The sequence below is a fragment of the Balaenoptera ricei genome, chromosome X, assembly GCF_028023285.1.
Source record: "Balaenoptera ricei isolate mBalRic1 chromosome X, mBalRic1.hap2, whole genome shotgun sequence".
Taxonomy (NCBI): Eukaryota; Metazoa; Chordata; class Mammalia; order Artiodactyla; family Balaenopteridae; genus Balaenoptera; species Balaenoptera ricei.
Genome location: NC_082660.1, coordinates 58056838 through 58201016, shown reverse-complemented (window position 1 = coordinate 58201016; position 144179 = coordinate 58056838). Strand labels below are relative to the sequence as shown.

At 38.3% G+C, this 144179-nt stretch overlaps 1 protein-coding gene across 8 annotated transcripts; it reads right to left on the bottom strand.

Moving 5' to 3' along the window:
- Positions 1–29027: 29027 nt before the first annotated feature.
- HEPH (hephaestin) lies at positions 29028–107870 on the bottom strand. 8 transcript variants are annotated; one of them, XM_059911215.1, is made up of 21 exons: positions 107646–107870; positions 100977–101179; positions 99119–99363; positions 97926–98138; positions 97018–97200; positions 95702–95956; positions 93333–93501; positions 92055–92191; positions 79688–79819; positions 76895–77106; positions 75756–75906; positions 73179–73391; positions 64918–65131; positions 63231–63370; positions 62316–62447; positions 39918–40024; positions 38578–38803; positions 35991–36130; positions 34975–35137; positions 32070–32114; positions 29028–29718 (listed from the first exon to the last, which is right to left on the bottom strand). In XM_059911215.1, the coding sequence occupies exons 1-21, from the start codon at positions 107673–107675 to the stop codon at positions 29486–29488; spliced, it is 3543 nt and encodes a 1180-aa protein (XP_059767198.1). In that variant the 5' UTR covers positions 107676–107870; the 3' UTR covers positions 29028–29485. The 8 variants fall into 8 exon arrangements, with proteins under 8 accessions (XP_059767198.1, XP_059767196.1, XP_059767197.1 ...); XM_059911213.1 differs by having other exon boundaries at positions 100977–101222; positions 107646–107669; XM_059911214.1 differs by having other exon boundaries at positions 29028–29715; positions 100977–101222; positions 107646–107669.
- Positions 107871–144179: the final 36309 nt, after the last annotated feature.

Here is a 144179-nt window from a genome sequence, read left to right as displayed (position 1 = left end):
TGTAAGTTGCCCATGGTCACATAGCTGGTAAGTGGCTAAACAAAAATTCTATTTCAGGCCTGTGTCACTCTGAATTTCATGCTTTTTTGTTCCACAAAGACAGACTATACATTATACCCATGACTGTCAATTATAGAAAGCATATAAGTGTCCAAAACAATCTTAATTCCAGATGTAAAAGCAATTTGTAACTTTTAAAACAATTATAATAAATGGCATATGGGAGAAGGGTGGGAGGACTGACATTTATTAATCATATACTGTGTCTATCCCTATGCTAGGGACTTTGCATAAGTCTCATTTAATCTTTACAGCAAATATATAAGATAAGATTATTATATTAATTTAATAGATGAGCTAACTGAGGCTCAGAATGATTAAGTACCTTCCTGAGGATTAAGCAGAATTTTTGCCTTACTCCTAATACCATGTGCTTTGCACTGTACCATATGTGTGCATTCGTTTTTCTATGTTCATATTAAACTATTAAATTATATAGCTTGATAATTTAAATCACTTTTAAATTTACATATAGTAAAAAAAAATACACTTTTGGTGTTCAGTAACATGAATTTGGACAAATACATAATTATAAATCACAACCAGGATCAAAATAGGGACTATTTCCATCACCCAAAAGAATGCAATCTTCTGTAATAAAACCCCCACCTGACCACTAACCCCAGGAAACAACTGACCTACCTGTTTTCTGTTCCTATAATTTTTCATGTTCCAGAACGGAACTGTATCACTTTTTTGTCTGTCTCCTTTCATTTAACATAATTCACTTGAACTTCATCCATGTTGTTACATGTATCAGTAGTTTTCTCCTTTTTTTTTTGCTGAGTAGCATTCCACTGTATAGGTATACTACAATTTGTGTAACCATTCATCTATTTATGGACATTGAAGTTGTTTCCAATTTCTTTAATATTACAAATGAAACTGTGTTCATTCATTTACCAGTCTTTGTATGGACATATAGTTTCTTTTCTCTTTAGTATTTCCCTAGAAGTGGAATGACTGGATGACATGGTAAGTGTATATTTAACTTTATAAAGAACTGCCAAACCGAATTCAAAGTGGCTACACCATCTTACATTCCCATCAGCAATGTACAATACAATTTCAGTTGCTTCACATAGTCTTTAGCACTAGGTATTGTCAGCTTTCTTTTGCTTTTTAATTTTAGTAATTCTAAAAGGTGTTTATTGGCAATTCATTGTACTTTTAATTTGAATTTACCTAATCAATAATGATATTGAGCATTTTTCTATGGTGCTGCTTTGCCATATATATATCTGCTTTAGTGAAGTCTCTATCCATACCTTTTGTCCACTTTTGATGAGATATTTTTTACTGTTGAGTTTTTTAAATTTAAATTTTTATTGAAGTATAGTTGATTTACAATGTTATGTTAATTTCTGCTGTACAGCAAAGTGACTCAATTATACACATATATACATTCTTTTTTATATTCTTTTCCTTTATGATTTATCCCAGGATATTGAATATAGCTCCCTGTGCTATACATTAGGACCTTGTTGTTTACCAATTGTATATGTAATAGTTTTCATCTACTAACCCCAAACTCCCAGTCCATCCCTCCCCACTTCCCCTTCCCCTTGGCAACCACAAGTCTGTTCTCTATGTCTGTGAATCTGTTTCTGTTTCATAGATAGGCTCCTTTGCACCATATTTTAGATTCCACATGTAAGTAATATCATATGGTATTTGTCTTTCTCTTTCTGAGTTACTTCACATAGTATGATAATCTCTAATTTTATCCATGTGGCTGCAAATGGCATTATTTTGTTCTTTTTTATGGCTGAGAAGTATTCCATTGTATATATGTACCATATCTTCTTTATCCATTCATCTGTCAATGGACATTTAAGCTGTTTCCATGTCATGGCTATTGTGAAGAGTGCTGCTGTGAACATAGGCATGCATGTATCTTTTTGAATTATAGTTTTGTCTGGATATATGCCCAGGAGTGGGATTGCTGGATCATATGCTAATTCTATTTTTAGTTTTCTGAGGAACCTCCATACTGTTTTCCATAGTGGCTGCACCAACTTACATTCCCACCAACGTGTAGGAGGGTTCCCTTTTCTCCACACCCCCTCCATCATTTGTTATTTGTAGACTTTTTAATGATGGCCATTCTGACCAGTGTGAGGTGGTACCTCATTGCAGTTTTGATTTGCATTTCTCTAATAATTAGCGATGTTAAGCATCTTTTCATGTGCCTCTTTGCCATCTGTGGGTCTTCTCTGGAAAAATGTCTATTTAGGTCTTCTACCCATTTTTCCATTGTGTAGTTTGTTTTTTTGTTGTTGAGTTGTATGAGGTCTTTATATATTTTGGAAATTAATCCTTGTCAGTTGCATCATTTGCAAGTATTTTCTCCCATTCTGTAGGTTATTTTTCATTTTGTTTATGGTTTCCTTTGCTGTGCAAAAGCTTGTAACTTTGATTAGATCCCATTTGTTTATTTTTGTTTTTATTTCTATTGCCTTGGGAGACTGACATAAGACAACATTGGTATGATTTATGTCAGAGAATGTTTTGATTATGATCTCTTCTAGGAGTTTTATGGTGTCTTGTCTTAAATTTAAATCTTTAAGCCATTTTGAGTTTATTTTTGTTCATGATGTGAGGGTGTGTTCTAACTTTATTGATTTACATGTGGCTGTCCAACTTTCCCAGAACCACTTGCTAAAGAGACTGTTTTTTTTCCATTTTGTATTCTTGCCTCCTTTATCAAAGATTAATTGGCTGTAAGTGTGTAGGTTTATTTCTGGGTTCTCTATTCTGTTCCATTGATCCATATGTCTGTTTTTGTGCCAGTACCACACTGTTTTGATTACTGTAGCGTTGTAGTATTGTCTGAAGTCTGGGAGAGTTATGCCTCCAGCTTTGTTCTTTTTCCTCAGGATTGCTTTGACAATTCTGGGTCTTTTATGGTTCCGTATAAATTTTAAGATTACTTGTTCTAGTTCTGTGAAAAATATTACGGGTGATTTGATAGGGATCACATTAAATCTGTAGATTGCTTTGGGTAGTATTGCCATTTTAACAATATTAATTTTTCCATTCAAAGTGCATGGGATATCTTTCTATTTCTTTGAATAATCTTTAATTTCCTTTATTAATGTTTTATAGTTCTCAGTACATAAGTCTTTCAACTTTGGTTAGGTTGAATTTTGAGAGCTTAAAAAATAATAATATTCTGCATACAGGTTCTTTGTCATTTAATTTGTAAGTATTTTCTCACAGTCTGTGGCTTGTCTTTTTATTGTCCTAATAGTTCCCCTGGCCACTGAACAAAAGCTTTTCATTTTAATGAAGTACAGTTTATCAGAGTTTTCTTTAATGGATCTCACTTGTGTTTATTTTAATGAATCTTTGTCTAAATTAAGGTCACAACTATTTTTCTATATTTTCCTAGACATTTTACAGTTTGCTTTTTACAAATAACTTTATGACTGTCTTACCTTTCAATTATTTTTAGATGCAAAATTTGGGTCAATATTTTTTGTTTTGTTTTGTTTTTCCTTACATGTGTACATCTAATTGTTCCAACACCATTTGTTGAAAAGGCTATTTTTTCTCCATAGAATTGTCTTTGAACCTTTATCAAAATCAATTTACATATATGCACAAGTTTATTTCTATGACCTTCAATCTGTTCTATTGATTTATGTATTTATCCTTTCACTAATACCATACAGTCTTGATTGCTGTAAGTGTCTTTCATATTTCTTTGTATTTTTCAAAATCATTTGGGTGATTCTAGTTCCTTTGCCTCTCCACTTGAAATTTAGAAAGTCTGTATTAGGTATAAAATTTCTGCTGGACTTTTGAATAGAGTAACAGTGATTCTATAGAATAGTTTGAGAAGAATTTGCATCTTAACAATTTTGATCTCTTGATTGATTTAGGTCTTTGATTTTTTATCACTGTTTTGTAGTTTTCAGCATATGGGCATCATGTATTCTGTTAGATATATATATATATATATATTTTTTTTTTTTCATTATTTTGCTGTGTGCATTTTCACCTTCTTTTTTAAAACATCTTTATTGGAGTATAATTGCTCTACAATGGTGTGTTAGTTTCTGCTTTATAACAAAGTGAATCAGTTACACATATACATATATCCCCATATCTCTTCTCTCTTGTGTCTCCCTCCCTCCCACCCTCCCTATCCCACCCCTCTAGGTGGTCACAAAGCACTGAGCTGACCTCCCTGTGCTATGCAGCTGCTTCCCACTAGCTATCTATTTTATATTTCGTAGTGTATATATGTCCATGCCACTCTCTCACTTTGTCCCAGCTTACCCTTCCCCCTCCCCATATCCTCAAGTCCAGACCTATTAGAGAATGGACTTAGATATATATTTAAATATTTTATGTTTTAAATGTTATTAAAAATGATATTGTTTTAAATTTATTTTTCCAACTTTTCATTGTTAGTATATCAAAATGAAATTGATTTTTGCATATTGACCTTGTATTCTGTGAACTTGCTAAACTAACTTTTTAATTTTAGAAACTTTTTGTAAATTCCTTGGGGGGTTATAAGTAGACAATCATGATGTCTACAAATACAGAAAATATATTTCTTTATTTCCTAGTTTTTGCTTTTTAATTTTTTTCTTGTCTTATGGCACTGGGTAGGACCTACAGTGTGATGTTGAAAAGGATTGGTGAGATCAGACATCCTCACCTTTCCTACCCTAAGGAAAAAATGCATTCAAATTTTACCATTAAGTTTAATATTAGTTATAGCAGTTTTTTGTGATGTCTTTGGCTGGTTTTGGTATCACGGTAATGCTGGCCACATTAAATGAGTTATGAAGTGTTCTTCAAGCTTCTGGATGAGATTGTGTAAGCCAGTATTATTTTTTCCTTAATTTTTGGTGTAATTTACTATATAAGACAACTGGACCTGGGTTTAAGGTTTTAATCACAAATTCATCTTCTTTAATATATTTAGGACTATTTCAGGTTAACTAAGTATTGTTGAGTGAGTTTTGGTAACATGTGTGTTACAATGAATTCGTCCATTTTGTCTAAGTTGTAACTTAATGTTCCTTTTTCCCTGACTCCTTGTCAACGCTTGTCACTTGTCTTTTGGATAGTAGTCCTTCTAACAAGTGTGAGGTAATACGTCATTGTGGTTTTGATTTACAGTTCCCTGACAATTAGTGATGTTGAGTATGTTTTCATGTACCTATTGGCCTTTTTTATGTGTTCTTTGGGGAAAAAAATCTATTCATGTCTTTTGCCCATTTTAAATTGGATTCTTATTTTTTTTTTAACTTTTTATTTAGTTAGTTTTCTCTATTTCTTTTCTAATTTCCATTTCATTGATTTCTGCTATCTTTACTGTTTGCTTCTTTCTGCTTACTTTGGGTTTAATTTGCTCTCCTTTTCTTAGTTTCTAAAGATGGAAACTTTGAATCATTGATTTGTGACTTTCTTTACTAATATAACCAATCAGTGCTATAAATTTTCTTCTAAGCAATGTTTTAGATGCATCTCACCTAGGGATGATTTTGAGGACCTAGACAAGGCTGTGTTGAGTATTTGGAACCAACATAGATTCACTATTATAAACACAGCAGACTAACCACATTACATACAAACACTATTTTCAGCCACAAGGTCCTGGGTTTAGGATAGCATGTCAAGAGAGGCTACAGAAGTTTATAATAAGTTGAAGTATAATCAATTCCTAACTTTGGTTTGACCAGTTAGTGATTTCTACATTCTCTCTCACCTCTTCTTCTACAGTGATTCTATTGGTTCCCAGCCTTCACCACTCACTGGCTAATAGTTTGAGCAACCTTTCCAAGAATGAAAACATATGGTATAATACACATATTAACTGATGTCAATTAATATGGAGCATGTCCACTATAGCCTATCTCTCCCACTGACTACAACTTATAACTCTGGATGAAATACAAAAACTACTACTACCTGGAGTGCAATACTTTGGAGAAGGTACTAATACAGGTATAAGTTTCCCATATTTTACCTTTTTGCTCAGGTGGCTTTTACTGGAGCATGGACTCCAATCATGGAATTTTGCATTAGCGGCAGAGACACAGCTAAAATTCTGATATAAATTACATCTTTTTGGCCAGAGAAAAGGGGGCTGGTAAAGAGAGTTCCTATTCCTAAGAATTCAGGGAAATCAGGTATGGAAAGTACCAAGCACAGCGTCCATAACATAGTAAGTATTCACAACATGTGTATTCTTTCCCACAATTTCCTTCAGTACCCTATAGCCTGCCTCAGACAGCCCATATTTTGAGTGTTTACATATTGTATTATCTAACACAGGCTTTCATCTGGCCTAAGTAGGAGGTCTACATCCTTCTTGTCAGTCTTACTTGGAACCACCCTAGAGAGTACTTAGCATTTTTGTCAGCCTCAGCTCAATGCAGGCGCCAGTTTCTGGAGGCTGTTCCAACATCTCTGTACTCCCTCTTACATTCATCCCTGCTTACACACTCCTCTCTTTACAACTCTTGTTCACATCCTTTGAAAACGTAGGCTTAGTAAAGAGCTTGCAGGGAAGCCTCCTTAATCCCTGGTTCTTTTATGTACCCCCTTTCTTTTCTTTTTGCTCAGAGCCATTTGCAATTATATGGACAGAATTGTTATTTCTGGCAGCATCCCAATCCCTTGAAGTCATCTTACTAACTATTCTCTAACTTTGTTTTTCTCTTTTAACTTTTCTATTACTTAAAATACATAACATTGTTTCCTGAATTTATTTTAAAAGAAGGATATCATTAATAATATCATTAATCCCACTAGTCTAAGACAATTCTTTTAACAGGAACTATTTCTGATTGTTCCCTATAGCCATAGTCCCTGGTACACTATGTGGCACAAAGAAAGCAGAAAACAAAATGTTTGTGAAAATAAGGAATGAGATATTTACTGAGAATCTACCAGGGACAACTAAGGTCATCCCTAAACTTTACCTTTTATTCTTTGCCTTAGATAACTCTTCCTACAGAGCAGTAATAACACTCTACAGACAATTTTGTTTTCTGCTTTTTCACTTAATTTAACACAAGCTTTTTCTACATTTCTACAAATTTCATAGTCATATTTACTGGCTGCCTAGTATTTCATTGAGTGAATGTAGCATAATTTATTTAACTATTCTCCAATTGTTGATCATTTAGACTATACCCACATTTTCAGTTATTCACAATGGTACAGTGTACATTTTATACCTTTGCTGAACATTGCTCATACCTTTTCATTTTCATTTGATGAATTCATCATGATGAATTCATAAGAGTAGGATTTCTGAATCAAAGGGTTTCAACATTTTTATGAGTTTTCATATCTATAGTTTTCATATCTATATTTCTTTGTCCATGTTGATATTTTATCTGAATTAAAGAAAAAATTCTTATCCAAAGACTCTAGCAGATGTTTGACTACCTAGCCATCATCATTCAGGCTATAAGCAGTGGTGTGATGGTAAATGTTTAACAACCAATTCTCTGGAAAATTTGTAGTATATATCATTTTTCACGGTGAAAGTACTCCCACTGAAATTGAAATGGCCAATTTCAAGCTATCAATGTAAAATCATTGAACACAGTGTTAGAAAGAGATGTATACAATTAACAGCTCTCATGAGTCAGCACAAGTAGCTTCAGCATGCCAGTGTTATAAGGCACTCTTAACAGAATATGGTTCTGGGGGTCTGGGCAAGATGGCGGAAGAGTAAGACAAGGAGATCACCTTCCTCCCCACAGATACATCACAAATACATCTACAAGTGGAACTGCTCCTATAGAACACCACTGAATGCTGGCAGAAGACGTCAGAGCTCCCAAAAGGCAAGAAGCTCCTCAGATACCTGGGTAGGGAAAAAGAAAAAAGAAAAAACAGAGACAAAAGAATAATGATGGGACCTACAACAGTGGGAGGGAGCTGTGAAGGAGGAAAAGTTTCCACACACTAGAAGCCCCTTCACGGGTGGAGACTACAGGAGGCAGAGGGGGGATGCTTCAGAGCCATGGAGGAGAGTGCAGCCACAAGGGTGCAGAGGGCAAAATGGAGAGATTCCGGCACAGAGGATTGGTGCCGATCAGCGCTCACCAGCCTGAGACACTTGTCTGCTCACCCGCTGGGGTGGGAGGGGGCTGGGAGCTGAGTCTCGGGCTTAGGTTGGATCGCAGGGAGAGGACTGGGGTTGGCGGCGTGAACACAGCCTGAAGGGGTTAGCACACCACAGCTAGCCGGGAGGGAGTCTGGGAAAAGGTCTGGAGCTGCCGAAAAGGCAAGAGACTTTTTCTTGCCTCTTTGTTTCCTGGTGCACGAGGAGAGGGGATTCAGAGCACCGCATAAACGAGTTCCAGAGACAGGCGCGAGCCGCGGCTATCAGTGCAGACCACAAAGACGGGCATGAGATGATAAGGCTGCTGCTGCCACCACTAAGAACCCTGTGTGCAAACACAGGTCACTATCCACACCACCCCTCCAGGGAGCCTGTGCAGTCTGCCACTGCCAGTGTCCCATGATCCAGGGACAAATTCCCCGGGAGAATGCACGGCGTGCCTCAGGCTGCTGCAACGTCATGCTGGCCTCTGCCACTGCAGGCTCGCCCGGCATCCGTACCTCTCCCTCCCCCCGGCCTGAGTGAGCCAGAGCCCCCGAATAAGCTGCTCCTTTAACCCTGTCCTGTCTGAGTGAAGAACAGACGCCCTCAGGCGACCTACATGCAGAGGCAGGGCCAAATCAAAAGCTGAACCCTGGGAGCTGTGTGAACAAAGAAGAGAAAGGGAAATTTCTCCCAGCAGCCTCAGAAGCAGTGGATTAAAACTCCACAAACAACTTGATGTGCCTGCATCTGTTGAATACCTGAACAGACAACGAATCATCCCAAATTGAGGAGGTGGACTTTGGGAGCAGGATATATTATTTTTCCCCTTTTCCTCTTTTTGTGAGAGTATATGTGTATGCTTCTGTGTGCGATTTGGTCTGTATAGCTTTCCTTTCACCATTTGTCCTAGGGTTCGGGCCGTCCTTTTTTTTTTTTTTTTAACTTAAAAAAATTTTTTTCCTTAATAAATTTTTTCTTAACAATTTAATTCTTATTTTTTATTTAAAAAAATTAAAATATTTATTTTCTTAATAAATTATTTATTTTTTATTTTACAAAATTAAACTTTTTTCTTAATAAATTTTTTCTTAATAATTTTTTTCTTATTTTTTATTATAATAGCTTTATTTGATCTTATCTTACTTTATTTTATATTCTCCTCTTTCTTTCATTCTTTCTTTCTATGTTTTCTCCCTTTTTTTCTGAGCCGTGTGGATGAAAAGTTCTTAGGGCTCCAGCCAGGCATCTGGGCTGTGCCTCTGACGTGGGAGAGCAAACTTCAGGACACTGGTCCACAAGAGACCTCACAGCTCCATGAAATACCAAATGGCAAAAATGTCGCAGACATCTCCATCTCAACACCAAGACCCAGATTCACTCAACAACCAGCAAGCTACAGTGCTGGACACCCTATGCCAAACAACCAGCAAGAAATGAACACAGCCCCATCCATTAGCAGAGAGGCTGCCTGAAATCATAATAAGGCCACAGACACCCCAAAACACACCAAGAGATGTGGACGTGCCCACCAGAAAGACAAGATCCAGGCTCATCCACCACAACACAGGCACTAGTCCCCTCCACCAGGAAGCCTACACAACCCACTGAACCAACCTTAGCCACTGGGGACAGATACCAAAAACAACAGGAACTACGAACCTGCAGCCTGTGAAAAGGAGACCCCAAACACAGTAAGATAAGCAAAATGAGAAGACAGAAAAACACAGCAGATGAAGGAGCAAGGTAAAAACACAACAGACCTAACAAATGAAGAGGAAACAGGCTGTCTACCTGAAAAAGAATTCAGAATAATGATAGTAAAGATGATCCAAAATCTTGGAAATAGAATAGAGGAAGTACAAGAAACATTTAACAAGGACCTAGAAGAACTAAAGAGGAACCAAGCAACGATGAAAAACACAATAAATGAAATTAAAAATACTCTAGAAGTGATCAATAGCAGAATAACGGAGGCAGAAGAACGGAGAAGTGACCTGGAAGATAAAATAGTGGAAATAACTACTGCAGAACAGAATAAAGAAAAAAGAATGAAAAGAACTGAGGACAGTCTCAGAGACCTCTGGGACAACATTAAATGCACCAACATTTGAATTATAGGGGTCCCAGAAGAAGAAGAGAAAAAGAAAGGGACTGAGAAAATGTTTGAAGAGATTATAGTTGAAAACTTCCCTAATATGGGAAAAGAAATAGTTAATCAAGTCCTGGAAGCACAGAGAGTCCCATACAGGATAAATCCAAGGAGAAACACGCCAAGAAACATATTAATCAAACTGTCAGAAATTAAATATAAAGAAAACATATTAAAAGCAGGAAGGGAAAAACAACAAATAACACACAGGGAATCCCCATAAGGTTAACAGCTGATATTTCAGCAGAAACACTTAAAGCCAGAAGGGAGTGGCACGATACACTTAAAGTGATGGAGAAAAACCTACAACCAAGATTACTCTACCCAGCAAGGATCTCATTCAGATTTAATGGAGAAATTAAAACCTTTACAGACAAGCAAAAGCTGAGAGAGTTCAGCACCACCAAACGAGCTTTACAACAAATGCTAAAGGAAATTCTCCAGGCAAGAAACACAAGAGAAGGAAAACACCTACAGTAACACACCCAAAACATTTAAGAAAATGGGAATAGGAACATACATATCGATAATTACCTTAAATGTAAATGGATTAAATGCTCCCACCAAAAGACACAGACTGGCTGTATGGATACAAAAACGAGACCCATATATATGCTGTCTACAAGAGACCCACTTCAGACCTAGGGACACATACCGATTGAAAGTGAGGGGATGGAAAAAGACATTCCATGCAAATGGAAATCAAAAGAAAGCTGGAGTAGCTATACTCATATCAGATAAAATAGACTTTAAAATAAAGACTATTACAAGAGACAAGGAAGGACACTACATAATGATCAAGGGATCAATCCAAGAGGAAGATATAACAATTATAAATATATATGCACCCAACATAGGAGCACCTCAATACATAAGGCAACTGCTAACAGCTATAAAAGAGGAAATTGAGAGTAACACAATCATAGTGGGGGACTTTAACACCTCACTTACACCAATGGACAGATCATCCAAAATGAAAATAAATAAGGAAACAGAAGCTTTAAATGACACAATAGACCAGATAGATTTAATTGATATTTATAGGACATTCCATCCAAAAACTGCAGATTACACGTTCTTCTCCAGTGCGCATGGAACATTCTCCAGGATAGATCACATCTTGGGTCACAAATCAAGCTTCAGTAAATTTAAGAAAATTGAAATCATATCAAGCATCTTTTCTGACCACAACGCTATGAGATTAGAAATGAATTACAGGGAAACAAACGTAAAAAAGACAAACACATGGAGGCTAAACAATACGTTACTAAATAACCAAGAGATCACTGAAGAAATCAAAGAGGAAATCAAAAAATACCTAGAGACAAATGACAACGAAAACACGACGACCCAAAACCTATGGGATACAGCAAAAGCAGTTCTAAGAGGGAAGTTTATAGCTATACAAGCCTACCTAAAGAAACAAGAAAAATCTCAAGTAAACAATCTAACCTTACACCTAAAGAAACTAGAGAAAGAAGAACAAACAAAACCCAAAGTTAGCAGAAGGAAAGAAATCATAAAGATCAGAGCAGAAATAAATGAAATAGAAACAAAGAAAACAATAGCAAAGATCAATAAAACTAAAAGCTGGTTCTTTGAGAAGATAAACAAAATTGATAAGCCATTAGCCAGACTCATCAAGAAAAAGAGGGACAGGACTCAAATCAATAAAATCAGAAATGAAAAAGGAGAAGTTACAACAGACACTGCAGAAATACAAAGCATCCTAAGAGACTACTACAAGTAACTTTATGCCAATAAAATGGACAACCTGGAAGAAATGGACAAATTCTTGGAAATGTACAACCTACCAAGGCTGAACCAGGAAGAAACAGAAAATATGAACAGACCAATCACAAGCACTGAAATTGAAACTGTGATTAAAAATTTTCCAACAAACAAAAGCCCAGGACCAGATGGCTTCACAGGCGAATTCAATCAAACATTTAGAGAAGAGCTAACACCTATCCTTCTCAAACTCTTCCAAAATATTGCAGAGGGAGGAACACTCCCAAACTCATTCTACGAGGCCACCATCACCCTGATACCAAAACCAGACAAAGATATCACAAAGAAAGAAAACTACAAGCCAATATCACTCATGAACATACATGCAAAAATCCTCAACAAAATACCAGCAAACGGAATCCAACAGGAGATTAAAAGGATCATACACCATGATCAAGTGGGGTTTATTCCAGGAATGCAAGGATTCTTCAATATATGCAAATCAATCAACGTGATACACAATATTAACAAATTGAAGGAGAAAAACCATATGATCATCTCAATAGATGCAGAGAAAGCTTTCGACAAAATTCAACACCCATTTATGATAAAAACCCTGCAGAAAGTAGGCATAGAGGGAACTTTCCTCAACATAATAAAGGTCATATATGACAAACCCACAGCCAACATCGTCCTTAATGGTGAAAAATTGAAACCATTTCCACTAAGATCAGTAACAAGACAAGGTTGCCCACTCTCACCACTATTATTCAACATAGTTTTGGAAGTTTTAGCCACAGCAATCGGAGAAGAGAAAGAAATAAAAGGAATCCAAATCAGAAAAGAAGTAAAGCTGTCACTGTTTGCAGATGACATGATACTCTACATAGAGAATCCTAAAGAGGCTACCAGAAAACTACTAGAGCTAATCAATGAATTTGGTAAAGTAGCAGGATACAAAATAAATGCACAGAAATCTCTTGCATTCCTATACCCTAATGATGAAAAATCTGAAAGTGCAACTAAGAAAACACTCCCATTTACCATTGCAACCAAAAGAATAAAATATCTAGGAATAAACCTACCTAGGGAGTCAAAAGACCTGTATGCAGAAAATTATAAGACACTGATGAAAGAAATTAAAGATGATACAAATAGATGGAGAGATATACCGTGTTCTTGGGTTGGAAGGATCAGCATTGTAAAAATGATTATACTACCCAAAGCAATCTACAGATTCAATGCAATCCCTATCAAACTACCACTGGCATTTTTCACAGAACTAGAACAAAAAATTTCACAATTTTTATGGAAACACAAAAGACCCTGAATAGCCAAAGCAATCTTGAGAACGAAAAATGGAGCTGGAGGAATCAGGCTCCATGACTTCAGACTATATTACAAAGCTACAGTAATTAAGACAGTATGGTACTGGCACAAAAACAGAAATATAGATCAATGGAACAGGATAGAAAGCCCAGAGAGAAACCCACGCATACATGGTCACCTTATCTTTGATAAAGAAGGCAAGAATATACAGTGGAGGAAAGACAGCCTTTTCAATAAGTGGTGCTGGGAAAACTGGACATGTACCTGTAAAAGTATGAAATCCCTAACACCATACACAAAAATAAACAAAGAATGGATTAAAGACCTTAATGTAAGGCCAGACACTATCAAACTCTTAGAGGAAAACATAGGCAGAACACTCTATGACATAAATCACAGCAAGACCCTTTTTGACCCACCTCCTAGGGAAATGGAAATAAAAACAAAAATAAACAAATGGGACCTAATTAAACTTAAAAGCTTTTGCACAGCAAAGGAAACCATAAACAAGACCAAAAGACAACCCTCAGAATGGGAGAAAATATTTGCAAATGAAGCAACTGACAAAGGATTAATCTCCAAGATTTACAAGCAGCTCATGTAGCTCAATAACAAAAAAGCAAACAACCCAATCCATAAATGGGCAGAAGACCTAAATAGACATTTCTCCAAAGAAGATATACAGATTGCCAACAAACACATGAAAGAATGCTCAACATCATTAATCATTAGAGAAATGCAAATGAAAAGTACAATGAGATATCATCTCACACTGGTCAGAATGGCCATCATCAAAAAATCTAGAAACAATAAATGCTGGAGGGTGTGGAGAAAAGGGAACCCTCTTGCACTGTTGGTGGGAATGTAAATGGATACAGCCACTATGGAGAACAGTATGGAGGTTCCTTAAAAAACTAAAAATAGAACTACCATACGACCCAGCAATCCCACTACTGGGCATATATCCTGAGAAAACCATAGTTTAAAAAGTGTCATGTACCAAAATGTTCATTGCAGCTCTATTTACAATAGCCAGGACATGGAAGCAACCTAAATGTCCATCATCGGATGAATGGATAAAGAAGATGTGGCACATACATACAATGGAATATTACTCAGCCATAAAAAGAAACGAAATGGAGTTATTTGTAGTGAGGTGGATGGAGTTAGAGTCTGTCATACAGAGTGAAGTAAGTCAGAAAGAGAAAAACAAATACAGTATGCTAGCACATATATATGGAATCTAAGGGGGAAAAAAAAGTCATGAAGAACCTACTGGCAAGACGGGAATAAAGACACAGACCTAGTAGAGAATGGACTTGAGGATATGGGGAGGGGTAAGGGTAAGCTGTGACAAAGTGAGAGAGTGGCATGGACATATATACACTACCAAACGTAAAATAGATAGCTAGTGGGAAGCAGCCGCATAGCACAGGGAGATCAGCTCACTGGTTTGTGACCACCTAGAGGGGTGGGTTAGGGAGGGTGAGAGGGAGGGAGACGCAAGAGGGAAGAGATATGGGAACATATGTATATGTATAACTGATTCACTTTGTTATAAAGCAGAAACTAACACACCATTGTAAAGCAATTATACTCCAATAAAGATGTTAAAAAAATGAAAATCATAAAAAAAAAAGTCATGTACCACAATGTTCACTGCAGCACCATTTTTCATAGCCAAGACATGGAAGCAACCAAAATGTCCATCAACAGATGAATGGAGAATGATGTGGTATATATACACAATGGAATACTTCTCAGCCATAAAAAAGAATTAAATAATGCCATTTTACAGCAGCATGGATGGACCCAGAGATTATCATACTAACTGAAGTAAATCAGAAAGAGAAAGACAAATATCATATGTTATCAGTTACATGTGATATCTATAATATGATATAAATGAACTTATTTACAAACAGAAATAGACTCACAGACTTAGAAAAGAAATTTATAGTTTCCAAAGGGGGAAGGGGTGGTGGAAGGATAAATTAGGAGTTTGGGATTAGCAAATGCAAACTACCCTATATAAAATAGATAAACAACAAAAATCAATTGCCTGCTCCATCCCCAAAACCACCCAATGAGGGACTCAGTGTACTACTGACTTCTGCAGGTGAGGGGTTTAGAAGATCAATTTCTCGCCTGTCTCTACTGAAACCGTGGAGGTGGAAGGCATGTAATTTTCCATAGGTGTTTGGCTGGAGTAGGATGAGTATTGCCCAAAACACTTTCTGTTGTTAGGCCATTATCTAACAGTTTGCGTGGTAGATAGTAAATAATAAATGTTTTTGAATTAGTAAATGAATACATGAAATAAAAATAACTGCAGAGATTTCCAATTCTGCCAAGATGCAAGAGCCTCATTCCCATCAGGTTTACCCCTTACAACTAAAATACAAGACAATAAATACATAAACAAATACATAAAAAATAGTATTTCAGATAGTTTTATGTGCTATGAATGAATTAAGAGAAGGTTTAGGGATAGTAATTTCAGTGGGGATGGGTGAATACATAGGTGGGCTTGCTAGACAAGACTTCTCTGAGAATATAATATTTTACATTGGGTTTGAGTAATAGGAAGCTATGCCAGCTATGCCAATATCTGGGAAAAGGGTGTTTCAGGCAGAGCAAACATCACCTACAAAGACCTTGAGAAGAAAATAAGCTTACCAAGTGTGAAGAATGGAAAGAAGGTCAGTGGGGTTGTAGGAGTGTTGGGAAATAAGTCAATGAGATAGGCAGGAGCCAGGTGATATAGAGTCTTAGAGGGCAATGTAAGAAGTTTCAATTTTATTATAATTATGAGGAAGAGTTTTAAGAATGGGAGTGATATTACCCAAAGCATATATATATATATATATATATATATATATATATATATATATATATATATATATATATATATATATATATCTTTATTGGAGTATAATTGCTTTAAAATGGTGTGTTAATTTCCGCTTTATAACAAAGTGAATCAGTTATACATATACATATGTCCCCATATCTCTTCCCTCTTGCATCTCCCTCCCTCCCACCCTCCCTTTCCCACCCCTCTAGGTGGTCACAAAGCACAGAGCTGATCACCCTGTGCTATGCGGCTGCTTCCCACTAGCTATCTATTTTATGTTTGGTAGTGTATACATGTCCATGCCACTCTCTCACTTTGTCCCAGCTTACCCTTAACCTTCCACGTATCCTCAAGTCCATTCTCTAGTAGGCCTGAGTCTATTCCCGTCATGCCCCTAGGCTCTTCATGACCATTTTTTTTTAGATTCCATGAATATGTGTTAGCATACAGTATTTGTTTTTCTCTTTCTGACTTACTTCACTCTGTATGACAGATTCTAGGTTCATCCACCTCACTACAAATAACTCAATTTAGTTCCTTTTTACGGCTGAGTAATATTCCACTGTACATATGTGCCACATCTTCTTTATCCATTCATCTGTTGATGGACATTTAGGTTGCTTCCATATCCTGGCTATTGTAAATAGAGCTGCAATGAACATTGTGATACATGACTCTTTTTGAATTATGGTTTTCTCAGGGTATATGCCCAGTAGTGGGATTGCTCGGTGGTATGGTAGTTCTATTTTTAATTTTGAAAGGAACCTCCATGCTGTTCTCCATAGTGGCTGTATCAAATTACATTCCCACCAATAGTGCAAGAGGGTTCCCTTTTCTCCACACCCTCTCCAGCATTTATTTTTTGTAGATTTTTTGATGATGGCCATACTGACCAGTGTGAGATGATATTTCATTGTAGTTTTGATTTGCATTTCTCTAATGATTAATAATGTTAAGGATTCTTTTATGTGTTTGTTGGCAATCTGTATATCTTCTTTGGAGAAATGTCTATTTAGGTCTTCTGCCCATTTATGGATTGGGTTTTTTGTTTTTTGATATTGAGATGAATGAGCTGCTTCTAAATTTAAGAGATTAATCCTTTGTTGTTTGTTTCATTTGCAAATAATTTCTCCCATTCTGAGTGTTGTCTTTTCGTCTTGTTCATGATTTCCTTTGCTGTGCAAAAGCTTTTAAGTTTCATTAGGTCCCATATTTTTACTTTTGTCTTTATTTCCATTTCTCTAGGATGTGGGTCAAAAAGGATCGTGCTGAGATTTATGTCATAGATTGTTCTGTCTATGTTTTCCTCTAAGAGATTGATAGTGTCTGGCCTTACATTTAGGTTTTTAATCCATTTTGAGTTTATTTTCGTGTATGGTGTTAGGGAGTGTTCTAATTGCATTCTTTTACATGTGGCTATCCAGTTTTCCCAGCACCACTTATTGAAGAGGCTGTCTTTTCTCTACTGTATATTCGTGCCTCCTTTATCCAAGATAAGGTGACCATATGTGCGTGGGTTTATCTCTGGGCTTTCTATCCTGTTCCATGGATCTATATTTCTGTTTTTGTGCCAGTACCAAACTGTCTTGATTACTGTAGCTTTTTAATATAGTCTGAAGTCAGGGAGCCTGATTCCTTCAGCTCCATTTTTCATTCTCCAGATTGCTTTGGCTATTCGGGGTCTTTTGTGTTTCCATACAAATTGTGAAATTTTTTGTTCTAGTTCTGTGAAAAATGCCAGTGGTAGTTTGATAGGGATTGCATTGAATCTTTTGATTGCTTTGGGTAGTATAATCATTTTCACAATATTGATTCTTCCAATCCAACAACACGGTATATCTCTCCATCTATTTGTGTCACCTTTAATTTCTTTCATCAGTGTCTTATAATTTTCTGCATACAGGTCTTTTGTCTCCCTAGGTAGGTTAATTCCTAGATATTTTATCCTTTTTGTTGCAATGGTATATGGGAGTGTTTTCTTAATTTCACTTTCAAATTTTCATCATTAGTGTATAAGAATGCAAGAGATTTCTGTGCATTAATTTTGTATCCTGCTACTTTACCAAATTCATTGATTAGCTCTAGTAGTTTTCTGGTAGCATCTTTAGGACTCTCTATGTATAATATCATGTCATCTGCAAACAGTGACAGCTTTACTTCTTCTTTTCCGATTTGGATTCCTTTATTTCTTTTTCTTCTCTGATTGCTGTGGCTAACACTTCTAAAACTATGTTGAATAATAGTGGTGAGAGTGGGCAACCTTGTCTTGTTCCTGATCTTAGTGGAAATGGTTTCAGTTTTTCACCAATGAGGACGATGTTGGCTGTGGGTTTGTCATATATGGCCTTTATTATGTTGAGGAAAGTTCCCTCTATGCCTACTTTCTGCAGGGCTTTTATCATAAATGGGTGTTGAATTTTGTCGAAAGCTTTCTCTGCATCTATTGAGATGATCATATGGTTTTTCTCCTTCAATTTGTTAATATGGTGTATCACATTGTTTGATTTGGTGTATTGAAGAATCCTTGCATTCCTGGGATAAACCCCACTTGATAATGGTGTATGATCCTTTTAATGTGCTGTTGGATTCTGTTTGCTAGAATTTTGTTGAGGATTTTTGCATCTATGTTCATCAGTGATATTGGCCTGTAGTTTTCTTTCTTTGTGATATCCTTGTCTGGTTTTGGTATCAGTGTGTTGGCGGCCTCGTAGAACGAGTTTGGGAGTGTTCCTCCCTCTGCAGTATTTTGAAAGACTTTGAGAAGTATAGGTGTTAGGTCTTCTCTAAATGTTTGATAGAATTCGCCTGTGAAGCCATCTGTTCCTGAGCTTTTGTTTGTTGGAAGATTTTTAATCACAGTTTCAATTTCAGTGCTTGTGATTGGTCTGTTCATATTTTCTATTTCTTCCTGGTTCAGTCTCGGCAGTTTGTGCATTTCTAAGAATTTGTCCATTTCTTCCAGGTTGTCCATTTTATTGGCATAGACTTGCTTTTAGTAATCTCTCATGATCGTTTGTATTTCTGCAGTGTCAATTGTTACTTCTCCTTTTTCATTTCTAATTCTACTGATTTGAGTCTTCTCCCTTTTTTTCTTGATGAGTCTGGCTAATCATTTATCAATTTCCTTTATCTTTGCAAAGAACCAGCATTTAGCTTTATTGATCTATGCTATCATTTCCTTCATTTCTTTTTCATTTATTTCTGATCTGATCTTTATGATTTCTTTCCTTCTGCTAGCTTTGGGGTTTTTTTGTTCTTCTTACTCTAATTGCTTTAGGTGCAATGTTAGGTTGTTTATTTGAGATGTTTCCTGTTTCTTAAAGTAGGATTTTATTGCTTAATCTTCCCTCTTAGAACTTATTTTGCTGCATCCCATAGGTTTTCGGTCATCGTGTCTCCATTGTCATTTGTTTCTAGGTATTTTTTGATTTCCCCTTTGATTTTTTCAGTGATCACTTCGTTATTAATTAGTGTACTGTTTAGCCTCCATGTGTTTATAATTTTTACAGATCTTTTCCTGTAATTGATATCTAGTCTCATAGTGTTGTGGTCAGAAAAGATATTTGATACGATTTCAATTTTCTTAAATTTACCAAGGCTTGATTTGTGACCCAAGATATGATCTATCCTGCAGAATGTTACATGTGCACTTGAGAAAAATGTGTATTCTGTCGTTTTTGGGTTGAATGTCCTATAAATATCAATTAAGTCCATCTTGTTTAATGTATCATTTAAAGCTTGTGTTTCCTTATTTATTTTCATTTTGGATGTTCTGTCTATTGGTGAAAGTGGGGTGTTAAAGTCCCCTACTATGATTGTGTTAGTGTCGATTTCCCCTTTTATGGCTGTTAGTATTTGCCTTATGTATTGAGGTGCTCCTATGTTGGGTGCATAAATATTTACAATTGTTATGTCTTCTTCTTGGATTGATCCCTTGATCATTATATAGTGTCCTTCTTTGTCTCTTGTAATAGTCTTTATTTTAAAGTCTATTTTTTCTGATATGAGAATTGGTACTCCAGCTTTCTTTTGATTTCCATTTGCATGGAATATCTTTTTCCATCCCCTCACTTTCAGTCTGTATGTGTCCCTAGGTCTGAAGTGTGTCTCTTGTAGACAGCATATATACGGGTCTCATTTTTTTTTTTTTTTTTTAGAAATTCACGTTCTTTTATTTATTTATTTATTTTTATTTATGACTGTGTTGAGTCTTCGTTTCTGTGCGAGGGCTTTCTCTAGTCGCGGCAAGTGGGGACCACTTTTCATCGCGGTGCGCGGGTCTCTCACCATCGCGGCCTCTCTTGTTGCGGAGCACAGTCTCCACATGCGCAGGCTCAGTAATTGTGGCTCACGGGCCCAGTTGCTCCGTGGCATGTGGGATCTTCCCAGACCAGGGCTCGAACCTGTGTCCCCTGCACTGGCAGGCAGATTCTCAACCACTGCGCCACCAGGGAAGCCCACGGGTCTCATTTTTGTATCCATTCACCCAGTCTATGTCTTTTGGTTGGAGCATTTAATCCATTTTCATTTAAGGCAATTATCGATATGTATGTTCCTATTACCATTTTCTTAATTGTTTTGGGTTTGTTATTGTAGGTCTTTTCCTTCTCTTGTGTTTCCTGCCCAGAGAAGTTCCTTTAGCATGTGTTGTAAAGCTGGTTTTGTGGTGCTGAATTTTTTTAGCTTTTGCTTGTCTGTAAAGGTTTTAATTTATCCATCGAATCTGAATGAGATCCTTGCTGGGTAGAGTAATGTTGGTTGTAGGTTTTTCCTTTTCATCACTTTAAATATGTCCTGCCACTCCTTTCTGCCTTGCAGAGTTTCTGCTGAAAGATCAGCTGTTAACCTTTTGGGGATTCCCTTGTATCTTATTTGTTGTTTTTCCCTTTCTGATTTTAATATTTTTTCTTTGTATTTAATTTTTGATAGTTTGAGTAAAATGTGTCTTGGCATGTTTCTCCTTGTATTTATCCTCTATGGGACTCTCTGTACTTCCTGGACTTTATTACCTATTTCCTTTCCCATAATAGGGAAGTTTTCAACTATAATCTCTTCAAATATTTCTCAGTCCCTTTCTTTTTCTCTTCTTCTTCTGGGACCACTATAGTTGAAATGTTGGTGCATTTAATGTTGTCCCAGAGGTCTCCGAGACTGTCCTGAATTCTTTTCATTCCTTTTTCTTTATTCTGCTCTGCAGTAAGTATTTCCACTATTTTATCTTCCAGGTCACTTACCCGTTCTTCTGCCTTAATTATTCTGCTATTTACCATTTCTAGAGAATTTTTTATTTCATTTATTGTGTTGTTCATCACTGTTTGTTTGCTCTTTAGTTCTTCTAGGTCCTTGTTAAACGTTTCTTGTATTTTCTCCATTCTATTTCCATGATTTTGGATCATCTTTACCATCATTATTCTGAATTCCTTTTCAGGTAGACTGCCTATTTCCTCTTCATTTGTTAGATCTGGTGGGTTTTTGCCTTGCTCCTTCATCTGCTGTGTGTTTCTCTGTCTTCTCATTTTGCTTAACTTACTGCATTTGGGGTCTCCTTTTCGCAGGCTGCAGGTTCATAGTTCCCGTTATTTTTGGTGTCTGTCCCCAGTGGCTAAGGTTGGTTCAGTGGGGTCTGTAGGTTTCCTTTTGGAGGGGACTAGTGCCTGTGTTCTTGTGGATGAGGCTGGATCTTCTCTTTCTGGTGGACAGATCCACGTCTGGTGGTGTGTTTTGGGGTGTCTGTTGCCTTATTATGATTTTAGGCAGCCTCTCTTCTAATGGATGGCGTTGTGTTCCTGTCTAGGCCAGTTGTTTGGCCTAGGGTGTCCAGCACTGTAGCTTGCTGGTCGTTGAGTGGAACTGGGTCTTGGTGTTGAGATGGAGTTCTCTGGGAGATTTTTGCCATTTGATAATCCATGCAGCTGGGAGGTCTCTTGTGGACCAGTGTCCTGAAGTTGGCTCTCCCACCTCAGAGACACAGCCCTGACGCCTGTCTGGAGCACCAAGAGCCTGTCATTCACACAGCTCAGAATAAAAGGGACAAAAAGAAAAAAGAAAGGAAGAAGATGATAAAGTAAAATAAAATAAAATAAAATAATGTTATTAAAATAAAAATTAAAAAAAAATTTTAAGTAATAAAGAAAAAATAAAGAGGAGAGCAACCAAACCAAAAAAGAAATTCACCGATGATAACAAGTGCAAAAAACTATACTAAACAAAAAATCGGAGAGACAGAATCCTTGAACAAATAAATGGTAAAAACAAAGCTATACAGACAAAATCACACATAGAAGCATACACATACACACTCACAAAAAGAGAAAAAGGGAAAAATATATATATATCGTTGCTCCCAAAGTCCACCACCTCAATTTTGGATGATTCGTTGTCTATTCAGGTATTCCACAGATTCAGGGTACATCAAGTTGACTGTGGAGATTTAATCCGCTGCTCCTGAGGTTGCTGGGAGAAATTTCCCTTTTTCTTCTTTGTTTGCACAGCTCCTGGGGCTCAGCATTGGATTTGGCCCCTCCTCTGCGTGTAGGTCGCCTGAGGGCGTCTTTTCTTCATTCAGACAGGTCTGGGTTAAAGAATCAGCTGATTTGGGGGCTCTGGCTCAATCAGGCTGGGGGTGAGGGAGTTGCACAGAAAGCGGGGCAAGCCTGATGCGGCAGAGGCCAGCGTGACATTGCAGCAGCCTGAGGCATGCCATGTGTTCTCCCTGGGAAGTTGTCCCTGGATGACGGAACCCTGGCTGTGGAGGGCTGCACAGGCTCTTGGGAGCGGAGGTGTGGATAGTGACCTGTGCTTGCACACAGGCTTCTTTGTGACTGCAGCAGCAGCCTTAGCATCTCATTCCCGTCTCTGGGGTCTGCGCTGATAGCCGCAGCTGGCGCCCATCTCTGGACCTCCTTTAAACAGTGCTCTTAATCCCTTCCCCTCGTGCACCAGGAAACAAAGAGGCAAGAAAAAGTCTCTTGCCTCTTCGGCAGCTCCAGACTTTTTCCCGGACTCCGTCCCAGCTAGCCGTGGCGCACTAGCCCCCTTCAGGCTGTGTTCAGGCAGCCAACCCCAATCCTCTCCCTGGGATCCGACCTCCGTAGCCCAAGCCTCAGCTCCCAGCCCCCACCCACCCCGACGGGTGAGCACAAAAGCCTCTCGGGCTGGTGAGTGCTGGCCGGCACTGATCCTCCTTGCAGAAATCTCTCTGCTTTGCCCTCTGCACCCCTGTTGCTGCACTATCCTCCGTGGCTCCGAAGCTCCCCCCTCTGCCAACCGCTGTCTTCGCCCATGAAGGGGCTTCCTGATGTGTGGAAACCTTTCCTCCTTCACAGCTCCGTCCCACTGGTGCAGGTCCTGTCCCTATTCCTTTGTCTCTGTTTTTTCTTTTTTCTCATTTGCCCTACCCAGGTACGTGAGGAGTTTCTTGCTTTTGGGGAGGTCTGAGATCTTCTGCCAGCATTCAGTATGTATTCTGTAGGAGTTGTTCCACATGTAGATGTATTTCTGATGTATTTTTGGGGAGGAAGGTGATCTCCACGTCTTACTATTCCGCCATCTTGAAGCTCCTCTCCCAATCTATGTTTTTAAAAGTTCTCACAATTTGCTGTGGAAAGGATGGGTAGTGGGAAGGCAAGGGTAAAAGTATGAACAGGGAGGAGGTTATTGCTTTTGTTGAGTTGAAAGTTGATAGTGGCCTGAACTTGGCTGGGGGTGTAGAAATGTTAAAAATAGGTTGATTTTGGATACATTTTGAATATACTACTGGTAGAAATTATGGTTATATTGGAAGTTAGGGGCGAGGGAAAGGGAGGGCTGAAGGATGACTCTTAAGTTTCCATCTTGAATAGCTTAACAGATGGTGATACCATTTGCTGAAATGGGATAGAATGGAGGAGGAGCACATTTAGTGGGAAAAAGCAATATTTCTCCATTAGACATATTAAAATATGACTTTCCTTTTCTACATCCTAAAGACACAATACATTCTCACGCTCCCTGCTGTCATATATGTTGTTAGTCTGGCATAGAATGCTTTTTCACCTATCTACCAAGTTTCTCCTCATCCTTCAAGTTTCAGCTGAAGTATACTCTCTTTGCTATTCCTCCTGATCCCTCCCAGTTATCTGGTTCTTCCATCTGCTTTCAGAGCACTTTACTTATAACTGTCTTCTGTACTGGAAAATGAGCTTGAACAATTTATCCCTGTATCCTTAGTGTCTAACATAGTGTCTGAATTTTTTTTTTTAATTGTAACATGAGACTGGATGGAGATATGGACAAGATGGCTGACTAGGTAGACCCTGAACTCACCTCCTCCCATGGGCACAATGAAACTGCAACTATTCAAAGAGCAACTATCCATGAGAGCAACCTGAAGACTAGCAGAAAAGACATGCTACAGCTAAAGATATAAATAAGGAATCACAAGATGAGTAGGAGAGACAGAGCTTCCGTATAGTTGAGACCCATATTCCCTGGTATATGACCACAAAAGGAGAATAATCCCAATTGCACTGGTTCTTCCCATATTGGGCTCTCCGGCCATGTGGTCCTGCACCAGTAAGATAAGCCCCCAGAACATTTGACTTTGAAGGCCAGTGGGGCTTTTTGGAGACACAGTAGACTGTGAGAAACAGAGACTCCACCCTTAAAGGGCACACACAAAATTTCACATGCTCTGAGACTCAGAGCAGAATCAGTAATTTAAAAGAAGCCTGGGTCAGATCTGCTTACTGATTTTGGAGAGCCTCCTGGAGAGGCAGGAGGCAATTGAAACTCACCCTGGGGACACAGACACTGGCAGTAGCCATTTGTGGGAGCTCATCCCACCAAGAGGACACTGGCGTTGGTAAGCACCATTGTTGCTTATTAGTGCTGGAACCTGGCCCCACCCATCAGCCATTTGGCACCAGTTCTGGGATGCTCCAGGTCAGGCAGCTAGCAGAGCAGGGACACAGCCCTACTCACCAGCAGGCCAGCTTCTGTAGGACCCCTCCCCCAAGACCCAAGCCCTCCCGGGATTGGACCCACCCACCAGAGGGCCCAGGAAGCAACCCCACCCACTAGTGGATCGTTACTAACCCTGGAACCCAGCATCACCCACCAGGGCATGGGCAACAGCCCCAGGGTCCCCTGGGCCTTGTTCCTACCCACCCTTGTACTGACAACATCTCTGGGACCACCAGGGTCATGCAGCCAGAGATGCTGGGACCCAGCTCCACCCACCAGTGGGCTGTCATTAGCCGCAGGACTCCCTGGGCCCTGGCACCACCCACCAGTAGGACAACTTCAGCTCCAGAAACTCTAGGTCCCATAGCCAGAGACCTTAGGACCTGGCTTTGCCATCCTGTGGGCTAGCACTAGCCCTGGCACCAGTCCTCACCCACCAGCAGGCAGACACCAGCCCCAGGATCACCAAGGCCCTGTAGGCAGCTGTGTCAACATACAGTGCAAACACCAGCAGCCTGTCACCAGCCCCAGGATTCCCTGGTCCCTTGCCCTATCCACCTACCTATACCAACTCTAGGGTACCCAGGGTCCTACAGAGAGTGACCTCAATCTCTGGTCCCACCCACCAGTGTTTTGGCATTAGCCCTGGGTCATCCTGGGCCCTGGAGCTGGACACCAGTGGGCCAACACCAGCTCTGGGAACCCCTGCCCCACAGCAAGTGACCCCAGGACCTAGCTCTGCAAGTCAGTTGACACCCAGGACCGAGCTTCAGCTGCTTGTGTGTGAGCACCATCTCTGGGACCATGGCAGCCTTGCATCCAGCTGTGGCAAGAACCAGCCTATCCTCTAGCAGGCCAACACCACTCCAGTATGTCCTGGGGCCCCACCCTACAGCAGGTCGACACTTGCTCTGAGATCCCTGGCACCAGAACCAGCCACCATGGGACCCGGCTATACGTACTGGTGGGCCAGCACTAGCCCTGAGATCCCCCTGGGCTCAGTAGCCAGTCAACCTGTGACATGGCCACACCCATCTGTGGCTTGGCACCAGGACCTGGAGTCCCCTGACTGTGAAAGCAGCCATACCAGGACATGGCCTTGATCACCTGTGGCTCACAGCCTCTGCACAAGGCAGTGTCTGGCAACCAACTGGACAGGGAGACAGTCCCACTTACCAGTGTCCTCACAGTAATCAGCCCACCACAACAGAAGGACCCAAACAGCCCACATAGAGGGCACCCAGAAAGTATACTGTCTTTTCTCATTCAAGTTGTGATTTTACTGATTCTTCGTATGATGGAACTCTGAATCATATTAAAACGATCTATTTTAGGAGGCAGTAACCCTGTTTATGTTTAGCATAAGTCCTGGCATAATTTTGTGTTCCAATGGCAATGTAACTTTCAGAGACTTTGCTGTGCTCTTCAGTTTTGCTTGGTTTCTATGATGTCACTGAGGTTCCTGTTGACCTCTGCCAGAACCATTATTTTCTCTGGGTAGGAAAAGGGATTCTCCAGCTTACAGGCACAAAGAGTGCTTCCTGGGCTTCAGCTTGCTATGTTGGGATTCTCCTTGCAGTTGCTTCCTAATGTCTAACTGGGGGAGAAGAGTCTCTGGTCAGCAGAGATGAAGGGCAGCTTCCATGGTTACTTGATGTAAGCAAGGCTCCTCCCCAGTCCCTCGTTCCAGAGTCCCAGGTCCACCTGGGGTTGTCACTAGGACTCCTTTTTGACTTTGGGCTGCATTCTTCTAGGTTAGGTGTTAAGAAGATGCTTTGTTGCTATGTTTCTCTGTTCTTCTTCAGGCTGCCTTCCTCTTCTCTATCTTTTTGAGTCCTTCTATTGTTGTCTTTTAAAATTACTTCCAAGTGTTTATTTATCTCCAGAGAGACATGAACCTATGGCAGCTCATCTAAACTGGAAGTCCAATTTATGTTTTTCAAACATCACTTTTCTGCATGGAGAATCAATTGTAGGAGGCTGGAGTGAATGTAAGGATATAAGCAGGAGGCTACTACACAAGTCCTGGTAACAGATGGTTGTGCTTTAGTCTGGGGTGGTAGCAATGAAGATAGAAACAGATGAATAAATTAAAGATATTTTAGAGGAAAAACAAACAAGGCTTACTTTGGGGATTTCTGACTTGAGCAATTGAATGGATGGAAGTGCCACTTAATTGTCAAAAACATCTCCTACATCCCCAAAGGGAGCACACCCACTACAAAAATGCATACTTTTCTGTAATACATGGGCTTGAGTTTACATTTCCCAATCAGGAGCAGGGTTACACATTCAGAAGAAACGTATCCCCATCTCACCTACTTCTCCTTGTCTCAGATTCGTGACTGAGACCACCTTCCATTTGCATACAAATTACAATAATTGAGTAGAGTCCCCAGAGTGCACTGAGTTTTCAATAACCTTCACTTTAACAATACACCAACAGAGTTCTGCTGTTAAGTGCATTGATTATGCAATGGTTTAAATACTCTCATTTGATTTTATCACTAATAATCCAAATCTTCTCCCTACCCCACGCCCTGATATGTTTCTGAGACTTCCAGTAAAGCTCTCCACAGAGCCATTGACCACAATAAACCAAGATGAATGATGGGCTCTGGCCTGTGTTTTACCCTCCAACTTTCAACATTATTTAGTAACTGAAAACCAGCTTTGTGGGTTTCTACAGTTAATCTGCAAAGCATTGCTAACTAGGCAGACAGTTTTGCTGGAAAGACAGGAAAAGGAAAGTTGGATTCAATATGGGTAACAAATGATGGAGATTAGTGGAGTTTCCATGATATAGAAGGATGAAGCAGGTATTTGGAGTGGAATAGATGAAGGCTTGAATCCCCACTCAATTTTTAGCTGAATGGCCTGGGGTAAAATCACTTACTCTCTATAATCATTTGTTTACTAAAAGGTAAAACAAAGTATCACCCTGATAGAACTAAGGGAAGTAGAATGCAATCAGGTATTAGATGCTTTGCAAAGTGTAAAGCACTATGCATTTCAGTTATTATTTTAACTGTCCCTGATGCCTCTTCCATTCTCCACTTGCCATGTGAAATGGTATTATGGATACTATAGTAAGAATGGGCCATCTTATCCCATCCCTACTCTGCGTCTTGTCTGTGCTCTCTGACCAAGGTTTTAGAGAGGCTTGAACTTGTAAGTGACAAAGGAATATTGCTTTAAATTACCAGAGGAAGGACTCTACCCTATAAAGAGGCCCTCAAAATTGCAAGTAGACGTCTCATACCCCCAACTACCAAAAGAGCCCATTAGATCTGTGCCCACCTCTCCTTGCCCAGTGTAAAAGTTTGAGCCTAGTTTCAGCCCTCTATTTCCCTCTGGCAACTTTTCTTAGCATTCAGAATACTTTTGGCACTTATGGGTCAAAAGATGGTACCCACCACTCTGATTCTGAGGCTTCCTCTGGGGCAGCTTCTTCACTTCCAAAACACAAACCTGCAGGGTCCACAAAGGATAGGCAGACCCATTCTATGCCCAACACTAGTCACCCCCACCAGTCTTGCTGCGTGCTCTCTTTTTCAATAACAGTCACAACCTCCCAGAGGCCACAGAGACAATCAAAATCAGCAAGTTCACTTCTATGGTGTTCTAACAAGCACTTTAATGTGTAGGATTTTCTGACTAAAACATGGAGAGGACACTCAACATTCCCTTCAGTGCAACGGTGCCAAGAACTTGGAGTACTGGCTTCCTGAGGAGCTTTTGCCTCCAAAGGTTGTAGTTGCTCATGACAACAATATTCTATCTACCCACTTAACCAAAATAGTCCACTGCCAAGAAGAATCAAAATACAATTTAGATCTTAAAATCCCACCCCACCCATTCCCCATCATGCCTATGTTCTTAGTCCTTAGTTTAGATTTGGATTATCATCACAGCTTACTTAGCCTCAGTTCAAATTGAACTTGCCTAGGTCCTGTAAAGCAGTAGAAACCTAAACAGTGAAACTTACTCTTGGTATCTACTTTGTGAGAAGAGTCAGTTTTTAGAAATTTCCAGACCTTCCAAGTGTCAGTGGGTGATATTATAATATAACTGTTGAAATTTGTGATATTAGATACTAGGGGACTCACTTAGCCCCAGGTGCCCAAGTGGAGTAAAGAAACTAAAGAAAAAGAAAGCATATCATTTCCATGTAAATAAATTAGTGAAGAAATACTCTCTTGAGTTTGATTCCCTCCTCTGCCTCTCTAAAACCCATGCCCCTTTGACAGTGACAGTGAGGTCAGCTGTTAGTCCATGGCCTGCTGGGAGTGTGTTCCAGATGTGCAGTTCCAGGATCCAGCTATTATTGCTTGAGAGACAGAAGCTTGAAGCTGTCATCCAGGATGGACCTCCTGTTGCGCCGTAGCTTTCTCTGCCGATGCTGGTACCACACCACACCACCAAGAGCCAGAGCAATGAGCAGGAGAGTGACACCCATGGCAATCAAGACAGAAGTCAGTATCTCGATATCCTTTACAGGGATCTGCATGCCCAGCATCCTCACATTGCTTTCTCCAATGTCACTGGGGATTGCTACTGAAATGGAACAAGAGGAAAGTGGGAACCCTGGGATGGAGAATACTCTAAAATGTCTTCTTTTATAGTCAACTCTGGGAGAGGAGAAATAAGGTCATCCAAATAGGGCAGAGGAACTATCCTTATCCCTTAAAAGATCAGCCAATGATGACAGATTCGGAGGTTACAGAGAACCAGCGTAACAAAATGTCATAGCTGAGAAAATCATTAGGAAGCATTGAGGCACCAATCCCCCCATGGAAAGAGCTAACACTCAGAGTGAGAAGGGCCTTGACATATTTCTTTAAATATATAAAAGCCTGTGATGTAGAAAAAAAAAAAAAAGAATTGAATTTGGTTTGCGTGGTTCCAGAGGGTAGAACTGGGAGCAGTAAGTAGAAACTCCTGAGAAGCAGTTTGACTCAATTATCTAGCTTATCAATACTCACTTTGACCATTGGACCATGACAAGAGCCTGCCTCTGTGCTGTCTGGTCTCTCCCATCTTTGGGTCATTATAACACTGATGTCACATTGATCTTTCTAGGTGAAATATCTAATTTTCTTAGTTCCTGGCATACAAACTTTTGATGATCTCCAATTAGCCTATGGAATAAAGCTCAGACTCAAGTCAGACATTGCAACTCTCACGATCAGATTCTAACTTAGCCTACTCTTATTTACTATCTTCAGGGATAGCAACTCATTCTTTGTTCTGCAGAATGGGTGAGCCTCTTTCAGGCTTCCAAGACTTTCTCATGCTGCTCCAGTTGCCTGAACACCCTTTCTTCTTCCTCACCATTCTATCCCTAGCTTAAACATTATAGGTCTCAGCAAAGCTTTCTTCAATTCAGCTGTATAACTAACAATGGTCTTTCTTTTGTGTGCCCAAAGTACCTGTACTGTTTGTACTCCCACAATTTACTTGCTTGGGCCAAGTGACCTAATCCACCTTCACTTCTGGATTTCAGTCTCCTCTTTTATAAAATGGGGATAATAACCATATTTAATTCAGTGGTTTATTGTGAGGCTTGAGTGAGTTGATATTTATAAATTATTTAACATAGCTCCTGGAAGACAGCAAATGTACAATAATTGATCAGTTGTTATTATTGTTTCCCCACTTTAAAAAAATAACATATAGTATCCAGCACTGCAATTATTGTCTCTGTGTCTCATTCCACTTTTAGACATGAATCTCTTGGAAAATAGTGACTATGTCTTACTTTTGTGGTGTCTCTGGCAGTTAGTATGTGTTTGATGAATGTATAATTGGATGAATCAATACTCTTACAGAACTGAGAGAAGATGAAATATAATGAGTTCAAATGGAAGCTGGGAAACATTCTGGTTTTGAGTTTACATTCTACCACTTACTTCTCTTGTGACCTTGGAAAAATCACTTTCCATCTCTCAGTTTCTCATGCAGAAAATATTGGGCTTTAGTAGACCACCAGTTTTGAGAGGTTTTCCCCACTGTTGAACCTTTTTAACAGACAAGAGCTTATGAGGATATATGTATATATGTACACACTGATATGTACAAATGCATATACAAATGTATGCACAAAATATGTATATATACAAATATATGTGTGTATATATATACAAATACATATACATATGGGTATGTCACTCTGCTCTCTCTGCTTCACCTTACCTCTCCCTAACCCTCCAGGACATATCCTATTCCCCTGGTTGACTGTTTATAAGATACTTATTTCATTAGGAACTTTCCAAACAGAGCTGAAAAACCTCCAGACTAAACTGAAGATCTCTAACATCCATTCTAGCCTCTCAGAACTTTCTGAATCTTTCTCAGTTCAGGTACAAATGAGGTAGAGAGTGAAAGCATTATTTGAACCCAGCCTGGATAGAACAAGAATCTCTATTTTCTGGAAGGACAGAAATGGATGGTTCTAAAGAGTCAACTATTTAGTATTCTATAGATGAAAGAATAATTACCTGGTGCAGACTGAATGGCATTTGTCCTAGTTTCACACTATCCTTGTGGGGAATTCATGTCTGTGCTATAGCACCTTCATTCACAACTCAGCAAGACCTTGAATTTTATTCCCCTTCACACATTAGTAAGAGGAAAAGATAGTAGCCTTCAACTGAGGATGAGACAATTTTCCTCAACTCAGGAGGTTGGGCATGGGAGTCAGAGAGAATAAACATGCTGAGGGAAGCTGAACTGGAAGCTTAACCTTAGATTCCTGGCTTCTGAAGTCTTAAATAAATCTCAGGATGCTTTCTGCTAGTATTGAGGTCCACCTTTCAGCCATGTGAAACCCATCTTCTAGAGGCACTGCACTTTTCCCCAAATGCACAACATATATAACTACCCAATCTGTGTATCATTCTCCCTACCTTTTCCAGTCTCTTCAGAGATGATGGTGGTAGTGCTTAAGTGTTCTGGAGGAAAAAGAAAAAATAGGTTAGTCCTATTATTCTTCCTACCTATCCACAGGCTTGTTGTAGGAGGTTAGCATTGGTTGGAGGAAACTCTCTGTGATATAGTAAGCAAAATGGAGGTGACTGGAATTAACTATCTTGTGATCAAAGTCAGTATTAGTATGTGGATTTGATTTTGAGCAGTGACACAAAATATGAGCAAGAGCATAGGCTTAGGAGTCCAAAGGGTAAGTCACCCCTCTGCCAATATTTACATATTTATTGGCAATTTATCCTCATTATTGCTCTTTTTGCCACCTTTTCCCAGTCTTCCTTCAGGAAGCCCCTGCTCTTTGTCAAACCTACATCCCTACATATTCAACCTTTTTAGAATACTTCTTCCTCTTCTTGCTTTAATGAGGCTGAGCTCTTTTCTGAGAACTGTACTTCCTTTTTATCTTCTCAATGCTGCTTTGATATTATTTATTATTCCTCCCCTTTTTGCAAAGATCCATTACTTTTGAGGCTTATATTATTTGGCTAAAAAACCACAACCACTTCTTGCCACTGTTACCTAGCAGTTCTCTTCATTCATGGAAGTCTTTGGTACGTGGCTCAGTCTTTCTTGTCTTCAATTCCCATCATGAGTGTTGACCCATCCAACACTTAAGCCTCACAGTTTTTAGGCCTCTTAACTCTAACAAATTTCAAATATACTCCAACTCTATCAACCACTCTTATGGTCACATTGGACTAATTATGCAGAATTGCTCCATCTCATAAGTCTAAAATCTAACAACAGCCTCCTATTCTCTCCATGTTCTAATGCTATTTATTCTATTTCACCTGTTATTTTCTCCTCTCATGAAGACCTCCTGGACACTTCCATTTTTCTCACCTCACCAGTTTCATCCTGTTTTTTTCTTCCATTCCTGGCCAGGCTGGACTCCATTGTCTATCACTTCAACTACTAACTTACCAGGAATGTTATAATCATTTGCTGAAACCCCAGTAACTATACTTTCCTTGTATTTTTTTCTGGTATGATGAGTGCTGGTGGAGAAACATCACACAATTGTAAAGATCAGTATTCTTTGGGCCCAACTTCAACTAAGTCCTCAATGCTGCTTGGCAATAATTAATTTATTTTCCATCACTCAGAGTAACTTTTTCCCCAACACCCAGAGTGGTTATTTCATAACCACTTTGCCCACTCTTCTCAAGCCCCTTACACTACCACCTATCTTTCATCCTCAGTAGATGACTCTGTCTCCTCCATCACAGATGAAACACAGACCATCAGACAGAAATATCTACCTTTTTGTCAAGCCTCTCACCCAAACCTACACATTGGTCTTTTTCTGTTTTCTCTCTTCTTTTAGTAGAAAAAAATGACCTTACCCCACTCTAATATTTTTTTGTAGCTCTGGCTTTCATCCCCTGCTTCTTCACCAGGAAGCCCTTTCCAACAATTAGTCTTTTATTCCCTATCTGTCTTCAACTCTTCCCTCTGGTTGGCCTGTTAGCTTATATGTGATTGGAACAATATCAAATTAGACCATAGTCTGTCAAACAAACAAAAGGTAAATAGGTAAAATTTATGGACTGGCTCATTATTATAGAGAGAGGTAAGCTATTCTTATTCATGGAAGTTCCTTGATGATATGTATTGATGCAGTCTCTTATCTATTAGATGGTCCATATTTGACATGACCCGTTACTACATATGGAGACAATCTGTTGCTTTGGATCTATAGCATCTTGATGATACATCAATTCACCACTTGACTTTGATTCTAAGGACTGACAGAACACAACAAAGAATTATGTGTGCCTGTCTGGGTGGTGGGGAATAGTACTACAGTAGTAACTGGAAGACACATTCTAGCAGTATGTGTTACCAGAGAACAAAGTTTTCCAAAGATATAGGAAATCATAATGTACAATTATTCGTCTCCCTCCCTGGGGGTAAAGAGCAGAGTTGTATTTTCTACCCTGGTTTGCTAGCCCTGTTTGAATGCCTAAAGACATTTTCCCACTTTCTATTCCTGCTGACAGAATGTCAATGGCTGGGAATCCCAGAATACCTACCTCAATATAACCAGTTTTCAAAACAGCATGACTTAAAAAAAAAAAAGAACAGGAGAAAAAAATCCTCTCTGGATTCATGTGGGTCCCAAGAGTTTCTATTGAGCCTCTTGCAAGGGGGATAATGATGAGTACTGGATTCAGGTTAAGAGGCTTAAGAAGTGAGACTCAACCCTTTAATGGCCCAAAGACACAAAATTCAACACAGCCTACTCTTCTATGTTATTGGTGATGAACAAAGATTTATTGGTAAAGAAAATACCCTGGCTATTACGTCTCCATATAACAAACACAAAGAAAAAGTTTTTTCCATCCTTGTTAGCATCTGTCTGGGATTAGTTGTAATTGAAGGCTAATATCTCTTTCCAGCCTTAGACAATCCCCACAAAACAAACCAATTAAGGGGTGACTGTTAGAATTATATTTTTCCTTTTTATAAAAAAAGAACTCATTAATAAGATTCCTTTGAAATAGTTAGCACCTCTAATAAACTCTAAAATAATAAATTTACATACAAATTAAATATATTCAAAGGAAACAAATCTACACTAAGCATCAATGCATACAGCCCAGCCAGGCTGAGTCAATTCATGTGAGCTCAACAAGTATCAAAGAAATTAGGAGGGGGCATGAGCAGGGGAGCAACAGGGAATGAGAAATATTGGTTGGGAGAACACGAGAAGGGGTCTGTTCTGTCTTCTTGGGATCAGAAGACGGATGCAAGTCACTTCTTGGATTATCTGGTTCTTACAGGCTAGATACAGTGCTAGAAGATAGCCTAATTAGGCTTTACCTCTTTGGGACAAAACCATAAAGACAGTCTCCATGCCAGCATGGACATGGTCAGTAACATGACAGTGAAGCAGCCATGTCCCAGGGTTGCTGGTCACCATCTCCACAACCTCAAAGGTTCCTGGGAACAGATCCACCACGTCTGCCCGGTAGCTCTCTCCACTCTGAAAGAGAGATTGTGGGTGAGAGAGAGAAAGTGAAGGGTAGAGATAGTCTCAGAGCTTATAGGAATTAAAAGGCTTGGGTATCCACACCAGGGACATGGAACTTCAAGATTCACAGACCAGAGAACAGCTTGAAGATTCCATCTTATCCATCTCCTCTGTGAACCCACCCATACAAACTGACTCAACAGAGGAGACTCTCTCCTCCTACTTTTTCTTAAAGTGTTCCAAAGTAAAGTTCATTTAGTCTTTCATTAGGGGGCTAAAAACTAGTATATCCATACTTTTTAGCAGGCTTAAGCCTTGACCCCTAGGAAGGATCCACATATTTACTTTAGAAATGAAACTCAATTTAGTTTCTCCTCTATGCCACCACCTTTATCAGGACTTCTAAGTCTTTAAGTCCACATTAATGCCTACAACTCTGACCCCTTTCCCTAAGACAAAATCTTCTTCTTCAAAACCCACATGTTGTCCCAGGTAGGTCCTGAATTGAAGTTCAGGAATGGATTAAGAACTTTCAGAGACTGTGAGACACTACTCTGAAATTTCTTATTCAGGATGACTGCTTACTGGACCTCAAGTCCCTGACTGAGACCCAATTACATTTATTCCTTCAATCTCCTTATCCCATAAATGAGTCATTCATTTCTTCTATATCATAAGGGAAAGCTAAGGCCTGGAGGGCAATGATTGACCTTGGGATACAAAGCCAAACTAGAATTCCCTGATCAATACTCCACGTACAAGACCTTTCTTCTTTTAACTGATTATTATCATGTTTCTTTTTATTCTCTTCTTTCTTAATGGATATCAAAGCAGTCTGAGGGACTCAGCCTTCTTTCCAGCTCACCCGATAGAGAAAGCTTTCTGCATGGAAATGGACAGTGTGTAGGTCGATATCTTGTCCCATGGCCAGCATGTACCAAGCCACTCGTTCTCCTTGGTACATGGTAAGGCCCCTGAGGTTGGCATAGAGCTTTCCATTAATGGCTGTAAGAGAAGAAAAACTATTTTATATCTCTCATTTTGACTTACCACTGCCACTACCCTAGAGCTAATCCCTATCATCTCTGATGATAGCAATACCCTCCTAAATTCTCTCATTTTTATTCCATTTGTCCCTCTCCAGTCTATCTTCCACATTGGTGTTATAAGAGTGGTCTTTCTAAGTAACTAATATGATCATGTTATTCTGCTGCTTAAAATACTTTAATAGCTCCCTCCTGCCCAAAATATCAAGTCCATGCCTCCTTAGCTCAGCCAACAAGGTCCTTCAAAATACAACCCCAAACTACCTTCCCAAACTCATCCACCACTATCTAACATATTTATTTCAATTAAGGTGATTTTTTTCACCATCCCCCCATATGGCCCCATATTCATGTTCTCTGTGTTCTTGCTCATGTTTCTGATCTTCCCTCCCAGAAATTTTCCCGCCTTTTATCCATCTTTTCAAAGCCCAGTCATACCTTCACCTCTTCTAATAATACTTCCCTGATCTAGCACCTCTCAGCACCTCTCATTGCCTGCATCTCTTTCCACATCTGAACTCCTCCAGTACTGTCTGTACCACCCTTTGGAACTCACTAGAAACTGCCTCCTACATTTACCTATCTTTTAATTTGTGGAATTTTATATCCTCAACTAGGCTGTTGGTTTCTATTAGGCAGGAAATAAATGTATATACTATATTCCTTGTATTCTTCAGAACACCCAGCAGACACCTGAGCCTACAATAAATGTTAAAAAAAATACGTGTCACATTCTTGGAATTTAAAATGATATTAACACATGGGACTCAACATCTGCCTCTTCCCAGGCCACATCCTATGCTTTAAAGACAACAAACCACTCATCACCATGTTAATTCACACTGTCAAGACTATGCCCAGGATACACTCTCCCACTTTTCATTTTCTCACAGAAGGAAGATGATTTATACTCTACATCCCAAGAGAGGAAATAATGGAAGGAACATTTATAGCCTGTCTATTTACTCTGGCCAAATTTTGTATTTGAGAGAAGGGACTAAATATGCTCAACTCAGTCTGACCATAGAAAGTGGTGCAGATGGATTTGTTATTCCATCATGGGGAAGATTTTGCCCCTGTGAAGGAGGAGGGTATTGTTGTCCCTCTACATCAATGAGAGGATGAAAAATCTATCCATTGTTGGGGGAGTATTAGTAAGCCCATTTTGCTGCAGAACTAAATTCAGTTTGCCAATTAGCTTTCTCAGTAAGTTCACATTTGATCTTAAGCATCCCTGCCTCTTTCTCAATTGGTTCAGGAATCTGGAAGTGAGGGAAATGGTATTATTTGTTTGCCCTCAGACACCAACATTATTTTTTTTTCTCTAGTGCCGGCACTCAGAGAGTTTTCAACAAATGCTTGATAGATAGGTAGATAGATTGATTCCTGAAGAGTTTGGATGAATAAACACATAAACAAACAGATGGAAATGAGCATTAGCTAAACCCCTGCACTAGCAAGATCTGTGTCCTCTTTCCATTTTGGTTTTGGGCAATTTATTTCTCTGATTTGAAAGGAGCTAAAAAAAATTCATTTCGTAAAGTTTGTGAATCACTGGATTCAATGTGAATCACTCATATTTCCATCAAGGGGAAATAGCTAGAATCTGTGTGACAATGAGATACTACTTTTGAGTTCCAGTAGAGTCACTATCAAAGCTGCAACTTATCCTCAAATCAAAGAAATACTACACTAGAAGAGATAGTGAGAAATCACTTCATACAGTCTGCTGCACTTAAATTCTCCCTCTTCTTTGAGATTTTCTCTATTTTTTTAAAGATACACAAATCTCTAGAACAAAGGAAGGCTTGAGTGCACAATTTACCTCCAAAATCCATTTGAGCATCAAGAAGCTCTTATTTGTAATGTAATATAACCCAGTATGCTGCTCTCTGAGGCTCTCTCTCCAATCCTTCCATCTGTAAATTGAACCTTTGTTTTAAAAATAGATTAAAGGATAAGCTGTCCTTCATTTGTCTATATTAGAATCTATTGAGAAAACAGATCTCAGATCCAGAGTGGTAAGGAAATAAGATAATATTGCGAAACCAAACTCAGAATTTTTAAGTAGAGAGGCCCTAATCAGCCAGTGCACCAGGTACATTGAGGGTCATAAATGTCCATCTTGCCTTCTCTAATATGTTAAAATGTGCTAGTGTCACCACAGCAATTTTACAGAGTCAGCTTCCTGCTTTCTGGGCACTTGAACTAACGTAGACCACATTACCTATTTTATATATGAAATATATAATACTGTAGTAGGAGACATTTCTTCTAATTTGTCCCCATTCCACTTTCCTATTCTTTCAGAAATTATGCTCCCTTGGGTTGTGATGTGCCTATCAGATACCCCCATGCAGCCAGTAGGGACTTCTTTGGAAGAGGGTTAGGTTCTTTTCTACAGACCATGCATTTTATTGCTCTCCAAGAAAGTCTCATCCTGTAGGTTAACATGGCCTGGATCCTGGGGCCCATAAGTTTCCACATTCTCTTCTAGATACCAAGACTGGTTCTCATCAAAAATCAAGAATAACAAGGCAAATTCTCGGTCCATGTCACGCCGTCCTCCATTGGGCTCTAGGATGCCCTTTCGGCAGATGGCCAAGGGCCCCACCAGGCCACTGTACATGTCCTAAGGATAGGAGGAAGAGGGAGAGAGTGAACTAGATGGAGTTGTTTCTGGGTGGTAGTGCGCTACAGAGAGACAGGCTGACATCCAAGCCCATTGTGCCCTCAGCACTTCATCATAATGTCTTGTATTTATAAGCACCTCAACTATATTATCTGAATTCATCCTCACAACCATCTTGGGACACAGGTAAGATATGCTATCTCACTTATGATTTATCTCTGCTGGACTATTCATTGATCTCCAAACCCACCAATCACTTTCACAACATAATGCCTTTTCTCAGGCTGTTTCTTCCTCCTATAATGTCCACCCCTCCACCATATCCCTATCTTTTATCATACTGCTATTCAGCTTCAAGGCTCAATGTATATCTACCTACCATTATTTTGCCTTCTCCAGTTTCCCCTTCATTCATCCTCTCCTCCAAGCAGAAGTAATCACTCTCTCATGGACCCCCACAGCACTTTCTATTAAATGGTTTTAAAGAGTTGCTAATACTAAGCTATATTTAAAATTTATTCTGTATATATATATATATATATATATATATATATATATAATATTTTATATATTTAATGTTAACGTTATGTTTATATTCATCTGTCTCCCACAACTAGATCACACTCTTTGAAAATGGGAACTGTATCTTGCATTTGTATCATCCAAAGCACCAGGTAAAATGCAGTAGGCTCTCAATAAATGATAGCTGACATCTGCCTGTCAGCAGATGGGTGGCTACATAGATAAGCCCATTTTCCAGGAAACAGAGGCAGAATGACTTTCCTAAAGTCACTTCAAAAGCAAGACAGAACAAAATTTGGGCTAGAAACCCAATCGCTTGACAACCAATTCTAGGTTTCTTAAATGATAACATACTGCCTTATATTATCCAAGAAGAAGAAACAAGGAAGGAAATCCTCAGAACTAACATGTGGTGCTACCTATTCCTTTCATCCCTCCTCCTACCTACTAGAATAAGCCCAGCATTTGAGGAATTTCACCTGAACCCTGGACTTTAGTGCTGGGCTTCTTACTACATCTGTTTAATAACTTCTTTTTGCTAGGCAACCTGGCCATTTCTGAGACAACTCCAGGAAGCCAATATTGTCTTTACCTTGATGGGATCCACTGCAGAATAATAGATCCAGGAAACACAAGTAGAATCATTGGGCCCAGGGCCAGATCTCTCTGGGATGTTCCATTGGTAAGTGAGAACCTCACCTAGAAGGGGTAACAGGAGTCTCCAGTTGGACCAGGTCAGAAATTTCTCCCAGTTCCCGGGTATCCCTAAGAGGCTGTGGCAGGTGAGTACCAGGACCTTTAAGATATTTCTCCATCATTTCCATATCAGTCTTCATTTTATTTTTGTGACTTTATTCTTCTCCCTCCTGGCACACCCTCAGCATCTCTTCTACTGTCCCTATCTTTAAATATTCAGGTCCAATACTCTAGTAAGGCAGTTCTGCTACTATTCTCCCTGCTTATCATGACCTTCCTTCTTTGGCTCTGTTTTGGTCTCCTTATCCTGATGCTGCCTTCTAAATGAGTTGTTTCTTCAAGGCTCTGTCTCTAGTCCTCTTCTCCTCTTTTTCCATACTGTCTCCATGGAAGCTTTCAGCCATCTTTCTGATGTCAATTATGATCTGTGTGTATTGATGCCTCAAATACTTAGCCAGACTTTCCTTGTCATTAAGCTCCAATCCAAAATGGGCATAGAGGGAACCTACCTCAACATAGTAAAGGCTATATATGCCAAATCCACAGCAGGCATCATACTCAATGGTGAAAAACTAAAGCATATCCTCTAAGATCAGGAACGAGACAAGGATGCCCACTCTCACCACTATTATTCATCATAGTTTTGGAAGTCCTAGCCACGGCAATCAGAGAAGAAAAAAAAAAATAAAAGGAATACAAATTGGAAAAGAAGAAGTAAAACTGTCACTGTTTGCAGATGACATGATATTATACATAGAGAATCCTAAAGATGCCACCAGAAAACTACTAGAGCTAATCAATAAATTTGGTAAAGTTGCAGGATACAAAATTAATGCACAGAAATCTCTTGCATTCCTATATACTAATGATGAAAAATCTGAAAGAGAAATTAAGGAAACACTCCCATTTACCATTGCAACAAAAAGAATCAAATACCTAGGAATAAACCTACCTAGGGAGACAAAAGACCTGTATGCAGAAAACTATAAGACACTGATGAAAGAAATTAAAGATGATACCAACAGATGGAGAGATATACCATGGACTGGTATATCTTGGATTGGAAGAATCAATATTGTGAAAATGACTATACTACCCAAAGCAATCTACAGATTCAATGCAATCCCTATCAAATTACCAATGGCATATTTTATGGAACTAGAACAATCTTAAAATTTGTATTGAGACACAAAAGACCCCAAATAGCCAAAGCAGTCTTGAAGGAAAAAAACGGAGCTGGAGGAATCAGACTCCCTGACTTCAGACTATTTATTTATTTATTTGTTTGTTTGTTTGTTTGATGGGATTAACAGAAACAAACTACTATATATAAAATAGGTATGCAAAGAGGATATACTGTATAGTACAGGGAATTATAGCAATTATCTTAAAATATCTTATAATGGAGTATAATCTGCAAAAATATTGAATCACGATGCTGTATAAATAAAATTAACATAATATTGTAAATCAAAGATACTGAACATTGGGGGCAGAGTCAAAATGGCAGAATAGGAGCATGTGGAGTTTGCATCTCCTCACAAATACATCAAGAATACATTGGAACAGTTCTCAGAGAGCACCTACCGAACACTAGTGGAGGACCTCGGACACCTAAGGGGACAAAAAAATCCCTGAGCAACCAGGTAGGATGAAAGAAAGAAGGAAAGGGGGAAGAAAAGTGGAAACAGGATGGGACCAGTGCCCCTGAGGGGGAGCTAAAGGAGAGCAGAGATTCCCACACTCAGAAAAGCTCACTAACAGCAAGGGGAACAGTAGTGACAGAGAGGGACTTTCAGGGGATTGGGAGATTGGAGGGGAATGCAGCAACCAGTCTGTGGAAGGCAGGACAGACAAAGTAATACCTATTCATAGAGTCTGTGCCACAGCCCTGCACACCCCAGCCTGAGTTGTGTGTAGGAGGGCTGGGTGCTGGAGAGTGGGGTTTGGAGAGTGGACCCAGGGAGGAGGTAGCGGTTGGTTGTGAGGAGACAGCCTGAGGAAGCAGGAGGGAAGGGCTCCACAGCCAGAAAGGTTTGCAGAGGAAGCCCAGGCCACCATGGAGGTGAGATGCAATTGTTGAATGGTGCGTAAAAGGCAGGGCTGCCATTGGAATGCCCTTTCCCACCTGTTGGGCTGGCCTCCTTGGGCAACGTCAGTTGTGCATGTCTGAGCAGGCTCGCCCACCCTGAAAACCAGGGTTCCCCCCACCTGCTCAGGCCTTGGCAAGCCTGCTAGGGCCCCATGCCTGAGCCCCGCCCCTGCCGAAGCCTCCTCCAGCCACACGGGTCCCGGTGGACCTGAGCACAACTCCTCCAAAACATCCATGGGCCGTGTGGGTCTTGGCAGCCTGCCACCACCCCTGACAAATCTTCCTTTGTCCACACAGGTCCTGGCAGGCTGAGTGCCGCCCTTCTCCAAAGCCTCCTCCATCTGTGCCAGCCCCTGCAGCCATGCCCATGGAAGTCTGCACCCCAGCTGGCCTATGCAAGCATGTGTGCTTCAGAAGCAGATGCTGGTGAGAGGAATACAAGCAGAGGTGGGGATGACACAGCTGGTCCAGAGACCTACCGAGAGGTCTTGGAGAACCTCCTGGGGAGGTGGGGGTTGGCTGTAGCTCACCGTGGGTGCAGGGACATTGATAGTGGAGGCATCACAGATTTTTCCATTTTTTAATATTTTATATTTTTATCTTTAACTTTATTTTTTAAACTTTTAAAATTATTTTATTTTATTTTATCTTTTTGCTGTTGTTCTATTTTGCTTTGTTGTTGTTTCATTTTTATTTTTTCTAATATATTTTTTATTTTTCTAATTTTATTTTTATTCTTTGTTATTGTCCTGCTCTTTGTTATTTGTTGTCCTTTTTTTCCTGTTGGTTTGTAATTTTGATATTTTTGTTTAGTTTTGTTTTGCTTTGTTTATTATTTTCTTTTGTTTTTATCCTTTTTTTCTAGTTTTGATTTTTTGTGTGTGTGTCATTTTTGTGTGTTTGTCTTTTGTTCACTTAGCTTTTCTTTTAGTTTGTTTTTTGATTTTGTTTTGTTTTTAGTTTTCTGTTTGGGTTAGTTTTGTTTTTATTATTGGTTTTGGTTTTTGGGCTCTCTTGTTCATTTTGGTGTCTTCTTGTTTTTTGCTTTCCTTGTTGTTGTTTGTTTGTTGTTTTGTCTTGTTTATTTGGATTCGTTTTTGTTGTCTTTGGTTTTATTTGTCTGTTTGTTTTGTTTTGTTTGTGTGATTGTTACTTCTTATTTTTGTTGGTTTTGTTTTGTTTTTAATATTTGCCTTGGGCTTTGTTTGTCTGTTTTTTGTTTGTTTGTTTGTTTTTTGTCACATCGCACAGCTTGCAGGGTCTTGGTTCCCAGGCCAGGGGTTAGGCCTGAGCTCCTGTGGTGGGAGCACCAAATTCAAACTGCTGGATTATCAGAGAACTACAGGTCCCAGGAATTATTAATCACTCTGAGGTCTCGAAGAAGTCCTCATCTCAGCACCAAGATCTGGCTCCACCCAACTGCCTGCAAGCTCCAGTGCTGGACGCCTCAGGCCAAACAACCAGCAAGAGAGGAAAACAGCTCCACACATCAACAAAAATGAGATGACAGAGAAATATGTTACAGATGAAGAAGCAAGGTAAAAACCTACAAGACCAAATAAATGAAGAGGAAATAGGCAACATACCTGAAAAAGAATTCAGAGTAATGATAGTAAAGATGATCCAAAATCTCGGAAATAGAATGGAGGCACAGAACAAGACAAAGATACCCACTCTCACCATTTCTGTTCAGCACAGTATTGGAAGTCCTAGCCACAGAAATCAGATAAGAAAAAGAAATAAAATATATCCAAGTTAGAAGAGAAGAGGTAAAATTCTCACTATTTCTAGTTGATATAATACTCTATATAGAGAACTCTATAGTCTCCACACAAAAACTATTAGAACTAATAAAGAAATTCAGCAAGGTTGCATGGTACAAGGTTAATATACAGAAATCTGTTGCATTTCTTTACACGAACAATGAAATATCAGAAAGAGAAAGTAAAAAGTAATCCTGTTTAAAATGGTGTCAAAAAATACCTAGGAATAAACTTAACCAAGGAAGTGAAAGACCTATACACTAAAAACTATAAAACATTGAAAACAGTAATTGGAGATAATTCAAGGAAATGGAAAGATATCCCATGCTTTTAGATTGGAAGAATTAATATTGTTAAAATGGCCATACTACCCAAAGCAATCTACAGATTTAATGCAATCCCTATCAAAATACCCATGATATTTTTCACAGAACTAGAACAAATAATCTTAAAATTTATATGGAACGAAAAAAGACCCAAAATTGCCAAAACAATCCTAATAAAAAAGAACAAAGCTAGACTTCCAGACTTCAGACAACACTACAAAGCTACAGTAATCAAAACAGCATGGTATTGGCACAAAAACAGACATATGGATCGATGGAATAGAATAGAGAGTCAAGAAATAAACCCACACACCTACAGTCAATTAATCTTTAACAAAGGAATCAAAACTATACAATGGAAAGAAAGCTGTCTCTTCAACTAGTGGTGTTGGGAAAGCCAGATGGCCACATGTAAATCAATGAAAATAGAACACTGGAACACTCCCTCATACCATATTCAAAAATTACTCAAACTGTTTTAAAGATTTAGATCTAAGACATGAAAGTATAAAACTCCTAGAAGAGAACAGAGGCAAAACATTCTCTGACATAAATCATAGCAATATTTTCTTAGTTCGGTCTCCCAAGGCAAAAGTAATAAAATCAAAACTAAACAAATGGGACCTAATAAAATCTAAAAGCTTTTGCACAGCAAAGGAAAGCATCAATAAAACAATAAGACAACCTGTGGAATGGGAGGAAATATTTTCAAACAATGGAACAAACAAGAGATTAACATCCAAAATATATAAACAGTTCATACAACTCAATATTGAAAAAAGAAAGAACACAATCAAAAAATGGGCAGAAGACCCAAATAGACATTTCTCCAAAGTAGACATACAGATGGCCAACAGTCACATGAAAAGATGCTCAACATCATTAATCATTACTGAAGTGCAAATCAAAATCACAATGAGGTATCACCACACACTGGTCAGAATGGCTACCATCAAAAAGTCTACAAACAACCAATGCTGGAGAGGGTGCAGAGAAAAGGGAACCCTGTACACTGTTGGTGGCAATGTAAATTGGTTCTGCCTCTGTGGAAAACAGTAAAGAGTTTCCTTAGAAAACTAAAAATGGAGCTACAATGTGATGCTGGGCATATATTCAGAAAAGGTGAAAATTCTAATTCAAAAGATATGTTCACCTCAGTGTACATGGTAGCACTATTTATAGTAGCCAAGACATGGAAAACACCAAATTGCCCATCACAGATGATTGGTTTAAGAAGATGTGGTATAGATATACAATGGAATATTACTCAGACATAAAAAAGAATGAAATATTGTCATTTGGAAAAACATGGATGGACTAGAGAATATTACACTCAGTGAAGTAAGTCAGAGAAAGACAAATACTATATGATGTCATTTATATGTGGAATCTAAAATATAATACAAATGAATCTATATACAAAACAGAAATAGACTCACAGATATAGAAAACGAACTTATGGTTACCAAAGGGGAAAGGGAGAGGGGAAGTGATAAATTTGGAGTATGGCATTAACAGATACAAGCTACTGTACATAAAATAGATTAGGAACAAGGGTTTACTGTATAGCACAGGGAAATATATCTATATCTATCTATCTATATATAACTGAATCACTTTGCTGTACAATATTATAAATCAATTATACTTCAATAAAAAAAATCGGAAACAAAAAAAACTAAAATCACAAGTGAATGTAGGGATATTTTACCAACCTCACAGAAATAAAAAGGATTATAAGAAAACACCAAAACAGTTATATGTCCACAAATTATATAACCTAGATGAAATACAGAAATTCCTAGAAATATACAAATTACCTTTCAATACTATCAGTTTTTGATTTCATGTATGTTGGAGTTCTGTTGTTCAATGTGTGCATATTTAGGACAGTTTTTGTTTTATTTTTAAGAATTGATCTCTTTATTATGTTGTAATATCTTTCTTATCCTTAGTAGATTCCTTAGTCTAAAGTGTACTTTCCATGACAGTAGTATTAGCCATGTTAGTGTTTACATGGTACATCTTTGTCCATTCTTTCACTTTTATCCTATTTTTGCCTTTATGTTTACAGTGAATTTCTTTTATATAACATATAGTTGGGTAATCTTCTAAAATCCAGTATCACAATATACATCTGTTTTTGTTGGTGTGTTTATATTGGTTTAAATTTAAAATTATTATTGCTATCATTGAAATAAAATCTATCATATTGGTAGATTTTTTTCTATTTTTCTATTTCTTTTTGTTTTTTCCTTCTTTCTTGCTTTCTTTTGCATTAATTGAGCATTTTATGTGATTCCATTTTTTCTCTATTATTAATTCACTCTACCCCTTTAAAAATGATTTTACTTATTGCTCTAGAATTTACAACATATATTAGAATCTATCTTCAAATAATATTATATTGGTTACTATCTAGCAAGAGATCTTGGCAACTGTATATTCCCAATACACCACTTCCAATCATTGTGGTATTTTTTGTCATATATTTTATATTTGCATATACAAAAATACACTACATTGATAAAGTTTTCTTTTAGACAGTCTTTTGAGCACTAAAAATGAAAAAAATAAATTTTATTTTTATCTTTATTTATTCTATTTCCAGCACTCTTTATTTCATTGTATGGTTACCACTTGCTTTCTGGTGCCATGTCAGTTCTTCCTGAAGTACTTTCTTTAAAATTTCTTGTAATATAGATATACTAGCAATGAATTCTTATAGCCTTTTTTTCTGAGAATGTTTTTATTTTTCCTTCTTATTTTCACAGCATATATAATTCTTCATTGACAGTATTTTTATTTCAGCACTTTAAAAATGTTTCATTACTGCTTTCTTGCTTTTATAGTTTTTGATGAGAAATCTGCCATAAGTTTTATCTTTGTTCCTTTGTATGTAATGTGCTTTGGTTTTATTTTTCTGGCTGTTTTCAAGATTTTCTGTTTGTCTTTGGTTTTAGTAGACTTTACGTGGCATGACTAAGGGTGTTTGCAAGTGTGTGTGTGTGCATGTGTGTGCATGTGTGTGTATTTATTTGTTTGTTTTTTGGTAATTATCCCCGTTGGTCTTCTCAGAGCTTCTTGATTCTGTAGTTCTGTGTCTATTGTTGATTTTGGAAAAGTTTCCGCTACTATTTCTTTAAATCTTTTGCTTGTCCTATCTCTCTTTCTTCTCTTATGATTTCAATTTCATTTATGTTAGAGCATCTGATATTATCATGCAGATCTTACATGCTTCATTCTGTTTCTTTTTCCTCTTTTTTGTCTCCTAGTATTTCAGTTTTGGTAATTTTTATTGACCTATCTTCAAGGTCAGTAGTCATTTTCTCAGTTGTGTGAAGTCTACTGAAGAGACCATTGAAAAGCCTCTCTCTCTCTCTTTTTCATGTCTAGCATTTTCATTTGATTCTCTCTTATAGTTTTTAATTTCTCCACTGAAATTATCATCTCATTTTGCATGTTTGTCACCTTTTCCATTAGGGCCTTTAACATATTAATTGTAGTTATTTTAAAATTCCTGTCAGGCAGTTTCAACATCTATGTTATACCTGAATTTGGTTTGTTGTTTTCTTTGTTTCTTAGAAGTATGGGCTGTGGAGGAACAGGAATCTGGTGTTCCCTAATCTGCAAATTTTGCTATCCTCCAAATGCTTTTTTTAAGTGAAAAGAATCTAGAAGTCAAAGGCTAAACTGTATGATTCAATTTTTATGACATTGTACAACAGAAAACCATAGGGATGTAGAACATAAGGAAAGTGGTTGACAAAAGTGGTGGGATTGGGGGAAAGGCTTGACTACAAAGAGGCAGCCTGAAGAAGTTTTTTGGGGGTAATGGAACTGTTCTGTATCTCAGTTATGGTGGTGAATACACAAGTGCATGCATTTTCAAAATCCATGAAATGCTACAGTATGAGTGAATTTTACTAAATATAAAGTTATTTTTAATTAAAAAAATTCTAGAACAGAAGTATTAGTCCTTCCCTCTGTTAGAACCATGGGTCTTGACTAGGCCATGATCTGTGTGGTCAGGTCTTAAACTCTGCTGGGTAACATATTTTTCTTTGGCTGGGAGCCATGCAAGTCATCAGATGATGAAGTACAACACATGTATGGCTGAACAATTAAAATATCTGGGGCCCCTAAAATATTTACATTTGAAATGATTGTCACTTATACACAGAATTCTGCTCCAAGTATGGACAAGATCCTTAGTTATTTAAAAACATGGATTAATGGCCCTCATCTACAATCATGATTGCTGGATTCTGAAAGTCAGGATTTTGGTTCATCATGGAAATTTGATAAATGACTCGGTTTCCATTTTAAGCTTTTTAAAAGAGTCTGATTTCAATTTAGTTTTACTGTAAAATACATTCATTAATGTATAATATATACTTCCTTGAGAAAGGCTAAAAAAATTCTTATAGCAGGAACACAGATCACGTCAGTCACTGTTGAAGAAGCAATTTTTTCCCTGAGCTACTGAAGCTTTTTAATGCTGATGGGAGTGACAGTGAAGGATACAGAAGTAGCCTAAGAGTTGAACATTGGCCAAAAGAAAATGGATTGTCCAAAAGAATTCGCAACAACCAGATCGCTTATATCTGCTGTTGGAAAGCTGCTTGCAAACATCTGGCTATTAAAGCAGACAAAAAGCAACCCTCTTTACCAGAGAGTAAAGAAGCCTCATCATCACAGGGTTCTCAGGAGGCAGTCTAAGACACAATGTAGGAATATTCTGAACACATTTCCTTTCAGGAAAACACCAAATCTAAAGCTTCTTATGGGAAAATTTCCTCTGAAAAAGACCCGAAAACTAGCTGAGTGATTCCTTCACATTGGCAAATGAGAAAAGGATCACATCGAGGCAGTAGGAGAGACTGAGACATGGTCTTACCATAAATCCCACCGCAGCTCAACAATCCAGAATTAGGAGGGAACTCACACAACTAAAGCTTCTCCCTGAGGAGCAAAGTGTTCATACCTCATATCAGCGCCCCCCCCTTTAATACCTGAACCTGAAATATGAAGCTGTAAAATATATGGCTTTTTAAACCAATGGGGCTCATGTTCATGAGATCCAAAGGGATGTAGTGAACTAAGAAATACCTTCTAAATGGCTCACATTCAGACTCACTCACCCCAGGGCCCAGCACAGAGGTAACCATTTGAAAAGCACTCAGACTTTATGTCAAAGAAATTCATTGCTAATCTTAAAGCACTGACCTGAGGAGCAGGGGCATGTTTGGATAATCTCCATGGATGAAGATACTGGTGGACACAATTTTCACACTCTCTCTTTACAATGCTAAAGCTGACAAGAGCTATTTTTTCTCAATGGGCGCCATCTTTACCCACCAATTGGTGGGCACCATCTCTGTGCTCTCTCTCTCTCTCTCTCTGCCTTGATAAAGCTGCCAGGCACTAAGTCTTTTTTCCTTCAGTAAGCGCCACCTTCACTGTTGCCCTCTGCTACTGTCCAGAATACCAGTATCTCCCAGAGGGAAGCTTTTATACATGTCTGGTGCCCCAGTTTTTATATCTGGTGCCCTGGTTTATGTGGCTGCAGCCCAGGAGATTCCCCTTAAATGCCTGGCTCTGGTGGCCAGGGCGGCTTGTGTTCCTGGGTCACATGGGATTGTAACAATTGGAGAGACAGTTCCTAGAAGGCTACCATCCCTGGGGTACTGCACACACAGCAGACTGAAACAAACCCCCAGTCTTTCCTTGAAAGAGGCCTATTTGTTTGTTCTGGAGTTTTGGCTTTGTGGGGGGGGGGAGGGCTGTCTTCAGGCAAGATAAAGAGTTTTCCAGACAAGCAAAAATCTTAAGAAGTTCATCAGTATTAAACAAGAAAGCTAGTATGGTGGATAAAAGACAAAAGTAGTTAAAATAACAATAACTACAGTAATTAGTTAAAGGATATACAAAATAAAAAGATATAAAATGTGACATCAAAAACATACAATTTGGGGGGAAAGAGTAAAAATGTAGAGTTTGAGAATGCATTCAAACATAAGTTGTTATCAACTTAAAAGAGATGGTTATAAATAGAGGTTGTTATATGTGTCTTAATAACTACAAAGGAAGACTTATAGTAAATACACAAAAGATAATGAGAAAAGAATCCAAGCATATCACTAAAGAAAGTCGCCAAACCACAAAAGTGAGCATGAGAAGAAGAAACAGAGGAACTACAAAACAGCCAGAAAATAATTAACAAAATGGCAATAAGTACATGATAAACATAGGTTTATCATGAACATTGATGCAAAAATCCTCAACAAAATATTAGCAAACCGACATCAACGATACATTAAAAGGATCATACACCATGATAAAGTGAGATTTATTCCAGGGATGCAAGAATGGTTCAGTATCCACAAATCAATCAACATAATTATACACCACATTAACACAATGAAGGATAAAAATCATATAATCATCTCAATAAATGCAGAAAAAGCGTTTGCAAAATTCAACATCCATTCCTGATAAAAATGCTCAACAAACTGAGAAGAGATGGAATATACGTCAACATAATAAAGGCCATATATGACAAGCCCACATATAACATCATATTCAACGGTGAAAAGCTGAACGTTTTTCCTTTATGATCAGGAACAAAACAAGGATGCCCACTCTCACAATTTTTTTTAACATAGCATTGGAAGTCCTACCCAGGGCAATTAGGCAAGAGGATAAAATAAAAGGTAATCAAATTAGAAAGGAAAAAGTAAAACGGTCACCATTTGAGGATGACATGATCTTATATACAGAATACTCTAAAGACTCCACCAAAAAACTTTTAGAACTAATAAACAAACTCAGTAAAGTTGCAGGATACAAAATCAACATACAGAAATCCGTTGTGTTTCCATACACTAATAGTAAACTGTCAGAAAGAAAAATTAATAAAATAATTCCCAGTTATAATTCCATCAATAAGAATAAAATACTTAGGAATAAAATTAACCAAGGAGGTGAATGACCTGAAAAATAAAAACTATAAGACAGTGAGGAAAGAAATTGAAGAATACACAAATAAATGGAAAGATATTCACGGATTGGGAAGAATTAATATTGTTATAAAGTTCATACTACCCAAAGCAATATGCAGATTTAATGCAATTGCTATCAAAATTTCAATGGCATTTTTCACAGAAATAGAACAATTCTAAAATTTGTTCAGAACCACAGAAGAAACTGAATAGCCAAAGCAATCTTAAAAAAGAAAAACAAAGCTGGAGGCATCATGCTCCCTGGTTTCAAATTATATTATACAACTACAGTAATCAAAACATTATGGTACTGGCATAAAAACAGATACATAGATCAATGAAATAGAATAGACAGCCCAGAAATAAACCCACACCTATATGGGCAATTGATCTACAACAAAGGAGACAAGAATATACAATGGGGAAAAGATAGCCTCTTCAATAAATGATGTTGGGAGAATTGGACAGCTACATGTAAAAGAATCTAACTAAACTACTTTTCACACCATATACAAAAATAAACTCAAAATGGATATAGACTTAAATGTAAGACCTGAAATTGTAAAAATCCTAGAAGAAAACATAGGCACTACACTCTTTGATGTTGGTCTTAACAACATTTTTTGGATCTGTTTTGTCAGGCAAAAACAACAACAAAAATATAAGCAAATGGGACTACATAAAACTAAAAAGCTTTTGAATAAAAAAAACATTTTTTTCAAAGAAACGAAAAGGCCACCTACTGAGTAGGAGAATATATTTTCAAACAGTATAGCCAATAAGGGGTTAATATACAACATATACAAAGAACTCATACAACTCAACATTCAGAAAAATGTACAACCTGATTAAAAAATGGGCAGAGGATCTGAATAGATATTTTTCCAAAGAAGACGTCAAAATGGCCAACAGGTACATGAAAAGATGCTCAACATCATTAGTTATTAGGGAAATGCAAATCAAAACCATGATAGCAACTCATATCCATTAGAATGGCTATTATCAAAAAGGCAAGAAATAACAAGTGTTGGCAAGGATGTGGGAAAAAGGGAACCCTTGTGCATTGTTGATGGGAATGTAAATTGGTGCAGCCACTATGGAAAATAGTATGGCAGTTCCTCAAAAAATTAAAAATAGAACTACCATATGATCAAGCAATTCCACTTCTGGGTGTTTATCCAAAGAAAACAAAACCCCTAATTCAAAAAGATATATGCACTCCCACGTTTATTTCAGCATTATTTACCATATCCAAGACATGGGAACAACCTGAGTGTCCTTCGGTGGATAAAGTTGATGTGATATATACATGTGTGTGTATACACACACACACACACACACAAAATGAAATTCTATTCAGCCATAAAAAAATGAAATCCTTCCATCTGTGACAAAATGAATGGACCTTTAGGGCATTATGCTAAGTGAAATAAGTCAGAAAATGTCCAATACCATATAGTCTCACTTATATGTTAAAATAGAAAAAAACAAACAAACAAAAAATAAACAACAAAAAACCCAAGGTCATAGATACAGAGAGCAGATTGGTGGTTGCCAGAGGCATGGGTTAGGAGTTGGGCAAAATGGGTAAAGGCAGTCAAAAGGTACAAACTTCCAGTTGTAAAATAAATGTCATGGGGATGCAATGTAAAACATGGTGACTATAGTTTATAATACTGTATTGCATATTTGAAAGTTGTTATGAGAGTAGACGTTCAAAGTTCTCATCACAAGAAAAAAGAATTGTAAGTATGCATAGTGACAGATGTTAACTACACTTATTACAGTGATCATTTCATAATGTATACAATTATTGAATTATCATATTGTACATCTGAAACTAATATAATATCAAATGGCAATTATACTTCAATAAAAAAGAAGCCTCATCATACAAATCCAAGATTGCTGTTGTCATTACCATAGATGAACAGTGTCTCTGGGAAATCTGTTGTCTGGGGCTTCAAAACAGACTTGAGGTTCTGTAATGCAGTGATGGGTACATTTCAGGAGCCTGGTGAAGCAGACCTGATGGTTGTTTTTTTCTCAAAATCCTAACTTGTGTGCATCTTCAATAAGAAGTCTCTATCATATCCAGATATATCCAGTTGTTACAGAGTTTTACTGAAGACAGTTTTTATGATGTCTTGTGATCAACTGTGCAAAGTGTTCCAGTTTTAACTTGTGATATTTTTGTAATGAATTGTTTATAATATGTTGTAGCTGTACTTAACTCAGCCCATCTTTCACTTAGGATAGTTGTTTACAGACATAATTATGTGAGCACTGTTGATTTGGAGTTGACCACCTGTTAATATGTGGAAGAGATAGATGATAGTTCTTGATTCTTGTGATGAATGTCTCTATATGTTAATGATTTGTTGGTGAGCACTTAAGGTACTAGAATTGATATACATGTAATATAGCATGCTTCTGAAATACAATTTCTTATTTAATCTAGATGTTTAACAACACTATTAGAACATAAGCTTTTCCAAGCGTGTAATTTTTCCATGTATATTTACAGTCTCTTTAAAAAATAAATATGATGTCTATAGAATGTGTTATGTGCATTTATAACAGCTATTTATATATTATGATGTCAGTATTTTTAAATTACATGTTTTACATAGATATGTGGGAAAACATTTTTAAGGTGGGTGTACAGTTACAACTCTAACTACATGATACTTGTTTTTATAGTAGTAAAATATTATGCTGCATTATTACTTGCATAATCCTCATTTCACCACAAGTTAACCAACACTCTAACTGATAATAGAGACACTAAACTAGGATTTAATAAAGATTTTAGGTTAAAATACAAATTGTTCATGCCAGTATTCTGAAGTAGTAAGTACAGTTTTTCAACAGTGGTGTGATTGGCCTCATAATTGGGTTGGGTTTTTCCTCTCTACTAAGAAGAAATTTATTGAATACAGGAAAATGTGTATGCCATGTGGGAGTATGTATTGTAAAGCCTTTAAATTTCCTTGGGGAAGAGGGGGAGGTGTACAAATTCCAAGCTTATCAGAACCTATACCATTTAAGATGCTTTGGGGATTAGGGCATGTCTGGTATAACCATCTTGGAAAAATCACTTTACAGAGGTAGGCTTCAAGGTGGTTTTAAAATGATCCTTCTGTTAAAGGTTTTAGTCATTTACATTGACTAAAATTTAAATAAATGTGTTTATCATCTTCCTCCAAAAAAGATCCATAGCAAAAAGTGAGAAAAGTTAGTTGCATCCCCCTTGAGATTAGGAAAAAGCTAAGGGTTACCACCACTATCACTAATATTAGAGATCCTGGCAAACACATATGTCAAAAAGGAAATAATAAGTAGAGGGACAAAACACTCGGTTTTTGCAGAATCAACAAACTACAGAATTAATAAGGAAATTCAGGAAGCCTACCAGATAAAAGATTAAATTATAAAAATCAATAGCATTTAACTACATTAGCAATAATCAATTAGAAATATAATTTAAAATTAGCAACACAAGCAATAAGACATCCACAGATTAACTTAATTAGGCATATGTAAAACCTTAATGGGGAAATTTTCATAACACTATGAAAAAAGTGTTATGTGTCTTCACAAAGAAGACTATCTGAATAAATGGAAAGTTATTCCAACAAGTGAATAATATAAAAATGCCAATTTTCTCTAAAATAATCTATAAATTCAACACAATGCAAATCAAAATCGTAGTTGGATTTTGTTGATGAACTTGATAAACTTACTCTAAAATTTATATGAAAAAATAACACATATCTAAGTCAATCCTGAACAAAGGAGGCCTATCCTCCAAGTATTAAGACAAATTTCAAACTTATAATAATAAAAATAGCATGATATTGTTGCAATAACATAATAACATACAAATATAACAAAATAAAAACTTGGAGTCAGATCTATTTATTTAAAGAAAGTAAACACTGAATGTCCATCAACAGAGGAATGGATAAAGAAGATGTGGTACCTATATACAATGGAATATTACTCAGCCATAGAAAGGAATGAAATTGGGCCATTTGTAGAGACGTGGATGGACCTAGAGAGTGTCATACAGAGTGAAGTAAGTCAGAAAGAGGAAAGCAAATATCATATAATAATATGTGATATATGCTTGCATATATGTGGAATCTAGAAAAATGGTATAGATGATCTTATTTGCAAAGCAGAAATAGAGACACAGACATAGAGAACAAATGTATGGATACCAAGGGGGAAAGAGGTGGGGTGGGAGGAATTGGGAGACTGGGACTGACACATATACGTTATTGATATTATGTGTAAAAAAGACAACTGATGGGAACATACTATATAGCACAGGGAACTCTATCTAATGCACTGTAGTAACCTAAATGAGAAGGAAGGCTAAAAGGGAGGGGATATCTGTATGTGTATGGCTGATTCATTTTGTTGTGCAGTGCAGGCTAACACAACATTGTAAAGCAACCATACTCCAATAAAAATTCACAAAAAAGAAAGTAAACTATAAAGGTGGCAAAAACAAGTAAAATGGGGAAGAGCTGAATTGTTTAAGACATGGTATTGAGAAAACTTGCTCACTATATGGAGAAAAAAATTAAATGGATCCCTAGCTAATGGCACATAGAAAGGTAGATTCTGGCATTATTAAAGATCTGAATGTGACAAAATTATAAATAGAAGATAATATAGCCCAATATCTTTGTGACCAGAGGCGGAAAGGACTTTATAAACAAAACTAAAAAAGCACAAATCATGAGGCCAAAATTTGATTACAAATTATGTTCTGTTCAACAAACAACACCATGAACAAAATGAACAGATGAATGACAAATTGGGAAAGGATACCTGCAATGTATAAAACAGGCAAGGGACTAATAACTAAAATATAGAAACTCTTGAAAATCAAAAAGAAAAATCTATCTAGAAACCCCAATCTATCTTGAAACCCCAGAATCAGAACACTTCTCACTCCTTTCACTGTATTTGGCTGGCCTGAGCTGCCATCATTTAATACCTGGATTAATCTAATTATCTCAGTCACTCTTTATTGTCTAACTCACTCCCTAAGTGATCTCATGCATATTATATCTTTAAATATCATCTACATGCTGATGACTCTTAAATTTCTATCTCGAGTTCACACCTCTTCTCTAATTTGGCTACACGTGTAGCCAAATACCTACTTGATATTTCCACATCTTAAACTTTATTTCAAATTTCTCTATTTTATTAAACGACAACTATTTCCATTGGTCCAGACCAAAACCTTGAAATCATCTTTTTCTGCTCTTTCCCCCTCCCATCTCACATCTAGACCATCAAAATATCTCATTGGATCTACCTTAAAAACCCATCCTAAATATGACCACTGCTCATCACTTCCAAGCTACCGTCATCTCATCATCTCTAAACAGAATTACTGCATTGCTTCCTAGATCATCTCCCTAATTCCTCCCTTGCCTACTTATAATCTCTCCTCAACACAGCAATCGGATTGATAGTGTTAAAATGTAAGTCAGATCACGTCACTCCTCTGCTTAAAATCTTCCAATGACCTCCCAATCTACTCAAACTTCCTATTATGGCCTGTAAGACCCAACATAATCTGCTTCCTGCTCTTCTTCCACTTTTAAATTTCTGACCTTTTCACCTACCCTTCTCCCTGTGGCCTACTCAATTCCAGAATACTAGCAGTCTTGCTCTTCTTGATCAGACCGAATACACTCTTGCTTCAGGGTCTTTACCCTTGCTGTTCCTTTTTCTTGGAATTTTCTCCCCTTCCTTGAATACTCTTCTCATAGTTGCCTCCCTAGCTCCTTATATCCATCAGGTCTCAAATTAAATGTCACTGCCTCAGGAAGATTTATACACCTCTCCCTCTACCCTGTCACATTATCTTCTTCTGCTTCCTTCATAGAACTTACCTAATTTTGTAAATATGTATGTATCTATTGGTTTCTTGCTTATTACCTGCTTTCTCTCCTAGACTGTAAAATTTATGAGGGCAGAGGTCACATCGGTTTTACTAACCAATTTGCACTGCAATATTTATTAGTGACCCCTAATTTATTTTTTAAATTGGACATTTGTATTTCTTCCTTCATAAATTTCCTGTCTACATACTAATTTTTCTTTTGCTACTCTTTTAAAAAAAATAAGTATCCTACATGTAGTAACACTATCTTATGTGTTAAACATCTTTTTAGGGTCTCAAACTTAGAAAAATCTATCTCCACCCAGAATTCAGATAAATTTTCACTTATATTTTCTTTTAATTCTTTTATTTTTAAGCTATTTTACCTTTAATCTTCTTGTAATTTATTTTAGCATATGGTAATAAACAGAGATCTAATTTTGTTTTTGACAAGAGACAACTTGTCCTAAAGCCATATATAGTCCTCTCTCGGTATCCATGGGGGATTGGTTCCAGGAACCCCCATAGATACAAAAATCCATGCTTAAGTCTCTTATATAAATGGTACAGTATTTGCATATAACCTACACACATCCTCTCATATAGTTTAAATCATCTCTAGATTACTTATAATATCTAATACAATGCAAATACTATGTAAATAATTGTAAATACAATGTAAATGCTATGTAAATAGTTCCTGGCCCATGGCAAATTAAAGTTTTGTTTTTTGAAACTTTCTGGAATTTTTTTCTGAATACAGTTGACCCATGAACAACACAGGGGTTAAGGATGCCAACCTTCCACACAACTGAAAATCCACATATAAGGGCTTCCCTGGTGGTGCAGTGGTTAAGACTCTGTGCTCCCAATGCAGGGGGGCCGGATTTGATCCCTGGTCAAGGAACTAGATCCCATATTCATGCTGCAACTAAGAGTATGCATGCCACAACTAAGGAGCCCGCCTGCTGCAACTAAGACCTGGTGCAACCAAATAAGTAAATAAATATGTTTTAAAAATTATATTAAAAAATGAAAATCCACATATAACTTTATGGTTGACCCTCCATATTCGTGGTTCCTCATCTGTGGATTCAACCAACCACAGATTGGGTAGTACTTTAGTACATATTTATTGAAAAAAATCTGCATATAAGAGGACCTGTGCAGTTCAAATCCATGTTGTTCAAGGATCAACTATATTTTCAGTCTGTAGTTGGTTGAATCCATGGATGTAGTTGGTTGAACAAGTGGATATGGAGAGCTGACTGTATTGATCAATTTTTCCTTTCTGTCACTGAAATGCTAGATTTTTCTAATATTAAACTTTTATATACACTCAGCATTAGAGGCAAGAGGCAAGATTTCTATGCTATTGTGATGATATTAATACAGGATCACAAGAATGTCTGGCTTTTATTAGTTACTCCTCTCCTTGAGGCTTTTGAAAAACTTTGACTTAAAGTCCTAAACAAAGCTTCCTCATTCTAGCCCCTTGAAACTAAGATAGCTCGATCTGCAGTGCAGGCATAACACAGAAAACCAGTTATATGAGTCTTAACTCATATAACCAGTTTACCCATTTGCAGGCACAGATCAACTTAACACATGGAAGTAGGCAGTGAAATAGAGAGTGCTGAGATGAGAGAAACAGTAACCCTGCCCACTAGTAAGGCATTGTCCAACAAATATCCTGGGTTCTGACTAATCAGATTAATAACATTTCCTTTGTGAGGAGACCTAAGGAGGGAGGTAGAAAGAAGAAATGTGGGCTAGTAGTGGAATAGTTGTATTCCCATAGCTGTTGACAAAGATAGAACTTTGAGTTTGTTTCAGGGATTTTTTTTTGTCCTATTAATTATTTTTTAATAGTACCATGCTGCTTTAATTATTGTACCTTTATAATATGCTGTAATATTGGGTTGTGCTAGTCTTCTCTCAATCTTTTTTATTAAAGAGTAGTTGATTTACAATATTGTGTTAGTTTCAGGTGTACAGCATAATGATTCGGGTTTTTTCTGATTATATTCCATTATAGGTTATCACAAGATATTGAATATAAATCCCTGTGTTATACAGTATATCTTTGTTGTTTATCTATTTTATGTATAGTAGTTTGTATCTGTTAATTCCATACTCCTAATTTGTCCCTTCCTCCTTTCCTCTCCCCTTTGGTAACCATAAGTTTGTTTTCTATGTCTGTGAGTCTGATTCTGCTTTGTATATAGACTCATTTTATTTTATTGTATTATTTTTTAGTTTCTACATATAAGTGATATCATATAGTATTTGTCTTTCTCTGTCTGACTGACTTCACTATGTATTATATTCTCTAGGTTCATTCATTTCATTCATCTTTAAATACTTCTTGGATCTTCTTGTCCAGGCATTCCTTATTCTTCCAAATGAACTTTATATACAATTATTTCATTTAAGTATACAAATGTCCAATTGTGATTTTGATTAGAACTGCTTCAAATCTATAAATTATTTAAGGTAAATCACCTCCTATTAAGTAATGGTATTTTGCAAAGTTCCATTCTCAGCTCAATGTTATTGTCACTTTACACACTATCTCACTAGGTGATCTCACATATGATCATGATTTCAACTATCATTTATTGTAGTTACTGGTGACTGTTAAAGCTCCACATTTTTTCAGATGTTTCTTCGAAATTAAAAACCCATACTCAAATTGAGTACAGCCTCCTATTCTTATCAGTGCTCTCTTTTCCACCTGGATGTCTTACAGGTACCTTATATTCAAGACAATCAAAAATAAACTTAATATCTTCCCCCTCTAAATAAACAAACAAACCAACAAACAAAAACACTCCATACTTCGTGCTTTTTTATCTTCTTTTGTGAGTGGTACCACCATCTAGGTGCTTAATCCAAAAAATAGTTTGTTATCCTTAACTCTACTATCTCTCTTATCCCCTAACACCTGTACAATCATCATGTCCTATTGATTATCAATTAACATCCCTCAAACCCAACTAATTCTCTCAATCCTCATTTCCTACCACTTTTGTTAAAGTCATTATCTTCACTTGTATGTACTGCTACAACCTTCTAAATGTTTTCCCTGCTTCCAATGTATCCCCTTTCTCCTTTTACTCATTTGTTGATGATTTTAGTACCTGGATCACCATCTTCCTTTCCACCCCAATCTCTACCACTCTTCTGAGTAACTTTAAAGTCTATATGGATGAATCATACAACACTCTAGCCTTTCAGTCCCTTGATCTCAATTCCAGTAACTTTCACTTCCACTTTACTTTAGTCCCTGGTCAAACCCCAGACCATCTCGTCACCTGAAATTGCTCTTTTTAAGTCTTAAAATTAAGCCACACTCACTGTTTCCACTCCCAAATCTCCCAATTACTCTTTATTCCATTATAATCTGGCTTCTTTCCCCACCAATTTATGAAAAGCACCAGCCATTCCTCTGTTGCTATATCCAATGGGAAATTTTATGTTACCTTATTTAACCTCTCTGAGGAAGCTGAAACTGTTGACCTCTTCATTTTTGAAATGATCTTCTTTTAAACATTTTTGATACAATCTTATCCTGGTTTTTCTTCTAACATCTTGCTCACTTTTTCTCACGCTTACTTTTCAATTAGTACCTCCCTTAAAAGTTGGTTTTCCTCAGGGTATCATTCTAGGATTCCTACTGTCCCATTGAATATACTCTTCCAGGGTGACTGTGTTTATTTCTTTGCCTTCAATTACTACTTAAATGTTGATGTCTTTCATATCTATTCCCTCAGATCCTACCTTTCTTTTGAGCTTTGGACCTTTATGTCTATTAGATATCTCTATCTGGTTGTCTTACAGACATCATAAATTCAAGAAATTCAAATGTGAACTCACCATCATCCATTCTTCCCCATCCCAAATCAGTTTCTGCCCATGTTCCCTATATTGGTGAATGACATTACCATATATCTGGTTGTCCAGGCCAAAAATGTGGGAATCATTCCAGGATTTTCCTCCAAATATGTGGTTGTCATTCAAGAATCCTTCTCCTTCTCACCTTCCATATCCAGTTAATCAAATCCTGTTGATTCTACTTACTTGATCTTTTTAGAACCCTTTCCTCAACGTCAAATTTCATCTCTCTTACTACTGAATCTTTACATATTGCATTCCCCACATATGGAACTTCCTTTTCCCTGCTTTTCTTCCACACTATCACTTTACCTGTATACTTACTTCTCATTCTTTAGATTATTGGTTCTTAAGGTGTAGTTCCTGATCCAGCAACATCAGAATCACCTAGGAACTTGTTTGAATAAGAAAATTCTTGAACCCTATCCCAGACCTACTGAATCAGAGGCTCTGGGGTTATTCCCAGAAATCTATGATTTAACAGACCTTCCAGGTGATTCTGATGCATGCTAAAGTTTGAGAACTACTGATTTAGATCTCAGCTATCACCTACTCTGGGAAATCATCCTTGACCATCCAAACTTTAGATTAGGTACCCTATTCTACACTTCCATGGCACATTTTTAAAGCCCTTATTTAACAGTTAAAACATGGCATTATAATTACCGGTTTACTTATCTCTCTATCATAATAGCCCAAGTTTTTTAGGGTATGAAAAAGTATTATTCCCCACTCTTTCCATAACTTCTAACATTTTTCCTGTACCCAGTAAGCCTCCAGTAAGTGTTTATTCAGTGAATGAATGCATGGAAGATAATGTGGTCAAGATTATGGTAACCCTACATTTAATATTAGAAGTTTAGTATATGACTGGAGTTAGGATTTAGTCTGTACTAAGAGGACAAGAACTTTATCTATGGCTGGGTTTAAGGATCAGTTTGTGGTCTGGGACAGGCCAGTCTCTAGTCATGATTAGGAGCTCAGACTATAGCCAAGTTTAACTTCAGATCTAGAGAGGGTTAGAAGCTCAATCTGTATTCAGGGTTAACGACAGTATAAGGCTCCATGTGTGGCAAGTGTTGAGTATGTCTTTGATTAAACAAAAGACCTAAGGTAGGCAGTCTGTTCTGAGATTGAAAAAATGAGTATTTCATAGAGACAAATTCAGACTGAGGCTTAGTTCTGGTTAATATTCCTGTTTCTGTTCGCTAAGGGCATATTTTTTTTTTAAAGGAACAAGCCAGAGGGCTGAAACAGAGATGCTTCACATGTTCCTTCACTAAAGTGTTCCCACTCACCAGGCTCAGCAGCCAGTGGCCAGCCGGTGCTAGATTCTAGCACTCCATGGGCATGCACAGAGTAGGGCCGGCTGGCATTGTTCTTGAACACCACAGTTAGAATATCACCAACCTCTCCTCTGATAAGTGGACCTAGTATATGCAAAAGAAGAAAAAGTCTCATTAGTAGAATAGTGGAACAGGGACATTAAAGACATTAAAGAAAGGGATATACATAGGAGCTCCCTAGAATTAGGGGTTTGCTCGGAGAAAGGGTCCCAAAACTGAAAGTCGTGACTGACTCCATTTTTAAATTCAGAAGACCTTGAGCTGATACTGTTACCCACAGGATAAAGGTACTTCAACAACAAGATTATGCCTCCAATTATCCCCACTTTTCCCACTCCAACTCTCTTTGTATAATAGCCCAAGTTTCTACATATTCAGGGTTCTGTGGAATCATTGTTGGTAAGGAGTGAGAGTTTGACACAGAGTACAGAATTGCTGGGTTCCCTTCAAGGACCAGTGGGTCCCTTCTGTGTGAAGATAAAAATGATGAAACTCATTGGCTCCTATGAAAGTGAAGAAACTACAGCAATAATTGCAAGGGTGTAAGGGTAATACTGGTTCCCTGTACCATTTTTCCTACTCTTCGATGTTCCTAAGTTCCCTTGCTTTTAGCATTGAAAAAAAATTCATCACCCTTACAGATCCCTAGATATAGAGGCCTGGAAATACCTGGTTTAGGTTGCAGCAGAATTCATGAATTACCCCCATATGATTGCTTATTTTCATGAATGATTTATAAAATATGACCATAGTTCCACTATAAGGAAAACTGATAAGGGGGAATGGAGAGGCCTTCCTGATATGACATAACCTCCCTAGGAGCATCACAGGTTTCTAGACACTAGGAGGGAAGTGGAATTCCCTTACCTAAGATTCCCAAGTGTTCCTCTGATCCAGTCCTTGGCCGTCGGACCCTGAATGTACCATCAGTGTATTCCCTGAATACAGCTTTCTTGTATCTGGAACCCAGGAGTCCATCTTTGTTGCTCAGGAAGATGTGACCATAACTAGAGGAATCCAAAGAGTGGCATCAGCACCTTTCCCTTAACCCCTCATTTTCAAGTATGGGAAAGCTATGTCAGACCCAACCTCATGTCACAGGTATAAGAAGGTGAGGCCTATTCCTTCTAATGTCAGATTATGCACTTTGGCTGCATATCTGCAGTTAAAGATGGCATATTTCAATATTTATTTATATTTCCTTGTTTGCCATCATCCAGTTAGGAATTTATAGTAAAATTAATCTGGTAAGAATCAGAAGCTGTGAACTCTAGTTCCAGCCTTAATGATGTCTTAGATGGAATTAGTCTGACAAAGGACAAGGTACAGGCGGTAGGAGAATACTAACTGCTTCTGTTGCTGGTGGATAAGGGGTAGGGAGAGGTAGGAAGAAAATGAAATCTTACAGATTTCTCATTATGGGATGTTTTCCTGTTTACAAAGAGCTTTATTATTCATTTTATCATTTGATCGTCCCAATAGGCTGATGAGGTATGTATGTCCTAGAGGAGGAATCCAGTGATCTAGAGGTGATAGGGCTTATCTTCATTGATACTATCAGCCAGAAAGGGAGCCAGGGCTTGGATTAAAGGCTGGTCAAGTTCTTTCAACTATACCACATCACTTTAAAGATGAGTAAACCAGAGTCCAGAAAAGGGAATTAATTTTTTCTAGGTTGCAGAACAAGTTAGCAAGAAGGCTTCAACCTTCATAAACCAACATAAAGATTGGTAAAGGGTAGTGAGAACACCAAAAATAAACTATAGTGGAAATTGCTAAACTGTACCTAAATTCCCATTCTCCCCTCCTTCCTTTTTAGTAATAGAATCACCTAGGTTTTAGCTGAGCACATGGCTGCCTAACCAGAGATTACACTTCCTGGACTTTCTTGCAGCTAGGTATGGCCATATGAATAAGTTCAGGATAACGGGGATTCAGAGAAAGTAATGTATTACAACTTCAGGCCTCACAGACAATGCTGCTTGGCATGGATTTAGTTCCCATTTCTTGATAGCTGGGAATGACTACAACTGGAAGAGATGTCTTAGTTCCACAGATGAAAGCAAGTGTTATGGATGACTAGTTCACCTATTGGCCCTGAACTGCTCATATTTGTACTTAAGCAAGAAATAAAATTCTAACATATTTAAGCCACTCTATTTTGGGCTTTTTCTTCTATACAGCTTAGCCTCTATCTTAAAGACATTTTGTCAAGGGACATCTGAGCTTGGGGACATTCAGTCCCTTGAGTAAATTCCCTATAAAATTTAAGTCTCAATATCAGTGCTTCTGGCTAACCAGAGGAAAGGATGCCAAGACTGAGAGCATGAGGATGTGGACAAGGTCTTTACTTCAGCTCTACAGTATAACAACATAGACCAAGCACTGAGTACCAGCTTACCTGTGTTCTAGTCCTTCCTCTAGATGTGTTGGTATCTTATTAGTTGACTTTAGATAAGTGCCTCCTCAGCTCAGAATTTCAGTATCTTCCTCCATTTCAGTAAAATGGTCCAGAGTCTTTGAAAGTGTGATCGCTTCTTTTCTGAAGCCTTACCTGTCCTTCTCAGACTGATTGTGCCATTCTAGTTCCCAGCTTCTGTCAGGGCAATAGTCCCACTCCATCTCTTCTGCCATGATGTAGTAGATCCTTGCAGCTTGGTAACGTTGATGAGGGTTGGCTTGGCGGCCAGGACACTGGGAGACATTATAGATTGCCCTCATCCCTGCTTCTCTATGGCTGCCTGCCTGGCAGTAAATTTCAAATGTCCCTGAGGTAGGAACAGAGAGCAAAACCTGAATCAAAATACCCCTGTATAGTGCCTGAGGGAGTTCCTACTTCTCTCTAGGCATATTGCAGAGAGTGGGTAGCTTTAGATAAGGTTTTTCTATGCATTAGATAAAAGATTATTACAAGTTTATTGAGAGCAATGAGCACAGAGGTTAAGAGCTCTGGTGCCAAAGCTACATTGTCTGGGTTTAAAACTAAACCTGCCACTAGGATGACCAGCTCCCCCCTGTTTACCAAGGGCTTCTCTAGTTTTAGCACTGAAAGTCCCACATCCCTGGAAACTCCTCAGTTCTGAGCAAACCAGGATGGTCAGTCACCCTATCTGACACTTATTATCTATATAACCTTCAGGAAAATTTTAAGCCTCTGTATGTTTCAGTTTCATCATGGTAAAGTGGGGGGCATTTTACTTAATAGGATTGTTTTAGAATTAAATACAATAATATGTAGATATTGCTTGGCACATTATAGAGTAAATATTCAATAAGTGAAACTATAAGTAAGTAAATAAAGCTGTAATTATTATTTGAAGGAAGGAATTGACCAATTTTCTCCCTTCTTACCAAGTCTCAAAGAAATAAATATGGGCTTAAATACATATATATATATATATATATATATATATATATATATATATATGAATTTCTTGATCACAAGAATTCTTACATCAGAGAGCTTTGGAATGGCTTTCCCTAGGTTTTTAACAATGAAATGTTTGGATATCAGTCTTAAATGTCTGAGTTGTAGAGCTGCCTGGATCTAATCTCAAGATCCAGGTTTCTATGTCAAGGACACATAGGCTCATAGAATATTGATCAGGAGAAAGTAACTTTTTAACATTTTCCCCAGTATTCCTTCCTTTACTGCTGACTGCCTATACCACCACTACAAATTCCTCCTGGCTTTTAAAGGCCTCTATGAGCTAGCTCCAAACTATTGATACAATCCCACTTACCACTCTGTCCCAAACTCAACCAGTGCTTTAACTAAATCTGTCCCTGATGGCCCCTCTCACATATCTCATTCTTATCTTGGAATTTTCACTCATGTTATTTTTACTTTTCTGGAATAGACCTGCCCATCCCCTTCCCCATAAATATCTATAAGAGTTCACTCATTCTCCAAGACCCAATTCATGCTTCATCTCTTCTAGAAAGTCCTCGCTGACTACTCCGGCCCACATTGGACTCTACGTTCTTGGCCTCTCTACTCTTAAAACACTTTACATCTAAATCACATGGTTAAGGACTAAGTGTTCCTCTCTTTAAAAAAACAGTCCTTTCCACTAGTTTATAGACTTCTTGAAAAAAATCTAATATTTTCTTTCCATATCTACTTTCTGACTTTTCTATTTCCCTTATCCCCCAAATCTATTCCATCAATAAATCCTATCATCTCTTCCCTCACAGTCATCCTTCTGTTTCCACTCTCACTTCCTTAGTCAAAGCCACTATCATCTCTCACCTGGAAAACTTCAATGGTCTCACAACTGTCTTCTCTGTTTCTCCCTCCCACCTCAAACATTCTCCAAACAAGATACAGGGTCCTCTTTAACAAATATGATCCAGAGCACATTGGTCCCTTGTTTAAATGCTCCATTCATACTCAGAATACAATTCAAGTTCCTGACTGTGGTCTATAAGGCCCTATATAATATGACTCTTGCCAACCTCTATGATTTCATACGATGTTAGGCTTCTCCTTGCTCACTACACTCCAACCATACTGGCCTTCTTTCTGACCCTTGAACAAACCATGTTTATTCCCACCTTGAGACATTTACACTTGCTTGTCCCTCTGCTCGGAATATACTGCTCAGAGATCTTCATATAGCTCCTTCCTCCCCATTACTTAGATCTTAAATGTCGCATTCTCAGAGCGGTCTTCCCTATATACCTTCTCTAAAGCTCCAGTCAGTTTAGCACACCATTGTATTTTATTTCCTTCATGACATGTATCATGATCTGAAATTATCTTATTATTTTATGTGTGTGTTTTTGTGTGTTTGTTGTAGATCTCCCCTGGGAGTAAGTATCATGTCTATCTTTTCACCTCTCTACCCCAGTCTTAGCACATGGGAGGTGTGCAATAAATATGTGTTGAGTGAATGAATTTCTGTACAAATGAATGACTGTATACACTGTCCAAACGTCATAGCTTAGGGGTTGGTATGGAGAAGAAAGTCTGATGATCACTGGAGGGAATGGGAAAAATAGAAGTCTTTTTGGGAGAATCATGTGACCTGGGACTATCACATCATCTCATATGGACATTGTTGTCCAAGGTGATTCTTTTTTTTTTTTTTTAATTTATTTATTAATTTGGCTTCACTGGGTCTTAGTTGTAGCACATGGGATCTTTAGTTGCACCATGTGGGTTCTAGTTCCCTGACCAGGGATTGAACCCGGGCCCCCTGCATTGGGAGTGTGGAGTCTTAGTCACTGGACCACCAGGGAAGTCCCCAAATTGCTTCTTTTTCAACGCTCTTCTGCCCTTGGCATCTGACTCTCCTCCTACCTCTGTGACCAATCTTTTTTTCTGTCTCCTTAACCTGGTTTATCTTCTCCCTTCTACACTTAAATGTTGATTTTTGCTTTAAGTTTTATTTCCTATAACTTTACATGCTAAAGCACTTCGACTATGAAAATACTCAAATCTCTCTCTCTAGCCTGGACTTTTCCTCCAATGTTTATATGTCTACCCACAGCTATCTACGGTAAAGTCCACACCACTTGGACTTCACAAGAAATTTAAAATTCACCATGCCCCCAAATGAGTGCTTCTACCCAAACCTTACTATCCTTTCCTTGCTTCTGTGTTTGCTCATTTGGTTAATGACACCACCATCCATCTAGTGCACAAGCCAAACGAAAACCTCAGACATCCTTTCTTCCTGCTCAGTCCCTCAGCAAAGTCCTGTCATTTCTCTCTCAAATATCCCTTAACTCTGCCACTTCTGTCCATCCCTATTGCTCCCACCCACTGTCAGGCTCTCATCACCTCTTTCAAGGGCCCCCTGCTCTACCTCCTCTTAAACCTTTTTTCTTGGTGTTCCTCAACAAGGCTGGTACTAGCAGTTTGTGTGGGATTATTCTTCATTGTTTAAGACTGTCTTACATATTGCAGAAAGCTTGAGAATCTCTGACTCCCACTCTCTAAATGACAGTATCACACCCCCATATCCCCAGTCATTTGACAACTAAAAGTATCTCCACACATTTCCAAACACCTTTTAGCATACCCCCTTAGTTGAGAACCATTGAATAAAATCAATCTATGCAACCTTCTCTAAGCAGATGCTGCTTTCAAGTCACTGCCCATGTGGTTCCTACTGCCTATAATACCCTCTTCACCACCCATCCCCTTTCTTTGCCTGGTAACAGTTAACTCTTCTTTAAACGCTCAGTTTGAATGTCTGCTTTTCTAGGAAAGATTCACTCCACAAGTCAGGCAGAACTTATTATAGCTTCCCATGTGTTACTATAGCCCTTGGCTGATAGCATTATCATAACATGGTGAATATTGTTTACATACCTTTCTCCTTTTCACACTAACTGTGAACTGCCTCATTCATCCTCACATCCCTAGCATCTAGACCAAAAAGTGGAAGAAAACAGATATTTACTATGTCTGGGGAAAATCTAATTGTAAAAGAAAGGTAAAATAAAAAGTGAGGAAGAAAAAAGGAGAAACATGAAGACAAGAAGAGTGAAAAGATACAGATTAAAGGAAAAGGAAAAAGAAGAAAAGAAACAAGAAGAAGGGAAAAGGAAAAGAAATAAAGATAAAAGAAAAAGGAGAAAAGAAGATTAAAAACAAAAATAAAAAAGAGAAACAAAAAAGGTAGGAAAAATCAAAGGAAGAAAAAAAAGAAGTGAAAGAAAGAGAGAGAAGGGAAGGAAAGAAGAAAGAAGGAAAGGAAGAAAGAAGAGAGATAAAAAGAATGCAAGGAGAAAATGAAAAGAAGGGAAGATAAAAGATAAGATAGGAGACAAATGAAAAAAAGGAAGAATGAAGGAAAGAAGAGGGAAAAGAGAAGAGAGATAGAAAAAGGAGAGAAGCAAAACAAAAAGAAAGGATGAAAGAGGAAGAGGAAAAAATAGGAGAAGGGAGAAAAAGTAATGGGGAAAGAAAAGAGTGTGGGAAAGGGGGAAAAATAAATGAATAAAGAATGAGCTCCAATGGTGAAAGAGAGAAAAGAAACTCTGACGGACCAGAGCAGTAATAAATGTTCTCTTTGCTGCTGAGAAATCTACATGAAGTTGGTGGAAAATAGCACATTACAAGCTCTAACCTCTTTTTCTGCCACTTTCCCTGGCTATCAAAGCTCTAGTATCAGTGGTTCTTTTGGAAAAGCTGAGGTGTATTATTCGGGACATTTTTAAGTGCAAAATCATCATTTATATTAAATGTAATTAATATTTGAAATTAAAATATTATTAGAATTTAAAGCAAAACAAAAACAGGATTAAAAAAAGTCACCAATAAACCCACAACACTCACACTCCTAGCATTTTGCTGCATTTTTTCTGGGAATTTATTCTTCTGTTTTGTTAAACATAATGGTAAGCATCCAGCAAACAACAAGTTGAATCTCCATGGTGATGTTTTAAGTCATCTGCAAAGCTGCTTAATTGCATATTTATGTTTACCAATCTTCATTGCTACCCCTTTTTCTAGAATTCCAAAGCCAGATTCTGGTTCTGGCTTTTCCATTAATTTGGTAATTTTGCCCTGTCTTTGGGGAGCTACTCACAATGGTCTCTCTCAGTCTTAATCAGAGACTAAACTCTCAAGGTAGAATGAAGGAGACTTCAGATTAAAGAGATTACCTAGAAGTAAGAATCAACAGGGGTTGATAGAGAAGGGGCAAAAGGGGAAAAAAAACATAGAGCCAACATTCCTAACATGAGAAAATCATTTTCCCCCCTCCAGATCTCTGTCTCTTCCACCCATTAGCAAAATAAGTGAAAGATGATCTTGAAGGGGCTGTACCAGTTTCAACATTCTATGACTCGAGGATTGTTCAGAAAGAGGAGAGTTTGAAAGGACTGGAAAATGCAAAGGTAAAAAGAGTTTGGGCTTTTTCTAATAAGAAAACTCAGGAATCTTGACCAAGATTAACCTTTTAAGCCTTTACCATTATAAACCCATTCACTGCCTCTCCTCCCATGTTTTTAAGCCATCTACAGTCACTCTCCTTGGGCCTTAGTGTGGCACAAAAATAATTTCACTCATCCAGAGTAAGAATGAGCCCCACAGAGGCATATAGACCTAGCTGGGGAGCCTGGTTAATTTCATAGGAAGGATATTAAACCTAGGGTTTGACTTTGGGACCAAGGCTAGAGAGATGGGTCTTTCTTTTCCAGAAGTTCCCCACCCTAGCACTCACTACAAGCACTTAATTCTATTGTCCCTTTCAGCCCCATTAATGGTTATTTCTAATTTGCTAACAACAACTCTTCTTGACCAAGAAAGTATCCTAGGTAGATGAGGAGAAATGAGGACCCAAGTGGCCTGTTTTATGTCAAGTTTTTGTCAAACCCAGTGCCAGGCTGAAATTATTAATTTGTCAAGAAAACTTGATTTGTTTAAGGATTTTTTTTTCTCAAATATGAATGGAATTTACAGAACTAAAATAAAACTTTAGTGGGAACTGCATTTAACTGAGAGATTTTTCTTACAAACACTATTGCCACCTACTGCCTGGAAAAAAGAATACACCCTAGGCTCTGCGAAGAGAAATTACTATATTTCTGTTTTAGTATAGATCAATGGAACAGGATAGAAAGCCCAGAGATAAACCCACGCACATATGGTCACCTTATCTTTGATAAAGGAGGCAAGCATATACAATGGAGAAAAGACAGCCTCTTCAATAAGTGGTGCCGAGAAAACTGGACAGCTACATGTAAAAGAATGAAATTAGAACACTTCCTAACACCATACACAAAAATAAACTCAAAATAGATTAAATACCTAAATGTAAGGCCAGACACTATAAAACTCTTAGAAGAAAACAGGCAGAACACTCTATGACATAAATCACAGCACGATTCTTTTTGACCCACCTCCTAGAGAAATGGAAATAAAAACAAAACAAAAATTAAAAAATGGGACCTAATGAAACTCAAAAGCTTTTGCACAGCAAAGGAAACCATAAACAAGATGAAAAGACAACCCTCAGAATGGGATAAAATATTTGCAAACGAAGCAACTGACAAGGATTAATCTCCAAAATATACAAGCAGCTCATGCAGCTCAATAGCAAAAGAACAACAACCCAATCCAAAAATGGGCAGAAGACCTAAGTAGACATTTCTCCAAAGATATACATAGTGCCAAGAAACACATGAAAGGATGCTCAACATCACTAATTATTAGAGAAATACAAATCAAAACTACAATGAGGTATCACCTCACACTGGTCAGAATGGCCATCATCAAAAATCTACAAACAATAAATGCTGGAGAAGGTGTGGAGTAAAGGGAACCCTCTTGCACTGTTGGTGGGAATGTAAATTGATACTACCACTATGGAGAACAGTATGGAGGTTCCTTAAAAAACTAAAAATAGAACTACCATATGACCCAGCAATCCCACTACTGGGTATATACCGTGTGAAAACCGTAATTCAAAAATAATCGTGTACCACAATGTTCACTGCAGCACTATTTACAATAGCCAGAACATGGAAGCAACCTAAGTGTCCATCAACAGATGAATGGATAAAGAAGATGTGGCACATATATACAATGGAATATTACTCAGCCATAAAATGAAACGAAATTGGGTTATTTGTAGTGAGGTGGATGGACCTAGATTTTGTCATACAGAGTGAAGTAAGTCAGAAAGAGAAAAAAAATACCACATGCTAACGCATATATATGGAATCTAAAAAAAAATAAAGTTTCTGATGAACCTAGGGACAGGACAAGAATAAAGACGTAGATGTAGAGAATCGACTTGAGGACATGGGGAGGGGGAAGGGTAAGCTGGGACGAAGTGAGAGAGTAGCACTGACATATCTACACTACCGAATGTAAAATAGATAGCTAGTGGGAAGCAGCTGCATAGCACAGGGAGATCAGCTCGGTGTTTTGTGACCACGTAGAGGCGTGGGAGAGAGGCTCAAGCGGGAGGGGTTTTGGGGATATATGTATACATATAGCTGACTCACTTTGTTATACAGAAGAAACTAACAGAATATTGTAAAGCAATTATACTCCAATAAAGATGCTAAAAACATAATCAAAAAATACAACAAAAAGAGAAATTACTGCTACGTTATGAAATATCGACACAGATGGAATCTGAAGAAACATTCTAGTCAAATTTCATCATGAAAGAAGGATAGGGGAGGGGAAAGGGAGGAGGAGAGGGAAGGAAGGAGGGACAGCGGAAGAAAGAGAAGAAAGGAAGAGAGGGAGAGAGGGGGAAGAATGAACAAAAAAAAAGAAAGAAGGAAGAAATTTAGCCACCGAGAGGGGAATTAATTAGACAATAAATGGACAGCAAGTTAATGAAAGAGCCTGGACTAGAAGCTCCTGTGTTCTGACTCCTAGGCTGCAACTGTTACAGCATACTTCGCCCCCCACTCCCACCAGAAGTTTGCAAAAATCCTCACAGAATATCAGAGTTGGAAGCACTTATAGGTACATCTCATGGACCTCTTTTCCAATGCAAGGGTTAAATCTATAGAATCTCTACATGGCCAAGGGGCTATGTAACCAAGTCTACCCTCTGCTTATACAAGAATTGCCCTGATGCTGGGCAGCATCCCTACATCTCTCCTGTTGTTTCAGAAAAGAGCTTCCTCAGCTCTTTATTCTGCCTGCAACTGAGAAGAGAATCCAAATAACCAAAACATGGAGTACACATTGAGGAAGGAGAAGACACAACTGTTTTGAAAAGTTCCCAAGTACCCTCAACATGACTTTTCTTTTCTCTTCACCAGCCCCCCACCTCACCCAGCCCAATGCCCAATAAAGTTTCTCAGCCTAGGGCCAGCTGCTAAAGCACTTACCAGGGTTGTCAGGCTGCATGATGGCCATAACAAAGGTGTGAGGAAAGAGCATGGCTGCACTCTTTCTCATGCCCTGAAGCTGCACAGTGTTGCCCTGGAACGTGACCCCATGCACATCAGTCTCTGTGCCCAGGCCAACCAGGTGCCAGGCCACTGTGTCACCCTTGCACATGTCCAGCCTGGGCAGGTTAGAGAACAGAAACCCGTTAATGGCTGGAAAACAAAAACACAAGACAGGATGGGGAGATGAGACCAGACTACTTGGGCACCAGCCAGCAGCATGGCATCAGCTCTGTACTAAGTTTTCCCACAACTTGAAATTTCTGAGTCATTCTCAACTCCTCTGCCTTCTTCCCTAAGCCACTTTAGTTCTACTTATGAAGATCTGCCTCGTTGGGACGAGGGCCTTACTGTCCTTTCCGGCTTTACCTGCTGCCCCTCCTCCACCATACTTCACATCCTGGCAAAACTGAACTACTCTGCACTCCCACAACTCTTTCACACACACACACACACACACACACACACACACACACACACACACAAGTATTAATCTTTCTTATTCCCACTTTCTTGAAACTCCACTCCCTTGGCTTCTGTAGCACCATATGTCCCTGGTTCTCTTATAACTTTTCTGAATGTTCCTCCTCCATCTTGTACTCATTCTTCATGCTTCTGTAAAGTGTTGGAGTTCCCCAAGGTTCCTTCCTCAGCTTTCAATCTGTTTCCTCCTTTTCATCTTCACTCCCACTGCCTTATTTCTGGCTCTGATCATCTCTGGCCTGAACTTCCACACAAAAGCCTCCTCCCTGGTACTCCTACCTATAACCTATCCTCCCACTCTCTTTCACACAACATACACACCATTATCCTGTGAGCTCTATTTGCCTCTGTATCCCCAAGGCCTTAAACATGGCAGGCACTTAGAAAATACTTGTTGATTTTACACATGCTGTTCCCTTTGCCTGGAATAAACTTTCCCTCTGGTTTCCCTCTACAGCAAATTACTACATATCCATCATGCACTAGCTCAAGTATCATCTACCCTGTAAAGCAGAGTTTTTACACTCTTTCTGGCTTCCTTGAAACTTTTCTCTCCACAAAATTCTGAAATGTCACTTACCACAGAGTCCAGTGATTTACTTACAAATTTATCTCCCACACTAGATTGACCTAGCATGAAACACACCATTTTTTCCAAGCATCTCGCATGTTACCTAGTACTTATCAGTTGCCAAATAAGTTCAGACTGGAATAAACTTGGTTTGTAGACTGTATTACTTTTTCCAACTGATGTAACTGACTGGTAATGAGAACCAAGAGATAGAGCCAAAAGACAACACACTCGTTCTTGACCCTCTCCCACCCTGCATACTCCCCTCAAAAATACAGCGAGGCCTGCTTGAAGCTGATCCCTTTTCAATGTTCCTACATCCACTGGAACCAGCTTTAATGAGTAACTTTATTTGGTAATCCCCTGGGATGCTGATGGAAACATCGCTAACTGCTTGATTCTGCTTCCCCTACCTATAATGTTTGATTGCAAAGTTATTCAGACTTCAAGGCTCAGTCAAGCACTTCCTTCTTCCAGGAATCCTTTAACTGGATTGTTCCTCATTAATGTTCTCCTTTTCTGAACGCTATGTCATTTAAAAGCTGTTCCACACAATTTAGCACTTAATTATAGTCTGTCTTGGATATTTTATAATTGTTTTATGGGTGTTAGTTTCATTTCATTGCAAAATGCTGAGAGTTCCTTACAAACTTGGACCATGACTCCCCATTAATTCACTCACCCACCCACCTATTCATTAATTTAGTAGTTCACTAGTTCAATAACTACTTACTATATATTAGACCATGTAAAGGATACACAGATAAACAACAAACAATACTCACCTTTAAGGAGACTACACTCTAGCAGAAGTCAAAAGGCACATAACAAATAACTACAATATTTTGGAGTGTATGGAGCTTGCTATTGAAAGAGTCTGATAAAAATACAATAGTAGTTAGTAAGAGGGTGTCATCATCCTGGGATTTGGTAATAAGAAATGAGGAGGAGGTAGCTTTTGAGTAGGGCCTTAGAGAATGAGAAGAATTTCCACTGGCTAAGAGCAAATATGTAAGGAGGGGCATTTCAAGCGGAGGACAAAGCATTACGAAAGCATGAACTCAGAAGAGTACAAGGTATGTCGATATAGAGAAAATATCCCTGTTTGGCTGGACTATGGGGTTGGCAAGCAAGGATAGTGGGTTATAAGAAAGAAGGAGATAAGACTGGAAAGGTATCATCCCAGCTTACTCTCCTCATTCTCTAGCGGATTCTTTGTGAGGAATCCTCATTTTACAGTATCTTTTTCCAGTGTCTCCCATACTGTGTAACACAGAACAAAGCACAAGAAGGTGTTAAGTACAAGATATGTTGTCTTAGGTTTAATCCCTTGATTTAGCTTGTCTCTTGGGAAGAGCTGACCGATAGGATCAACGTTTTCAGGAATGGATCATGATTAAATCTAGGCTAGATTTTACTTATAATCTCTCAGTTGTAGCTTAGGGTAAAAGCACTCCCCATACCATGCATCCGATTAGAGTCTTGGAAACCCTTGACATCCTCTGAGAGCAGTCGAGAATCCAACATAGCAGCTGCTTGATTGGCATTGCTGTACCAGCTCTTGTTCTCATCCAACACAGCGAAAAGGAGAAAGAATTCTTTATCCACTCCTTTCTGTAGTCCCAGTGGAAGAAAACAGAGGGGGGAATAACCACAGTTTCAGCAGTTGTGGACTGTGCAGCTCCAGAACCCAATGATCCCTGATTATTTTCCATTTCCTTTTCCAAACACAGATCCAAGCCCATATCTCCTGCCTAGAGCTGCAGTTGTTGCTGTAAAGTTTTTCCTCAGGTAACTTCAATTTGCAGGTGGGTGAAGGGGGTTAGAATAAAGTGATAAGACTGGAGGGGAGGGATGTATGAAAGAGGGCAGGGAAGAGGCACAAGATTATGATGAAGAGGTACAGAGTGTGATAGAAGAGAGCCTGGCATCAATTAAGGGGAGGAGTGGGGAAAGACGGCTGGAAGATCGGGGAGGGGGTGGTGGAGGATTCTATGGGGAGGGAGAAGCTAGAAAATAAAAGAAAAAATAATTATACTAATTACTAACTTACTATTATTTTATTATTAATTTTAGTAATATTATTATTATTACTGTAACATTTACTGAGTGTTTACTAGGTATGTGCCAAGCACTTTATATAGATTATTTTAATTAGTGTTCACAGAAACCCAAGATACCTTCTTCCATTGTTAACCCTTTACTGTAGATGAGGAAACTGAGGCAAAGAGAGGTTAAGTAATTTGCTCAAGGTTAAACAGCTAAGATTTATGGGCTGGATATGAAAGAAGGCAAGAAAATAGTAGGACAGAGTTAGGAATTAGGAGCAAGGTTTAAGGGCCACTGAGGTTAAAACAATGAGGAGATGTTAGAAGAATATAAAATAGAAAGGAATAAAGACTAAGGAAGATATGTGTTTGTGAACAAAAGAATAGGATGCAAGATAGCATGAAGTCACCAACGATTAATTTCTGATTCAATAACTTGTTTTTTCTTTTTTATTCCTTCACTTCTAGAACCCAGTTCCATGCTTAACTCCTATTCAGCAACCCAACCTCATCCTCTTCCCAGCAGGCTTTCCAGCCAGAAACCATGGCAATACCTGCTTGCCATCTGCACCCAAGGCACCAGCCTTGCACACAAGCAGGGGGCCCACCAGACCAGAATTTGTATCTCTTATGGGATCAGCAGCAGAGAAGTACATCCAGGTGAGACAGGCAGGATCCTGAGCAGTGGGGCCAGCATGGGGAGGGACTGTCCAGCGGTATGTTACTTTCTCAAAGGGCTTAGCCACCAAGCCAGGGTGGGATGAGCCTATAGGAAAAGACATAGAATTCATTACTCACATTGGCTAGAGTGAGTATCATCATCTCCAAACAGTGGAGTAAAGATCATAATCTACAAAGGCATTTTGGAGTATCAGTAAGAGAAGCAGCAACATAGAATATAGAATATTAAAAAAGATTCTGAGTAGGAGTCAAGAGATTAGAGTTTGGTTTCTGGTTCTGCCACTACTTGTGATATGAACTGGGGAAATTTAAACTTCCCTAGGTTTCAGTTTTCCAAACTCATAGGTCCCAAGGATTGAAAGGACTTTTAAAACGTATTTGGAATATCCCTCACTTAAAAACATACATTCATCTCCTCTTGTAGTCCTACCTCTGTTTAAAAATATCCAGAGATAGAAGATTCACTACCTACCATCATAGCCTGTTTCATCTTTGAATGGTTTTAATTGTTGAACATATCTTCCTCTCTATGTGTATGCATGTTTGTGTGGATGTGTATATGTTATGTAGGTACGTGTGTGCGTGTGTGTGTATATATGATACTAAGGCTGTAATTCCTTAAATAGACACAAGTCATGGTAAACAATGCACAGAAATTTTATTTTATATGTTCAAACCTATTAGTAATCAAATTAGTACAAGTGAAAACATAACTTTTTTGCCTGTCAAATTAACAAAATTTTACAAATTATAATAATCAGTTCTGGTGATAAGTGGTTCAAATGGCACTTACTCCTCTCACTCACCTATAAAAAGGGTAGGTGTAAATGAAAATAACCATTTTAGAAAAAATGTTGACAGATGTATCAAAAGCCTTAAAAAGTTTATGTCCACAAAAAAAAGTAAGATACAAAATAAATACTGAAAAGAATGTTAAACCTAATGCAAATAGAAGCAACAGTGAGTTTTGTTGTTGTTTGCTTACAAGACTGACATTTTGACAATGATTAAAATGGCTGCCCTCTGCTGGTGAAGTTGTAAGAAAATGTGTCCTCCCTCTTGGTAACTGTTGATGTAACTCCAAATTGATGTGACTGAAAATTTTTCCAGAGAGCAATTTGGACATAGGTACCAGAAATTTTCATGTGTGTGCCCTCTGACATAATTCCATGTCTTAAATATATATTCTGATGAAATAATCATAAAAGTATGCAAAGAAGCATACATAAGGATATTTGTAGTATAATTTATCATATGGTGGTATAATTTAGGATGGTTTTAACTTATTTTTTCTTATTCATTCATTGTTCCTAATTCTTTAAATTTTCAAACATACAAAAAACCTTAAAGGATAGTGTGATAATTACCCTACCACTTGGAGTTGATTGTTAACATTTGGCCACCTTTTTTCTCTTTTTGTATTTTTAAAAATTTATTTATTTATTTATTTGTTTATTTATTTTTTGTTAGTTTCTGCTTTATAACAAAGTGAATCAGTTATACATATACATATGTTCCCATATCTCGAGGGAGATGCAAGAGGGAAGAGAGGAAGAGATATGGGAACATATTTATTTATTTATTTATTTATTTATTTATTTATTTATTTATTTTTACAGTAGGTCCATGTTGGTTATCTATTTTATCTCAGACTTGGCCATCTTTAATTTATCTAAATCTATGTGTATGCTTACTTTTTCTAAATCATTTGGAAGTGAAATGCAAGCAAAATGACATTTTACTTCTAAATACATTAGTAAGCATCTGCTATATTACCATAATAACATTACCACACCTAAGAAAATACTCTAATATCATCTAACATTCAGACAAGGTTTGCACGTTGCCCTTGGTGTTGCTCTTTAATTATTTTCCCTATGGCATTGATTTCTTGAAGAGACTAGACCAGTTGCATTGTAGAATGTTCTTTTATTCCAGATTTGTCTGTAAGTTTGCCCTTTATGCTTTCAGTATTTTTGGTATTTTTGGCTTGAGATTAGCAGGTGTTAATATTATTCTCAGGGAAAACAAGAAATTAACTACCCAATAATCCCACTTCTAGGATTTTTTCCTAAGGTAGTAGTCCAAACCAAATGTATATATTCATTCATTGCAACATGATTTACAATATTAAAAAATAATGGAAGCAACCTACATGTCCAAATAATAGAGGATAAGGTAAAATATATGTGTTAGAGTATTATATAGTCATTAAAATGTTTGTAAGATTATAATGACATAGAAAATGGACACAATATAATGGTAAGTGAAAATAGTAAGATACCAAACTATACAAAACATATCATCACAAATCTATAAATATATAAATTTGTATAAACACAGAAAAATGTTAAAAGGTATATAAAATATATTGGCAATTTACCTATGAATGAAGTTTATTTATTTTATAATTTTCCATGTTTATCAAAATTCCATAATACATGTGTTATTTTTATAATCAGAATATATTTAAATATATTTAAAAGTAGTTGTCTCTTATTGATCCCAGCTCTGTCTCACTAAAATATCATACATTCATTCAACAACATCCATCCATGGCAGTTAATTCTGCCTTCTTTTCTCTCTTTCCTTCCCTTATTTATTTGTCCTCTAGAGGTACCTGTTATTATCTGCAGCCCACATTACTTGAAACCCTGCCTGCTCACCATCATTGTACACAGTTCCCTCGGAGTCTTTCTCATAAAAGACCCCATGAGGCTGTATGCTGAATGGCTGGGAGGCACGGTTGTAGAAGATCACCTGGATGGTGTCACCCACCTCAGCCCGGATCACTGGCCCTGGAAAATGGCAAGGAGAGACAATGGTAATGAAAACAGGATGATCAAGTAGGATGGAAATAGGAGAGGGAAGAAAAGAAAAAAGAAGTGAAAAAGATAGAGAACTTTTTCCTCTGCAATAATAAGAATAATCTTCTTCAAGTATATTACAATTTACAGTTATAAAAAGCACTTTAAAGTCTACCATCTCATTTTGATCTTCAATCACCATTCTAAGGTATACAAGGCAGATGATATCTTCATTTTTCAGATGAGGAAACTGCAGCTCAGAGAGTTGGAATTGATCTGCCCAAATTCAAATGACTGATTAGGAAGAGAACCAGGTCCTGAAGCCAGGGTTTTCTCCTACTCCACTGTCAGGTCCAATCCCATTTCCCCAGTTCCCACAACTGCATTTCCTTGTAGAACGCAACTAAAAATCTGAGCTTGTCTCAATCCTAAACTGAATTGAAACAGATGAAATTATTATAACTTCTAGTCAGGTCCTGGACTAGGTAGTCTAGCCATGACTTCTACACTTACCTTTCTTCCACCACCTACCACATCTAACCTAGCCTGGACCACCTTTGAGATCAACAAGAAATACCAAGACAATACCTTGAGTACTTATGGTGGCTCTAACCCTAGTTCAGGTTTTCTGGCTTAGTTTTTATTCAATTGCTACTCCTAATGCTGCACCTCTGTTCAAAGACTAGGAACCAACACCCCACTTACAATAATGGAAAAAACAACTATACAAAAATAAGCAAAGAAATGAAGACAAACCACACAATAGACCAACTAGATATATACAGAACACTCTACCCAACAAGAACAGAATACACATTCTTCTCAAGTGCACAGAGGACACGTTCCAAGATAAACCATAAGTTAGGCCACAGATTAATCTCAATAGACTTAAAAATATATCATACAAAGTATTGTCTCCATCCACAATGGGATAAAGTAAGAAAACAATAACAGAAGGTAAACTGGAAAATTCACAAAGTTGTGGAAATTAAGCAACAAACTTTTAAACAACCAGTATACCATAAAAGAAATCATATGGGAAACTACAAAGTATGTAGAGGAAAATGAAAATGAAAATGACCACACAACATACCAAAAGATGAGAGGTAGTAAAAGCAGTGCTAAGGGGGAAACTTATACCTATAAACACATTTAAAAAACAAGAAAGTTCACAAACCAACAACCCAACTTTACAACTTAAAGAACTAGGAAAATAAAAGCTAACAAAACCCAAAGCTAGCAGAAGAAAGGAAATTATAAAGATTAGAGCAGAAATAAATAAAATAGAGAATAGAAAAACAATTTTAAAAATCAATGAAAATGAATATCGAGAACCTTCAAGATGGTGGAGGAGTAAGACGTGGAGATCACCTTCCTTCCCACAAAACATCAAAAATACATCTACATGTGGAACAACTCCTACAGAACACCTACTGAATGCTGGCAGAAGACCTCAGACTTCCCAAAAGGCAAGAAACTCCCCATGTGCCTGGGTAGGGCAAAAGAGAAAAGGGGAAAAAAAGACAAAAGAATAGGGATGGGACCTGTACCTCTGGGAGGGAGCTGTGAAGGAGGAAAAACTTCCACACACTAGGAAGCCCCTTCACTGGCAGAGACGGCGGGTGGACAGTGGGGAAGATTTGCAGCCATGGAGGAGAGTACAGCAACAGGGGCACAGAGGGCAAAGCAGAGAAATTCCCACACAAGGATCAGTGCTGACCAGCACTCACCAGCCAGAGAGGTTTTTCTGCTCACCAACTGGAGCAGGAGGGGGCTGGGAGCTGAGGCTCAGGCTTCAGAGATCAGATCCCAGGGAGAGGACTGGGGTTGGCTGCATGAACACAGCCTGAAGGAGGCTAGTGCACCACAGCTAGCCAGAAGGGAGTTGGGAAAAAGTCTGGAACTGCCTAAAAGGCAAGAGACAATTGATTCGGGGTGTGCGAGGAGAGGAGATTCAGAGCACCGCCTAGATGAGCTCCAGAGATGGGCGTGAGCTGCGGCTATCAGCACAGACAGCAGAGGCGGGCATGAAACGCTAAGGTTGCTGTTGCAGCCATCAAGAAGCCTGTGTGCAAGCACAGGTCACTATCCACACACACACACCTTCCCCCCAGGAGCCTGTGCAGCTCACCACTACCAGGGTCCCAAGATCCAGGGACAACTTCCCTGGGAGAACAAACGGTGTGCCTCAGGCTGTTGCAACGTCACACCGACCTCTGCTGCCTTAGGCTCGCCCTGCATTCCAGACCCCTCCCTCCCCCTGGCCTGAGTGAGCCAGAGCCCCCTAATCAGCCAATCCTTTAACCCCATTCTGTCTGGGTGGGGAACAGACAGCCACAGGAGACCTACATACAGAGGCGAGGCCAAAACGAAAGTTGAACCACAGGAGCTGTGAGAACAAAGAAGAGAAAGGGAAATCTCTCCCAGCAGCCTCATGAGCAGCAGATTAAACCTCCACAATCACCTTAATGTACCCTGCATCTGCGGAATACCTGAATAGACAATGAATCATGCCAAAATTGAGGTGGTGGACTTTGGGAGCAACTGTAGACTTGGGGTTTGTTTTCTGCATCTAATTTGTTTCTGGTTTTATGTTTATTTTAGTTTAGTATTTAGAGCTTATTATCATTGGTAGGTTTGTTTATTGATTTGGTTGCTCTCTTCCTTTTTTTAATATATATATTTTTTCCTTTTTCTTTTTTTGTGAGTGTGTATGTGTATGCTTCTTTGTGTGTGTTTGTCTGTATAGCTTTGCTTTTACCATTTGTCCTAGGGTTCTTCTGTCTGTCCGTTTTTTGTTTTTGTTTTTGTTTTTGTATAGTTTTTAGCAGTTGTTATCATTGGTGGATTAGTTTTTGGGTTTGGTTGCTCTCTTCTTTCCTTCTTTTTAAAATTATTTTTTACTTTTTATTTTTAATATTTTTTTCTTTTAAATATTTTATTTTATTTTTCTTTCTTTTATTTTTTCTCCCTTTTCTTTTGAGCTGACTGGCTCAGTGGCTCTTGGTGCTCCAGAGTGAGCCTCTGAGGTGGAAGAGCCAAGTTCAGGATATGAGTCTACCAGAGACCTCCCAGCCCCAACTAATATCAAAAGGCGAAAGCTCTCACATAGATCTCCACCTCAATGTTAAGACCCAGCTCCACTCAAGAAACAGCAAGCTGCAGTGCTGGACACCCTAGGCCAAATAATTAACAGGACAGAAACACAACCCCACTCATTAGCAGAGAGGTCACCAAAAATCATAATAAGTTCACAGACACCCCAAAACACACCACTGGACGTGGTCCTGCCGAGCAGAAAGACAAGATCCTGTCTCATCCACCAGAACATAGGCACCAGTGCCCTCCACCAGGAATCCTACACAACCCACTGAAACAACCTTACCCACTGAAGGCAGACACCAAAAACAATGGGAACTACGAACCTGCAGCTGGTGAAATGGAGACCCCAAACACAGTAAGTTAAGCAAAGTGAGAAGACAGAGAAATACACAGCACATGAAAGAGCAAGGTAAAAACCCACCAGACCAAACAAATGAAGAGGAAATAGGCACTCTGCCTGAAAAACAACTCACAGTAATGATAGTAGATGATCCAAAATCTTGGAAATACAATGGAGAAAATACAACAAACGTTTAACAAGGACCTAGAATACTAAAGAGCAAACAAACAATGATGAACAGCACAAAAAATGAAATAAAAAATTCTGTAGAAGGAGTCAATAGCAGAATAACTGAGACAGAAGAATAGATAAGTGAAATGCAAGATAAAATAGTGGAAATAACTACCACAGAGCAGAATAAAGAAAAAAGAACAAAAAGAATTGAAGACAGTCTCAGAGACGTCTGGGACAACATTAAATGCATCAACATTCAAATTGTAGGGGTCCCAGAGGAACAAGAGAAAAAGAAAGGCACTGAGAAAATATTTGAAGAATTATAGTTGAAAACTTCCCTAATATGGGAAAGGAAAGAGACAATAAAGTCCAGGAAATACAGAGTCCCATACAGGATAAATCCAAGGAGAAACACGCCAAGACATATTAATCAAACTATCAAAAATTAAATACAAAGAAAAAATATTAAAAGCAGAAAGGGAAAAGCAACAAATAACATATAAGAAAATCCCCATAAGGTTAACAGCTGATCTTTCAGCAGCAACTCTGCAGGCCTGAAGGGAGTGACAGGATATATTTAAAGTGATGAAAGGGAAAAAACTACAACCAAGATTACTCTACCCAGCAAGGATCTCATTCAGGTTTGATGAAGAAATTAAAAGCTTTACAGACAATCAAAAGTTAAGGGAATTCAGCACAACCAACCAGCTTTACAACAAATGCTAAAGGAACTTCTCTAGGCTGGAAACACAGGAAAAGGAAAAGACTTACAGAAACAAACCCAAAACAATTAAGAAAATGGTAATAGGGACATACATATCAATAATTACCTTAAATGTAGATGGATTAAATGCTCCAACCAAAAGACATGGACTGGCTAAATGAATACAAAAACAAGACCCATATAAATGCTGTCTACAAGTGACCCACTTCAGACCTAGGGACACATACAGACTAAAAGCGAGGGGATGGAAAAAGATATTCCATGCAAATGGAAATCAAAATAAGTTGGAGTAGCAATAGTCATATCAGACAAAATACACTCTAAAATAAAGACTACTACAAGAGACAAGGAAGGACGCTAGATAATGATCAAGGGATCAATCCAAGAAGAAGATATAACAATTGGAAATATTTATACACCCAACATAGGAGCAGCTCAATACATAAGGCAAATGCTAACAACCATAAAAGGGGAAATCGACAGTAACCCAATAATAGTAGGGGACTTTAACACCTCACTTTCACCAATGGACAGATCAACCAAAATGAAAATAAATAAAGAATCACAAGCATTAAATAATACATTTAACAAGATGGATTTAATTGATATTTATAGGACATTCCACCCCAAAACAACAGAATACACTTTCTTCTCAACTGCTCATTGAATGTTCTCCAGGATAGATGATATCTTGGGTCACAAATCAAGCCTTGTTAAATTTCAGAAAACTAAACTCATATCAAGTATCTTTTCTGACCACAACTCTATGAGACTAGATATAAATTACAGGAAAAAATGTGTAAAAATTACAAACACATGGAGGCTAAACAATACACTACTTAATAACAAAGAGATCGCTGAAAAAATCAAAGAGGAAATCAAAAAAGACCTAGAAGCAAATGACAATGAAAACAAAACGACCCAAAACCTATGGATGCAGCAAAAGCAGTTCTAAGGCGGAAGTTTATAGCAATACAATCCTACCTTAAGAAACAAGAAAAATAAACAACCTAACCTTACACTTAAAGCAATTAGAGAAAGAAGAACAAAAAAAAAACCCCAAAAATTAGCAGAAGGAAAGAAATCATAAAGATCAGATCAGAAATAAATGAAAAAGTAGTGAAGGAAATGATAGCAAAGATCAATAAAACTAAAAGCTGGTTCTTTGAGAAGATAAACAAAATTGATAAACCATTAGCCAGACTCATCAAGAAAAAAAGGGAGAGGACTCAAATCAATAGAAGTAGAAATGAAAAAGGACAAGTAACAACTGACACTGCAGAAATACAAAAGATCATGAGAGATTACTACAAGCAACTATATGCCAATAAAATGGACAACCTGGAAGAAATGGAGAAATTCTTAGACAAGCACAACCTTCCGAGACTGAACCAGAAAGAAATGGAAAATATAAACAGACCAATCACAAGCACTGAAATTGAAACCATGATTTAAAATCTTCCAACAAAGTCCAAGACCAGATAGCTTCAAAGGCGAATTCTATCAAATATTTAGAGAAGAACTAACACCTATCCTTCTCAAATTCTTCCAAACTATAGCAGAGGGAGGAACACTCCCAAACTCATTCTACGAGGCCACCATCACCCTGAAACAAAACCTGACAAAGATGCCACACACACACACACACAAAAAATACAGGCCAATATCGCTGATGAACATAGATGCAAAAATTCTCAACAAAATACTAGCAAACAGAATTAAACAGCACATTAAAGGGATCATACACCATGAACAAGTGGGGTTTATCCTGGGAATGCAGGATTATTCAGTATATGCAAATCAATCAGTGTGATACACCATATTAACAAACTGAAGGATAAAAATCATATGATCATCTCCATAGATGCAGAAAAATCTTTGACTAAGATCAACATCCATTTATGATAAAAACCCTCCAGAAAGTAGGCATACAGGGAACTTACCTCACCAAAATAAAGGCCATATATAACAAGCACACAGTCAACATCATTCACAATGGTGAAAAATTGAAACCATTTTGACTAAGATCAGGAACGAGACAAGGTTGCCCACTCTCACCACTATTATTCAACATAGTTTTGGAAGTGTTAGCCACAGCAATCAGAGAGGAAAAAGAAATAAAAGGAATCCAAATCGGAAAAGAAGAGATAAAACTGTCACTGTTTGCAGATGACATGATACTGTACATAGAGTATCCTAAAAATGCCACCAGAAAACTACAAGAGCTGATCAATGATTTGGTAAAGTAGCAGGATGTAAAATGGAGAGATATACCATATTCTTGGATTGGAAGAATCAACATTGTGAAAATGACTATACTACCCAAAGCAATCTACAGATTCAATGCAATCCCTATCAAACTACCAATGGCATTTTTCACAGAACTAGAAAAAATTTTTTCACAATTTGTATGGCAACACACAAGACTCCGAATAGCCAAAGCAATATTGAGAAAGGAAAACCAAGCTGGAGGAATCAGGCTCCCTGACTTCAGACTATATTACAAAGCTACAGTAATCAAGACAGTATGGTACAGGCACAAAAGCAGAAATATAGATCAATGGAAGAGGATAGAAAGCCCAGAGATAAACCCACGGACATACGGTCACCTTATCTTTGACAAAGGAGACAAGAATATACAATGGAGAAAAGACAGCCTCTTCAATAAGTGGTGCTGGGAAAACTGGACAGCTACATGTAAAAGAATCAAATTAGAACACTCCTTATCACCATACACAAAAATAAACTCAAAATGTATTAAAGACCTAAATGTAAGGCCAGACACTATAAAAGTCTTAGAGGAAAACATAGGCATAACACTCTGTGACATACATCGCAGCAGATCCTTTTTGATCCACTTCCTAGAGAAATGGAAATAAAAATAAACAAATGAGACCTAATGAAACTTAAATGCTTTTGCACAGCAAAGGAAACTATAAACAAGATGAAAAGACAACCCTCAGAATGGGAGAAAATATTTGCAAATGAAACAACTGACAAAGGATGAATCTCCAAAATATACAAGCAACTCATGCAGCTCAACAGCAAAAAACCAAAACAACCCAATCTAAAAATGCGTAGAAGACCTAAATAGACATTTCTCCAAAGAAGATATACAGATTGCCAACAAACACATGAAAGGATGCTCAACATCACTAATCATTAGAGAAATGCAAATCAAAACTACAATGAGATATCACCTCACAACAGTCAGAATGGCCATCATCAAAAATCTACAAACAATAAATGCTGGAGAGGGTGTGGAGAAAAGGGAACCCTCTTGCACTGTTGGTGGGAATGTAAATTGATACAGCCACTATGGAGAACAGTATGGAGGTTCCTTAAAAAAACTAAAACTAGAACTATCATATGACCCAGCAATCCCACTACTGAGCATATACCTTGAGAAAACCATAATTCAAAAATTGTCATATACCACAATGTTCATTGCAGCACTATTTACAAAAACCAGGACATGGTATCAACCTAACTATCCATCGATAGATGAATAGATAAAGACGAGGTGGCACATATATACAATAGAATAATACTCAGTCATAAAAAGAAACGAAATTGAGATATTTGCAGTGAGGTGGATGGACATAGAGACTGTCATACAGTGTGACATAAGTCAGAAAGAGAAAAACAAATACCATATGCTAACAAATATATATGGAATTAACAAAAATGGTTCTGAACCACTTAGGGGCAGGAGAGGAATAAAGACACAGACCTAGAGAATGGACTTGAGGACATGGGGAGGTAGATGGGTAACCTGGGTGAAGTGAGAGAGTAGCATGGACATTTATACACTACCAAATGTAAAATATATAGCTAGTGGGAAGCAGCTGCATAGCACAGGGAGATCAGCTTGGTGCTTTGTGTCCCCCTGGAGTGGTTGGATAGGGAGGGTGGGAGGGAGATGCAAGTGGGAGTGGATATGGGGATATATGTATACATATAGCTGATTCAACTTGTTATACAGCAGCAACTAACACAACATTGTAAAGCAATTATACTCCAATAAACATGTTAAAAAAAATCAATGAAACCAAAAGTGGTTCTTCAAAATGGTCAACAAAATTGAAAAATCTTTAGTTAGATGGAGTAAGAAAAAAGTACAGGAGACTCAAATTACTAAAATCAGAAATGAAATTGGGGATGTTACTACTGATTCTACAGAAGTAAAGAAAAAAACGTTTATAAGAGATTATATAAAAAAATTATAAGAAATATTATTGAAAAGGTTATAATTTGTTTGTAAACCAACAAATTGGAAAACCTAGATAAAATAGACAATTCCTAAAACAGAAAACCAACCAAGACTTAATCATAATGTAATAGAAAATCTGAAAGACCTATAAAGAGATTGAATCAGTCATCAAAAATCTGGGAACTAAGAAAAGCCCTGGACCTGATGGCTTTACTCGTGAATTCTACTAAACATTTAAAGAACTAATACCAATTCTCAAATGTTCCCAAAAAAATTGTAGAGGAGGGAATACTTCCTAAATCATTCTATGAGGTCAGCATTACACTGATATCAAAGCCAGGCAAAGATATTACAAGAAAACCACACACCAATATTACTTATGAACACTGATGTAAAAATCCTCAATGAAATACTAGTAAGACAAATTCAGCCACATATTATAAAGATTACACTGTAAAGTAATTATACGCCAATAAAGATGTTAAAAAAATAAATAAAAATACATTCAATTCTAAAAAAAGCAAAAAAAAAAAAAAACAAAACAATTACACACCATGACTAAGTCGGTTTTATTCCTGGAATGCAGGAATGTTTCAACATATAAAAATTAATCAATGTAATATACTATGTTAACAAAATGAAGGGAAATAATGATCATGTTGATTGATGCAGAAAAAACACTGGACAAAATTCAACACCTTTTAATAATTAAAAAAAAAAAATCCAGAAACTAGGAATAGAAGTAGTCTACTTCTACATAATAAAAGCCATATATGAAAAACCCACAGGAAACATCATACTTGATGTTGAAAGACTAAAAAGTTTTCCTCTGAGATCAGGAAAAAGCAAGGATGCCTGCTTTTACCATTTGTATTCAACATATTACTGGGACTTCTAGCCAGATCAATTAGTCAAGAAAAAGAAATAAAAGATATCCAAATTGGAGATGAAGAAGTAAAATTATCTCTGTTTGCAGATGATAAGACCTTTATCATACTTATTTAGAAAATCTTAAAGTGTCCAAAAAAAAACTGTTAGAATTAATGAATTAGGCAAAGTAGTAGGATACAAAATCAACACACAAAAGTCAGTTGCACTAACATTGAAAAATCTGAAAAAGAAATTACAAAAGCAATTCCATTTATAATACCATGAAAAAGAATAAAATACTTAGAATTTATTTAACCAAGTTGTGAAAAACTTGTAGAATGAAAACTACAAAACATTGCTGAAATAAAATAGACATAAAAAATGGAAACACATTGCATGTTCATAGATCAGAAGACAATATTGTTAAAATGTCAATATTACCTATAGATTCAGTGAAATTTCTATCAAAATCTCAATGATGATTTTGAAGAAGTGGAAAAACCCTTTCTAAAATTCATATGTAATCTCAAGGGACTCCAAATAGCAAAATAATCTTGGGGGAAAAAGAACAAACTAGAAAACATCACATTTCCTGCTTTTAAAACTTACTACAGAGCTATGGTAATTAAAACAGTGTGATACTGGCATAAAGACAGACATATAGACCAATGGAATAGTATAGAGAGCCCAGAAATAAACCCTGTCAGATATGAGGATAGTCTTTTAAACAAATGGTGCTGGGAAAACTGGATTTCGATATGCAAAAGAATGAAGTTGAACCCTTACCTAACACCATATGCAAAAATTAAATAAAAGTAGATCAAAGATCTAAATATACCTAAAACAATACAACTCTTGTCAGTAAACATAGGGCAAAATATTCAGGACACTGGATTTGGCAATGATTTCTTGGCTATGACACCAAAGACACAGGTAACTAAAAAAAATAAACATATTGTATTTCATTAAAAAAATTTTTAAGTGTGCATCAAAAGACACTACAAACAGAGTGAAAAGGCAGCACACAGAATGGGAGAAAATATTTGCAAATCATACATCTGACAGGGGATTAATATCCAGAATATATAGAGAACTCCTAAAACTCAACAACAAAAAAATAATCCAACTAAAGGTGCGCAACGGACTTGAATAGACATTTTTCCAAAGAAGATATACAAACGGCCAATGGGCACATGGAAAGATGCTCAACGTCACTAATCATCAGTGAAATGCAAATCAAAACTACAATAAGCCAACTCCTCACACCCATTAGGATGGATACTATGAAAAAAATCAGAAAATAAGTGTTGCCAAGGATGTGTAGAAATTGGAACACTTATGCACTGTTGGTGGGATTGTAAAACGGTGCAGTCACTGTGGAAAACAGCATGGTGGTTCTTCAAAAAATTAAAACTAGAATTACCATAAGACCCAGCAATTCCATTTCTGTGTATATACCCAGAGTAATTGAAAGCATGTCTCAAAGAGACATTTGTACACCCATATTCATAGCAACATTATTCCAAACAGCTAAAATGTGGAAGCAAACCAAGTGTCCATTGATAGATGTGTGGATAAGCAAAACTACAATGGAAATTCTGCAAATACTACAACATGGATGGACCTTGAGGACATTATTCTAAGTGAAATGTCAGTCACAAAAAGACAAATATTGTAAAATTCCACTTATATGAGGTACTTAAGGTAGTCAAAATCATAGAGACAGAAAGTAGAGTGGTGGTTGCCAAGCACTGGTGGGAGGGAAGAATGGGTAGCTATTTTTTAATGACTATAGTGCTTCAATTTTACAAGATGAAAAGAGTTATGGAGATGGATGGTGGTGATGGCTGTGCAATGCTATGAATGCATTTAATACCATTGAACAGTGTATTTTAAAATGGTTAAGATGGCAAATTTTATGTTATGCATATTTTACCACAATAAAATATTGAAGAAAAACAAGGGCTGGGGACAAATACTGAATACCAGCTAATGATAGCTCCTTACTACTCGCCACCCACCCTCTTTCCCAAACCCAGGTGGGTTTCTGCTCCTTATATCTCCCTATCCAGCTAATGAAACAGCAATTGTCCATGTTCAGATCTCCTAAAATCAACTGGCACACACCTATCCCCAGAATATGGTCCATTACATTATTTCATTTTCAAAGTTTTCTCCCATCTGATCTATATTATTTCCTGCTCTACTAAGTGACTAAGCCACACCCAACCTTCCTATAGTATTTCAGTGCTATACTGTGATTTAGGCCTTCTAGATACCTTCTCTAAGGTCAGGCCCTAAGCTTTGTTCCACATCCCTCACCATAGCAAGCATGTGTGCATGTCATGCCAATCTGCTCCTGGTCCTGTATTGCCAAGAACATGAACAGTCTTACTGTCTTATATAGCCCTTCAGAAATACACCTAGAGAATAACGTTTAAAAGTGTGATCTGTACAACACTGCTACCAGAAGATGTTCAATGAAAAAAAGGTTTCAGTAGTAAAGTAAATATAAGAAATGCTATATACTCTACTCCCATCTTGGAGATTCATGATGAACAAAAATAAATCCAAGGCTCTGGGAAGCCCTGCATCAAAGAACACTATTTGACTGTTTAACTTAGTGTTTTGCAGACACATTCAGACCTATAACCCTTTCTCACAAAACACTCATCTCTTGGGACTCACTTTGGGAAATGTTGGTCTAGAGTGTGTTTCTGAGCTGTCATCAGCCTCCAGTTTCTAAGCCCTTCCCAATTCTCTGGCTCTAGTCAATTAAATTCACAAGTTAAGGATTCCTCACCCAGGATTCCAAGATGCTTATCTTCCTCCAGCTGCACCTTTTCCTGGAATGTCTCATCTTGGAAGGCTTCATACCGAACTTTCCAGTAAGTACCCCCGATTCGACTGGAGCTCTTCTGGAAGAATTTATCTGAGCCACTGGCATATAAGGAGGCAAATTTCAAATGATTTAGCAATGTGTCAAATAGGTTTCCATCTCACCCTTTTTCTCATCAAGTTATGGATCTTTGTGATTAGGAAGGACCTCAGAGATCATCCAGGTTAACTTCCACCCACTGAAGGTATCTCCTCTGGTGACAACACAAATTAACAATACACAGCTTCTGCTTGAGCCTTTCCAAGATCAGGGAACTCATTTTCAGAGAAAGCAATTCCTTTTACTGTTGTATAGAAATAGGCTGAAATCTTCTTGCTTGTAAGTTCTAGACACTGGGATCAGTTTTGTGCTCCAGAGTTAAGTAGTCTTACATCTGTCCTTAATAATCCTCAGGTAATCAAGATCCTTTCTTCCCTTAATCAATAATATCTTTCTTTCAAAAATGAAAACCCAGTAAGTTAGCGAGACCAGCTGCAGATTCTTAGAAGCTATGCTGACACCTAAGTGCCTACTTTCCTATGTTTTCTGCAGATTCATTCCATTATTTCCTACTGGAAGAATAAACATGATTGGGTGTCCTAGGATATTTCTCCATAAACTCTCTTAGTCATCTATCAAGTTCCTCTTTTGAAAAACCTTGAATCACTGATAGACCAGTGAGTCAGTATAACTTAAGGCCTAGCAACTGATTAGGGCACTAACCTTCTACTCTATCTTGCCCACATCTGAGTCATGAGAATTTGGAGAAATTCCTCCAAAAGGATGAACACGGAATGGCCACAGGCAGGTTGCTTCCCCTCTTCCTACACTTCTCAGAGTGCATTTTACACTTCAGCTTAAATGTCTCCTTCAGACTATGGTAAACAAAGGAAGGAGCAAAGAGGTAAATAACTAGTAAATTAGAGTTGGAGAAATGCCATTTTGAATGATCTGGTCCCACCTGGGCCTTCTTTTCTGCTTGGACTCTTTGCTGGGAATATGACATAACCATACAAAAAGCTTTATAGCTCCCCAAGAGCAAGCACTTCTGGGGGCCACAAGAATTTGGCTATCAGTTGTGCCATGTAACTTCAGACAAACAATGATTGTGATCCCCAAGTGAAGTGAGAGATTTCTGAGAGGGAGTAATCGGTGTTTGTGGTTGGGCCCAGGAGTAGGGAGAGGGAATACACTACCTCTTACCTGCCTGGCTCCCTCAAATTCTTCCCCGTGCTCCCATCATGCCCCATTGGGCCGTAGTCCCATTGAATCTCATGGGCCTCAATGAAGTACTGCCGGACTTTGCCTGTGAGTAGGTTCATAGGAGGTGTCATGGAGCAAGACTTGATCTTGTAGAGTGCTTGCATGCCATCTGCAGGAAGAATATCATGGCTAGCTCCATTCCACCCAAAACATCTTCTACCCAGGTGACTCAGCTTTCTCCTTCTCCTAATGTTTCCCCCTTCCACCTTCCACTGGGCTCTTTACCCCTGCCTCCAAATGGGCTACTTTCTCTCATTCCTAAAGAGCCTAGCTGGGAGAGAGGGAGCCCATGTGGGAATTCAAATATCTCCACCTGCTCACCACCACTGACTCATTTACCAGATCCTTGCTCTTGCCTCTGCAAAATGCTTATATTGTAGCAACATCACAGAGCTTGAAGTCAAAATACCTGAGTTCAAGTCCAATACTTATCCTTATCTATAGAACCTTAGGCAAGTCACTTCCTAGACCTGAGCTTAACCCCTGATTTGTAAATGGGGAGAATAGGGAAATCTACCACACTAGGCCCATGGGAGCATCAAATTTTAAAAAGAGGAGTAAGTTATTTGTAAAGTGGGAAGCTCCCAAAGTAATGGAACATCATCTACACATGAAGAAGAAGCTTCACACTTGGGACTGTCAGGAAAATTTAGATTCTAAGTAGTGTTTCCAAATGCGGAAGATGTTACATTGAGGCATAATGGTAATGGATGATACTGTGTTATATTTGCTTGGCTAATTATAGAGGTCATTCAGGTACATTATCTCATTTGAATCTCACAACATCCCAAGGAGATTTGAAATTTGAAATCAGAAATCCGAGGTATGAAGAAGGAGGAGATAAGGATATTCATTTTCGTTGAATGTGTACTATATGCCAGACCCTGTGTCAGGTGATTTACATATGTTATCTTCTTCAATCCTCATAACTAGCCTATGAAGCAGACTTTTAATGTCCCCCTTTGAAGATTAAGAAAATTAAGGATCAGAGAGGTTAAGTAAATTGCCCAAGATTACATAACTAGTCAGAGGTAGAGTTGAAATTTAAGCGCCTATCTTTTAACTGCAAATTTGAGTACTCCTTTTCTTCTCTTGTATCCACGATCTTGGTCCCATCATTCCCCCGTCTCTAAGATTCAAAATCCCATTATCTCTCTGAAACCTCATTACAACTTTATGTGGTAGGAATAATTATTGCGATCCTCATGAGGAAACACAGACTCAAAAAAGTGATATGTCTTATCAAAGGTAACTAACTGGTGGAACCAGGTTTTGAATCCAGGCTTGTCTGGCTCTAAGGCTTATGTTTGTTTCACTATTGCACTGCATCCCTAACTTCCATCCACATTCATACTCTCTTACTCAGGTACATTTGGTACTGAGGGCAGACCCTGGACAATGGAACATGAATACCTGGCTCCTATTGGGTCAAACTTACCATTCCAGAATCAATATCCCACCAGTCTATAATTCCTCACCTACTCAAATCCGCTTTCACATACTCACATATCACTTTCATGACATTCACTTGATTTACCATACTTCAAATAATTCTAGAAAGTGAGAGCTGAAGAAGATCTTAGAAACTATTTAAACCCAATCCCCATTATATATATATATATATATATATATATATATATATATATATATATATGGCAAATGAAGCATAGGAGTGGGAAGGGACTTTTCCAAAGTCACACAGTGATTTCTTCAGTTTTCCACAGAGCTGAGACAACTTGAACCTTCTAATCACCTACCTAATGCTCTTTCCATTGTCTCATAGGTTCCTCTGCTCCTCTGATGTTCCTCACTGCACAGGGCCATTACCTCAACCATTCTCCTTCTAGAAACCAAACCTTCTAAACCTATTGCTGTTGGATTCTAACTAGAGTGTCACTACTTGCCCACAATACTCCATGATCTCCTGAAGAAGCCTTACTCTTCTTTAACTAATTAGTCCTTCACTCCCTGTTCAATCAGCATCAAATACTATCAGGTCTTAATTCCTTAGAATTCTGAGCAAAAAAAAGGCAGCTTAAAAGTTCACTCATCCATTCCTATACCATCTTATGTTAGCGATGGGGAAGATGAAACTCAGAGAGCAATGCCCCATGTCACCTTGCAATTTAATGGCTGAGCCAGGAAAGAACCTGGAATCCCAGAATTCTAGTCTAATGTTTGATCATTTATATCCAACTATCTCACCTGAAAGACCAATCTTATGTCTCCAGGCCAGAAACCCAGCCTCCTGATAACCATCACTGCCACCTACGTCCTGTATCTGAAAGATCAGAGATGTTGGATCTCACCTTGCAAGTGACTATTCACTTGACAGCTAATTAACCAGGTGCCAGGTTCCTGGGGCACCATCTCAGCAGTCACAAAAGTGGCTGGAAAGATATGAGCCACATCAGTTCGGTGGCCTCGGATGGTCAGCATCTGTCCATGGAAGAAAGCTGTGTGGACATCTACCTCATTGCCCATGCCAAACAAGTGCCAGGCCACACGTTTCTGTGCACACATGCTCAGATCTGGTAAGTTTCCAAAGACAAAGCCATTGATTGCTGCAAAAGAAAATATCAGAGTTAGGAAAGGACAGCCCAATGAGAGAGGCCTTACCATCTGACAATAATAATAGATAACATTTAGATGAGGATTCAAAGAGCACACTGTGCTGACCATATGTATTATCTTATATAAATCTTACAAACATCCCTGGGAAATAGGCAGAATTCACTGTTATTGTGGAAAAAATGTGAAAATCAAGGCTCAGAGAGCTAAAGTTACTTCTCTCCCAAGACCACAAATTTATTATGTGGTAGAGCCAGGATTCCAACCCGGCAATCTGAGGAAGCTTTCTAAGAAATGGAGTTTATTTTACAAACTTTCTTTCCATCTAAGACAATTTCCTTCTGAAATTTCCACAGGACAGTTGTCAAGTTAGCTAACTAATTATCATAGTTATTACAAGCAATTGGTATAAAACTAAGAGAAATTTGAGCTGTCCAAGCCATCCTTTGCATCTTTCCTCTGAGTTTTCACCTCCCCTTGGGACTCTCTCATTTTGATCCCACCTCTGTCACCAAGTAAATCACTCCCATAAATAAACGAAAGCAAAATCACTTACTTTCATTTCTAAAATCAGTTCTCTGTCCATGCCTCAGGCTTTCGTGCCTTTAGTTTGTTTTAAATTTAATTAAGATGGTCAACTCCCTTATGGGAAGTCATTTATCTTCTCTACAAAATGTGTAATTTTGACAGTTTGCATCCTTTTTAGAACAAAGAAATGTTAACTAATTATATCAGTAGGCAATCCTCACCAAAGTGACTTGAGCATATAGTATATGACTTTGGAGTTTAGAAAGCAGGGTACCTAATGGCAAGAGCATAGCCTACGCAGTCAGACATATCAGGGTTGGAATTTTAGCTGTGCCATTTATTTTCTGTGTAAGCCTAGAGCCTCGGTTTCCTCATGAGTGAAACAGGGGGAAACCACCTACTACTCACGGTCCTTGTGAGAATTAAAATGAACCAGGTATGTGAAAACATCCACCAAATGCTAGGCCCAGCGGAGACCCTCCATCAATGTTCACTGTCATAGTGTGGCCACATACTCCCAGCTTACCGTGCATCTTATTGCTCTCCTGAAAGGTCTCATCTTCTATGTCCACTGAGGCAGGGTCTGAGCAGTAAGTGGCAATGTTCTCATTGATATGCCAGCTAAGGTTCTCATCTATCACACTAAAGAGCAGGAAGAAATCATTGTCCACGTCCTGCCGTTGAGGAGGGAAGTTCCCATCCAGGGTTCCTAGGGAAAGTAAGAAAAGAGCCTTTAAGAACCTTCTTTCTTTAGCAACAGTAAGCTGTAAGGGGTACTCATAAGTAAAGAATAGAAATAGAGGGGCCTTAAGAGTCTATCAGCAACAGAAAAGTAGGTAGAGACTTCTGCTGCTAATTACTATTTCTAAATTCCCCACATGAAACCACCAATTCAGTTGAGCCTAGGACTTGAAGGTGAGGTACATAGGATCTAGAATAATTCCTTCCCACCATCCCTGCCTATGTCTTCAACTCAGGGCTTTGATCTAACCACACTCCTGTAACACACAGGTCTTCAGGCCTGACTATACCTTAAACATACCATATTTCAAATCAAACCCACAATCCTCCCAAAATTCTGATGACTACACTTTCAATCCTATCCAACAGACTATTAACACATACCTTATTCTTATGTAACTTGACTTCCATCATTACTAATTTGAGTTTTTTAAGTAAAATAAGAAAAAAAGAAAGTAGCAAAGTGTTTTTAAATATTTTGTTTCTGTTTTTCGTTTGTTTTAGAAAAAAAAAGTAGTGAAATAGAAAAAACAGTGAAAAAGGGAGTTTGGCAGGATTTATTCCTACTAATAAACTAGGGTGCTAAATTAACACTCCCCAGGCTGCTGCTCAATATGTAGGTGAGTCAACAATACCACTGATTCCCCTAGATATCCCAAACTGTATCTCACAGCTCACATTTGGGGCTTATACCTCTTTTACAGGTTATAAGGGGTCCAATGAGGCCAGTAGCAATATCTCGTGGAGCATCTACATGAGAATGGTAGATCCAGGTGAGGCACGCTGGGTCAGCATCAGTAGGTGCATGGCCTTCTGGAATGGTCCAGTTGTAGATGTGGCTGCCTCCCGGGGGAACAGAGTCATCAGCTTTCAGCCAACCAGAGGAACCATCTGGATATAAGGATCCTAGAAAATGAAATTGCATATGCTTAGTCCCACGGTGAGCGAGAAGGAGCCTGGCAGATGTAGAAGCCGGGAGAGGGATGTATGGAATATCTAGTTCTAGTCTTGTGGAAGGTAGAGTTCTAAAGTTCAGCACAGTTTTCCTCACAACCTAAGGAAGGCACAGATTCAGATAATATCTAGCCAAGAACCCTAGATCTCAAATCAACAGTGGGTAGAAAGGTAGCAGCCCCTGGGGAAGGAACTATGACCATAGAAAGTGCTATACAGCCTAACCTAGTAATGCTCTAGTGCAAAGCTGATAACATGGAGGCAAGAGAGAAGAAAAAAGTCCCTTCCTTCAAGTACTCACTTTGAAAAACAGAAAGCAGACAATCACAGAATTTCCATCTAAAGGCAACTTAATGATCAATTGATCTATTACCATTTTATGAAAGAGAAAACAGAGGAAAATAACTTGCCCACAGGGAGTTAATGGTCAAGTCAAGACCTTCTGAGTTTGCTCTCTATTCCCCTCACTCACCGTTGTGTCAGTACTATAGGCCATAGGGCCTGGGATAGTAGGAGATACAGATGAGTAAACCGATCTCCCTCTTAAGAAAAACAATGGGCCTTTTGGAAGACTGTGGCACAAGAATAATGCTCCCTTACATTCACAGAACACTCCTCTCTTTCCAAAACACAGTCAAATATTTTATGGAAATGCCATTCAAGTAATTCTTTGTGATAAAAGGTAAATTGAATCTCTACATTCTTAATGAAGAATTTGAGGTTCAGAGAGGGACAGTGACTTGCCCAAAGTGACACAGTGTGTGAATAGCAGATCTGATAACAGTACCCAGCCATATTTTCTTTGAGGAGAGTCCTTGCCACCTCAGATCAAAAAGGAACACTATCTTCATTCCCAGCTCCTCTCTCTCAGATGGCAATAAAGAAAAAGGTATATTTGTTGCAGGTAGGAGAAAAAGGATGGGCTGATTTACCTTCTGAGTCTTTCTCATAGAAAACGCCATGGGGGTGGATTGTGTAGGGACGAGTGGCAAAATTCTTCAGGTGGATAAGAATGATATCTCCCACCTCAGCCTTCAGCACTGGCCCCAGGAAACCCAGCCAGGCTGGCTGAACCATTTCATCCATGTATGAACCATCCCTGTATTCCTTGTAGATGGTCTTCTTGTAGCTGCTCCCTATTCGGTTCTTGTCAGACTTCAGGAAGTTGGAAGCTACTCTGGGAAGGAAGGAAAGAGAAAGTCACAATTTTGCCTTTTTTCCAGAGGTGGCTGACCAAGAAGTGTTCATCTTTGTTTAGGGCAAAACAAGAGGAAATGGGATTGTACTGATCAAAACATGAAAGCTTTACGTTAGAATCTAATTGTTAGACAATGAGAAGTATTAAGTTAAAGCATATGAATTTGCTGATATTTGAGCAATTTTAATCTACAAAATAGACAATTTCACTCAGTAAAGCCTAATATATAATAATGGGGAGGCAACCAACTATGGACAGACTCTTTTTAAGTGATCAACTCCCTATCTAGGTGGCCTAACTTAGTGTTGCCCTGCTGTATATGGGAAGTCTTATAGCATAGTGGTTAAGTTCACAAACTCTGGAGCCAGGAAGTTTCAGTTAAATGCCAATATTGCCATTTCCAAATCTGTAGGACTGTGAGCAGGTTACTTAACTTCTCTGTGCATAATTTCTCCATCTGTAAAATGGAGATAACCATGGTACCACTTATTACTGGTGACTAAAATAATTAAAATACATAAAGAGTTTAGAAAAGTGCCTGGAAAATAGTAAAAACTTAATAAACGTTAACTATTACTTCAAAATATTGGAGAAGGGGATAACAAAGTTATCCCTCAAAGATACTTTTAATACAGACTCTGTGACTCCAAAACTAGATGAGTAGAAAAATGGTTTGTTAAAAAAGAGAGCTGTTTTTCTTACTCTAATTCTTCCTAGAGAGCTCTGAGATGTTACAGTCAACTTTGTAAAACTCTGAGGCTTTGGAGAGACAAAACAATTCATGATCACAAAAGATTTTTTAATACATTAATTCGATTTTTTCAATGGGCATTTGTGGAACATCTGCAAAGCTCTAAGATCAAGAAAGGTTAATCTTGTGGGATCTGTGAGAGGCAGAATGGTGAGAAGAGTACCAGCTTTGCATCCACATTACCCAGGTTCAAATCCTACCTCTCTGTTTACTAGCTGTTGGACTTGAGCAAGTCACTTGATCTCCCTGAGCCTCAGTTTTCTCATCTATAAGATGAGAATATTCATACTCACCTCCTAAAGTTTCTGTAAGAATTAGGTGGGACAAAGTATATAAATTTCTAGTACGGTACCTGTCACAAAGTGTTACATAAGTGATAGCTATTGCTGTTCTTTCCTTGATTCTAAGGCTGATCTTATTTTTTCACATTTTTACATATCTTAAATCAGTATAGTTCCGTTGAACTATGGCAGCATACATATACTACACACATCTTATAAACACTGTATATATATCATGTTTCTTTCTTGTTCAAAAGCTAAATACCTATTATTAAAACAGCATTGTGGATATCACCTTAGAATCAAGGCAATATGGAATGACCTTTAGGACCCTAAAAATACTTAGGCACCTCACTGTGGAAAAGTGAACTCCATATGGGATACTGGCTCCTGAGTCAACTAGTCGTCTTCTCAGGAAATGTATCACTGGGCTTATGGCCCAGAGAGATCAGGAGCTGGCTGCAACCACACCCCGGGGAAAGGTCTTCAAGAGCTACCTATTGACCTCAAGAGTGCCCCTCCCTAACTCCATCTCTAATTCCACAAGAGATTAAACCTACGTGTCACTGTCCAGAGGCTGGTTCGTGATGACATTCCTTCCCTTAGGAGCATAGTTCCACTGCACGTCCTGGATGCCCAGATAGTAGACTCTAGTGGCCCCATCAGTCAGTCGGGGCCACAAGGGTTGCACGAACAGCAGAGCCCATAGAAGATGGCCTGGCTCCATGGCCCACATTACTCTGGGAAACAGGCAATTGAATAGCTGCCGGTATAGAAGAAAGAGAACAAAGGGGCTTTGCATGTGTCTGGAAAAGTAAAGAGGCAAGAGCCAGACTGAGTGACTGAGAAAACAAAAACCGATTAGCCTAGAATCTCTGCCTTACCTGTTTCCTTTCAACAAGTGTTCAAGGATCTCTACACATTGGACTTTGGAGGGCAAAGTTAAAAATCACTTGTACTGACAATTGTGTATCACTTTCTTCAGAAGAGAAATCTGGATCCATTTTCGTCAGCAATGTAGAAAGAAGAATATACTCTGGCCCCAAAATTAGGAAACAGGCATCAGTAGCCCGACTGAGCCACTGACTCACTCGATACCCAAATCAGGTCACTAATTCTCCCTGTGTCTCTGTTTTCACCATTGCCACTTTCCATCCTCTATGAACTGTGTTTAAAAACAAATGAGAATTCACCAAAATATATTTATTAGAATGTTCATAGACCCAAACTGAAAACAGTCAATATGTCCATGAACACTATAATGGATGAGTAGATGATATTTTATTCATATAATGGAATTCTATATAGCAATGGTAATGAGCAAACTAACACTATACATGAAAATATGGATGCCTCTCACAAATGCAATGGTGCAGAAAGAAACCAGACACAAAGGGTACATATTATATGATTTCATTTATATAAAGTACAAAATCAGGCAAAACTAATCTATGCTGTTAGAAGCCAGGATAATGTTTTCTCTTAAGGTAGGGATCAGTGACTAGTAAGGCAGAGGAGGAAGGCTTCTAGGAAATGTTCTGTTTCCTGATTTACTTACTGGTTACATGGGTACGTTCAGTTTGTGAAAATTCACTGAGCTGTGAACTTAGCACATTTATCAGAAGAAATGTTCTCTGCTGGTTCTCTGCCATGCACAAATCCATTTAATGTGTCCAATCTTGAGTCAGAGTTAGAACTAAGCTTCTAACCTTTCATTCTGATACGTCAGCCAGGCAGTTAGACTTTTGGGGGCTGATATGAAGCGCTCAGTCATACTATACATAGCTGCAGTCAATCCCAGAAACACAGGCGACATAACATAAACACAAATATAATACACTTGCATATACCTAGACACATGCAGTCTTATCTAAAAGCAGAGATGCAGACACTTTCATCCACACTAGAACCACAGTGTCACACAGAACCTTAGTCGCTTTCAAAATAATAATAATAATAATAATAATAACCTACAATGGAAAAGAATCTGAAAAAGTATATATATATATAACTGAATCACTTTACTGTACACCAGAAACAAACACAACATTGTAAATCAACTATACTTCAACTAAAAAAATAATAAAAATCAATATTTATAGTGTGTGCATTGCATGTCAGACATTGTTCTAAGTGCTTTACAGATTAAATCATTCAATCCTCACAGCAACACTATGAAGCAGATGCCATTATTATCCCCATATTATAGAAGGAGAAACCGCAGAACAGCAATATAAGATAATTTGTCCAAGTTTACCTAGTTAACAATCAGTAGAGTTGGGTTGTGAGCTCAAGGAAGTATGGGTCCAATGTCTATGTTTTTTTTTTTTTTTTTCAATTGAAGTATAGGTGACTTACTATATTATGTTAGTTTCAGGTATACATGTTCTTAATTACCATGCTATACTACTTTTCACGAAATATACTTGCACACACAGAAAACATGTACAGACATATCTTGTTTTATTGTGCTTCACTTTACTTCACTTCACAGACATTGTGTTTTTTACAAATTGAAGGTTTGTGGCAATTCAGTATTGTCAGATGATGTTTAGCACTTTTTAGCAATAAAATATTTTTAAATTCAGGTATGTACATTTTTAAAGATGTAATACTATTACACACTTAATAGACTACATTATAATATAAAGATAACTTTTACATGCACTAGGAAACCAAAAAATTGTGTGAAGATTTATTACGATATTAACTTTATTGCAGTAGTTTGGAACCAAACCCACAATATCTCCAAGATATGCTTGTATATGCCTATAGCTATAGTTATATCTGAGAAAACCCCATACACTCTGAAACATGCAATCATATGTAGTTATGATCACTTCCAGAAACAGACACATATATTCATATGGGCAGAGATACATCTAATCAATATCATTCATGATGATGATAATAATGATGGTAACTATCATTCATGGAGAAATTACTACACACTAAACGTGATGCTCACTTTTTTTCAATATATAAATTATTTCACTAAATCCTCAACCTAAGCACATGATATTAGGGACAATTAATCAAAAATAGAAAATCAAAAATATGCACAGACTCGCATGTGGATAGGAAATCTCCAGTTATTTACCCTGATTGATAAACAGAACTATAGATTTCCCTACATACTCTCAGACCCCTCCACACAAAGTAGTGGCCCAAGTGTGTAATCCCCAGTCTTCATATGACATTTGGAAAAAAGCCCTTGATAAGTGGGAGGACCTGTTCTTGGATTCCTCTTCCTAAAACCTGGCTTTCCTACTGACCAATTGTGTAGCCTTGGGTGATATTTAGCCACTCTGGACCTGTTTTCTTATCTATAAAATATATCTTATAATATAAGCCTTGGAGAAGTAAATTAGAAAACTTGCATGAAAAGGCCCCAGTACAATTAGTGTTTAGAACATAACAGACAGTAAATGTTGGTTTTCTTCCTCTTCCTTCTCCCTCCTGGTGACAGTTTGTTAATTTATCCTTACTGTCTCCCACACATCTTATGTTCTATATTTCAACTCTAAGGGCTAACTTAAATCCTAACTGCTCCAGAAGGCCCCCTGTAGCCTTTTCATATCACTGTCCTCTGAAGAACTATTTATTCTCTATAACACCCAAATACATGAAGTCAAACTTTGTATTATTATTATCTTTGCCTCATAAGCTGCCTCATGAACTGTCTTTATTTACCAGATTGGGCTATAAACTCCTTGAGCATGGATGTCACATCTTAGAGGTCTTTGTGTATCTACTGGCAGATATGGTGATGGGGGCCCTGTAGGTGTAACATAAACAGCTACTGCTAAAGTGACATAAAACAACATAGACATACATTTTCCCACCAGTTGACTTTAGTCAGGTTCGCCACTGGTTCAAAGAGTGACCTTAGTGAGCCCCAGTTTTCTCATCTATAATATAATAGAGCTGGACTATAACTTACTTTTGGGGGGTCATGGATCTTCGGGAATATAATGAAATGCAAAAACACAGAACTACAAAAATGCTTTATATAAAGAGCTCTCAAAGAGTCTTTCTAGTTCTCACATTCACTGATGAAATACAGGTGCATTCACATGCACCAACATATAGTACCACATATGGATACACAAATAGCATGTCCTCAGCAAGGAGGGAGTGTCCTTGATTCAATGAGAATCTGAATGCAACATGCATCTCCTTCAAGCTTCCTTATTAGAGAGGTGTCAGCAGGGCTGTTGTGCCTTAAACTCACGTAGAGAAAAAACTGTCCCAGGTAAGAGTTCCACAATTGAAGAAGCACATGGTTAACTTGGAAATATTCCCAGAAGAGACTGGTATAGAACTTCTGCAGTAAATGAAAAAGCATTCAAAGGGTGACTAATGACCAAAAGGACTAGACAATAGAACCTGGGAAAAAATGCAACTTAGCATTTGCCTAGCACTTTTCACTGTACAGTATGTTTTTCATATCTTCCATATTATTTAATTCTCACATTCTTGTGAGATAAGGATTTTCTTCCCCATTTGGCACTGAGGACACAGGTTTTGGAATCAGACTGCCTAAAGAAATCCTGGCTTCGGTTTTCCTAGCTGTGTGACTTGATAAACTGCTTCACTTCTCTAGCCATAGTGTCTTCATCTTTGAAATAGAATTAATGTTATTTGCTACATCTCAGAGTAGTTGTGAGGATTAAATGAATTAAGATCTGTAAATGAATAGAACACAAATAAGTACTCAAGTGCACAAGAGATCAAAAAGTATTAGTGGCTCTGATTATTACAGACAAGGAAATAGCTTTAGAAATGAAAATTGCCAGAATCACAAAGCTTTAACATTTTATGGAAAGCCATAACACATACACACTCATAAGTTCCTATATACAATAGCACATTGTAAGCATATAGGCACATGTATATGGCTGAGATTAATTTCTTTAAAAGGAAAATGATATATGAAAAGAACCAGAACTTTTGAGTCAGATAAACTTAGGTTTGAGTACTGTTTTCAGCTGTGTTTGAAAGAAATAGCACCAAGGACTTAGTAGGTATCTGATAAGTTTTCAGTTCTTCTAGTCACTAACTTCCCTTTTTATTCCCAAAGCTGCATTTGTTGTTGCTACTTTTATTGTTGTTTTTTTAAACTTGGTTTATCATTATAAAACAGAAGAAAGGGAAAGCCCATAACATTCTTTTAGAATCACTTGGATATTTCATGGTAAAATTGAAAGTCTTTAGACTCTAGAAAAATAGATTCTAGTTCTGAATTCATCATTTATTAGTTGTATGACATGGAGCAAGTCACCTAGTTTCTTGAGCCTTGATTTCCTCATCTCTTAAATGGAGATAATCTCTGCTTTGGACTCCCTATTAGTTTGCTATGAAGATAAAATGAGATGAAGAATTTGAAAGCCCTACATAAACTTTTCACTTGGACAGGGCTATTTTTTTCTCAGCTGAGCCCACAGGAGGAGGTCTTATAGAAAGGCCAGACTGAGGAGGAAAAATAAAAGGGAAAGGTAAAAGGAGAAATGAAATAAGGTGAGCAAGAATCCTGGAGGAAAGTAAAAAAAGAGGGCAGAAGGAAGAGGTGCTCAAAGGAGGAGAGAGAAAGAGAGAGAGTGAGAGAGAGAGAAGAGATTTCTGGGATACTTCTAATTAGACATAGTTTAGTCAGTATACACTGAGACTAGTCAAAACTTCCTTTCCTGGCATCCCAATGTTACCTGGGCCTGGTCCCCATCATCCATGACAGTTTGCATCACTGTTTTCCCTAGAATTTGCAAGTTGTTCCTTTAATGAGACAATGCTCTTTTCTCTCTGAGTTTGAATAGACTGGCCTGGACAGGCTCATCCTAGACAAAGGATCACTCAACTGGACACAGAAATGCTGAGCTATCCTTGAGGTTTTATCTCCAATTTCAGAAGTCTTACTAATAGAACCCTCCATCAAGATTGACCTTTTGGTCCTCCACTTTCTTAATGCTGTGTGGCTTTTTCTTTACCTTGTGACTCAAAATAGGCGATTTTCTCACCTTCAGTGGGTATGGGACTTTACTGGAAGGGAAAATGGGGAGAGTGTTTAAAGTCTCAAAAGAGTAGTACAAGTACAATTTATATAATTTTTTAATCATTATCACTGTATCTTAGTATGTCAGAGATGGGAAAATGGAGGCCCACAGAGAAAGAGACTCACCTGAAGTCCTGAGAGCTAATACTAGAACCTAAGAGCCTCTAGCCTAGCAATCATGTCCAGTATATTATCACCATACTGTTCCTGGGACAATATGATTTCACTACATATTTGCATTTGTATTAAGGAGGTTTCTTTATTTCCTCACACCCCAGTTGTGGTATAATAGAAAGTATACTGATTTGAAACTAGAAGATCTGGATTCAAATTCTCTTTCTTGCCTGTAATAGCTATGTGACTTTTCAACAAGTCACTTTCACCTATTTGAGCCTCAGTTTTCTCATCCAAAATTGGGGATGATATTTATTTCACAAGATTGTTTTGAGGCTCAAACAAAATAATGGATATATGAGCCCCTAGCAAAGGGCTTAGAATACAGTAGATGCTCAGTAAAAAACTGAATGTATTTTAGATACATACATCCATAAAGACCTTTAGAAACTACATTTTTTCAATCCCTGATGTGACATATAGAAAACTGAGACCAGAGAGATGAAGGGGCTTGCTCAAAGTCAAGCAGCCAGTTACTGGCAAAGCCAGAATTTGAACCCATATTTTCTAAAATATTTCTTCTACTTAGGCACTAAGTGTGAGAAATAATTCAGATTTTAAGCTGATAGCTTAGTTCAGCTATAATTTATTGCCTTACTCTGTGCCAATCTGGATCTCAAAGTATGAAACTAAATGATCATTTTTAAGTGCTTGAGCTTCCCATTTATGTAGTCCTCAGATCCATTACCTCAATAAACACCACAAACTGTGAGACAGAAAATGAGCACACTATTTCAACAGGAAAATTAACTACTCTCTACAACTCCAGGATCGTCTCTGAAACAGCTGAGACAGTGTGGTCCTGGCCATTTTGGTGAGAGGAACAAAGAGAGTGTATTGTCCACTTTAACTTTCCTGCACACCAAGCCATGCTTCCTCCAACTTCTCAGCCACTGGCTTTCTCTTCTAGTGGCCCAAGATTCCCCTAAACCAAGCTGAATAAAGGTTTTCTTCAAAGAAAGGGAGGCAAGGTAGGGTTTGGAAAGAGAGGGGAAAAAAAGCTTACCTTTGTTGCAGAAAACACTTCCATATTCATGTCAGTGGCCTAGTGATGCTAAGCTGCAGACCCCAGCATGAGTCTGCCAGCCCTGCTCAGTCTGTATCCTGGGTTAGAGAGCCTTTCTCATAAATAAAGTCCGGGGCTCCAATTTGGCTGGTGTTACTGGGGTGGGGTGAATGGAGGCTAGGGCAGTTCTGGGTGCCCTCTTTTCCAGAAACTAAACTGCTGGAATGTCTTGTTCCGGGCCTGGTTTGGTACAAAACCCGGGACGGTTCTTTGACCATATCCGGTGTTTTCCAAATCCCGGTTAGGATCTCCAGAGGAATTACAAGAGGGTGGGCTGCACTTCTCTTATCTCAGCTTGCTGGTTGGTATTTGCTGAGAGGGGGGAGGAAATGCACTGTCAGTGCAGCCAGTCAAAGCTCACAGGAGGATTCCAACAGCCTCATTTAAGAAATAGGGCCCTCTGCAAGGGTTGCAAGATGTTAAAAGAGCTCCCATCCCCATCAACATTTTCCCTTGTTGTGAAGTACAGTTATCAGCCCTCCTAATATTCTGAGGCCATGGTTGCTTGGTAATAGAGAAAAGTAAAACTGGTAATAAAACAAAGAACTTTCTACATGCCAGTCCCTATGTTAACCACTTTTCATGCATTCTCTCATTTAAGTTTCACAATTATTCTGTGAAATGAATATGCTAATTCTCCTTATTTTACAGCTGAAGGAAAGCAGGCTCTGAGAGAGAAAGTAACAGTTCAAAGTCAAACAATTAAGAAGTAAAAAGGGGGGGGGCGGATTTTACTGGGTCTGTCTAGACTCTTAGCCACCACACTACCACACTGTGCTACTTCAGGGAGAAACACAGAGAGCCCTTTTGCAATGAAGGAAGTGACTTCACAGTTATTGAGTGCCTGCTGTCCACCAGTCACTGCTAGATTTTTTTAAATGTACATAAACTCTGCCTCTGCCATTTTTAGCAGCTCCTAGAGTGAAACCTCAGGGCTGTATTACTCACATTTTCCATCGAGGAGACCGGATGTAGCTACAAGATAGCCTGGATTAACATAGGTCAACATCCTAAAAACTAAGAAGACCCAGAAGAATTGGAAATATTAAATTAAAAAAAAGGAACTAATAAAAATAACAAAACGGGGCTCAAAATTTCTGGGTGAAGCTGGAGTCTGGATTTGTTTAAAACCAGAGGACATCTTTGTTCCTGTTAGAAAGAGACGGTAATGAAAAATCACTGGTCTGAGTCAAGTGACCTAGGTTCCAACCCCAGCTTGCTCTTGCAGTAATCAGCTATGTGGCATTGGCTCAGGCCCTTCTCTTCTTTGGGCCTCAGTCTTTCCATTTGTACAATGAGGGCCTTAAACTAGATAAGGACCCTCTCAGCTCTATAAATTTACATATCTAGGATTCCATGAAGAAGGCACATTCTTGATATTAAGAGTAGAAGAAAAAGAGGTTTTAAAGATGAAAAGTGTAAGAAAAGAATGGGTGCAGAGTAATTCATGGAGAAAAGGTAGAGAACTCCATGCCTCTTTAGAAAGGACTACATCTACCCACCAGAACCAGGTATAGGAAGGAGAAAGGTATGATGGCAGTTCCACCACCTAGTATCCTTACTTTGTGATGAGGTAATCTTGGCTAGGAGCAGATGTTGTTCCCCAGGCAGTCTCAACACATTTTTCTCTCCTGGATTTAAAGTGTCTGGAGCAGGGTCCAGGGAGGAGGAGTTTCAAAGACTGAGCCAGTGGGGCAAAGTCTGGGTCATAAACCAATGGAGGTGCTTAAAGGTGCCTAGACATTTAGGAGCTGCCCCCACCGACTGCACCCCAGGCTAACCCAAGTAGAAGCACCAGTAGGAAGAAGGCAGGAAGCACAGTTCTTCAGCTCCTTCAGAAATTATCAGTGATCAAGGGAAGCTGGATCAGGCCACAGCAGCCCCTGGGACGATCTGTCTCTCCCCCAACTTAGCACAGATGTGGACCTTGAAGCTAGAGCGGGAATGTGGAGACCAAACCCATTAAGCTGGGATCCAAGTCCAGGCTTAAAGGCATTTATGACCGGGAGGGGTAGGGATAAGGCCTGTGTTCTGACTCACAAAAGACAACAATAAACAGGTCTTATGGACACACTTGAGTCAACACAGTGAAGACTGCAGGAGGCCAGCTAGGCTAGGTTTCTGAGCCTGTATTATTCATTCAGCAATTCACTGAAAGGGCACACAGTGCCTACTTCTGCAAATCCTGGGCATATTTCTAGTGCCTTTCCTCAAGGATCACCAAAAAAAGATTTAAGTTGATACCTATAGACTAGGAATTGGCAAATTATTTCAGTCAAAGGCCAGTTAGTAAATAGTTTATGTGCAGAACATACAGTCTCTGTCTGTCATAACTATTCAAATAGGCCATTGTAGCATGTGGAGGTATATCTATATTCCAATAAAAGCTAATTTACAAAAACAAGCAGCAGACCAGATTTAGCCCATGAGTTGTAGTTTGAAAACCCCTGCAATATAGACATTTACAATAAGACAACATTATTAAGAGTGTGGAAACTAGAATCAGACATTCTAGATTTAAATCCCAATTCTGACACTTCCTGATTCTGTGACCTTGGAAAATTCATCTAATTCTTCTAAACTTCAGTTTTACGTCTGTAAAATGGAGATAATAGTACCTATTTCATAGGGCTGTTATGAGGACTGAAATAAAAGTTTACATGTGAACTATTTAACAGAGTGACTGGTACATAGTAAATGCTCAAAAATGAGTTATCATTTAAAAATTTTTAATAAAGAACTCTAAATTCTTCTGTCCTGATTCTTAGAAAATAAGTCGTATTAATTCAGGGAGAAAAGGAAGAGTGTTTCAAGAATCCTAGTTTTAAGTTTTAGTTATGCTACAATAGAAAACACAGTGATCTGGATAAGTCATTTTGCCTTTATGGGACTCAGTTCCATCACCTGTAAAATGGAGAAGATAGTCTAGACTTGTCATTTTTCAAAATTATTTTTGGTGGCAAAACTATTTCCCCAAAGAGAATCTTATAGTAAACCCCCACTATCTATGGAAGTCTCATCTTTCCTGTGGAGCACTACAGGCAAGTTAGGAGAGAGAAAGGAAATGGGCAGGGATGAGGATACCCAGGGACCTACTCATTTGTATGCCTGCCCATGCAGACAATGTGGTTAACCCTGGAGTACCAGTAAGGACCTTCATTGACACTAAAAGCATGTTTGAGGAGCACAAGACCAGAATGTGCTTAAGCATTCTTCAAGTCTTAAATTCTGTCACTAACCCATCCCTTCATTTATTCATTTACTCAGTCAATATTTCCATGTTATCTGTGTATGGACAATCACAAGGGCATGGCCCTGGGATGTCTGCAAAGATGAGAAGATCACAGGGAACTTCATGCTAGGGAAAGACTATCCAGTGTGAGAAGCATGGAGTTTGGAGTCAAAAAGACCAGGGTTTGTATCCTGGCTGGCTCCTTCTGAGTTGTGTGACATTGGGCAAGTCACTTAACCTTTCCGGCTCTCTGGTACCTCATCTGTAAAACTGGAACAATAACACTTCCATGACTGAAACATTGTGAGGATTAAATAAGCTGGAATTTGCATGAACCCTTGGAACAGTGCTCAATACCTTAGGGACTGTCCATAGATATTCCTTTTCTTCCCATCTTCCCCACAGTGAAATTTAGTGGCAGCATCAGTTACCTTGTGAAAATAAAAAGCCCTGAGCAGTACCCTGGCATAGCCAGTTTACCACATTATCTCAGGACTCTGATGAGCTTGCCCTTAGCAGTTTTTAAAAAGAGGGCCTCTGGGAAAAGATTGAGGGATGCAGGGAGCCAGAGAGGAAGGGGTTGTCCCCTAGAGACCACACCTCTGAAGCCACTGTTCTCCCTTTTCATTACCCACCACCACTTCTGACCAGCAGGCTCTATCATGCTTTGAAAGGATTGATCTACACTGCTGTGATGTGTTTCCTTGGCTCCCTCAGGGGACACTGTCTGGTTCTTGAGCTCTGGTTCTTGAATTCGACTTGCTGCTTTCTTAAGTCCTCTAAGGCAGTGGGTCTCACACTTGGGCATGCACCAGAATCCCTTGGAGGGTTTGTTAAGACACTGAGTTTCTGCTTCAGTAAATCTGGGGTGAGGACCAATAATTTGCATTTCTAACAAGTTCCCAGGTGATTCTAATGCTGTTCATCTGAAGACAACACTTTAAGAACCACTGCTCAGGGTTAAGGGACTCTGGCTCTGAAGCTCACCCTCCTGCCAGCTAACTTGCACTTGTAGACTGATTTCAACAGCTCTCAACAGCCTTGGTCTTCAGGTATCCAATATTTGGCTCTAGGTCAAAAAGTATATTTCCTTTAGCTTCCTGGTACCTCATTCATTTGGAGTCTCCCTGAGTGTCCTTCCAACACCTATTTGCCCACTCCCTTTGCTTCAGACCCTTCTTACCTGCCTGAGTAAACTTCCCTTTCTCCTCCACGCTCAGTTAACATGTCTTGTTTTCTGGCTGCCATCTTTGAACAGCTCTATAAATGGCATCAGCTTCTCCTTCCATCTTTCCTCTATATTCTCATGTGGCTTCCTGACTGTGGGCTATGGGTACAGACGGTGAATCTGTGAATCTTGGCTCTGCCTCTCCCTGAAGTATGTGATCTTGGGAAAGATACCTGAGTTCCCCAAGCCTCAGTTTGTCATCTGTAAAATCAGGCTGTGAAAATAAAATGTAAAAATGTCTATAAAAAGGCCTAGTGCAGCACCTGTCACATAGTAAGATATCAGTAAATGTTAGTCTCTTTTTCCTTACTTTCTCTACTTTTCTCACTCCAGCCTACCCCCACCTCTACTACTAAGGAGCTGGCAACAAGTAAGAAGGATAAAACAATGCAGGAATAAAAAGCCTTTAATTAGTATAAAATAACATAGTGAGTGAGAGAAGGGGAGCCTATACAAAGTGTTACAACAATTAAGAGAAGGAAGAAGTCATTTTCAATGAGTGTGTGTCAGGATAAGCTTCATAAATGACTGAATGATATCATTTTCCCTCCCACTCCCATTTCTCAAGCCAGAAATCTGAATGTCATCCAAGAGTCCTGCCTTCTCCATCACTATCCACACCCATTTCATTGACAAATCTTGACATATTTATATTTTAAATATCTTTTGAATCCACCCACTTTTCTCCAGCTTCACTGCCATAGCAGTGATCTGAGCCATGCTCATCTCTTAATTGGATCACTGTAATGACCTCTTCATTGTTCTTTTTGTCTTCATTCTTGCCTCCCAAAATCTGCTCTTCAAATAACAACCAAAGCTATTTTGTCCAAAACACAAATGTATATTTTCCCCTTACTTAAAATCCTCCAAAGTGCTTGCCTTATTGATTGAAGTTAGAGTAATATGGAGATTAACAGGGCTCTTGGGTAAGGATAACATTCAAACTGGTGAAATGTTCCTCGTGTGTGTGTGTGTGTGTGTGTGTGTGTGCACGTGCACATATGGAAATATCTCCAAGATATATCATTAAGTAAAAGATAAGGTACAGAACAATGAACATTTTGTGTTTGCTTCATTCACACATACACATACTTCTATGCATATATTTATATGGGAGAATAAGGAATTTTTCTTCTGGAAATCATCACAAAAATATTTTTAACAGTGGTTTTCCTTTAGGGAGAGTGACCTAGTTGGGGAGGAGCATGAATTTCATTTTTTACTTTGAACTCTTTGAATTTTCAAACCTCATACATTAATTGGTTTTTTAAAGGTTATCTAGAAAGTGAATATATACTGACTTTTGTTTCTTTCTTTGTATTCCTATGCATAAGAAACTTATAACTGTTATATTGAGAAAATTAATGACTTCTCATTTTCTCTAGGACAAAGGTCAAACTCTTTAGTATGGCTTATATGGCCCTTTGTGATTTAGCTCCTCCCTCCTAATCTTTCTAGCTCACTGTTTGCTGTTCCTCACCTCATACTCTATGATCCACCCATACCGGAGTTCTATCAGTTTGTCCGTTTTCCAAGGTACTATGTGCTTTCTCTTACCTCCAGACGTATATGTTGTTCTATCTGGCTCAAACACTCTTCGCTCTATTATTCTTACCACTCATCTTTTGGGTCTCAGTTTAGAATTCCCTTCCTCCAAGTGGTCTTCCCTGACTTCCTGTGTTTCTCAGTTAGGTGGTCCTGACATGTGCTCCCAAAACACAATGTATATTTAACCAGAGTTTATTGAAATTGCTTGTTTAACTGCCTGTCTTCACAGCTTATAATGGAAACCCTCTGAGTTCAGGAATCACATCTTTCTTGCTTCCCATTGTAGCCTCAGAGCCTAGCACAACACTACATATAGACTTGGTGCTCAATAAACATTTGCTAGATGAATGAATGATGAACAAAGTAATCAATAAGACAGTCTTTGGGCATGGTCAGCAAAATCCTAAGAGAAAACAGCTGCATTCATAACCTTCATTTGGGAAGATGACTTAGGTGGGACTTTTCCAGTTTTAAGGTTGGCTTAGTTGTACTTGATAGTTTCACTATTTGACCAACAAGTCTGTTACCAAAACGTCCTGTGTGTCTGTCACTGCCAGTCCCTGTTCTTTTCTAATTGACCCATTGTAATGAGCCTGGCCCAGTTCCTCTAAGCACCTAACCCCTAAATCCTCCTGGGTCACCTCGGGTTAGAAGAATAGTGAGCAAAAAAGGCCTCAGAAGGCATGGATGGTGTTTACTTCCAGATTAGGTTGCTTCACAGGGCTCTTAGAGGAGCTGCATTTACCTGTTTTATATTCTGGGTTAAGCAGCCATGTAGACCTTCATTCAAAGAAACAGTTCTTAGCAAAATAAATCAGAAAACTCCCAATACAACAATCTTTCTTTATGACTATACAAACTCTGTTTGCATGCTTCCAATAATTGAGAGCTCACGATCTCCCAAGACAACTCATTCAACTTCCCAGTTATTTTCCTTATATTAAATAGCTAAATATCTGCCTTCTTCTACCTTCTGTTTATTGGTTCATTTTTCTACTGAATTTAGGACTCCTGAGCAAAAATTCTAGTCAATGCCATCTGACCTCTTTTTAACAGCAAAAAACTAGCTGTCTTGTGGACAATATTTCCTCTCTTGGGCACGTACAATGCAGTGCTGGCTCCCAGATCTCATCTTTTCTTTGTTCTCATGCCAATATTTTCTTCATTCCCAGAGAACTGTGGTAGAAAATGCCACATTCAGGAGACCTTCAAGATGGCGAAGGAGTAAGACATGGAGATCATTTTCCTCCCTACAAATATGTCAGAAATACATCTACATGTGGAAAAACTCCTACAGAACACATACTGAACGCTGACAGAAAACCACAGACTTCCCAAAAGGCAACAAACTCCTCACGTACCTGGGTAGGTCAGAAGAAAAAAGGAAAAACAGAGACATAAGAATAGGAACAGGACCTGCACCTCAGGGAGGGAGCTGTGAAAGAGGAAAAGTTTCCACACACTAGGAAACCCCTTCACTGGCAGAGACAGGGGGTGGTGGGGGGGAAGCTTCAGAGCCACAGAGGAGAGCACAACAGCAGGGATACATAGGGAAAAGTGGAGAGATTCCCACACAGAGGACCTGTGCCGACCAGCACTCACCAGCCTGAGAGGCTTGTCTGCTCACCTGCCGGGGCAGGTGGGGCTGGGAGCTGAGGCTTGGGCTTCAGAGGTCAGAGCCCAGGGAGAGGACTGGGGTTGGCTGCATGAACACAGCCTGAAGGGGGCTAGTGTGCCACAGCTAGCAGGAGGTAGTCCAGGAAAATGTCTGGAGCTTCCTAAGAAGCAAGAGACCATTGTTTCGGGATGTATGAGGAGAGGGGATTCAGAGAACCACCTAAACGAGCTCCAGAGATGGGCTTGAGCTGCAGCTATCAGTGCAGAACACAGAGACAGGCATTAAATGTTAAGGCTGCTGCTGCAGCTACCAAGAAACCTGTGTTCAAGCACAGGTCTCTGTCCACACTTCCCCGCCCAGGAGCCTGTGCAGCCTGCCACTGCCAGGGTCCCATGATGCAGGGACAATTTTTCTGGGAGAACACATGGCACGCTTCAGGCTGTTGCAACGTCTTGCTGGGCTCTGCCACTGCAGGCTCGCCCTGCCTTCCATACCCCTCCCTCCCCCCGTCCTGAGTGAGCCAGATCCCCCTAATCAGCTGCTACTTTAACACCGTCCTGTCTGAGCAAAGAACAGATGCCCTCAGGCGACCTACACGCAGAAGCGGGACCAAATCCAAAGCTGAACCCAAGGAGCTGTGCAAACAAAGAAGAGAAAGGGAAATTTCTTCCAGCAGCCTCAGGAGCAGTGGATTAAATCTCCACAATCAACTTGATGTACCCTGCATTTCTGGAGTACCTGGAAAGAAAACGAATCATCCCAAAAGTGAGTCGGTCAATTTTGGGAGCTACTGTAGGCTTGGGGTTTGCTTTCTGCCTCTAATTTGTTTCTGGTTTTAGTCTATCTTAGTTTAGTATTTAGAGTTCATTATCATTGGTAGATTTGTTTATTGATTTCATCGCTCTCTTCCTTTTTTTTTTTTACGTATAGATACGCATATATTTTTTTCCTGTTTCTCTTTTTGTGTGTATGTGTATGCTTCTTTGTGTGAGTTTGTCTGTATAGCATTGCTTTTACCATTTGTCCTAGGGTTCCCTCTGTCCATTCTTTTTGTTTGTTTGTTTGGTTTTAGTATAGGTTTTAGTGCTTGTTATCATTGGTGGATTTGTTTTTTGGTTTGCTTGCTCTCTTCTTTCTTTCTTTTTTTTTTTACTACTTTTAATTTTTTAATTTTAAATATTTTTTATTTTAATAGTTTTATTTTATTTTTTCTTTCTTTCTTTCTTTTTTTCTCCCTTTTCTTCTGAGCTGTGTGGCTGACAGGGTCTTGGTGCTCCAGCCATGTGTCAGGCCTGTGCCTCTGAAGAGGGAGAACCAAGTTCAGGACATTGGTCCACCAGAGACATCCCAGCTCCAAGTAATATCAAATGGCAAAAGCTCTCACAGAGATCTGCATCTCAACGCTAGGACAAAGCTCCATTCGACAACCAGCAAGCTACACTGCTGGAAACCCTATGCCAAACGCCTAGCAAGACAGGAACACAACCACACCCATTAGCAGAGAGGCTGCCTAAAATCATGATAAGGTCACAGACACCCCCAAAACACACCACCAGACACGGTCCTGCCCACAAGAAAGAAAAGATCCAGCCTCATCCTCCAGAACACAGGCACCAGTGCCTGCCACCAGGAAGACTACACAACCCACTGAACCAACTATAGCCACTGGGAACAGACACCAAAAATTTTCGGAACTACGAACCTGCAGACTGAAAAATGGAGACCTCAAACACAGTAACTTAAGCAAAACGAGAATACAGAGAAACACACAGCAGATTAAGGAGAAAGGCAAAACCCCACCAGGCCAAAAAAATGAAGATGAAATAGGCAGTCTACCTGAAAAAAAATTCAGAATAATGATAGTAAAGATGATCCAACCTCTTGGAAATAGAATGGAGAAAATACAAAAAGGTTCAACAAGGACCTAGAAGAAATAAGAGCAAACAAACAATGATGAACAATACAATAAATGAAATTAAAAATTCTCTAGAAGGAATCAATAGTAGAATAACTGAGGTAGAAGGACGGATAAGTAACCTGGAAGATAAAATAGTGGAAATAACTACTGCAGAGCCGAATAAAGAAAAAAAGAATGAAAAGAATTGAGGACAGTATCAGAGACTTCTAGAACAAAATTAAACACACTAAAGTTCGAATTATAGGGGTCCCAGAAGAGGAAGTGAAAAGAAAGGGTCTGAGAAAATATTTGATGATTATAGATGAAAACTTCCCTAATATGGGCAAGGCAATAGTCAATCAACACCAGGAAGCACAGATACTCCTATATAGGATAAATACAAGGAGGAACACACCAAGACACATATTAATCAAACTATCAAACATTAAATACAAAGAAAAAAATTTAAAAGCAGCAAGGGAAAAAAAAGAAATAGCATACAAGGGAATCCCCATAAGGTTAACAGCTGATATTTCAGCAGAAATTCTGCAAGCCAGAAGGGAGTGGCAGGACATATTTAAAGTGATGAAAGGGAAAGCCCTACAACCAAGATTACTCTACCCAGCAAGGATCTCATTCAGATTCATCAGAGAAATTAAGACCTATACAGACAAGCAAAAGCTAAGAGAATTCAGCACCACCAAACCAGCTTTACAACAAATGCTAAAGGAACTTCTCTAGGCAGGAAACACAAGAGAAGGGAAAGACCTACAATAACAAATGCAAAACAATTAAGAAAATGGTAATAGGAACATACATATTGATAGTTGCCTTAAATGTAAAAAGATTAACTGCTCCAACCAAAAGACATAGACTGGCTGAATGGATACAAAAACGAGACCCGTATATACGCTGCTTACAAGATACCCACTTCAAACCTAGGGACACATACAGATTGAAAGTGAGGGGATGGAAAAAGATATTCCATGCAAATGGAAATCAAAAGAAAGCTGGAGTAGCAATTCTCATACCAGACAAAATAGACTTTAAAATAAAGACTATTACAAGTGACAAAGAAGGACACTACATAATGACCAAGGGACCAATCTAAGAAGAAGATATAACAGTTGTAAAAGTTTATGCACCCAACACAGGAGCACCTCAATACAAAGGCAAATGATAACAGCCATAAAAGGGGAACTCGACAGTAACACAATCATAGTAGGGGACTTTAACACTGCACTTTTAACAAAGGGCAGATCAACCAAAATGAAAATAAATAAGGAAACACAAGCTTTAAATGATACATTTAACAAGATAGACAATTGATATTTATAGGACATTCCATCTAGAAAAAGCAAAATAAAATTTCTTCTCAAGTGCTCATGGGACATTCTCCAGGATAGGTCATATCGTGGGTCACAAATCAGGCCTTGGTAAGTTTAAGAAAATTGAAATCATATCAAGTATCTTTTCTGACCACAACACTACGAGAGTAGATATCAATTACAGGAAAAAATCTGTAAAAAATAAAAATACATAGAGACTAAACAATACACTGCTAAATACCCAACAGATCACTGAAGAAATCAAAGAGGTAATCAAAAAATGCCTAAAAACAAATGACAACGAAAACACAATGACCCAAAACCTATGGGATGCAACAAAAGCAGTTCAAAGAAGGAAGTTTATAGCAATACAATCCTACCTCAAGAAACAAGAAACATCTCAAATAAAAAACTTAACCTTGCAACTAAAGCAGTTAGAGAAAGAACAAAAAAACCCCAAAAGTTAACAGAAGGAAAGAAATCATAATGATCAGAGCAGAAATAAATGAAAAGGAAATTAAGGAAGCAATAGCAAAGAGCAATAAAACTAAAAGCTGGTTCCTTGAGATGATAAACAAAATTGATAAACCATTAGCCAGACTCATCAAGAAAAAAAGGGACAAGACTCAAATCAACAGAATTAGAAATGAAAAAGGAGAAGTAACAACTGACACTGAAGAAATACAAAGGATCATGAGAGATTACTACAAGTAACTATATGCCAACAAAATGGACAACATGGAAGAAATGGACAAATTCTTAGAAAAGCACAACCTTCCGAGACTGAACCAGGAAAAAATAGAAAATATGAACAGACCAATCACAAGCACTGAAATTGAAACTGTGATTAAAAATCTTCCAACAAACAAAAGCTCAGGACCAGATGGCTTCACAGGTGAATTCTATCAAACATTTAGAGAAGAGCTAACACCAATCCTACTCAAAGTCCTCCAAAATAAAGCAGAGGGAGGAACACTCAAAAACACATTCTACAAAGTCACCATCACCCTGATACCAAAACAAGACAAAGATGTCACAAAAAAAGAAAACTACAGGCCAATATCACTAATGAACATAGATGCAAAATTCCACTACAAAATACAAGCAAACAGAATCCAACAGCACATTAAAAGGATCATACAACTTGATCAAGTGGGGTTTATCCCAGGAATGCAAGGATTCTTCAATATATGCAAATCAATCAATGTGATACACCATATTAACAAACTGAAGGATAAAATCCATATGATCATCTCAATAGATGCAGAAAAAACTTTCAACAAAATTTGACACCCATTTATGATAAAAACCCTGCAGAAAGTAGGCATAGAGGGAACTTACCTCATCATAATAAAGACCATATATGACAAACTCACAGCCAATATCGTTTTCAAAGGTGAAAAACTGAAACCATTTCAACTAAGATAAGGAGCAAGACAAGGTTGCCCACTCTCACCACTATTATTCAACATAGTTTTGGAAGTTTGAGCCACAGCAATCAGAGAAGAAAAAGAAATAAAAGGAATCCAAATCCAAAAAGAAGAAGTAAAGCTGTCACTGTTTGCTGATGACATGATACTATACACAGGGAAGCATAAAGATGCTACCAAAAAACTACTAGAGCTAATCAATGAATTTGGTAAAGTAGCAGGATACAAAATTAATGCACAGAAATCTCTTGCATTCCTATACACTAGTGGTGAAAAATCTGAAAGAGATATTAAGGAAACATTCCCATTTACCACTGCATCAAAAAGAATAAAATACCTAGGAATAAACCTACCTAAGGAGAAAAAAGATCTGTATGCTGAAAACTATAAGACACTGATGAAAGATGATACAAACAGATGGAGAGATATACCATGTTCTTGGATTGGAAGAATCAACATTGTGAAAATAACTATACTACACAAAGCAATCTACAGAATCAATGCAATCCTTATCAAACTACCAATGGCGTTTTTCACAGAACTAGAACAAGATATTTCACAATTTGTATGGAAATGGAAAAGATCACGATTAGCCAAAGCAATCTTGACAAAGAAAAATGGGGGTGGAGGAATCAGGCTCCCTGAGTTCAGACTATACTACAAAGCTACAGTAATCAAGACAGTATGGTTTTGGCACAAAAGCAGAAATATAGATCAATGGAACAGGATAGAAAGCCCAGAGATAAACCCACACACATATGATCACCTTATCTTTGAATAAGGAGGCAAAATATACAATGCAGAGAAGACAGACTCTTCAATATGTGGTGCTGGGAAAACTGGACAGCTACTGTAATAGAATGAAATTAGAACACTCCCTTACACCATACACAAAAATAAACTCAAAATGGATTAAAGAACTAAATGTAAGGCCAGACACTATAAAACGGTTAGAGGAAAGCATAGGCAGAACACTCTATGACATAAATCACAGCAAGATCCTTTTTGACCCACCTCCTAGAGAAATGGAAATAAAAACAAAAATAAACAAATGGGACCTAATGAAACCTAAAAGCTTTTGCACAGCAAAGGAAACGATAAGCAAGGCACAAAGACAACCCTCAGAATGGGAGAAAATATTTGCAAATGGAGCAACTGACAAAGGATTAATCTCCAAAATTTACAAGTAGCTCATGCAGCTCAATAGCAAAAAACAAACAACCTAATCCAAAAATGGGCAGAAGACCTAAATAGATATTTCTCCAAAGAAGACATACAGATAGCCAGGAGACACATGAAAGGATGCTCAATAGCACTAATCATTAGAGAACTGCAAATCAAAACTGCAGTGAGGTATCACCTCACACCGGTCAGAATGGCCATCATTAAAATATCTACAAACAATAAACGCTGGAGAGGGTGTGGAGAAAATGGATCCCTCTTGCACTGTTGGTGGGAATGTAAATTGATACAGCCTCTATGGAGAACAGTATGGATGTTTCTTAAAAAACTAAAAATAGAACTACTATACGACCCAGCAATCCCACTCCTGGGATATATCTGAGAAAACCATAATTCAAAAAGAGTCATGTACCACAATGTTCATTGCAGCTCTATTTACAATATCCAGGACATGGAAGCAACCTATGTGTCCATCGGCAAATGAATGGATAAAGAAGATGTGGCACATATATACAATCTAATATTACTCGGCCATAAAAAAAATGAAATTGAATTATTTGTAGTGAGGTGGATGGACCTAGCATCTGTCATACAGATTGAAGTAAGTCAGAAGATAGAAACAAATACCGTATTCTAATACATATATATCAGTCTAAAAAAAAAGGTTATGAAGAACTTAGGGGCAGGACAAGAATAAAGACCCAGACGTAGGGATTGGACTTGAGGATATGGGGAGGGGGAATGATAAGCTGGGACGAAGAGAGAGAGTGGCATAGACATATATACACTACCAAATGTAAAATAGATAGCTAGTGGGAAGCAGCCGCAAAGCACAGGGTGATCAGCTCAGTGCTTTTTGACCACCTAGAAGGGTGGGATAGGGAGGGTGGGAGGGAGATGCAAGGGGGAGGAGATATGGGGATATATGTGTATTTATGGCTGATTCACTCCGTTAAAAAGCCGAAACTAACACACCATTGTAGAGCAATTATACTCCAATAAAACTGTGTATATATATATATATATATATATATATATATATATATATATATATATATAGTAGCTTCTGAATGTATTGATTTTAGCAGTGTTGCATTAATAATTATTTTCCAATAAATTTTTCTTTTAATGATTATTATTTATTCAAATTTGAAATACAAAAAAAAAAAAAAAAAGAAAAAGAAAAGAAAATGCCACATTGGTGGCTGGCTTAACAACTGACTAGAGGAAGCAGTCATCTCCATGATATCATTTAAGGGACTCAAAAGCACCTGCACTGCCTCCAAAAATGACATCTTTGTTTGGAGTAATTGGACCTAGTAGTGAGAAATATATTCTAGTCCTCTCTATGCCACAATCTCATGTGTTACCTGGGGTGACCTATTTTCCTTCTTTGGTCTTAGTCTTGTCACTTGTACAATGAGAGACTTGTATTAGCTGGTCTTTGAGGCCCCTTCCAGTTCTCACATCCTATATTTCCATGATTCAGTCTTTTGAATTAGAGCCCACCAGCATCCAGAAAGCTTATGCAGATGTCTGAATACTATTTATACGCCCTCTGTGTTTGCATGAGTGAATTTATTGGAAGTTCACCATTTGGGGAAATGAATTATATGCAGTTTCAAACCCTGAATCTCTATTCACATTCATAAAATGCAGACACTCTCACAATCCAGCAGCTCTTCCAGGAAATGTGAACACAATCTAATCTCAGGATATAACCCAGGTTATAGTAGATGGGTCCCTTCTCAGCCTTATTTTCCAAACCATTTGATCTATTCCTTTGGCTACCTGTTACTCTTTTTCAGTGTATTAGGGAGTGAGGTAGGCAAAATAATGCCTCTCCCAAAGATGTTCATATCCTAATCCCCAGAATCTATGAATATGTTACATGAAAAAGAGGAATTAAGGTTGCAGATGGAATTATCGTTGCTTATCAGCTGACAATCCACCTGGAACTGAATCATTTAATGCCACTTTAATTCTCTGCCACTTCCTTATTGTGAAATTTAGGCAAGTTTCTTAAACCTCATTGTACTTCAGTTCTGTCATCTATAAGATGGAGATAGTAATACATCACAAGATTGTTTTGACGATTACATGAATAAATACATGGTAAGTATATAAATAGCTCCTAGCACATACAGGATACTCAATAAATATTAGCTAGTATTACTCGTGAAATTTGCATAAATTTTACTAATAGCTTTGACTGCTATGTTTTAGTCAAAGGAATCCATAATATCTGCTTCTCTGATTCATTTAAATTTTATAAGAAATATAAGGAGACTTTTCTTTCTGAGGTGATGTTTAGATATAAAAATAGTGTGAGGCAAAAAAAATTATAGATGCCAAAAGGAAATATCAGTTTATAACCAGAGCCTAATTTTGGAGTGTAAACATGTTCCATCTCTCCCCCACTCCCCCAACCTTACTTGAAATGTTCTTCCTTTCACTAACCCAAATCCTTCCTGTCCTTGAAGTATTAGTTTAAATCCCATCTTCTCCAGAAATTCTTCTCTGACTCTAGTCTTCATGAATTGCTTTCACTTCCAAAGTTCTAGAGCAGTTTTAGCTGGTACCAAGTAACATTGTTTTTAGTTCAATAATGTCTCATATCACGTTCTAGTAACTCAGTGTAGGAGTTTTGTCTTATAAAGAGGGCAAGATATCTATCATCTCCCTAATCACCAGGACTGAGTCACGTGACTCACATGGTTACCTTTTCTTCCTTAGTACACTCCTGGTGATGAAAGAAATGCAATGGGCATTGCAGACACATAGTAGTCTGACTGCCAAGCCCAATGTGAAGGAAAATGTATGAGCATTGTTTAAAAGTGGGTTTACTGGGTTCATTATTTGGATCCCTTAGAGTCAGGCATACCGTTCTGCACATAATATCTGTTGGATGGATGCATAAAGGAATACAATGCTGGCACATACTAACAAAGTACAAAGTAGATTCACCAAAATCTAATGAGCTAATGAATACTTAGATTAAAATTGTTATTCTGGAAAAAAGTATGGTTTGGGGGAAGGCAAATACTTTCCTTCAATATTTTTAAAAACAAAAACTTTTATTTTAATTGGGGTATAGTTGTTTTACAATGTTGTGTTAGTTTCTACAATACAGCGAAGTGGAATTCCCTGTGCTAGAGAGCAGGCTCTCATGAGTTATCTATTTTATACATATTAGTGTGTATATGTTAATCCCAATCTCCCAATTCATCTCACCCCGCCTATCCACCCTTGGTATCCATACGTTTGTTCTCTACATCTGTGTCTCTATTTCTGCCTTGCAAACCAGCTCATCTGTACCATTTTTCTAGATTCCACAAATATGCATTAATGTACGATATTTGTTTTTCTCTTTCTGACTTACTTCACTCTGTATGACAGTCTCTAGGTCCATCCAGGTCTCTACATATGACCCAAATTTGTTCCTTTATATGGCTGAGTAATATTCCATTGTACAAAGTACCACATCTTTATTCATCTGTTGATGGACATTTAGGTTGCTTCCATGACCTGGCTATTGTAAATAGTGCGGCAATGAACATTGGAGTGCATGTGTCTTTTTGAATTGTGGTTTTCTCTGGGTATATGCCCAGTAGTGGGATTGCTGGGTCACATGATAGTTCTATTTTTAGTTTTATAAGGAACCTCCATACTGTTCTCCATAGTGGCTGTATCAATTTACATTCCCAATAGTGCAAGAAGGTTCCCTTTTCTCAACACCCTCTCCAGAATTTATTGTTTATAGATTTTCTGATGATGCCCATTCTAACTGTGTGAGGTGATACCTCATTGTAGTTTTGATTTGCATTTCTCCAATAATTAATGATGTTGAGAATCTTTTCATGTGCCTCTTGGATATCTGTATGTTTTCTTTGGAGAAATGTCTATTTAGGTCTTCCACCCATTTTTGCATTGGGCTGTTTGTTTTTTTGATATTGAGCTGCATGAGCTGTTTGTATATTTTGGAGATTAATGCTTTGTCCATTGATTCACTTGAAAATATTTTCTCCCATTCTGAGGGTTGTCTTTTCGTCTTGTTTATGTTTTCCTTTCCTGGGCAAAAGCTTTTAAGTTTCATTAGGTCCCATTTATTTTGTTTTTATTCCCATTACACTAGTAGGTGTGTCAAAAAGATCTTCCTGTGATTTATGTCCGTGAGTGTTCTTCCTATGTTTTCCTCTAAGAGTTTTACAGTGTCCTCTGGTCTTACATTTAGGTCTTTAATCCATTTTGAGTTTATTTTTGTGTATGTTGTTAGGGAGTGTCCTAATTTTATTCTTTTACGTGTAGCTGTCCAATTTTCCCAGAACCACTTATTGAAGAGACTGTCTTTCCTCCATTGTATATCCTTGCCTAGTTTGTCATAGATTAGTTGACGATCGGTGCTTGGGTTTATCTCTGGGCTTTCTATCCTGTTCCATTGATCTGTATTTCTGTTTTTGTGCCAGTACCACACTGTCTTGATTACTGTAGCTTTGTAGTATAGTCTGAAGACAGAGAGCCTGATTTCTCCAGCTCCGTTTGTCTTTCTCAAGATTGATTTGGCTATTCGGGGTCTTTGGTGTTTCCATACAAATTGTGAAATTTTTTTTTGTTCTAATTCTGTGAAAAATGCCATTGGTAATTTGATAGGGATTGCATTGAATCTGTAGATTGCTTTGGGTAGCACAGTCATTTTCACAATATTGATTCTTCCAATCTAAGAACATGGTATATCTCTACATCTCTTTGTGTCATCTTTGATTTCTTTCATCAGTGTCTTATAGTTTTCTGCATACAGGTCTTTTGTCTCCTTAGATAGGTTTATTCCTAGGTATTTTATTCTTTTTGTTGCAATGGCACATGGGATGGTTTCCTTAATTTCTCTTTCTGATCTTTTGTTGTTAGTGTATAGGAATGCAAGAGATTTCTGTGCATTAATTTTGTATCTTGAAACTTTACCAAATTCACTGATTAGCTCTAGTAGTTTTCTGGTGGCATCCTTAGGATTTTCTATGTATAGTATCATGTCATCTGCAAATAGTGACAGTTTTAATTCTTCTTTTCCAGTTTGAAGTACTTTTATTTCTTTTTCTTCTCTGATTGCTGTGGCTAGGACTTCCAAAACTATGTTGAATAATAGTGGCAAGTTCCTGATTTTAGAGGAAAGGTTTTCAGTTTTTCACCATTGAGAATGATGTTTGCTGTGGGTTTGTTATATATGGCCTTTATTATGTTGAGGAAGGTTCCATCTATGCCAACTTTCTGGAGTGTTATTATCATAAATTGGTGTTGAATTTTGTCAAAAGCTTTTTCTTCATCTATTGAGATTATCATATAGTTTTTATTCTTCAATTTTTTAATATGGTGTATCACACTGATTGATTTGCATATATTAAAGAATCCTTGCATCCTTGGGATAAATCCCAATTGATCATGGTGTACAATCCTTTTAATGTGTTGTTGGATTCTGTTTGCTAGTATTTTGTTGACCATTTTTGCATCTATATTCATCAGTGATTTTGGTCTGTAATTTTCTTTTTTTGTAATATCTTTTTTTGGTTTTGGTAACAGGGTGATGTGGCCTTGTAGAATGAGTTTGGGCGTGTTCCTTCCTCTACAATTTTTTGGAAGAGTTTGAGGAAGATGGGTGTTAGCTCTTCTCTTAATATGTAATAGAATTCACTTGTGAAGCCATCTGGTCCTGGACTTTTTATGTTGGAAAATATTTAATCACAATTTCAATTTCATTACTTGTGATTTGTCTGTTCATTTTTTCTATTTCTTCCTGGTTCAGCCTTGGAAGGTTATACCTTTCTAATAATTTGTCTGTTTCTTCGAGGTTGTCCATTTTATTGGCATGGAGTTGCTTGTAGTAGTCTCCTATCATGCTTTGTATTTCTGTGGTGTCTGTTGTAACTTTTCCTTTTCCATTTCTAATTTTATTGATTTAAGTCCTCTCCCTCATTTTCTCGATGAGTCTGGTTAAAAGATTATCACTTTTGTTTATCTTCTCAAAGAACCAGCTTTTAGTTTTATTGATCTTTGCCATTGTTTTCTTTGTTTCTATTTCATTTATTTCTGGTCTGATTCTTACGATTTCTTTCATTCTATTAACTTTGGGTTTTCTTTGTTCTTCTTTCTCTTGTTTCTTTAGGTGTAAGCTTTGATTGTTTATTTGAGATTTTACTTGTTTCTTGAGGTAGGATATTATTGCTATAAACTTCCCTCTCAGAACTGCTTTTGCTGCATCCCGTAGGTTTTGTGTCCTCGTGTTTTTGTTGCCATTTGTCTCTAGGTATTTTTTGATTTCCTCTTTGATTTCTTCAGTATTCTTTGGTTATTTAGTAGCATATTTTTTATCCCCCATGTGTTTGTGTTTTTTACAGTTTTCTTTTCCTGTAATTGATTTGTAATCTCATAGCATTGTGCTCGGAAAAGAGGTTTGATAAGATTTCAATTTTCTTAAATTTACTGAGGCTTGAATTGTGATCAAAGATATAATCTATCCTGCAGAATGTTCTGTTTGCACTTGAGAAGAAAGTGTAATCTGCTGGTTTCGGATGGAATGTCCTATCAATATCGATTTAATCTATCTGATCTATTGTGTCATTTAAAGCAGCCATCCCCAACATTTTTGGCACCAGGGACCAGTTTTGTGGAAGACAATTTTTCCACGGATACAGGCGGGATGGTTTATCCGGTAATGCAAGTGCTGGGGAGTGATGGGGAATGGTAGATGAAGCTTTGCTCGCTCTCCCACTGCTCACCTCCTGCTGTGTGGCCTGTTTCCTAACAGGCTAGGGACTGTTACTGGTCCACAGCCTGTGTGTTGGGGACCACTGATGTAAAGCTTGTGTTCCCTTATTAATTTTCTGTCCATTGGTTTAAGTGAGGTGTTGAAGTCCCACACTATTATTTTGTTACTGTCGATTTCCGCTTTTATAGTTGTTAGCATTGCCTTATGTACTGAGGTGCTCCTATGTTTTGGGTGCATACATATTTATAATTATTATATCTTCTCAGATTTACCACCTGATCATTTTGTAGTGTCCTTCCTTATCTCTTGTAACAATCTTTATTTTAAAGTCTATTTTGTCTGATATATGTATTTCTACTCCAGCTTTCTTTTGATTTCCATTTGCATGGAATATCTTTTTCCATCCCCTCACTTTCAGTCTGTATGTGTCCCTAGGTCTGAAATGGGTCTCTTGTAGGCAACATATATACGGATCTTGTTTTTGTATGCATTCAGCCAGTCTGTGTGTTTTAGTTGGAGCATTTAATCCATTCACATTTAAGGTAATTATCAATATGAATATTCCTATGACCATTTTCTTAATTGTTTGGGTTTGTTTTGTAGGTCCTTTTCTTCTCCTGTGTTTCCCAGTTAGAGAAGTTCCTTTAGCATTTGTTGTAGAGCTGGTTTGGTGCTGCTGAATTCTTTTAGCTTTTGCTTATTTGTAAAGCTTTTGATATTTCTGTTGAATCTGAATTAGATCCTTGCTGGGCAGAGTAATCTTGGTTGTAAGTTTTTCCCTTTCATCACTTTAAATATATCCTACCACTCCCTTCTGGCCTCCAGAATTTCTGCTGAAAAATCATCTGATATCCTTATGGGAATTCCCTTGTATGTTATTTGTTGCTTTTCCCTTGTTGCTTTTTAATATTTTTTCTTTGTATTTAATTTTTGTTAGTTTGATTAATATGTGTCTCAGCATGTTTTTCCTTGGGTTTATCCTGTGTGAGACTCTCTGTGCTTCCTGGACTTGATTGGCTATTTCTTTTCCCATGTTAGGGAAGTTTTCGACTATTGTGTCTTCAAATACTTTCTCAGACCCTTTCTCTTTCTCTTCTTCTTCTGGGACCCCAATAATTCGAATGTTGGTGCATTTAATGTTGTCCCAGAATTCTCTGAGACTGTCTTCAATTCTTTTCATTCTTGTTTCTTTATTCTGCTCCACAACAGTTATTTCCACCATTCTATCTTCTGGCTCACTTATCCGTTCTTGTGACTCAGTTATTTTGGTATCTTTCCTTCTAGAGTATTTTTAATTTCAGTTATTGTGTTGTTCATCACTGTTTGCTCTTTAATTTTTCTAGGTCCTTGTTATACGTTTCTTGTATTCTCTCCCCTCTATTTATGAGTTTTTAGATCATTTTTACTATCATTACTCTGAATTCTTTTTCAGGTAGACTTCCTATTTTCTCTTCATTTGTTTGGTCTTGTGGGTCTTTACCTTGCTCCTTCATCTGCTGCATATTTCTCTGCCTTCTCATTTTGTTTAACTTACTGCATTTGGGTTCTCCTTTCCACAGACTGAGGGATCATAGTTCTTCTTACTTCTGGTGTCTGTCCCCAGTGGGTGAGGTTGGTACGGGAGCTTGTGTAGACTTCCTGGTGGGTAGACTGGTACCTGTGTTCTGATGGGTGGAGCTGGATCTTGTCCCTCCGATGGGCAGGGTCACATCTGGTGGTGTGTTTTGGGGTTTCTGTGAGCTTACTATGACTTTAGGCAGCCTGTCTGCTATTGTGTGGGGTTGTGTTCCTTTCTTGTTAGTTGTTTGACATGAGGCATCTGGCACTGGAGCTTGCTGGCCTTTGGGTGGAGTCAGGTCTTAGTGCTGAGATGGAGACTTCTGGGAGAACTCTCTGATTAATATTCCATGGGACCAAGAGTTCTGTGGTGGTCCAATGTCCTGGATTTAGCTCTCCCACCTCAGAGGCTTAGGCCCAACCCTGGCTGGAGCACCAGGACCTCAGAAGCCACATGGCATGGAAGAAAAGGAAAAAAAAAAGAAAGCAAACAAACAAATCCCTGAGACAAATGGTAAAAGCAAAACTGAACAGACAAAAACAGGCAAAGAAATACACACACACACACACACACACACACACACTCACAAAAAGAAAAAAAACCCAAAAACAAGAGAAAACAAAAAAGAGAGCAACCAAACCAATAAACAAACCCAAAAATGAAAACAAACACTAAAAACTAAACTGACAAAAACAAAATATCAAAAATGGATCAAACACAGAAAGCAAACTAAAAAAAAGGCAAAGAAAGTATAAAAGAAACACACAAAAATGATCAAAAAATGTAAAAACAAAAGAACGATGAAAACAAATGGAAAAAATGCAAAAACACAAAGAAGTAAAGTAAAAATAGAAAAATAGAAAATGTAGGTAAAAATAAGATGAAAACAAAGCAAAACAAAGAAAAAACAAAAACAAGGAAAAACACAATATAATGAAAAAGTACAGTAGAAATAAGAAAAAATAAGATAAAAATATATTAAAAATAAAAGCATAAAAAGAAAAGAAAAGAAAAAGCATATAAAAATAAAAATTTAAAGAATTATTAGAAAAGGACAACAATAGAACAAAATGGAAAAAAAAGAAAAGAAATATATAGTAGTAATAACAGTAGTATTTTCCTGTGGCCTCTGCTGTCAGTGTCCTTGCCCCCACAGTAAGCCATTGCTTTTCCCTGCCTACCCAGGAAGTCCTCTAATACTACTAGGTGTGACTCTGGGCCTTCTGTGGGCACTGTGGGGCCAGCCCAAACTCTGATCTGGCCTTACTCCCACATTTACTTGCCCCCAAAGTCCACAGCCTCATTTGTGGGAACACTCATCTATTCATATATTTCACAGATGCAGGGTTTACCAATCCAATTGAAGGGGTTTAATCCACAGCTCCTGTGGCAGCACAGAGAGCTTTCCCTCCTTCTTCTTTGGTCGCACCACCCCTGGATTTCAGCTTTGGTTTTGGCCCTGCCTCTGTCTGTCGACCACCCTCAGGCATCTGGTCCCCACCCAGGCAAGTGGTGGTGAAAGTAGCGGCTGATTAGGGCTCACTTGATCTCTCAGGCTGGGGAGAGAGAGGGCTCTAGCAGTCACAATTGGGATGGCGGGGAGTTCCTGCAGTGGCAGGGGCCAACAGGAAGTTGCTACAGCCTGAGGTGCATCATGAGTCCTCCTGGAGAAGTTGGCCCTCAATTGTGGGAATCTTGGCAGTGGCGGGCTGCACAGGTTCCTGGGAAGGTGTGGCAAGTGACCTGTGCTTGCACACAGGACCCTTGGTGGCAGCAGCAGAAGCCATTGCCCACCTCTGGTGTCCAAGATAACAGTTGCGGCTCACTCTTGCCTCTGGAGCTGACGTAGGCATTGCCCTGCATCTGTGATGGAATGGAGCAGGAAGCTCCTATGACAGCCCTGCTCCTCTCCTTGAGCAGCCCGCAACAGTGGTCTCTTGCCTCTCCAGCAGGCCCAGGCATTTTCCCAGACTCCCTCCTGGCTAGCTTTGGCATACTAGCCCGCTCAGGCTGTCTTCATGCAGCCAACACCAGTCCTCTCCCTGGGGTCTAACCTCTGAAGCCCGAGCCTTGGCACCCAGCACCCATCCACCCCAGTGGGCGAGCCAATCATCTCAGGCTGTGGAGTGCTGGTCGGCACTGATCCTCTATGAGGGATTCTGTCCGCTTTCCCTCTACACTCCTGTTGCTGCCCTCTCCTCTGAGGCTCTGAAGCTCCCTCCCATCCCTTCCAGTGAGGGGACTTCCTAGCATGCAGAAACTTTTCCTCCTTCACAGCTCCTTCCCAGAAGCAGGAGTCCCATCCCTATTCCTTTGTCTCTTTTTTTTTCATTTTTCTTTTGCCCTACCCAGTTATGTGGAGAATTTCTTGCTTTTTTGGAAGTCTGAGGTCTCCTGCCAGCGTTCAGTGGGTGTTATGTAGGAGTTATTCCACATGTAAAGGTATTTTTGATGTATTTGTGGGAAGGAAGGTGATCTCCACGTCTTACTCATCCACCATCTTGAAGCTCACTCCAAAATCTTTCTACTGGATAAATCTTTATCAGGAAAACAAAGTTTTTTGGTAGAATTCACCTGTGAAGCTATCTGGTCCTGGCCTTTTTTTGTTAGAAGATTTTTGACTACTGATTCAATTTCCCTGCTCATTGTTAGTCTGTTCAGATTTTCTATTACTTCATGATTCAGTCTTGGTAAGTTGTGTTTTTCTAGGAATTTGTTCATTTCATCTAAATTATCTAATTTTTTGGCATATCATTGTTTATAGTCATCGTTTATGATTCTTTGTATTTCTATGGTATCAGTAGTAATGTCTCCTCTTTCGTTTATAATTTTATTAATTTGAGTCCTTTTTTTTTCTTAGTCTAGCTAAGGTTTACCAATTTTGTTCATCTTTTCATAAAACCAACACTTAGTTTTGTCAGTCTTTTCTATTGTCTTTCTAGTCTCTAATTCATTTATTCCTGCTCTAATCTTTATTATTTCTTTCCTTTTGCTAAGTGAAATAAGCCAGACAGAGAAAGAAAAATATTGTATGGTATTACTTATATGCAGAATATGAAAAAAGAAGAAAAGGTAAATTTTATAGAAACAGAGAACTAGAATGGTGGTTGTTACCAGGAACTGAGAGAAGAGGGAAATGAGATTATGTAGGTCAAATATTTTCAGTTAAAAGAATAAGTTCTGAGGATCTACTGTACAGCACATTGACTATAGTTAATAATACAGTATTGTATACTTGAAAGCTGTTGAGAGTAGATCTTAAGCATTGTTACCAGCAGAGAAAAAAAAAGAGTTAACAATGTTAACTACGTGAGGTGATGAATGGATGTGATAATTATCTCGATCTTGGTAATGTTGTAATTCTACAATGTATATGTATATCAAATCATATACATTGTAAACTTTATACACTTTAAATATATACAATTATATTTGTCAACTATTCATTAATAAAGTTTAAAAACGACAATCCGTAAAACAAAAAGAGAAAGATTTTTTTTTTATCAATAGAGAGAAGTTTCAGGAACTAAGGCTGACCCCTGTTATGTGATAGTTTTGAATAACAAAAAAAATTTATGGAAAGAAACACCTGTCCTGTGATCAGAAATAAGAAGAGTTATCAGTGTATAATACAAAATCCAAATTCCCATCAATCACAGAAATGATTTAGTACTAAACAAAACACTTTATTCCATTAGGAAACTTGAGAGAAAAATAGTGATGTAGTATTTAAATACATGTAACTATGAATTGCATTTTAAAATCAGTTTCCTTACAAGAACCCTGTAAGTTCACTTTTTATTTTCAGAGTCTCAGCTGGAAAAGAAAAAGGGAAAGGGTTATAAACTCTGGGTACCCTAAGTGAGTCATTTCTATGAGATATGTGTTTGAGGGGCTTTGTAAATTTTAAAGTGATAAAGTGATAAATAAACAAGGGAATTTTGTTAGTATTCCTCCACTGTTCACCACTCCCAGTCACCTATATGCCATGATTATGACTACAATTCAGTGCCTGATTACACAGCTCTAAGTCTGAAATGCATTTTAAAAATGAAAATAAAAAAGAGCAAGATGATCTCTCTTCTTATGTCTAATAAATCTCTTACTTTTAAAAAAATATTTTCCTCCTCCTTCTCCATCTTTCCTGTTTCTTACTTACTCCTTTTCCCCATTAGTTCCACTTCCTTGCATCCCTGTCTACCAACCTTTTTTCTCACCATCTCGTTTTCTTCCTCTTCACTCATTCTTATTTTCTCTCTGTTCTTCAGCATTGTTTGCTGTCTTAATTACTCCTTTCTTTGACATATTTCACAACTCTCTCCTTTTTCTGTCCCTAGCTTCTGTGTGTGTCTCTGCCTTTGTTTCTCTATATCTCTGTTGGTCTCTCAGTCTCTGTCTCTCTTTATCTTTTGCTGACTTTTTCTTTAATACACCCCAACTGAGCTCAAATCTCTCAAGTTCTAGATTACTAGTTACTAGGAACTGTAATCTAAAATTTTTGATGTGAACTTTTCATCAGTTGGTAGTGTTTCATGTCAATCCGTACCCTCAAAGAGCAACTTGTTATTATTTATAGTAATTTTAAAGGGTACGTTTGTTAAAATATTAACTAGTTTTTTGCAATGTTGATGACACTTCAAATGGATTTTTTCTAGCTGTCACAACAGCAAGACAGGAAATAATTGCCCAGGCTGAACCAAGTCATTCAGAAAGACTGTTTCAGAAGATTAGGTAAACACTAAGAAATTAAGGTTCTGGGCATGTCTGCTTCACTTTCTCTTTTTTAAAAAAAATAATTAATTTATTTATTTTTGGCTGTGTTGGGTCTTCGTTTCTGTACGAGGGCTTTCTCTAGTTGCGGCAAGCGGGGGCCACTCTTCATCATGGTGCACAGGCCTCTCACTATTGCGGCCTCTCTTGTTGTGGAGCACAGGCTCCAGACGCGCAGGCTCAGTAGTTATGTCTCATGGGCCTAGTTGCTCCGCGGCATGTGGGATCCTCCCAGACCAGGGCTCGAATCCGTGTCCCCTGAATTGGCAGGCAGATTCTCAACCACTGCGCCACCAGGGAAGCCCCCACCTTCTCTTTTATATGACATCAAACTGCAGTGGAAAGTCAGGTGGCTAAGATTTAGTTCCAGCTTTGACACTAACATTTTTCTTCTCTTTATGACCTCAGAACTTTCACTTACTAGAAATAACCTTACAATCCCCATCTCATATATGAAGAATAAAAGTCCCTCGCCACCAAACTCACATCCAGTCTCTCAAGATCAAGTGAGATAATGAATATGAAAATATATGGGGAAGCATAAAGACTTTTACGCAAGAGTTCAAGATTCTTATGATCTCTAAGAAAGGCTCTCATCTCTGATCTCATCTTAGAAAGGGTCTAGGATCCTCACCTAAAAAAATGAAGCTCACCATCATAAGGACTAAATGAAAGGATTCTGAAATGTGGACAGTAGTGAACTCTGAGCTGAACATACACAAGGCTGGAATGCTGGAATTCTCCCTGATGACTTTGGTTTTGATGAATCGCCTGATGATTAACAAATGGTTTTCTTAAACTGATATTGGAAAGGAAATAAGCCTTTGCACTTCTTTCTTCCTTTCCCATGAATGTGTCTCTTTCATCAACATCAAAATAGCAATGATTATGCACATTCTTCTTCCTGGTGCCATGTCAAGCCTGATTCAAATATAAGTGCCCTCTGATCACTTACAACCTAAGACAAACAACACAAATGAGGGTTTTTTATTGACATTCAAAGATAATAAGGTACTTATATGAGAGTGGCAATGTGGCTTAATGAAAAGGGCTTAGATGCCTAGTTTCTATTGTTCTGGTACAATAGTTCTAGTTTCAATAGTTCTGGTACAATTTCTGATTTTCTGTGTGATTTAGAGCCATTCCTATCAACTTTCTGAGCCTTGGTTTTCCCACTGTGAAATGAGGCTAGATTATCTAAGGACCCCTTCAGTCCTGGAGTTCTATGAGTTAACAGTCAGATGAGACATTTTAGTAAAAAAAGAAATTTTCCCCCTTTCTGATCCTGATGCCTACCAATAGTGAAGTTGTAATTAAATGTTTTTTTCCTAGAAAATAGAAGAGATAACTTCCTGTTCCACCAATATGGAGTCATTCCATTCCCCTATGTTCTCCCACTTACAACAAAAATTCCTGAACATAACAACTATAAGCACAAGAAGAGTCTGGGAAGTGTAAAGAAAGCAGGCTTCCTAAGGACCATGAGGCTTGAGGAACACCACAGGACATGATAGTGTATTCCCTGAGTTTGCTGATTGGCCCCTATATATCCTACACAAGACTCTCCAGAATTCTTCTACCTAGAACCAGCAACAATAGACAAAAAAAAAAAAACCCTCGATGAAAAGTCTGTTTCTCGTAGCCAAAGACATGGAAAAAGGTGGACTAACCCTACTCTAGCTAAACAACAATGGAAAGAAAACACAGCCATATACCCAGCTGATATTCAAACCCACCTCACTCCCTCCACCCCCATCCCAAAAAAGCAAGTGAAACTATCTTGCACTGGGTGAAGTCAGCAGGGCCAAGCAGGGAGCTAATCTTCCATCCTCTAAGCAGAAAGCTAATCTTTCATTTCTCACCAGGCAGAGGTAGAGGGGCTGAGATTCTCTCAGTTGGTGGTGTCAGTGGGACCCATCAGGAAACTTAACTTCCACCCCTGCCTGAAGAAATCAAGCAGGCAGTGCTCCGACTCCTCCACGAGGATACTGTCAATGGGTCCATCCAGAAACTGAGTCAGCTAAGCGGAAGCATGCAGACGTGAAGTAAACCTCCACCTCTACCCAGCAGCAATAAGGATTAAAGAGGTCATCAGTAACCTTTACCCTCAACCCCACCCCAGAGGTGGAGAGCTGAGCCTCCACACCCACTCAATGTCAACAAGGTAGAACAAAGTGTACAAACTAGGGCTAGTAAGCACTCCTCTTTCTTCCTAATCTGATGTCAGTGAAGCCCCATGAAGAGCTGAATCTCCACTGCCACACAGCACCAAGGAGGCAGAATGAGGTGGAGGAAGACTGGGTGGTAATAAACAAGTAGAAAATGAAAATTTAAAATAATTCCATTTATAATATAATCAAAAAGAAAAATACCCAGGAATGAATTTGACAAAAAAAAGCAAAACTTATATTCTGAAACAAAATGTATTGAAAAAATTAAAAGACTGAAATAAATAGAAAGACACCTCATACTCATTGATCACAATATTTGATATTGTAAGATGGCAATACTTGTCCCAAATAGACCTATAGGTTCAACACAATCCCTTTTAAAATCTGAGCTTGCTTCTCTGCAGTAACTGAAAGCTGATTATAAAACTTATATGGAAATTGAAGGGAACCAGAAAAAACAAACCAATCTTGAAAGAAAAGAACAAAGTTGATAAACTTATACTTCACGTTTCAAAATTTACTACAAAGCTACAATAATCAAGAGGTACTGGTCTAAGGATAATCATATAGATCAATAAAATAGAATTAAGAGTCCCACATACCTATGGCCAGTTGATTTTCAACTGGGTGCCAAGAAGATTCAATGGGGAAATAATTAATTTTTATAATAAAAGCAGAAACAAATGGATATTAAAATGCAAAATAATAAATTTGGATCCCTACCTTGAACCATATAAAAAGTTTACCCAAAATGAATCAAAGACCTAAATGTAACAGCTAACATCATTAAACTCTTGGAAGAAAATATAGGCTGAAATCTTGGATTAGTCAATAATTTCTTACATATGACACCAAAAGCACAAGAGCCAAAAGAAAAAAAAAATAGATAAATTTGACTTCATTGAAATAAAAACATTTTGTGTTTTTCAAAGGACATCATCGAGAAAGTGAAAAGATAACCTATAGAATGAAAGAAAATATTTTGCAACTTATATATCTGATAAAGAATTTTTATCTAGAATATACAAAGAACTATTACAACTCAATCATAAAGATACAAAAAGACAATGCAATAAAATATGGGCAAGAAATATGGATAGACCTTTCTCCAAAGAAGATATACAAATGGCCAATAAGCAAATGAAAAACTCTTAGCATTGTTAATCATCAGGGAAATGCAATTTAATACCTCAGTACATTGAGATACTACTTCACACCTTCTAGAATGACTATAAATTTTAAAAATCACATAAGTGTTGGCAAGGAGGTGGAGAAATTTGAATACTAATTGTGCAGCCATGTGGAAAACAGTTTGGGAGTTACCAAATGTTTAGACTGAGTTACCAATAACCCTGAAATTCCATTCCCAGGTATATATCCAAGAGAAAAGAACACATATGTCCACACAAAAAGTTGTATGTAAATGTTTATAGTAGCATTATTAGTATTAATAGTAAAAAATAGAAATAACCTAAATATATATCAACTGATGAATGAGTAAAAAAAAAATGTGGTATATACACAAAATGAAATATTAGTCAGCTATAATGAAGTACTGTTACATGTTACCACATGGATGAACTTTAAAAGCATTATGCAAAGTGAAAGAAACAAAAGTCAAAGTATCACATATTGTATGATTCCATTTATGTGAAATGTCCAGAAAAGGAAATTCATAGAAATAGCAAGTAGATTAGTAGTTTCTTAGGCCTTGTGGGTTGGGGGTAAGCACAGAGTGACTGTTAATGGGTACAGGGTTTATTTTTGTGGTAATGAAAATGTTCTAAAATTGATTGTGTTGATATTCACATAACTCTATAATATACTAAGAAACATTAAATTGTACACTTTAAATAGGTGAATTATATGGTATTTAAATTATATCTCAATAAAGCTATTATTTAAATTTTAAAAAATGCCTTGAGCAAAATGAAAATAAAAATCACCATATCAAAACATGTGGAATATAGCTAAGGGAGTGATAGAGATAAATTTATAGCAATAATGCTAACATTAGAAAAGAGGAAAGGTTAGCAGTGTGGTCAATATGGCAGAGGAGGAAGACCCTGAGCTCACCTCCTCCCATGGGCACACTAAAATTACAACTATTTACAGAGTGACTATTAATGAGAAACACTGGAAAACTAGCAGAAAAGTTCTTCTATAATGAAAATATAAAGAGGGAACCACAATGAGATGGGTAGGAGGGGCAGGGACACAGTATAGTCAAGACCCATACCCCCAGATTGGTGACCCACAAATGGGATGATAATTACAATTGCATAGGTTTTCCCCAAGGATAGAAAGGTCTGAGCCCCGCATCAGGCTTCATAGCCCAGGTGTTCTGTACTGGGAAGACAAACCCCCAGAACGTTTTTCTTTGAAGGCCAGTGGGGCTTACTTTTGGGAGAGCCAGGGGGCTCTAGGAAATAGACTCCACTCAAAATGCACACACAAAATTTCACATGCTCTGGGACCCAGGGCAGAAACAGTAATTTGAAAGGAGCTTGGGTCAGACCCACCTATTAATCTTGGAGAGCCTTCCAGAGAGGCAGGAAGCAAGTGTTCACCCTGGGGACATAGAGCCTAGTGGCAGGGAGCATCTTCTACCACGAAGATACTGGTGCTGACAAGCACCATTTCAGAATCCTCCCTCTAGGTTATCAGTACCGGGACCCAGCCTCAAACACCAGTGTGTAGGCACCAGAACTGGGATTCCTCAGGCCATGCCAAGCAACCAGGTGGGTGAGGTCAAAGCTTCACCCACCAGCAAGCCAGCTTCCTTAAGAATCCTGGGCCCACAGCCTTCTTATGACATGACTGTCCACCAGAGGGCCCAGGATCCAGCCCCACACACCAGTGTGTTAGCACTACCTTGAGGACCCCAAGGGACCTGCAGCCAGAGACCCCAGGATGTGGCTCTGCCCAACAATGGGCCAGCACTGGCTGTGGGACCAGCTTCACCCACCAATGGGCAGACACCAGACCCAGGGCCACCTGTCCCTGGCCCTGCTTAGCAGTAGGCCAACACACAAACTCTGGGACTTCCAGGGCCCTGCAGCCAGAGACCCTGAGATGCAGCTCCACCTACCAATGAGCCTGCACTAGCACCAGGACTTGGCCTCGCCCACCAGTGGGGAGGCACCCAACCCAGGTCGACCACAGCTACTCATCCTGCTGCTTCAACAACCAGCCCACCTACGATCATGTCTGCAACAGCCCAAGAAAACACTGGACCCCAGCCCCACCCACTAGCAGAACAACACCAACTCTGGGACAACATGGGCCCCTCAGTCAGCTGCCATGGGATTTGGACACACCTACCAGTGAGCCAACATGAGCTTCAGGACACCCCAGACAACAAAGTCAGCTGTGTCAGGATATGGCACCACCCACAAGTAGGTCAAAACTAGACTTGGAACCATCAGCTCCACAACCACACATCCCAGAATCCAGTTCCAACCACCACTGGGCCAACAATAGCCCTGGGACTCCTGGGGCTTTGAAGTCAACTGCCTTCTGATGAGGCCTCACCCACCAATGGCCAGCAACCCCTGCACAACATAGGGCCTGGCAACCAACCAGTCTAGGGAACAGCCACACCTACCAGACCACACATGGTAGTCAACCCACCACAACAGAAGAAACCATGCAGACCATATAAGGGCACCCCTAAAACACATAGCCCTGGTGACCAAATGGAACCACACCCCTGAGATGCATAGGACGTCTCCTACAAAAAGTCACTTCTCCAAGGTCAAGAAAGGTAAACGGCTTACAAAATACATAGAAATTAAAACAGCAAAGTAAGCAAAATGAGATGACAGAGAAATATGTTCCAAAAGAAAGAACAAGATAAAACCTCAGAAGAAGAACTAAATAATGAGGAGGTAATCTACCCAATAAAGAGTTCAAAGTAATAACTATAAAGATACTCAAAGAATTCAAAGAAGATTGGATGAACAGAGTGAGAAGTTAGAAGTTTTTAATAAAGTTAGAAAATATAAAGGAGGAACAAACAGAGTAGAAGAATACAATAAATGAAATAAAAAATATACCAGAAGAAATCAACAGTAGGGTAGATGATACAGGGGAATGAATCAGTGAACTGGAAGATAGAATAGTGAAAGTCACTGAAGTTGAACAGAAAATAAATAAATAAATAAAAAGATTTGAGGACAGTTGACGAGATCGCTGGGACAGCATCAAGCATACTGACATTCTACATTATGGGGCCCTAGAAGGTGAAGACACATAGAAAGGGGCAGAGAGCATTTTGAAGATGTAATAGATGAAAACTTCCCTAACCTGGGAAAGAAAACAGACATCCAGGTCTTAATAGATATAAATATAACATTCCATCCAAAAGGAGCAGAATACATGTTCTTTTCAAGTGCACATGGAACATTCTCCAGGATAGATCACATGCTAGGCCACAAAACAAGTCTGAGAAAATTTATGCAAATTGAAATCATACCAAGCATCTTTTCCAACCACCAAGCTGTGAGACTAGAAATCAATCAAAAGAAAAAAACTGCAAATGCCACAAACACATGGATGCTAAACAATATAATACTGACCAAACAATGAATCACTGAAGAAATCAAAGAGGGAATCAAAAAAACCTATAGATAAATGAAAACAAAAACACAACAATCCAAAACCTATGGGATGCAGCAAAAGCAGTTCTAAGAGGGAAATTTATCAAGATATAAGCTCACTGGGCTTCCCTGGTGGCACAGTGGTTAAGAATCTGCCTGCCAATGCAAGGAACACGGGTTCGAGCCCAGGCCCGGGAAGATCCCACATGCCGTGGAGCAACTAAGCCTGTGTGCCACAACTACTGAAGCCTGCATGCCTAGAGCCCGTGCTCCACAACAAGAGAAGCCACAACAATGAGAAACCCGCACACCACAACAAAGAGTAGCCCCCACTCACTGCAACTAGAGAAAGCCCGTGCACAGCAACGAAGACCCAACACAGCCAAAAATAAATTAATTAATTTTAAAAAAAGAGATATAAGCTCACCTCTGGCAACAAGAAAAATCACAAATAAACAACCTAACCTTACACCTAGTGGAATGAGAAGAAGAAGGACAGACAGAACCCAAAATTAGTAGAAAGAATGTAATCATAAAGATCAGAGCACCTGCTCTCCCACTGAGCTATACCCACTCATCATAAATTTGGTAAAGTTGCAGGATACAAAATTAATATACAGAAATCTGCTGCATTTCTATACACTAACAACAAACTATCAGAAAGAGAAATTAATGAAACAATCTCATTTACCATCACATCCAAAAGAATAAAATATCTAGGAATAAATCTACCTAAGAAGCTAAAGGACCTGTACTCAGAAAACTATAAGACATTGATGAAAGAAACTGAAGAGGACACAAGCAGATGGAAAGATATACCATGTTCTTAGATTGGAAGGATTAATATTGTTAAAATGACCATACTACCCAAGACAATCATATCCTACTGATAAACCTTTAGCTAGACTCCTCAAGAAAATAAAAGAGAGAGGGACCAACTAAATAAAATCAAAAATGAAAATGGAGAATTTATAACAGAAACCACAGAAATATGATGGGTCAAAAGAGATCACTACAAATGACTATAAACCAATAAGATGGACAATGTAGAAGAAATGGACAAATTCCTAGCAAATGTCTAATCTCCCAAAAGTGAACCAGAGGAAATAGAAAACATGAACTGGCCAATTATCAGTAATAAAATTGAATCCATAATAATAAAAAAAATTATTCCCAACAAACAAAACATCTGGCTTTAGAGGTGAATTCTACCAAATATTTAGAGTAAACACCTTTCATTCTCAAACTATTCCAAAAACTTGCCTAGGAAGGAACATTTATGAAGTCATTCTATGAGGCTAACATCACCTTGATACCAAAACCAAACAAAGGTATCACACACACAAAAAAGAAAATCATTTATAATACCTTTATAATGTTTTTGTTATGTTAATTAGTGTCGATTTACTTCTATTCAAACAACTCCTTTTAACATTTCTCAAAAAGCAGGTCTAGTGGTAAGAATTCCCTCAGGTTTTCTTCTTTTTTAAATTGAAATATAGCTGACTTATAATATCATATTAGTTTCAGATGTTCAGATGAACAAAATAATGATTCAGTATTTTTACAGATTATACTCCATTAAAAGCTATTACAAGATAATGGCTACAATTCCCTGTGCTATACAATTAATCCTTGTTGCTTATCATTTTATACATAATAGTTTGTATCTCTTAATCCCATACCCCTAATTTGCCCCTCCCCCTTCCCTTTCCTCTCTAGTAGCACTAATTTTTTTTCTATATCTGTCAGTCTCTTTCTGTTTTGCATATACACTCTTTGGTATTATTTTTTTTTAGATTCCACAAGTGATATCATACAGTATTTGTCTTTGACTTATTTCACTAAGCATAATATTTTCTAGGTCCACCCACTTTGCTTCAAAGAGCAGAATATCATTCTTTTAATTTTTTTATTTAAAATTTTTATTTTATTTTTATTTTCATTTTTTTTATGGCTAGATTACCTGGTCAAGCTTACTAAATGGTTGGGACTTGGTACTATATTTAGTAGTAGATGGTGCTGAATTAGATTCCTTGCCTTGGCAGGGCAGCAGGGTGGGACCCAGGCCTTGAAAGACTCATTGTTTGGGGAGCTGAATCAGGTAAGAATGTGCACTGAAATTTCTGGTCACGTGAGGTCACACATTTTACTCTCCAGATGGGGATAGCCAAGGGCTGTTCTCTCTGTTCAAGCGTCATTATAGGTTGTGCCGTTGGATGAACTAAGCTGCATCCAGTGTGCTCTGTTTACGTTCCCTGGTCAGGCAAGCTGAAGGTTTTATTCAGCAATGAACAGGCTACAGATTAGTTTTCCTTCCTGGATGCAATGGGAGAAGCAGCTCTAACACCAACTATTTGTTGTCTCAACTCAAGCCAACCTGTGCCCCAAGTTCCCTGGCTAAACAGATCCACTGGTTTTGCTCTGCAAACTATTAGCTCTCTCTACCCTTCTCTTGGCTCAAGCACCATTTGATGGCACAACTTCCACGTGTTATCAGCCCTTCTGGTCAGATGAGGTTGGAGCCACAAGTGGGTGGGGCTATGTTTCAACTCTTTTACATGGGCAGGGAGGGGTGGGACCACTCCAGGTATCTCTTAATTTTCCAAACAGGGTCTCTGGTTGGGAGGTGCTGGAAACCATCTTCAGCCTTTGGTATGAATTAATCCCCTTGCCTGTCTGTAGCACAGGGACCCACTATGCTTAGTATTGGCTTTGCTCTGGCTGGAGCACTGCTAGGACATACAGCTTCTAGGTGTTCTTCCCAAGCACTTATGATCAGATGAGGGTGGGAAACAGCCAGTGGGGCTATGTCTCAGCACCCTTTCCTGGGCAGGAATGGAAGGGGCCACTCCAGGGTACCCTCCATTTCCTAAAAAATCTTCCTGGTTGGGTGGGAGCTAACCTCAGCCTTGGCTATAATTTAATTCCCCTGTCTATTTGTAGCAGGAGAACTCTTCACACCTGGCATTGGCTTTGCTCTGGGGGCAATCTGCTGTGCCCACCCACCTCTTGGCTCAAACGTTGCTGGACTACACAACTTCCAGCTATTCTTGCTAGCCTCTCTGGTCAGATGTGGCTGGAAGACACTCTCCACAGTGATTGGGGCTGTGACTCAGCTCCTGGCCTGGACATGGGGAAACTAGACTCTAGG

What these genes read in the sequence shown, in the direction of transcription:
- HEPH (XM_059911213.1), bottom strand. Translation starts at nt 101,218, where the DNA reads ATGCAAAGCCCCTTTGTTCTCTTTCTTCTATACCGGCAGCTATTCAAT. An exon ending in CAGCCTCTGGACAGTGACAC is followed by an intron (nt 99,364 to 100,976) that starts GTAGGTTTAATC and finishes CTTCCTTCCCAG; the next exon opens with AGTAGCTTCCAACTTCCTGA. An exon ending in CTCTGAAGAGACTGGAAAAG is followed by an intron (nt 29,719 to 32,069) that starts GTAGGGAGAATG and finishes GTTCCATTTCAG; the next exon opens with TAGCAATCCCCAGTGACATT.